The sequence below is a fragment of the Mustela erminea genome, chromosome 2 (genome assembly GCF_009829155.1).
Source record: "Mustela erminea isolate mMusErm1 chromosome 2, mMusErm1.Pri, whole genome shotgun sequence".
In the NCBI taxonomy this organism is placed as follows: domain Eukaryota; kingdom Metazoa; phylum Chordata; class Mammalia; order Carnivora; family Mustelidae; genus Mustela; species Mustela erminea.
This window is the reverse complement of record NC_045615.1, coordinates 117,082,755-117,192,861: the sequence shown is the minus strand read 5'-3', so window position 1 is coordinate 117,192,861 and position 110,107 is coordinate 117,082,755. Positions and strand designations below refer to the sequence as shown.

General features: G+C 46.1%; 2 protein-coding genes across 6 annotated transcripts in view; one reads left to right on the top strand and one right to left on the bottom strand.

Annotated features, from left to right (window-relative positions):
* Window positions 1-597: 597 nt before the first annotated feature.
* CCDC149 (coiled-coil domain containing 149) lies at window positions 598-99,424 on the top strand. Of its 4 annotated transcripts, XM_032333997.1 has the most exons (14): window positions 20,455-21,512; window positions 30,409-30,413; window positions 33,725-33,886; window positions 35,868-35,906; window positions 51,232-51,339; window positions 67,463-67,579; window positions 68,102-68,274; window positions 69,006-69,078; window positions 70,521-70,605; window positions 72,849-72,993; window positions 82,123-82,199; window positions 83,638-83,670; window positions 88,205-88,321; window positions 98,804-99,424. In XM_032333997.1, exons 1-14 carry the CDS (start codon window positions 21,437-21,439, stop codon window positions 99,223-99,225), a joined length of 1,632 nt encoding a protein of 543 aa, XP_032189888.1. In that variant the 5' UTR covers window positions 20,455-21,436; the 3' UTR covers window positions 99,226-99,424. The 4 variants fall into 4 exon arrangements, with proteins under 4 accessions (XP_032189890.1, XP_032189891.1, XP_032189888.1 ...); XM_032333999.1 differs by lacking the exons at window positions 20,455-21,512; window positions 30,409-30,413 and adding an exon at window positions 598-766; XM_032333998.1 differs by lacking the exon at window positions 83,638-83,670 and having other exon boundaries at window positions 20,458-21,512.
* Window positions 99,425-107,374: 7,950 nt separating this feature from the next.
* The window catches only part of SOD3 (superoxide dismutase 3), a 5,189-nt gene continuing 2,456 nt past the window's right edge, over window positions 107,375-110,107 (bottom strand). Inside the window, exons 2-3 of one of the 2 annotated variants that reach the window (XR_004283388.1) lie at window positions 107,746-108,787; window positions 107,375-107,655 (exon numbers count right to left, since the gene is read on the bottom strand). Coding sequence is in view for 1 of the 2 variants with exons in the window: in XM_032333996.1 (XP_032189887.1) it covers window positions 108,031-108,771 (741 nt within the window). In the remaining variant the exon portion in view is untranslated. Of the gene's footprint in view, window positions 108,788-110,107 lie in introns of both variants that reach the window. The other variant, XM_032333996.1, reaches the window with a different exon arrangement.

Below are 110,107 nucleotides of genomic sequence, written 5' to 3'. Positions count from 1 at the left end.
CCATGACCATCAAATATTTGTACAGCTCCTACTATGCGCCAGGCCCCGCACCTGATGTTCCCTGGAGAACAAAGCCACTGACCTGCCCCAGTGGGGCTTACTCAGTGGTTCAGGGGCTGGCTGAATTTGGGGGCTTGGTTCTTGCAGTGGACACGCAGGTGCCTGTGGAGCCCACTTCCTGGCAGGGGACAGCAGGAATCCCTGAGCCAGTAGCGACCAGCATGCCGAGGCCCCCTCAGGTTCCTTCCCTGCGAGGCTGGGCGCAGGGGCGGGGATGGCAGGCGTGGGGCCAGGGCCCGGGCGCAGGAGTCAGAGGACCCGCGTGGGGATCGGGGGTGTCAGGGGCTGGGTCCCGCGTGGCAGTCGCGGATCGGGGAGCCGGAGGCCGGGAACCTGAAGGTCGGGCGGCGCGGGGAGCCCCGGGGCCCGGCGGACTGTGGCTGCGGCCCGGGAGGCCGCGGCTCCTCCTCCCCTTCCCGCGGAGGCGGACGTTGAGTCAATAGCGCGGGCGGCCGCAGGCGGCGGCGCGGCGGCTCGGAGGCGCCCGGCCCTCTCGGGGCCGCGCGGGGCTCGGGTCGGGGCGACGGCGGCGGCGCGGCGGGGGGAGGCGGAGGCGGAGGTGGTGGAGGAGGAGGCGGAGGCGGTGGAGGAGGAGGTGGAGGCGGAGGCGGAGGAGGGCGGCGTCCATGAAGCCGGCCCGCGCCTGCAGGAGGAGGCCATGAACGGCGACGGGACCGAGAGCGACTGGCAGGGGCTGGTGAGCGAGGTGAGGCCGAGGCGCCGGCCGGGGGGACAGGGCCGGCTCGAGCGGCCGCCCCGGCCCACAGCCCGCGCCCCCGAGGGTGGCCGAGCGGCGCGGGGACGCGCGGGGGACGCGCCGGCCCCCGCCCCCGCCAGGTGCGCCGTTCCTCCCGCGCTTCCCGGGCGAGCCGGGCGCCGCTTTGCTCCGCGCCATCTGGTGCCAGCTTCTGGGGAGGGGCCTTCCCACTCTCCCCCCACCGCACCGCGGCAGGGTTTGGCCCCGGATTGGAGAGCGAAGCGCGGGCATCCGGGAGGAGAGGCGCCAAGCCCCACCTGCTTGCCTGGTCACCACTGTTCTGGAGCCTCGCGATTGGACAGCCCGTGCCGAAGCGGAGAGGGGGTGAGGGGAGGGGGGAATCTGGGCCCTGGGGTTCCACTTGGGCCAGGTGGAATTACCTGCAGTGGAGGTTCGGGTGGGGGAGTTCGGCATCCTCCGTAGCCTTCATGCGGTCACTTAGTCATTTCTGTCAACACGTGTGTACGGTGGGCCTACCCCGTGTAAGGCGGAGAGCCCTTATCAAAGGCTGTGAAAGACAGGTGCGGAAGTCATTCGGATCTGTGGAAGCAGAAACACCAGGTCCCCCCGCCCCCCACCCGCCGCACCCCCGCCGTCACAAACTCCCCTGGGGTCCACTTGTAGTCTAAGCTGTTCCCTCTTGAGCCCACCTGAGTTTTTTGGCGTGCGAGAGCCTGTCCACAGACTCCTCTGGGTGAGAGTAAGGACTGATGTGTCCCTGTCACAGGTAGGTGGCTCTTCCTGACTCACCACCATATGTGACGGCAGTTAGCCACGTTACCAAGCCATGCTGAGCATCCCTCTGAAATTTTCCATTCTCTCCCTCCTGAGAAGCATCCCCCTGCCCCAAGGCCAACCTGGGGTTTCTTGGACTTGACTCCTGTGCACACAATGTGGAGTGTAGTGATTGGCTCTCTTCCTTCCCCTTGCGGGATGTTGGAGGGAAACCTGGTAACGTTCTTCTCCTTTAGTCATTTTCTGGGGCTCCAGGTCAGTCTGATAACGGTACTTAATGTCCAGTGTGTGGGAAGCGTATTTCTGAAGAGGAACAAGATGTCATAAGTTCTCCCTGGTTTAGTTTGTTTACTCTTGGTCTGGTAGTTGAAAGCTCCTACCCAACTAGACAGCATTCTGATAGGTTGTTCTACCCGGGCCTCCTCTAACTATCAAGCTTTATGTCAAGGGACAGATCCTCTAGAGGACTTTTCTCTTGGCCCTTCAGGAATCATACCCAGTAGTCAAGGATGCCAGAGGTGGTTCTTCATAGAAGTCCCAGTCCTGGGCGCTGAAATGGCCGCGGAATCTTCACCACTCCAACGGGTATTTATCAAATGTCTATTTGCAGCCAGATACATGGTGCTTGGGATCTGGTACAGAGAAGACTGACAACCTCTTCAGCCTTCCAGGAATTTCTGGAGCATATGTTGCAGTTAGGGAGAGTCACACAATAGACACAAAGAGTGCTAAGGAATGGAATGTAAAGGATGGAAAACCAAAGGAAGGAAATGCTTAATTGCATTCGAATGTGCCTCTCCATGGTGGGCTTACCTCCGCCTTGCACTGACCACAGTGTATTGCAGACTGGTGGTTCCTACCCACCCCCCAACCCAACGTGGGTTTTCCTTGGCTTTTTTCCAAGTGCCTACACACTGAGCTCCATACACAGCAGGTGCCTCCAGAATGCTTATAGAATAAATCAAAATCCTGAAATGGGTCTTTCAGGAGTTGCCTCGCCTGTCCCAGCTGCATTTCTTCAGGGTAAGGCCTTCTTGCCTTCCGCAGTCATTCATTAAAGACTTTAGAATGTGGAAGGCGCACAGCTAGGAGGTATACTTGCCGCTTTCATGATAGCGAATGTCTATTTCTTGAGTCCCTCAACAATGTTAAGCATTTATATAGCCTCAATCTCATCATGATATAGAGTAGGAATTACTTTGTATTTTACAGATAAGGAAACTGTGGCTCAGACAGGCTAAGGAGCTAGAGAATTTGAACCCTGGTTTGTCTGACTTTCTTGTGATCATTAGACTATACTTTGTATTTTTTTTTTAAGGTTTTATTTATTTATTTGACAAGGAGAGACACAGCAAGAGAGGGAACACAAGCAGAGGGAGAGAGAGATGCAGGCCTCCCACCAAGCAGGGAGCCCAATGCAGGGCTCGATCCCAGGACCCTGGGACCATGCCCTGAGCCGAAGGCAGACACCCCACGACTGAGCCACCTAGACTGTACTTTGTATTTTAATCACTGGTTCATCTATCTACATTTTCAGCTAGACAATAGGTTTTCCAAGGAAGGGGATCATGTCTTATTCAGCTTTGAATCCTCAGAGACTAAGTCAGTGTTTGTTAAGAGTATGATCTACACATCACCTGCACCAGTCATTTGGGGAGCAAAAAGTACAGAGTCACTCTGCATTATTGGGAAAAATGCAAGTTTCAGAGTCTCTCCCCAAATCTATTGTGTGCCCACCTCCTCACCATGGCTGCATCAAAGTCCTCACCCCTGAGTAGCTGTGAAAGGAAACTTATTGGAGATAGGGCCCTTGCAGGTATAATTGAGTTAAAGACTATGAGATGAGATCATTCTGGATTTAGGGTGGGCCCTAACTCTAATGGTGTCCTTATAAAAGAAAGTAAAGCTAGATTTCAGACACAGAGATACAAGGAAGAAGGTCATGGGAAGACAGACACACACAGACGGAGGCCATATCAAATGGAAGTAGAGATCGGAGTTGTACAGTGCAAATCCCGGAATGTCAAGGTTTGCCAGCCGCCTCCAGAACCTGGAAGAGGCACAGAACAGATTCTCCCTCGGAGCCTCCAGAAGGAATCAGTTCTGCTGACACCTTGACTGTGGACATCTGGTCTCCACAGCTGTGAGAGAATAAATTTCTGTTTTAAGTCACCCAGTTTGTGATAACTGGTTATGGCAGCCACAAGAAACCAATACACCCATGGCATGAAAATGCCCAGGAGTGTAGCCTCAAATCTGCTTTTTTCAGAAACTGAGCTACCCGGGGGATTCCCCTGCCCACTCAAGTTGTGATGGCTGGCTGTGGACTGAGTCTGGCATGGAGAAGATATCTGATATTCAGCCAAGCAGAATTCAAGGAAGAGAGTGGTCAGTGGCCAGTGGTGTTTCACAGTGGTTTTGGAGCCCAGCCGAAGGAACTGGAGAAGATGTCACCAGACATCTGACCTGAGCTGAGTGGGCTTTTCAACAGCTCCCATTGGTTTTCTGCAGAAGACCTGGCCCACCATTACCCCTCCTGCCCAGAGCCCTGTGCTCGCTTTCAATCAGTTTACTTCCTCAGCTTGCTTGACTCTAGGAAGCAGTTTTCATTTAAAATGATCCTACAGAGATGAGTTTTATTTTCATATTTCTAGTACAACAAGCTGAAATTACAGTCTCCTCTCAGGCCCCGAAGTCAACACGGCCATGCATGTGAAAAAAAGCATGGCTTGTGTGCTGTATTGGAAATTAAATGTCTGGGGAGGAGGAAATGATGTTCTTTATGCCACCTGAGGTGATCTTTCAAAATCAGGGAGAAATCTTGAAATACAGCCATGCAGACAATCAATACCTTTCTATATCCAAAATAAAAATGCTAGCCACCTCTTAGCCTGGTGCCCTGTGATAAACCATGCTGAGTTCAGTGTCGCTATTTTCACTATTTGAGTGTTGGTTAATTAATTAGATAGCAATCAGTCTCATATTCCTTGAGTGCATTGTATGACCCTGGGCCTCTGCCCAGGTCAGAGAGATTGAATAGACATATAGTCTATTCAATTCTGTCTATAGTTGTCCTATGGTTAATGGCACAGCTGTGGGTCTCAGCAGTCGACCAAGATTGGGGGGTGAACCTTGGCTACCTCTTTCTGGGTGCAAATGTTCAAAAACCCAACGCAAAGTGGTTAAGCTCAGGGAATTTACTGGCTGATGTTGGGGGTTGAATTGTGCTCCCCCAAAATATCTGTTCCAATCCTAACCCCCACCTTACAGCTGCAAACGTAACCTCGCTTCAAAATAGAATCTTTGAAGACATAATTGAGTTAAAGTGGGTTCCTAGTCCAATGACTAGTATCCTTATGAGGAGAGGAAAATTTGGACATTTGGACACAGGGATGCACAGAGGGAAGACCATGTGAAGTTACAGAAAAAAGAAGGCCACGTGATGAGCTATACAGCTAACAGGAGTGCCCCCGATTGCTGGCAACCACCAGAAGCTAGGAAAAGGCAAGCAACGGTCGTCCCCTAGAGTGTTATTAGGGAATGTGTCTCTGCTGACACCTGCATCTTGGACTTCTAACCCCCAGGAGTATCAGAGAGTTCATTTCTGTTGTTTCAAGCCCCGCAGTTTATGGCAATTTGTCACAGCAACTCTAGCAAAACAATGCAGCTGGTCTGCTACTAATTCCAAGGCAGGGGTGGTTTGGGGCACAGCTGGATCCCCGACTTGCAAGGACACTTGGCTCTCCTTGCTGTTTGTCTTCAGTCTCAGCCTCCCATACTTTCAAGTTCAGAGGAGAAAACAGACGCTCTTAGGTAGTACATTCCATGAAACCGCAGGAGTCACTCCCTGGGAACTCAGATCACTGGCCTGCCCTGGAATGAAACTGCTCTGGACTGGAGTCCTGCCTCTTCCTTTCCCTGAGCTTGTATTTGCATCCTAGGGGGCTTAAGCACGACTCTGCCCTTGGCAGGGGTGATGCGGTGGGGGGCCCGCTTCTGGTGCTGGGCTACAGTCTCTTTTCAGGCTAGTATCTAGTCAGAGGTCACCGTTGTGTCCCTCCTTGTCCCCCTCTCATGCTACTCATGCCAATGAAGTGCTTAGTCACTGCTCTGAGCCTAGGGGACTTTGCTGTCTGGCCCAGGCTAGGGGCAAGGGGTTCCTATTCCGCCTGCCCCTAAATCACTCCTGAGCAGAGGGGAACTTGTGGAAACTATTGTGCAGTTGTCTGGGTAGATGTACCACACGACACTTGGCTGGGTATAAGACCCTTGGGATTATGTCCTACTTACTCAGAAGGAAGGGTAGATTCGTTAGGGTGAAGTCTAAGCCACTGTAACCAAGATACCTATCCTCAAAATAGATCGTTTTAAAGTAGGTACATAGGTCTCATTCATGTTACAGTGTGGTGGTCCATCTGGGGAGGGCGGATTCAAGAATCCAGATTTTGGGGCACCTTCTTACTCCAGTGGGTCCTGGGGGTGGTCCCCAACTGTATGTGTCGAACTGGTTGGTGCCATGTTTTTGCACCAGCCCATGAGAATGGAGAAAAAGAGGGCAGGGGGTGTCCAGGGCTAGGGGCTTTTCTTTAATGAGGGATGACTTCTGCTCCCATCCCCTTGGTCTGAGCATAGTCACGTGGTCTCCCCTCGTTATGGGAGGTGTTCTAGCGAATATAATCTTTAACAGTATGTGCTTAAATTTGGGAGGGTTCTTCTTATCGCTACCTGAGTTATTATTTTTTTTTTTCACAATTTGGGAGATTCAAAAGTGAGAAGGATACATAGGACATGAAAAATACAAACCACAAAAGGAAAAAAGGATAAATTTGACTTTATCAAAATTTAAAACTCTTTGAAAAGCTCCACTAAGAAAATGAAAAGATAAGCCACAGGCTGGGAGAAAATTTGCACAGAGCACATACCTCATATCTGGAATATACAAAGAACTTGCACAACTCAATAATAAGAAAACAAGCAACCTAGTTTTTAAAATGGCAGAAAAGTCCAGTAGACACTGCCCTCAAGAGATTTGTATGGAAAACAAGCCCATGAACAGATATGCGTTATTACCGTTGCTAGAGAAGTAGAAGTTAAAAACCATGGTAAGATGCCCTGACAGACTTATTAGAATTGAAAAACAAAACAAAACAAAAAAACAAATGAACCAAGTGCTAACGAGGTTGGAGAGCAGCCGGAAGCTCCATGCGTCAGTGGAGGAACAGGACATGAAAATCCTTTTGCAATTTCTCATCAAGTCAAACATGCACTTAACTCAGCAATCCAGCACTCCTACTCTTAGGAGTTTATCCCAGAGAAAGGAAGACCTATGTCGACACCAAAACCTGCATGTGAATGTTTATAGCAGTTTTAATTTATAATTGCTGAGAATGGAAATAGTCTCCATGTCCTTGAACTGATGAGTCGGTAAACGGCTGCACCTGCGTGTGACGGAATCGTGCTCACCATTAAGATGGAACAGATCACTGGTCCATGCAAAAACATGAATGAATCTTTAAGACATTTGGTACACCTGAAGCTAATGTAACACTATGTGCCAACTATACTAAAAAAAAAAAAAAAAAATTGGCAAGTGAAAGAAACCAGAGGCTCAAGCCAAGCGTACCTACTATAAGATTCCATTTATATGAAATTTCTGGGGAGGCACAGCTAAACAGGCAGGAAATAGATCAGTGGTTGCCAGAGCCCAGGAGTGGGGTGAGCAGATTGACTGCAGAGGGAACCTTCTGGAGTGACGGACATATTCTATGCCTCGATCGAGCTGACGACTACATGAGTTGTGTGTGCTAAAATTCATAGAGCTGTATACCCAAAAAAGAGGAATCTTTCTCTGTGTGAATTATATCTCCATAAAAATAATTATTTTTAAAGGGAAGACTTGGGTAGTCAAGATCGCCATTGCTCCAGAGAGCCTCACTACTTACCTGTCCAGGTCCCCACCTCATTGGGTTTCCATCAAGAAGAGCCATGCTCCCCAACCCTGTCCGCTGGTTTTCACTCTGCTCTCCCAACCCAGGCTGATTGGGCAGAACTCCATGTACATTCTTAGAGACTCCCTGATAAACAAGTTCTCCTCCTTATACTCTTGATTCTGTCCTTTCCTTAACTTTGGAGATCTTTCTAGTCTTTTGGGAGGTTTTAGGAGAGGAAGCTCCTGGGGACAATCTTCTATGCCCTGATGTCTTAAGGACCAAACTTTCAGCACTGAAAAGCCAATCACTCTGTTGCCTGTGTTTTGCTTGGTGCTCCTTTTCTGGGAACATCAAGGCAGAATGACTGGCTTCTTTAAAAGGGAGAGGAATATGTAGCGAGAAATGGGATAGGGGTTATAGGAAGTGGAGGCAAGGTGGGTAGATAGAACCTCAGTTAATATTTTAAGGTATTATTCATGTTAATAATATTATTACTAAATGAAAAAGCAGTACCCAATAGTGAGCACATATATAGACAGTTGGTAAGGCTTGAGCAGTAGGAAAAAAGCTTCTCAGAGGCAGTGGAACTTGAGCTGGGTCCCTCTCCTTTGGTTGAAGAGGGTATAGGTGACCACGACAGGAAGCAGGCATGAACCCTGGGCTGGTGGTTGACTTCTGAGGATATGCTTCTGGTAAAGGCTGAAACCAGTGGTTTGGGGTACAGCAGACATTAACTAAGCCTGGAGTAGCCAGGGTGGACCAGATGGTGAACGACTACAAAAGCAAGACAGGGTGTGCTCTAATGTAGCTGGTAATAGAGAGGAACTGGGTGCTTTTTTAGCTGGATTACAAGTTGATGAAAATATTTGGAATAGATTTCTTTCCACTGAACTCAACGATCGCAGAGCTTCTTACATCTATGAAGCACTATGCCAGGCACTGGGGATATACAGGCAAATTTGTTAACTTTGCCAGGAATCAGGGAAAGACAAGATGAGAGGCCAGTAACTGTTTCCAGTCTTTTCTGTCATCACCGACATTCCCAATTATTCCTTTTGCACTGAAGTCATACCATTAATCATACGGTTTCTAAATAACCCATAACTTGTCTATCTTCCCACGGAACCCAAAAGATCTTGAACTCCTTGAGAGTAGGAACCATGTGTTAATTAATTTGTGGCCTTAGCTCTTTGCTCCATTATTTTGCCCTTTGTAGGTGTTAACTGTAGAATATATGAATTTGGATGTTTTGAATAAATAAAGTGATAAGGAGACATAGCATCTATAGGAATAGAGGAAAAAGAATGGCTGTGAGGAAGATTTTTTTAAAAAGACCCCGACGGGATTTCATAGTCGTCTGTTTGGGAAGGTGAAATCAAAGGAGTCCGAGATGACCTAGAGAGTTGGTGACGCTGGGTGTGACGGAGGGGTGGGGGTGGTCCGGTCTGGTGAGAAGGGGTGAGTTCCATTTAGAACTCTGCATTGTTCCGAGTTTCCTGGGAGTACTTGAGCTCTTGCAAGGCAAGCTTCGTGCTTACTGGGAACATTTTGGATGAGCAGCTATCTTCCTAGTGGCAGGCTAATTTCAGAGTAAGTTTATTAAAATTAGCATGTGGGGGAAAGTGAGCACAACTGCTATTTTTAACTAATAGGATTCATGTTCTCTCCTGTGCAGGGAAATTCGCATATGTGCTTCTAAAATTGACAATTTCTACTCTTATTATGTTAAAAAATTAATTTAGTGGCTTTCACATTGAATAAAATACATTGGCTGAAGATTCGAAGAGGACTTTGCTAGTCCCTGAATGAAAGTGACCAGAGTAAATGACATTTCTCACTCACCGCCCGGTTTCCCGCTAGTGAAACCACACTGAGGCTTTGGGTGCCTCACGGCAAAGGACTTGGCTGAGTGGAGAGCCTGCATTTCTCTCTGCCCATAGGGTAATGTGGTACCAGTGGGATACCTGGTTCCCAAGGAACACAAAGCTTTGTTTTTGTTTTTTGTTATTTTGAAGTCTTCCCATTTTCATTTTCTGTGCAAATTTGCACCAAGTAGTCAACTCTGTTTCCATTTCCTTATGCTGTTTTATTGTAACAAACATTTATGTGCAGGTTATCAGATCTTCAAGCCAATCTACCCTCTATCAACTAGCCTGCTATGTGACCTTAAAAAGAAAAGCACTTTTCACTAAGTCTTCTTACTCAGACGCCTTCTATGGCTCCCCATTACCTGGTACTCAAAGATGCCCTCAAAGTAGTCTTGACCTTTCTAACTTTATGTCTCACTGCTCCCCTCAGCAGTTGGCTGCTCCACACACATTGATCTGTGATCCCTTCTTACCTTTACCTTATTCTCACATCCTGATCTCATCTGGGTGGACCTTCTACTTCTTCCCAGACCACAGCTTTTGCTAGTCCTTCCAGGTGGAACAGAAGCCACATCCCTCATAAAATCATCCATGACCACCCAGGCTTGAAGGGAGCTCTTCAAGCTGTTGCCTTATGTAGCTCAGGTTCCACCCCACTCATCCCTCATGAAAATGCTCCCAGAGGAAGGAAGAGACCTTCTCTGTGTGTGGATCTTAACTCCTACACCAGTTATGAGCTCCTAAGAGAAGGGACCATGTCCGCCTGTGTGAGGTAGGAGATAGGAATGTGTTTCACTCTATGACTCAAGAGGAGCAGAAACTGAGAGGGGATACTGAATAACACCCCAGAACCAACGTAGTTCTAGCCCATAGGCAAGACCTCTACTTGGATTTCACATCCTAACTTTTGGAAATTAACTCCTCCATATGCCTGCCCACCTATAGCTTTATTAAATGGCTGACACACAGGTAGAGTATTAGTGACATTGGATGGATCCGTTCCTGCATTAGTCGGGTTGGTTGGCATGATGGAGGAGTAAAGGACAGCCTTTAAAATGGGACAGGGTATAGCAGCGGGAGGTCTTCAACACAGCAGACACAGATTGAGAACTACTCTGTGCAGGGCCTTGGACACCAGACAGTCGCTCTTGAGGGGTTTAAAGTCCAGTGGTGGTAGAGAATGGGGATAAGGCCACTACCCTGGGACATACATTTTGGTAAGTGCTCTGCTGGTCAAGGGGAAGTTAATGTAGCTTGGGGGATCGAGGAAGGTTCTTGTGCCTAGAAGGTTGGGCAGGATTTGAGCAAGTAGAAGTATAAAGGAAGGGTGTTCTAGGCAGAAGGAACAGAAATAACAGAGGTGCAGAGGTGGCAAAATGTAAGGCTTGTTTAGGAATTACCAAGTCTGGTTTCTGGTTGACAACACATAGTGGGGCTTGGTGTGGTGGTTGTTACACAGACCTGAAATGCCCTGTTAGCGATAGAGAGAGTGCTAGGATCCCGAGTGTGGCCTTGACTCTTGAGGGGACTGATGGCGTGATCGTACGCTTTGAGCAGGGGAGAAATTACCTGAATGCATTGGGAAGGAAGGTACGTAAGTGGTACAGGTAAGGATTGAGCTGGACACAGGAGCCCAGCTGTACCTCTTCCTCTGTCCCCTTGTTTTCCTCACTCTCAGCCCACCTGTGTCTACCTTCTACCCCTTCTTTACTCCTGCAAATGCTCTTGCCAAGGCCATCCAGAACAAGCCTCCTGCTTGCCATACGCTGTGGTCTGTCTTCAGGCTTCAGCCTTTGTGGTCCTGACCTTGCAGTCTATGACACTCCACTCTTTTTTCCCTCCATGCTGGGCATTCCTCCACGGGACTGTTGGACATGTCTCTGGGCACCTCACACTCCCTGTGCCCTAACCTCAATTCATCCTCCCCCTGCTCTCCGCCGTTCCTGGGTCTCTTCCCTTCTTCCATCCCATCTCAATTAATGACATCACTACAGAGTCTGTAATTCTTCCTCCCAGCAGAACCCAATCTAATTATTAATGAAGGCCCCTATTTTCTGCTCAGGAACAAGTCTTTAATCCGGGCTCTGGGTCACCACTCCCACTGTCTCACCATGGCCCAGGTTCTTACCCACTCTCCCCAGAATATCTGCCACACCCTGTAAGATCTTTCTTCCATGTCCCGCTGTCCAGCTGGATTTGTCATTAGAAGCATGGGAAGGATTTACCATTCCTTTGCCTCAACTGATGGCCTCCCGAGGCCTTAGGAGTGAAAAACCAGGCCCTCCAGGGGCCCTACTCCCTCCTTATCTCCAGCAACTCCCCTTCGGCTACCACTTCCCCCACTCTCCACAGAACTCCTGACAGATACCAGATCATTCCATGCCTTCAGGCACCTCTGGGCCTTTGCGTGTGTCCACAGTGACCTCCTACATGTACTTTGAGGCCCAGATCAAATAGCACATCCTACACTTGAGTTTCTTACCTCCCCTAGGCCTGGTGTATTTTACCTGGGAAGTGGAGAGTATATTTGACTTGGGACGATGGTGTGGGGGATTGTTGGCAGCACGACAAGGCAAGGATTCCAAAGGACGGGGACCCTCCGAGAGGTGGGTGGCCAACAATATCTAGTACAATTCCAGGCAGATGAGGCTTAGTAGGGACTCTGGAAAGGAAGGAAAGAAAGGAGGAAGGGAGGGAACAAAGAGAAGGAAAGGAGGAAGGAAGCACAGTTCATGCTACTATTTCTGATATTCTCTTTGAAGCCAGCCCTGCTCATCTGCAGCTGTGCCCCCCTTCCAGCCTCTCCCCCCTGCCTGATCATGGCCCTGAAGACGCTGAGAGAGAGCGTCACGTGGCCTCAGCCCATGGCCTGTGTCCTGCCAGCTGCTGGGCTCAGGCTGCAGTGGGTAACCTAAGTCATCAAGCCCCACCGAATCTCCTGACTTCTCCAAGACCTCAATCCCTCAGGACTTCCTACCGTGAGGATATTATCTGCCTATTATCTATCTTGTATCTCTCACCTAAGATGGGGATAAAGTGAGGTGAGATACGTGAAAGTGTGTTTGGAAGTCCTCAGCATCTCTGGTGGAGGTGGTGGTCCAGTCCTTGTGGGGCTTTGGGAAAACCTTTCGCAGGGTTTCGGAGAAGCTGCTGCCGGGAGAGGCCATGTGTCAGCTGCTGGTTGTTAGCACGACGCTGCTGAAGATTCATGTCGATGGGGTACAGGTGGGCGTACTTGCCTGCTCGGCCGTCTGCAGACCCCATAACCCGGGCCCTATTAGAGGCGGCAAGGAGGGAACTCCTTCTTTCTAGCCAGTTCCAATTTCCTTTTTAATGTGCTGCAGTCTGGTGAGTGCCATTGGGGCCAGTCTGTCACCTTTTCTCTGAGGGTCTCCAGCTTTGCTGGACCTCCTGGCGCACATACCGGTTACTCAGTCCCTCCTGGGCGCCTTCCATTTCCCTGGCCTCTTCCGCACACTCCTCCCTCGCCCTCCGACCTTGCATCCGCCCTACTCTCCCCGAGTCCAGCCTCCTGCTCGCACGCCTCTCTGGTCTTCAGAGCCATCTGCTGCCCACACTCTCCTCCCCTCGTTTGATTGGGGCGGAAGAAGCCTGTTAGTGAGCGGACTTCAGTGCTCAGGCAGTGACTCACAGAGAAGGAGCAGTAGCCCCCTCCCTGGCGGAGGTGTGCCCTCGTCAGCCTGCCTGCCTCCTGCACCCCCTTCTGCCTTTCCACCCTCTCCCCTCTGCGTGGTTGAGCGCCTGGAAGCGACTGGGCTTCTGGCCTTTCTTGCTCAAAAGTCTCTGGAGCTCCTGCTGGCTCTCCCTTGGACTTCGACTCCCCTTACCTTCACAAAGCAGATGTTCCCGCCGTATCTTGTTTCTCCTTTTCACGTGTCCTGTGCTCCTGCTCCGTGGAGCCACGCTGGGTCTCTGCCGGGAGCCTGTGTTTCCACACACCTGCTGTTTGCTCAGGCTGGGCCCTTGAGCAGGAGGTTCTCTTGCTTCTTCCCACTCCTCTCCTGAGGCTCAGTGGTAACGACCTTCACCTCCAACCAGAAGGTCTTCAGCCGTCTGTGGCCCCCTCGTATCCAGGTGCCCCTCTGTGACCCTGGCCTCCCTAGGTGGGAATGATTTACGTATGTGCCTTATCTCCGGCCTGGAGTTCCTCAGAGCAGGAATGGGCGGATGCAGATTTGAATCTGCCTTTATACCCGGCACGATGTCCTGCTCGCAGCAGACAAATCTGAAAGAGATGCCAAACCTCTCGGGCTCTCCGGGAATACCTGAATCGAAAAAATCCTGAATTTGAAACAAGGACATTCATTTTTGGTTTGTCAGAGCAACATTCCCATTTGTTTCTTCCCCCAAAGCCCCCTTTTATCTGTCTGATCTCACAGACCTTCTGACTTCCAAAATACAGATTGTGATCTTTTAAAGGGAGTAAGTCAAATCGCCTTTTAATAAGCTCCAAGGGATTTATGAATTCACTACAAGTCATTTCCTCCCTCCCCGTCTCCCTCTCAGCCACCCCTTCTTTCTCTTCTTTTCTCCCAAACTGAAATTTTATTGTGTCAGATATATTGCTTGAAAGAGTCAGGCGGAAGCTGCCGGTGGGAAATCATTTGGTTCTGAAGAGCTACTTTCCGTAATGGGCTCTGACCTGTATTTGAGCGCATCTGAACACTCACCAGTGTCCGCCTCTGCTCGGGCTAGATGTGAATCTCACTGCAAGGTTGTTGGCTCCCACAGGTGGCTTTCATGCAAAGAAGTTACGCAACTTCCCTGGTCCCTGCAGTCATCTTCTCATCACGAGAAATAATTAGTAAAAAGAGTACCTTGGGGTGCCTGGGTGGCTCCGTGGGTTAAAGCCTCTGCCTTTGGCTCAGGTCATGATCCCGGGGTCCTGGGATTGAGCCCCGTGTCAGGATCTCTGCTCAGCGGGGAGTCTGCTCTCTCTCTCGGCCTGCCTCTCTGCCTACTTGTGATCTCTGTCTGTCAAATAAATAAATTAAATCTTAAAAAATAAAAAAGAAAGAATACCTTACATCTCTCTGCCTTCCACTGATATTTAACAGGGTGAACACAGCCTCAGGCACTTTGCTAAAAGTTGGGGCTAGAAGGCAACAGGAGTTTTCACCTTCCTCTCCACTCCCTTATCCTCGTAATCACCTTCTCAGTTAGAATGAGCAGGGGGTAGTGTCCTTTTATAAATGAAGAAATGGAAATGCAGAGCCCTGGCTGATGGTCGCTCAAAGAAACGAGTGTGTGGAGACATGCCTGTTCACTTCAAGTCAGATGTTTTTCCCACCCAAAGGCTTGGATTCCCGGGGTCTGGGTCCAGATCCCTACCCAGACATCAGTAGAGGCCGGAAGTTGAGCCAAAGCAGTGTCAGAGATACCTGCAGACGTGACCAAAACTGAAGGACAGTCGGGATATCGCCTCTGCTATGGAGGCTGAAGGCAGGTGCGCCAGGCAACCTAGTCTTGTCTGAGCAGAGGCTCAGGGCAGTGTGAGAATCTAATAGTGTCAAGGGGCCATTCTCCCCATCCCCCACCCTCGTCCTGTCTACCTGACCCATCACAGAGAGTTCCTCAGGCAGCTCTGGGGGCCTTACCCTCGCCGGCTGGAGTCTGGGAGTGAAGAAGGAAAGGCCGGTGGGGAAGAAAAGTGAGCGGCTGCAGGTGTCACGGAGAGATGTCAAACTTTGGGTCAGGATGGATTTAACTTTAAGTGTCCGAGTCGGTTGACACACTCCCCAAATTTGGAAAATATAGGTGTGTTTAAAAGGAAATCACTGTAATTCCAGTACCCAGAGCTGACTGCTGTTAACATTGTGGTGTATAATCTCTCAGGCATTTTTTCATGCCCGTCTTTCCTTTCTCCTTCCTTCCTTTCTCTCCTCCCTCCCTGCCTTCCTTCTTTCCTGAGAGAGCTTACTTATTTTAGAGAGAGAGAGAGAGTATGTGTGTGAGCAGCAGGAGAGAGAGACTCTCAAGTGGACTCCACACTGAGCACCCAGTCCAACATGGGGCTCCATCTCAGGACACTGAGATCATGACCTGAGCCAAAACCAAGAGTCAGATGCTTACCTGAACGAGCCATCCAGTTGCCCTCCATGTCTTTATTTCTAAAAATGAGTTTGTATCATAGGCTGCTTTATTTTATTTTATTTTTTCATTTGTGTTGAGGCTAACACACATACAGTGAGTGCACACAGTGAATGCTCGATGTCTTTTGGCATGTGCATGCACCTGTGTAACCACTACCCACGTCAAGATCTAGAACATTCCAGCTCCCCAGAAGGCTCTGTATGCCTTTCCCAGTCAACTCAATGTCCCCGCACCCCCATAACCATTATTTTGAGTTCTGTCACTGGATGCTATTTTTATAACTTGTTCTTTTTCCTACTCAGCAATAAGTAGTGCCTAGTGTCCATGTCCCTCACTCACAGCATCATCAACACAATCTCTATGGCGGTGTGGGGTTCCACCGTATTGACAAACCACATACTTGCTGAATTTGAAGCTATGTTGTAGAATTTCTTGCTGCATTGTTTCCCATTATCAGAATGCTCAGATGTCTGACATCAGGGTTCTCTCAAGATCTTGAACAGGCTGCAGGGACAGTGACTTGGAGATTTGCCTATGGTTTTTTGCAAGGCCAGTTTGTGCTCACTTAGTTTCTTTGAATACGCATGAGTTATGCTGAATGTCCTAATAACCAACCCTGTGCATCGGCAAGGACATCTCACGTCCTACCATGTGGCGTGCAAACACCCGTACAGGAGAGCAATTTCAAGGGGTTCCTTCATCCCATCCCTCAACTTCTTAAAAATTAGTTTTAAGAGAGGGGAGGAATTATTGGACAAAATTTAAGCACCTGGGTTTAGAGAGAGGCTCTTTTCCGATTACAAGATTGCTCGGTGAGTGAGGAAAACAGCTGTTTTGATTACTGGGAACAGGCATGAGGATTCATGAGAGAAGTGCCGTGCTCCCCCCAGAGACAGTTTCCTGCCCAGTGCCGACCAGCTCCGTTCTGATCATGTAGGCATTCACAGTGCACACTTGGAGACATCCCTGGCTCTCACCCTTCCTTGGTTTGGCTTTCGATTATTTTACTATCACTGTTATTAGGAACACTACCATGATCCCTACTACTCCCTCAGTATCATTATTATGACCAACAGCAGTAAAGTTATTTGTACATGGTTTCCATTTATTAAGCCCTGGTCATGTGCCAGGCAGATAAGGTTTGGTCTAGGGGCATGTTGGAAGGAAAAAGGACACAGGTATTCAGCACTATTTAATATATTATCACTTACTATGCTTCATTTATTCCCCCCAACCACCTTGAGAGGCAGCTAGAATTACCATTTCACTTGCTGTGATCTGTATGGCTAAGAGTTGATGAGGCAGCCTAAGAGAATATGCTGGTAATGCCAGATCTGGGATCGGAACCCAGGTTCTTTTCACCCCAAAATCTGTGTTTTCCCTACTTGACCACAGCATCACCAAATGAGTGAATGAGAGAGTGACCAAACAGAGTTGCTATAGTGTGGTGCTGGTATAGTTTGAATTATCGAGCTGAAAGGGAAGTGTCCTTTAATTTAAACTCATTCAAACCTTGGTGTCATGCTTTTATGCTTTTGTGTCATAGATATCCAGTGACACTGGCCAGTGGTGACACAGGGCTCTATTGTGAACTCAGTTACGTATCTTCCATTAAAAGGTGCCACATTTCCTCGGTATCCATTGTTTGGCCATGTTGGCATATTTTTGGGGATTAATTTTAAGGTAATACCAGAAACAGTGGTGGTTTGGATAAAATAGAGTTATCTATATTTTTCCCTCAAGGACAGTGAATTTAAAGGAAGACCATCTAGGGCTGATAAGGTGGCTTATAATTTGTCTGGGACCCAGGCACCTTCTGTTTCTCTCATCCACTATTCCAAGAGCAGAGCTTTCTATTCTGGGACCAGTATTTTGCAGGAAGAAGAAGACATGAAGAAGAGTGGGCTCCTTCCTTTAAGGAAACTTCCCAGCAGTCTCCCAGGACACTTCTGCTTCCCTCTCATTGACCAATACTTTTACATGGATGTAGGGGATCCTAGTAATACCTACCTCATAGGGCCTCACTGGGAATGTGCGTCAAGTGCCCAGCATGGACCTGGCATGCAATGAGGGGTGCAGGAGGGTCTGCCATCAGTGTTTTGTCTGATGCACACATGGTCATATGTGAGATCTAGGCCCATCAGGCTTGCTAGGTCTTACTCAACAACTTGTTTTGACTACTCTGGTCTTTGCACACTCACACACAGTACAGACAGCAACAGTCCTCATGATAGCCATGAACATGATGCTTGTGGATCATGAGGATGATGATGATAAAGATAACTTCTCACTAAGTGCCAGCTATATGCCAGTTACTGGACTAAATGCCTTGTTCATTATCTCCTTTCACCTCACAAACCCTATGAAGTAGAGACTCTCATGGTCCCCATCTACAAATAAGGCATCCTTGGCTCAGCAAGAGATAGATTAACTTGCTTGAGGTCATTCAGCTAGAACTGGCAGGACAGAGACTGGAATTCAGGAAAGTCTGACCCCCCTTCCTCCAAGCTCAGGGTCTTACTTGGGATATCCACTGCCATCCATCATGTCGTTTTAGGTCTCTCTGCCTCTGAAATTTCATCTCCTTTTAGAATGGTCTCCTGGCCATATATTTAGTCGGTCCTTTTGATGTTACTGTCTGTAGCAATCCTGATTATCACTAAATTTCCTTACTGAAAGAGAAATGCCCAAACCTTGACACTACCTGCATCAGTGATGTCTCCTCCGAAGGAATTCCTTTTAAGTGTCAGGTCTTGTGTCTGTACTTGCAGAAGACTGAACTGGAACAACCCATTTCATTGTCATTTAAATGGTTTTCTGATGACCCGTGATGGTGGTGGACAAATGGCCTGTCAAGGGAAATGAGAAAATCATCCCCAATATTGGCTCATGGCTTGTTGGTGATGTGGGGCCAATGAGGATTTTGCCCTCTCCCTGAAAGCCACAATAAATTCAGATCATCCATAGGAGCCCTTTGCTGGCATAATCGACCCATCGGCACCATTACCAGCCAGAGAAACAGACGTGGACAGAGCCCTCACCTAAAGGAGCGTTTATAGTGTAGTCTGTTCTCTGAAAGCTCCTGTGATTTGAATCACCGGGATTGCACACCCTCCCATGTTCCAGAATGCCTCTCCACCCAGCTTTCTGCTGTGGGGTTGAGTTCTAAAACAATGGTTCTTGTTGAGGGAAATTTCCCACTCGTCAGTGCTGCCCAGAGGTGGTGACAACAAGTGCAGGAGCAAGGGAGCTGTGCTCAGAAGAAGGTGAGCTAGCGCAGAAAGAGGGCAGCACTGGCTCCCAGCCGCAGGCTTCAGCTGCGGACGCCTTCATCCTGTTGGCAGAAATGTGGGCCCAAGTGGCCCCTTGAACGATGACTCCATGGTTCTCACACAGAGAGAACTGCGGGGGGAGCCGTGATGATCACGACTGGTTGGCATCTTGGCAGATGGTGGTAAGAGCTCTATTTACTTAGATAATTAAAATGGTGATGGATTTGCATGTCTGATGTCAAGATCTCTAGTCTGCAGATGACTGCCTTTTGGGGCACACAGGGATGGAACCCCTCCTTGCTTTGGAGTATCTGCACCTGACTCAAGTGTCAGAGGGATGGGAGCCGGGGAATATTCCCACAAATGCTCCGTCTTGAGTTGAATCTCCATCTTGAGCACTCTGACCCTCTTATGGAGCTATTCATCCCAGCAGGGAGATGACATTTTTCAGAAAGGCAAGGTCTGCTGACAGACTTAGGAATAAAGGTTGTTTTCTTTCTTTGAATAGGACTGATGTAGTTCTTTGGATTATTGTGATTATGAGAAAGATTGGTCCCTTTAGAATTTATCGAGTGCTTTTTTATTTTTATTTTTTTAAATATTTTATTTATTTTGAGAGACAGAGCGTGTGTGCATGCGTGCATGGGGGTTGGGGGAGGGACAGACACAGAGGGAGAGGGAGAGAATCAGAAGCAGGCTCCACATACAGCACAGAGCCTGACGCAGGGCTCAATCTCATGACCCTGAGATCATGATCTGAGCCGAAATAAGTGTTGGATGCTTAACCGAATGAGCCACCCATGTCCCTCAAGTGCTTTTCCACATGCATTGTTTTATAGACTCTGTATGATTCTTCTCTGAGGGAGGCACGGGGCACTGTGGCAGGACGGGGAGGAAGGGCGTGGGACAGCCTGGGTTTAAATCCCACCATTGCCACTTACAAGTTGTGTGACCTTTTTTTAATCTCCCAGAGCCTTGGCTTCTTCATCCGTAGAAGGGAATAATGTCTGCATTTTGGGGTTGTGATAAGGATGAATGATGTATATATGTGAAATGCTAAATCACCTTTGGGCACAGAGTAGACCCCAAGATGTTGATGGTCAGTCACACAGCATTTATAAAAGAGAAAACCGAAGCCCAGAGCAGGGTGAGTGGCTTCTCATGGCCATTCGTTGGTGACGGCCATGAGAGCCACATCATTTCACTGTAAATCCCAGATGCCATGTTGTGTCTATTCATGGTCCCTTTGTCTTGGTGCCTCCCAAATTCCCTTTTGTTAAAGGATAGTCCTGGACTTGGTTGTAGTCCTCCTTGAGCCTCATCTATAAAGTGGAGGGTCTGCTAGAGGTCTCTTCTGCCTTCTGGTATTTGGGGGCAGATCTGAGAAGTTAGGAGCAGGTGGTTATACAGCGGTCGGTGGGGCTCATCCATAGTAGGATTTTTAGGGTTTTGGGTTGTTTTTATTTATTTATTTTTTATTTATTTATTTTTTAATTTTATTTATTTATTTGACAGAGAGAAATCACAAGTAGATGGAGAGGCAGGCAGAGAGAGAGAGAGAGAGAGAGGGAAGCAGGCTCCCTGCCGAGCAGAGAGCCCGATGCGGGACTCGATCCCAGGACCCTGAGATCATGACCTGAGCCAAAGGCAGCAGCTTAACCCACTGAGCCACCCAGGCGCCTTTTGGGTTGTTTTTAATGATTTCTTTTTGAGGCCAGGGGAAGATGAACCGCAACAATGTTATAACTTTTAAAGACAGTTTGACCAAAATGTTGTCCATGGTTTGCTGGCTTCTTATTGCTACCCAGCCCACAAGAAAAGCTTTCTGCAGTTGAATTGAATTATTATCCTTTAGTGAAGTGACAAGTGGATCTAGCATCACATTCCACATGTGACCGTCATATGTTATAATGTGTTATTGCATATGTGAGCATTAGTGTATCCCGGGCCCCTGGCAACCTGGGTGGAAAAGGGAGAGCCTCAGATGCATGGGGAATTTCAGCCCCCCATCCCGAACACCAGATCTCTGAAATGAACCAGAATTGCACACCCTGTCGTCAGCATTGCGGCCGGAGGCAAGGTCACATCAGCCCAGCACTGCAGACAGCACAAACTCACTCTAGGCAAGCAATGATTTTTAAAAATGTATGCTGTCTTCAGCAAATGAGAGGGATTTCCTCCACCATTTATGGTCAACTAGGAGGAAAGCCAGTCGTTTTTCCTCGCATTTCCTCCTCATCTCTATAGGCCTGCAAAGAACAGGAGCACACGCAGAGAGCATAGAGACTGAGAAGGTGGGGAGAGGGAGGAAGGGAGAAATAACAGGGCGAAGGATTGAAATAGATATCCAGGCAAACCTTCGTTATTCCTAACTTCAGTTAACCAAGACTGTCAGTGAATTTCACATACCCCCCAGCTACTATAGTTCACATTATAAACTCTTCCAATTACCTGAAATCTCACTTAACTTAAATTTCAGCACATCCCCTGGGGCACTCGAATAATCAAAGTTTGCCTGTCGAAAGTAATACCTAAGAGGGGAAACTGCCACGGTGACTCCGAGAAAGATAGATCATAAAAAAAAAAAAAAAAAAAAAAGTCATCTTAGAGAATGGCATTAGAATCATTAAGTTACCAACCTGAAATTGCTGAAATGTTATCTAAAAATTACAAACAGAGATTTAGAACAGGGCTGTGGAAATGCTCGGGAGCTACATATTTGAGACTGGGGTACACGGTCACGTCCAGCGAAGGCGGCTCGCACTGGTGCTGGTGAGTCAGCGGGGCTTGCTCAGGGTGCCTGCAGGCTGCAGGACCCCAGTGACGTGGCCATCTGTGCAGGCTTGGCCTCACTTGGCCTCTTACCCCATAGATGCCCAAACTTGGCCTGGCAAGGTTCAGGGTATCTCCAAGCAATAGTCCTCAGTGCCTATCCAGAGAATGAAGGTGGCAAAGGAAGTTTATGCCCTTGTGATCTGGGGAAGTGCTCATTTTAAGTGATAAAAATGAGGTGACATGCAAATGCCATTTTGCTAATTCTATAGGAGCCATCTTGTGACCTCTCCATACATACCAAGTTTTTGCAAACAGACGACTTTTTCTAAATGATGCTGAAATGGAATTGAGAGTTTTAGGCTTAACAATAAATAATAATTGATGAGCTTACTAACATATTACAAACATATATTTACATATATGTCTGTCTGTCTGTGTGTTTGTAAATATATATTTCAGCTTACTAGGAACCAAAATTCATTTTTTTCTCAAATACTTACTGAGCACTCACTCTCAGTCAGGAGCTAGGAGCTTGGCTCTGGAGATGCAAAGGTGAATGAGTTGGACCTTGGCTGCAGGGAGATCTCAGTCTGTGACGAAGCAGACAGGTGGGCAGGTGGTTGTGATGCTCTAATTAAGGTGTACCCAGAATGTCACATGGCTCTGAGGAGCCAGGAAGAGTCAGAGGTGGACAGCAGCCAGGAATCGAAAGGCTCTTGTTTCTCAGTCTCCTGAACAGAGGTATTTTTAAAGATGAGTGAATGGCAAGACCTGATTTATGGTTTTCAAAGGGACTGGTACCTGCTCTAGACAGGTAGGAGACAAAGAGGCCATCGTGACATTCCCAGCCAGACGTCACAAAGCAGGGCAAAACGGGTTGGGGGAATGGTGGGAGTGGCTTATCGGAAGGGGAAGTTATGTCATTTGTTGAGTACTGTTTACCTGAAGCTGCAAATTGGATGAGAAAGGAGGTATCCTGGGAGGAGGTTGGAAGATAGGGTAGGAAGAGGGTGTGACAGAGTACAGGGGAACCAGGGGAGGAAATACCTCTAAGAAAAGAGTGAGTCTGTGAATTGAGAAGTTTCTAAATTATTCCTGAACACGAACCCTTCAGCCACATACGTTTATCATCAGGCGGCAAAGCCTTTGGGGATTGGCGGGTATGTCCTTGCAGCAGCTAATGAGAACTAGCCTGATTGCATCACTAAAAATCGCCAAGGCCCATGAGTCACTGTTTGAGGGTGAGAGTGCCGTGGTGGAGAGGACCCCTTCCTGACATCCCGGCTGCCTTCATCCCTCTCCGCATTTATCTGTTCGTAAAGCCACCTAAATAGTAATGTAGTATGTCAGATAGACATTTAATTATTATGATCTTCCTTGTAGCAAATTATGATTTGCTTTATTGCAGATAACAGTAAACGGGTAGATAAAAGCCACTCAGTGGTGAAAACTATGGGTCTGGGTTCTTCAGATGATCATCACGAAGCTATCTTCATGGTGCTTGTGCGCGGGCATGAATTAACGTCGACAAATGACTTGTGAATTGTGCCTTTAAAAATATAATTGAAATGCAATTCAAAAGAAATCTATATTTGAGAGGATAATAAAAATATTTCATGATATCTAATATACATGCCGAAAACTGGGCATATTTTACCAAGTTTATTCCGTTCACGTTTCACCGATTACCCGGCGTAGTTGGTGTGTAGTTTTTCTTTTCCATTAGGTAGGTGTTTACCCCACTGCAACCTGGAAACTTCACCACTGTATGTGTGTTTCTGGGTATGATCAGTAAAGACTCAGGGGTCCATTAAAATAAAAGGAATTGTTATTAAATGCCCACTCTTTCTTTTTCTGTCTTTATTCACAAATCACCAGAAGGGGAGGGAGGACCTTAGCAAAGCTGAGAAATAAGCTCACTAGAATAGATCCACCCAGAAGAATGGGGTGAACATTCATTGTTCTCTCCTTTCTACCTGCACCCCGCTTTGGAGGGTATTACCACTGGATGTAATCTGCAGAGAGAGCACAGGGTGACAGTCCGGGTGTCCTGGTCTCCCCCAGGGGAAGGATGGCACTCGATCTGCTTTGGATAGATGGCTGGAGAACCCCTTGAAGAGAGAAAAAGGCTGAAATGTAACAGAGTTCTCCCCGATCGATTGGTGGCCTCTGATCTGATCTTTCCTGCACGGGCACCTCATCTTGCCTTCAGCCTCCAGAGTCACCTTGCCGCCTCCCTGTGTCCCGCTAATTCTATGTGTGCCAGAGTCTTCCCAGGACATGCCTACGTGAGAGGATCAGTTACTGTTGCTTAACGACCAAAGGATCCTGATTGACCAATGCAGAGAACAGTCTGGGTGTGCTACTCATTCCTTTAGTAATGAAGGATAAGCGGACCTTGTTGAGCTGCGGTTCCTCATCTCTAGAATGGGACTAATTGCACAACCTATTCCATAGATAGCTGTAGGATTGAATATAATGTTTCAGGTTGAGCATTTAGTACAATTTGGAAAGTAACAATATTCGCTGAATAGAGGCTGCTACACTTCCTATGGTAATGAAATAAAGGCCCACTTCTCCTTAGTATTACTCCTAACAGTGCCTGGGACGTAGAAGACATTCCCAAAATACGAATTTGTTTTCTCCTTCCTCTTTACTGAAAACAAAGCCAAACCCGCCTTTCCTTGGGTAGGGAAGAGAGCAAATATCGCCAGCCCCTAAACCACACTCAAACTTACCAGGCAGAATTACACCCTGACTAGGGAGCAAAAATGGAAGCCTAAGGAGAATCAAGAGTGTATCCCTTGGCCCCACCCAAGTGACCAGAAAGTGGGGGCATTTTCCTGTGGCTTGTCCCCCTGGGCTCAGCCCTTGGACAGGGGGTTGGGTTGCCATGCAGCCATTCTCCCGTCGATAGGATTCTGATACCAGCTGCTGAGGCTGAGGCCAGACCCATGCTTGTTTCTTGTTGCCTGGGCAGCACCTCCCTAACAGAATTGCGTTAGACAAGGTGATAACAGAATCCATATTAAGAAACAGCAAAGTCAGTATGTTCTTTGTAGGCTTGACAGATCAGATCAAACGGCAGGATCCAGAGGTATGTCTGCAAAGCAAGTCCCCGTCCCCAGCTGCCTTCCCCTCCCCCTGGGAGCTCAGCAACCAATTTTACCCAAGCAGTAGAGTCAAAGATAATTTACACCACATGATGTCAGGACCCAGTTGTCTTCCTCAAAGGATTCTTAATGTCACTCCCCTATTCAGAGCCCCTCAGGGCTCCTGCTTGCTGGAAGAATAAAATCTGAACTCTCCAGTACGACTTCCAGGCCCTTTCTGACCTGACCACCCATCTGTCTCTCTTTCCAGCTTTATCTGATGCAGGCCTCATTCCCACCCCGATGCCAGAGACAGCCCAGCATGTCTTCCCATGTGTCACCTTTGTGCTTTGCTCTGGCCGTTTCCCTGCCAGGAATGTTATTTTCCCATCACCGCTACCTGTCACAACTTCATCTCCTCCCCAACAAAACGAACCCCTCCACCTGTCCTTTGGGATCCCTTCCAAATGTTCACATCTTCCTCCAATTCTTCGAGCCCCTTCTTTGCCGAGCTGTGATCCTCTCCTTGTGCTTAAGAAGAGTAGAGAGTATCAGTACACATACGGCACTTCCTATTTTAAGTGTGTTATACATACTAATTGCTTTAATTCTCACACGAGCCCTATGAAGAGACTATGATTATACCCATTTAACAGAGAAACTGAGGCATGGAGGGGCTGAGCAATTGATCACGTAACCAGTGAGTGGTTAAGCCAAGATCCAAATGCAGGCGTTGCACTCCTTCTGGCTGGAGGTAAGGCAGCTGATCAGATCTCACAGTCCGACCTGATCTGTCAACCATCATTCAAACTGTCTTTCCCTGTGTTTCTGGGAGCTCCATGTGTACCTCTCTATAGCATTTAGCATGCTATAGTTAGTAATGATTAATGAATGATGGTCAGGTCACATTATCATCTATTATTATCTCTTGTGTTATATTAATAATTTTTATTGCTATAAAAAAGGACCAGGCACCGTTCTAAGTTTATAGGCATTCATGTCTTGCTAGGGATGTGTACCTTGATTTGGGAGGTGGAGAGAAATGCACCGGACTGAGAGGAACCCTCAGCTTGGGTTTTGACTCTGGGTCCCACTAGTCAACCCTGTGTAAGCCAGTGTATCATGCTGAGTCCCAGCTTCCTCATCTGTGCAATTAGAGGCCTGCCTTAGAGGATTCCTGAGGTCTTTACCACTTGTGAGTTTGAGACTCTGTCAGAAGGGAACAAAACTACATGTGTCACAGGATGTCAAGGTAAGATAAATGTATGCCATTGTCTCATTCATTATATGTATGTATTGAGCCCCAGGTAGGTACCCTGCATTGTTTTTAGTGCCAGGCATCTGGAGAGAGAGAGGTTGAAAATAAACCAATAGTGAGTTGTATAACTCAAGGTCAAGTAACAAGTACAATGAAGGAAAGTAATACACTATGAAAAGATTGAGATTCTGAGTGGTGACAGACAGGGACAAGCTTCCTGAGAAGGAGACATTACAACAGATATCTGAAGGAAAACTGGGAACGGGCCATGCAGAATGGGCCAAGTAGAAGAAACAGCAATGCAAAGGCCCTGAGGTTGGAGTGGGCTCGATGTGGTCATAGACCAAGCTGCCCCTCATATGTTCCAATGGAGGCGTCAAGTTAGAGATGTGAGTACAGAGGAGAGTCTGAGCTGGTGACACCAATTTAGGTAGGATGATGGAAAAGCCATCATAATGAACAAAAACCCTGGCTGAGGTAGGGGGAGGATTTGGGTTAGCCAAGAAAAGAGACCCCGGGGCCTGAATCACAACCAGTATAACTGTGTGCAAGTGCCCTTTGAAAAACTAAGTGTCTCATGCCTGTGATTCACTTGGTGTTGAGCCCTGTGTGGCCATCAGCACGCAGGCAGCCAGAACTCTTCGGGACGGAGTTGGCTGACACCTGAGCAGATGGCTGGGTGTCCTCTTACGCCTCAGCCCTTCCCCAGGGAATGTGTTTGAAAAGGCCCCAGGAGAGCTGCCGGTCTTCCAAACGGGGCCTCAACATACTGTGCGTAAAATGCGCTGCTCAGTGTACAGTGATCTCTGAGTGTCTTGTTCTGAAAGTGTTTAGACCCGAGAATGGTAATATGTGAACCTGCTACTCAATGTAATTGGTACCAATATCGAATACTAAAAGAGCCTGGGATTTGTAATTGAGAGTCGTGATTTGAGGGAGGGACACCTGAGTGGCTCAGTTGGTTAAGTGTCTGCTTTCAGCTCTGGTCATGATCCCAGGATCCTGGGACCAAGCCTCACATCGGGCTCCCCGCAAAGCGGGGAGTCAGTGCCTCCCTCTCCCGCTGCCTGCACAAGTGCTCGTGCTCTCTCTCTCTCAAATAAACAAATAAAATCCTTTAAAAAAAATGAGTCCTGGCGCCTGGGTGGCTCAGTGGGTTAAGCCGCTGCCTTCGGCTCAGGTCATGATCTCAGGGTCCTGGGATCAAGGCCCGCATTGGGCTTTCTGCTCAGCAGGGAGCCTGCTTCCTCCTCTCTCTCTGCCTGCCTCTCTGCCTGCTTGTGATCTCTCTCTGTCAAATAAATAAATAAAATCTTTAAAAAAAAAAAATGAGTCCTGGTTCGAGCTGACAGTAGTTAGTTAGGTATGTGACTCTGGGAAAGATAATCTCAGCTACTTTGTCAAATGAGAGAAACAGTTTTTTTTTTAATTTTTATTTTTTTTTAAAGATTCTATTTATTATTGGACAGAGAGAGAGATCACAAGGAGGCAGAGAGGCAGGCAGAGAGAGAGGAGGAAGCAGGCTCCCCGCTGAGCAGAGAGCCCGATGCGGGGCTCGATCCCAGCACCCAGGGATCATGACCTGAGCTGAAGGCAGAGGCCCAACCCACTGAGCCACCCAGGCACCCCTGGGAGAAACAGTTTTTGTCCCACTTGTCATATAGTGTGGACCATCCAACGAGGGAGTGTCTGCAAAAGTGTTTTGTTTGCTTTAAATGTGAGAAGAATAATACTTCTAATTTTGAAAAAGCATATAAAGTCAAATTTTGCACAGCATCTTCCTTTTGGAGCTCAGTAAGGTAGGCAGGGCAGGTCTGATCTAATCAGGGTTGTGCCTTCATCCCAAATCCCTAATTATCTGCATTACATAATGGCCCCCATCTCTCAAAACTCACCAAGCACTGAGTCCTCCATGTAGGTTTCCTCCCCTGCCCGTGAACCCACCCCCTCATTCCCACTCTTGTCTCCCTTGGGGAGCTTCATTCCGTATTTGTCCAGTGAATGAGTAAATACATGGAGTAGCTTCCTACAGAATAGTAGAGAACAGGTCTATAGATGACGGTCCACAATAAGTGTGTGACAATACATAGGGTTGTGTGTGTTTATTCCTACACCCATGTTCTAAAAGAGAAGTCTGGTGAAACTGCATGGGTGCTATCTTCTGTTCTATGCTGCATTTTTTTTTTTTTTAAAGAAAATGAGGGGTTGCAAGTGGATTGATCTCGGTACCCAGATGAAGGTGTCACGACCCACGACTTGGAAAACACTCTGAGAAAATATCCAGTAGCCAGGAACATTGTTCTTTGCGGTTTTGGGCAAGTTGTGTGGGTTATCTGTGAGCTTTATTTGCGTTTATGAGCGTTATTAGCATTCGATGTTAATTCGAAAGAAAAAAAGATGGGCTATGGGAATAGACCCACAGCATTACAGCAGCTTGAAGGTTTACTGCATGTGATGTACTTTTAGTTTTTCCTGGTCTACACAAGGAAGTCAAAATCTAATAAACGCTTAGGTTTGGGACAATTCCTGTTTGAGAAAGACGGGGTGTTAATCACACCCTTGTCATCGAGACTACCTAGGGATTGGTGAAGGAGACTTTCAAGTAAAAGTCAGGTTCCCTACCCAAAATCCTTGGGCCCCAAAGTCGTTTCAGAAGCAGGAGTTATTGGAATCTGAGAGGAATTGCCATAAGCATACAAAATATTATGTATTGGCCCCAGCAGACTCTAGGGTGGTGGCTTAGTCAATAATCAAACACATTCATTTGTCTTCAGCAAATATCTAAAGATTCGCAGTTAGTGGCATAAAGACTATAAACGCCCTCACATCACTGAGGTCACTAATGGGATGTGAACACGTTTTCAGTCTTCAGAACACCGGGGAGATTCAGAAAAACCCGTAAGGGATTGTGGAAATAAGGTTTGTTATCCAGGTATCATGTTTTTCATTTTCAAAATCAACAGGACCATTTATCCCTTCGGGGGAAACGGTGTTTGGCTCTGTGCCTCACACAAAGAAGGCACCTAGAAAATATTTATTGAATGGGTGGCTGAGACCAGCTACAGCTTACAGAAGACTGTTCTATCCTGGCTGCTTTGGAGGAAATAGTCCTCTGGTTCTTTTCTGACGCCCTGTAGTTTATCCCATTTCTTATAAGTGGATAGTAACCTTATCGCTTCCACTTGGCTCCCTCTCAAGGAGCACAGGGGAGAGATGCTTGTAGAGTCCTTTTGTTTTTTCCCATCTTCCTTCAGCCTTCATCTGAGGAAAGGAGAGGCAGGCCCCCGAGAAGTGGAGGGGAGTGGGTGAAGAGATAAAGATTTCACTCATTTGTTCCAGGTCTAAGAACTAGCCAAACCCAAAACCGCCCTTCCATAGCTCCCTCGTGCTGGGAGTACCAACTCAATGTAGGAAGAAACTCCATAAATATTCTGGTGTTTTTCTTTCCTTCCTTTCTTTTTCACGGAATGCTTAGTTTTTAAGGCACTGGGGCTTCTAGGGGTTGGCTTTACAGAGATCTGGGTTCAAATTCTGACTCTGTTTGCCCCTCAGCACATTACATAAGCCCTTCCACACTATACATGAGGAGGTCAGAGTGACTTCACAGTGTTGCTGTGAGGATTGAAGGCACCCACACACGGAGAGCATCTGTCACAGAAACTGTGTTTTTGGTTCTCAGTGATGGATCTTCATCTATGTGGTGGTTCAACAGAAGCACAGACCAGGGGCAAATATCCTCTTCACCAGTCTCCCTATGCTCGTTCTCTGATTCGACTCCATGAGTTGGGATGGGCTAAGTTAGGCCCTGGTAACAAACACCTCTCCCAAATCTCCATACCTTAACACCACAGAATTTTACTTCTGGATCATGTCAGGGTCATTGTGGACCCCACGGACTCTCCAGGGCAAGTCATCTGCTATATTGACACCACAGTCAAGACCATTTCGTCCTCAGGGCCGTACCTGGTTCCACACCCGTTTCAGCCGGTGAGGAGAAGGATCGGCGATTCTCACCTAGACTCTCAAGTGCTTTCACCCTGGGACAACCTCATGTCCCTGAGAGGCCCATTTTATGGGATAAAGCAAGTTACATGGCTCTACCTTACTCCAAAGCACAGGAAGGGACAATCCTGCCATGGGCCTGGAAGGAAAGGAGAGCTGGAAATATTAGAGAGAGATGCTCATGTTAACCGCACAGGCAGTAGCCTTTTCTCGTTCTGCCGTAAATTGTTATTGCAGTCACAGCCTCTGGCCAGCACCCGCGGCAGCTAGTGGGCATCTGATAACCCCTGCTATATAGAGATTCTGAAACTGCCACGGTCACGGGTGATCTTTGGAAACCACTGAGCCAGCTCTGTCCTAGATAAGGCAGAGGAAGCAATTTCTGGGCGCTTGAAGTGAGTCCTACCTCCTGGACGGGAGCCCCATCCCTCCCCGCCCCCACGTTTTCCTGGACACCCTTTACCCCCAATGGTATTGGATAATGGGGGTAAAATCATGGGTTCCGCAAGTTTCAGGGCACCCTGGTTGCCCCTCTCCTCTTCCAGGCGGGGTGTGTGTGTTCTGTTCTGTGGTTCTCCCAGGGCCCCCACAGTTCTTGGTTAGTTCTAGGCGAGACCCACTTCCAGACGGAGGACTCCTGGCCCTGCCTGCTGATTCTCTGTTGTCCACCTTGTCCACCACCTCCATCCTCTACACTTACCCCGGCCTCCTTTAGGAGCTGAAATGTCTCAAGCACAGTAACTTGGTTGGTCCGACTTCCTGTTCAGGTTTTGGTCCCGCCCAAGGCTGCACTTGCCCGTTGTTCAGAAGGGGCCAACAAAGAGGCTCTTCAGGACCTTTTCCTCCCCTTCCAGTTTTTTCATTGTTTTGTTTCCAATTGGAGGGCTAGGAAATGGGTCATTTTAACAGCATCCACCACAGGGACCAAACTATAACCATTTTAGAACGAGTGTGAGAAATTCCTTCCCATTTCCCAATATTGCTTCTCCGCCCACCCCCCCCACCCCCCCCACCCCCCGCCACCCCCGAGTTTTCTGTTGTTACTTTGATAACAGACATAAGCTCTCTGGCCGGGTGCAGGAAACAGAGCCCTTGCTTGTACTTTGGTCTCCCTCTGGTCTCCAAAAAATGGCACAGAACGGTTCTGAGACTGTGCCTCGCCCTTGGACCCGCAGGCCACTGCTGGCCTCTCGAACTATTGCAGTTCGGGTTCTAACTCTGGACACAGTATGAAGCAGGAGGCCTCTAGAGCCTGGGTTTTCAAAGTGTAGCCGGAGTGAGATTCCCCGTGCCGTGGGCTAACGATGCAGATTCCTGAGCCTGAGCCGGTACCAGAGATTCCGACTCCGTGGCTCTGAGCTGGGGCCAGGCATCCGCAGTTTCACCAGCACCCCCGGCCTGCGGTGGGGCGGGGGGACTCAGCGCAGTGTTCTCTAGCCTTCTTCCTTCTTGATTCTGCCGCACCAGGGTTGGGGGACTCCGGGGAAGCCGTCCCGTCTTCGGGGCAGCACCACTTTGAGCTGCTTCAGAAATGAGGCTCCAGCCTGAGATTTGTTCTCGTGATAAAAATAAACGGCATGCAGGGCAGTTGTTGCCGTTTGCTGCTCTAGACCGGAGTCAGCAGAAGAAAGGGATAAACGCTGTCGAGCAGCGGCTTCCGAAAGACCACCCTTTTGCTGCTGTGGCTCTAGGTTCTGTATGGAATGTGTTGCTTTCTGACCCTTTGGGGCAGGTATAATGGTCCTGTTTTTCGTGCCTTGAAGGAACTCGAGCTGCAGGGATGCCCCTCAGCAAGTCCCAGGTCACTGTCTTCACAGAGGCCTCTGTGCCTGTTTCCTGCCGGGTACTCTGGACTCAAGGGAAGGGAGTCCTATTACAGCCCTTCACGGCTTCCAAGGCCCTGTCTGAACCAGGCCTTGGGAGAGAAGCGGCTGTGCTCTTGGATCCTAATAGACAGCAGTTCAAAGTCAGCGAACCTGAATTTCCACTTTGCCAATAAGAGGTGGCCCTCACCACTTCCCGAGACCGATGTTACGGCTAATCTTGCCTACAGCACCTCACAATGTCTCCACGCAATTGGAATTTTCTTCCCCGAAGGTGGAAGACAGTGTCTGTGGGGTCTCAGAGTTGAATCTGATCAAGTGAAGGGACAAAGGTGGCCGTTTTTGTGCCACCAATACTAACAGCCCTGACAACCGAGGCTTGCTGATCCCGGGCAAAGAACCAGAGGCGCAAGGGCAGATCTGTTAAATTGTGTGTAAACAGGGTTTTTTCCCTGTGAAATCTCAATACCTCCCTTAGGACATTGCAGTTTAGGTTTTGAGCCACTCTCCTCTGATATTTACTCGTTGGGGATTTTACTCCTGAGAAATCACAGTGGCAACAGAACCATTTTGCCTCCACGAAGACGATGTCAAAGTCTTAAAAATCCAGGACGTTTTAAGGCAGGATTCCAACCTCATTACTGCCAGGAATAAGATTCACCCAAGGTGGAAGTGTCCTCTCTTAGAACTCAAATCCGTCTCAGAATGGTTTTTCTTTCCCCTTTGTTTTGAAGCTAAGCAATTACTTTTTTTTAGGAAAAAAAAAATTGTGCTAATGCACAAAACTCTCTTTTTCCCCTTTCATTTATTTGAAATTGAACTTAACAAAGTCAGTTCCAAGCAAGCACTATATATGAGTAATGCTTTTTGTCCATAAAAGAGCATTGACTCCAATGGTATGGGAGCGCTGATTCTCTCTCTGCTTTGTGCGAGCGTCCGTAATGACAAAGTGCTCATGTCAGGGTGTATAATGAAACTATAAATTGTTTTCATGAATGCTCTGGATTTGGTCTTTTACGGGGCAAATTCAAAAGGTATTTAATGCCACATTTCACATACGTGAATAACGCCAGGCCGTGCAGTATATCCAATGAAAGTCAAGAGTCCCAGTCAGGCTCACACTGGCCCGTGTGGTGGCTGATTATCAGGTGAGGGTGGTTCATGGTCAGGGTGGGGATGGGCTGATGGAGAGAAGGAGGGATGAAGAAATCCTGTCCCCCTGAGGAAGAGTTCCAGCTAGGTACACCCAACTGTTTGGGGGTAATCGAAGTGTGGCTAAAATACTTAACTCATTTGGTGCCTGGGTGGTGGGTGCCTGCACTGGAGTTATAGAAGTTGTACACATCTTGGTGGAGTTAGTAAACAGACATTCTCAGGTAAGAAAATGTCTGCTGGGGTGAATGGACAAAGGAAATCTTCAGCAGTGATTTATAGTTCAATTAAGTTATTTCTAATAGCACTTTTTGTATTTACTTATTATAGTAGAGCCATATGGGTTTATTCTAGAAAATTTAGAAGACACAGAAAAGCACAAAGAATAAAATTATAAAAAAACACGTGGCCAAGAGTTGTTACTAATATTTTTACAAAATTTGTATTGAATTATCTTTCTGTGTCTATCATTTCATTGAATTTTAATAAAATTTTATATAATCTTACCTAAATATATTTTTTAAAACAAAATTTGGGTCCAACTATCTATCTATGTCATTGTTAAAAATTTGCTTTTTTACTTATATGTTGGCTAAAGTATTTTATCTGTTTATCCCAGTTTGCTAAAGTTCATGAACATCCAGGGTTTTGGTTCTGTCGTGAGGGGTGTAGGTCAGGTACCATGGCAGTCTGCATATTGTATACCTACTGCATACATCATTTACTGACTGACATCTCTGGGTATATGTTCTCTAAAAACAAAAAACTCCACAAAACAAAACCAACCGTGCAGGAAGCATGAAACAGGGGGTGTGTTAAACGGAGGTCTATTGACGTTTTTGACCAGCTGGTTGGATTTCTTTTTGTTTTTGTTTTTGTTTTGCAGTACCTGGTGTGTAAAAGAAAGCTGGAGAGTAAAAAGGAAGCCCTGCTGATCCTCTCCAAGGAGCTGGACACATGCCAGCAAGAAAGGGACCAGTACAAACTCATGGCCAATCAGCTTCGGGAGCGCCATCAGTCCCTGAAGAAGAAGTACCGGGAGCTGATTGTACGTGTTACGTCACGGCGATGTTCTCGTGCCCTCTTTAAGATAGAAAGTGGGTTACGCTGGAATTAAAATTTTAAAAGAAAAAAAAAGTGACGATTTTAACACACCAGTTCTTTAAAAAAAAAAAAAAAAAAAAAAAGTGGGGGGAGGCTCACATTCAAACAGTTCCAACATGGAAAAATGAAGAAGTGAAAGTTGTCACCCCTGTTTCCGCCACAACCCAGCCCCAGTCGCTAGCAGGCGTTGTGTGCTTCCGGACTGCCTCCTCTGGCATCTATGAAAACTCATACAAATGTGTTTGTACCTGCCTCCTTCTTAGTTTAATCGTTTGGGGCTTTTCATTGTTTTTTTTTTTTATCATTTTTATCACTTTTTGTTGTTTCTTTTTCTTTTTACCTTTCTTCTTTTCTTTTTTTTAAGTAATCTCTACACTCAGGGTAGTTGGGACTAGAACTCACCACGTGGAGATCAAAGGTTGCTTGCTCTACCCTCTGAGCCAGCCAAGCACCCCTGTTTAAAGAGGATTCTTATTACAAATCTGCACCAATCCAAAAGCAGCTAGCCACATGTGATTATTTAAATTCCATTTCAAATTAATTAGAATTCAGTGAAATTGAAAACGCCGTTCTTCAGTCTCGGCACATTTCATGGGCCCAATCCCTGCCGGATACCATGTGGGACTATGTGGACGCAGAAGAGTTCCATGATGGCCGCTGTGTGGGGACGGTGAGATACTGAGCGTTTCCATCACTGCAGAGTTCTGCTCATCCCCACTGTGTAAACATAGTCCCAGAACTTGCTTTTCACTCAGTCCTTTGGTCATTTCTCTAGGCCATACGAACAAATTTAACTCCTTTTTAAAAACAGTTGCATAGTAAGATTTCCATAATTTCTTTTCCCTTTCCCTTATGCTGGGCATTTAGAGTCACTCTGGGTTTTTTTATGTGGCAAGATTGTTAAGGCTGCAGATTATACTGAGATGGAGGGTACCAATGGTAGAGAACTAGATGCATTCCACTTTTTTTCCCTCACAACGTTACGATCTCTGTTTTTGAGTGCTGACCTGATGGCTCACATTTAGCCATCTAAGCTGGGGTCATTGAACTCTCCTGAAGCAGAAATAGAATAGGAAGTTTCTACTTGATATTGACTTATATTCAGGCAGCATGGGAGACAAGAGTACTGGTTTACTGAGCATTTATGCGTCACCTGAGTTCTTTTTATTTCCAGGTGGCACCGAAGGGGTGGGGGAGGGGAAAATGAATCCTTTAAGACAGAGAGTCTGAGAAGACTGCAAGTTCTCAGTTAATTCTCTTTTATCTTGACCATATCCTATCCCCTCTTCCCTACCATATCCCCACCCCCAACTTGTTCTGCCCATGGAGAAAACTCAAGCATGTGTGCATCCACTTTTATTCCTTTGGATCTAACATTGAAAAGAGGGATTGGACTCAAACCAAATGAAATACTGTCTCAGTTTTGGCTCTGCTCAAAGATAAATCCAGTTTTTCATGTATTTACTTGGTTCATATGGTTTTAGAAAGTATCTAGGTTTGGTCCTAATTGGAACTGATTTCCTAGAGGTTTTTCCAAAATAACTGGTTCAGTTTATACTTAATTTTTAAAAAAGCATATGTGAGGGATGCCTGGGTGGCTTAGTTGGTTAAGCATCTGCCTTCAGCTCGGGTCATGATTTCAGGGTTCTGGGATCGAGCCCCATGTTGGGTTCCCGGCTCAGTGGGGAGCCTACTTCTCCCTCTGCTCCCTGCTCATGCTCTTTCTCTCAGTATTTCTCTCCCTCAAATTAAAAAAAAAAATCTTAAAAAAATATATTTGAATTTGGTTCAGCACACTATTGATTGCGGGGGGAAGGAGTGGGAGGGTCTGAATTTAGTTTGGAGTTTTGTTCAGTTCCCTGAATCTAAGCACACTTTTTCTTTTTTTTTTATTTAAGTAAAGTGTAACATTTCTTTCTTTGTAGGATGGAGATCCGTCACTTCCCCCTGAAAAGAGGAAACAGGTAAGCCTTATTCCTGAAGTTTGGTAACTCTTGGATTGTTCATACAGATGCCTTACAATGACTGGGGTGTCAGGGGTGTCAGGGAATCCAGAATGTATAGAGAACTTCTCTTAACTTCCCAGAATCCTTTTGTGTTACAGAGTGGGGAACAGGTAGTAGAGAAATGCTCACTGAGAAGAGGGGTTGGCGGTTGTGGGAGTGATGGTGTGGAAGGAAACCCAGTGAGGTGTAACAAGGGGAAAGAGGGCATACCAGTTGACAGCATTCCCTTTCTTGTTGGGAATCCTGTCAGGAGCCATGAGTTGAGAGCTCAGGGCCGTCACTCTTTAGCATACTGTTCATGGATGGATTCTGTTCTCCCATTCAGCCTCTACCATTTCAGGCTTTTAAAACCATCTTACCTCGTGCTCGCTTCGGCAACACATACACTAAAACCATCTTACCAAAACTCATATGTTCTTTTTTACTAAATGATAGCCCACATCATTTATAGGTGAATCCATTTTCCCCCACAGATTTCAGATACTTAATGTGTGTCATTGAACAAATCTTACGTATTTGTAGATCTGTTTCTGAACTTCCTGTTTTGTTCCATGGAGCTTCCTGTGTAGTCCTGGTGTTGTACCACATTATTCTATGGGTTTTGGCTTTGTAATACTTGTGACATCTGTTTGGGCTAGTCTCCTTCCCTTTGCTCTTGCTATTCATGTGTTTCCTATTTGTTACTTTTTCCAGATAAAACTTACATTTTATCAAGCCTTCCTCTCATTCCACCAAAACAAATGAACCAACCTATTGGTATTTTGATTGGGGCTTTGTTAAATTTGTAGATTAATTTGGGGACAGTTAAGATTTCTATAACATTATGTCCAGCAATATCATAAATCATATTTCTTTTAATTTAGTTGCATACATACATACATACATACATATTTATGTTGTTATTTTCCAAAGGTATCTCTGTCAGACCTTCCCTCAACTTGACAATTGTTCTCTACTGACATGCCCTGAAATACAGCTTTTTATGGGGTTGAAGCGAGCCCAGATGATGGTGATGTTAATGCTATGTGTTCCACGTTATGGAGAAGCCTCTGCCTCAGAGCAGGTCTTCAAAACTAGGAAATGAAGATACAGGAATTGCTTTGTTTCTTCATAGCTGTAATGGTTAACTCAACATCCTGTTTTTGTTCATTGACTATATACTTGACATCACATGTAAACTTGTTGGGTCCATTTCCTTGAGATTTTTGATGCTGAGTAAATAGTATGCCACACACACACACACACATACACACACACACACACACACAGGACTTTCACCCTTAAACAGCAACGCAACTCCTTCCTTCAGTTACCCCTTTGGTTATTTAGTACTACTCTTTCCTATACTCTCTTTCTATTTTATTTGATTGTTTTGTACCACTCCAGGTTTGATCTGAAGTCAGATTTTGCTATAGAGCTGATTTTTTTCAACAAAATTACAAGGGTTTAATTTTATCATGAATGTCTAAAAGTTGTCCTTAATCTGGAATTACTAGATGTTTCTGTGGTTTTTGGTGGCTAGGAACAGTCATCCTTGTTGAAATTTTCAAGTTTGTTAGTATTCATGAAGGAGTTTTACAGTTTAAGTGAATTCACGTCCCATGACTTTATAATAAAAAATTTACATTGACCAAGGAGAATCTGAAGAATTCTAGTGAGTCTGTCAAGCTGCATTCATATAGCTCTGAAAAAGCAAGTACTGTGTCCTCAGCGATGGCTTTTTAGATTTGAATATAGCATTCAATTTCTGTTCCTTTGGGATTTGTACAGTGGTGTGATTTTGGCGCTATATCCTTCCTGCCTGGTTTGGAACCTCTGACTTGCTGCATGAGATAGGATGGGTTGGGGTGCCGGCAACCGAAATTCTGAAGTGTTTAAACAATAAAGGTATCAATGACTTTGCAAAACCAGAAGCTCAAAGGTAGAGCATCCTACTTCTCCATTATGTGTACTCCTTCTCTCCACTGTGCCACACTTAACAAATAAAACACAGGATCCCTAGGGGGTGCCGGGGTGGGGGCAGAGTCAGTCAGGCATCTAACTCAAGAGTCGACTCAGGTCATGATCTCAAGCCAGGAGATGGAGGCTGGTGTTTTGGCTCCACGCTGAGTCCCTGCCCTTATGAGCAGGCACACACTCTCTGGCTCTCTCAAATAAATAAATAAATCTTAAAAAAAAAAATACAGGACAGTTGGGAAATTCGGGTTTCAGATAGACAACTAAAACGTTTTCAGGATAAAAGTATGGCCCTTGGGCTACCTGGGTGGCTCAGTTAGTTAAACATCTGCCTTTTGATGTCAGCTCAGGTCATGATCTCAGGGTCCTGAGTTCAAGCCCCGTGTTAGGCTCTACATGGGACATGGAGTCTACTTAAGAAAAAGAAAAGAAAAGAAAAGAAAAGAAAAGAAAAGAAAAGAAAAGAAAAGAAAAGAAAAGAAAAAGACATAGTATGACCCATGCAATATTTGGGACAAATGTATGCCAACACATTATTCATTATTTATCTATAATTCAAGTTGAATAGGGCATCCTGTATTTTATCTGACCACTCTACCACTGTGCCAATTTCAACACCAGCTTTCTCTTGAAAAGATAGAGAACTCTTGAATTTTCTCTTTCTTCTTCTTTACTTAGAATAAAGAACTTCACTTTCTTCTAAGGCCAATTCCCCTAAGCAAGAGAGGCAAAACCCCCCGCCATGGAATGGAAGTGCTTTTCTCCATTCTAATTGGGTTAGTGTAGGACATGCTCCCATTCCTGGTCTACTGACATTCACCAGGAGAGTGCCATGTGTTCACTGGCTTTGATTAATCACCGAGGATAGAAGGGCTGCTAGGAAGCCAGCAGTGACACTGTAAATAACTGTGTGGCCTTGGGAAGTGTCTGAGTCTTAGCAGTCTCATCCATAAAATGGGAATAAATATGGTACCTACCACATAGTGGTGCCAGCAGAGTCCTCCCCATGGTGCCTGGCAAAGGGTGAATACCAATAAATATTTTTCATTTTTTCCTTCTCCACCTAATCCTCCTTAAATTTTTTTTTTAATCAGTGATATAAGAGAGTGTTGAATCTGCCCACCATGGCCCTTGTCAGGACCCTTTTGTTTCCATTTGGCAGGTTAAAGTATCTGGGGTCCAAGAGAGGTTTCCTGGCTCATAGGACTTCAGAGGGTTATTTGAGCAGAGAGCAGGGAGGCAGAAATGCAGCCAGGGCTTTGGCTACCCCAGCTCCCTCTGGAGCTCAGCAGCCACTGTTTCTTTCTGTGAACCTGCTTTCTCTGTAGAATGGGAAATGTGACTCCACATCTTTGATCTCTAGAAAAAAGTTGCTCCTCAGTCCCAAGAGAGAGCTCCTCTAGGCCAGGCTCAAGCCAGGGGCCCATCTCAGGGTTGGCCAGGCACAGCCAAGCGTTCTATAGACACAAGAAGGCTTCTACTGTTGTCATGTTAAGGGGTGCTGGGTAGGCAGACATAATTGTCTGCTCCACACGCCTTCTTCACACGACCTTGGAATGACCAAGAGTAATGATGGCAGCCAACCTTTTGGAGTGCCCGCTCTAGCCATGTACAGACCCTGTGCTCAGCATTATGCTATGGATGAGCTCATTTAGTTCTCACCCAGCCATGTGAGGTGGGTGCTCTCATTAGTGTCGCCATCTGACAGATGAGGAAATTGAAGCATATGGCAGTCAAGGAAATTACCACAGGGAAATGACGTAATTCATTGGTGTTGGAGCCAGAGTATGAACCCCTGCCGTCCACTCAGAGCTCGTGTTCTTAACCACATTGACTCAATACCTATTTATGGAGCATCTCATGGGGGTCTTGTGCTAATTTAGACAGTGGGGACACAGGTCTGAGAAAAGTCAGATCCAAATCCCCGAGCTTCTGGAACTTGCATTGTAGTTAGGGTGACCACACCTTTGTTTCCCGAGGAACATCTCCATTTTATCCTGGCATAATTTGTATTAGGGCTCCTTTTCACTCTCCAGAGCCTGTTGGTTTAGAAGATAAATAATATAATCACTTTAATTCTAGTAGAGATGCTATGAACAAACAATAAACAAAATAATTAAAATAAATCAGATATAATGGACACTGATGCTATGGAGAGAGAAATACAAATTCTCTCCCAAAGCAAGGGAGAGAATTCTGCCTTAGTGATGGAAGAGATGTCTTGATAAATAGTGGGGAGAAATAGTTCCAGGATTTGGACATATAAAGAATTTTATCCATTCAAAATACATTTTTAAAATTTTATTTACTTTTAGTTAATTTATAGACACATGTGACTGGTTTTTCGGCAGTGAGTGTTAAGATGCCTTCTTCCTTAGCTTGGTGTGGAGACGAAAATGCACCAGTAAGTATTTCAGTCCTGGTTGCAACGAGACTTTGTATTTAGCCAGAAGCAGACAGCTTTGACACACATGTGACAGGACTGGAAGGGAGAGGCAAAATTATTTTCTTCACTTTTTCGTCTAGCAGGAACGGGGTAAAAGCATGCCCTCTGACCTGGTGTCTCCTTTATTAATTTACATGTTTATCATGAAGGCAAGACAGTGGGTAAAATATTTACCCCTCCAGCTGAAAAGCAGGTGCACTTACTTAAGCAGAAAGCACTGGAACAAGAGCCAGCTGTCATGTTAACAGATGGGACATGGAGGTCCAAAGATCCACATATTAGAAAAGGAGATGCCACATAGAGCCATTTCATTGCCCATCAGCCTCGTTTCTTGATTGGGAAGGTGGAATTTCTGTGGTCTCTACTTCAGTCTTCCCTGTTCGTGTCTGCACTCAGAGGAAGGGGGTGCTATGATCATTGTTATGGGCAGGATGTCTGTGTCTCCCAACATTCATATATTGAAACTATGCTCCCCCAGTGTGATGGTATTAGAAGGTCGGGCCTCTGAAAGTTATTAGAATGAGAAGAAGTCATTGAAGTGGAGCTGACACGAGCGGGATTAGTGCTCTTCCAGAAGTCATGAGACAGCTCGCTTTCTCTGCTCTGCTCTCCGCCCCCAGAGACGGGGCCCAAGAAGTCACAACCGAAGAGGTCCTCACTAGAGTCTGACCACGCTGGCTCCCTGGTCACAGACTGTCAGCCTGGAGAACTCTGAATAATAGTCTTCTGGGGTTTATAAGCCCCCCAGACTATGGTATTTGAGCAGAGAGCAGGGAGGCAGAAATGCAGCCGGGGCTTTGGCTACCCCAGCTCCCTCTGGAGCTCAGCAGCCACTGTTTCTTTCTGTGAACCTGCTTTCTCTGTAGAATGGGAAATGTGACTCCACATCTTTGATCTCTAGAAAAAAGTTGCTCCTCAGTCCCAAGCGAGAGCTCCTCTAGGCCAGGCTCAAGCCAGGGGCCCATCTCAGGGTTGGCCAGGCACAGCCAAGCGTTCTATAGACACAAGGTGTTCATAGCACCTTGAGCTGAACACAAATGTAGTTGAAGGTTCTTCTCAATGTAGGTAGAAGCAATACTGCATCTTCAGCCTCGGTAGTGCTTTGTGCTTTTCTGAGACCATATATGCATGCATGTATGTATGTGACCTCCCAACTGTCTCCCAATGTCACACTGGCAAGTTAGGTCTTGCACAAAGTCGCAAGGCAGCGTTGCAGCTCACAGCAGGCTGAAAGAACCCAGGTTTGGCATCCAATCCTACCAATGTGAATTTCACCCTTCCACCTGCTGGTGGGTGATCTCTGGCAAGGTGCCTACCCTTTCTTAGGTTCACATTCCTTCTATGTGAACGTAACCATGAGACGCGTTCATAAAGCTCCTCTGAGGAACTGGTATGATAGTGTTCATCACGCTCATTGCCTGGGGCTTGCTAAGTGCTCAATGAATGTTGCCTGGTTTCTGTTTTTCCCCTGACTTGCCCAAGGTCACACAGCCAGTTCATGGAGCAGAACTAAAATCCAGATCTGCTAACTTGTAGTTCCTTGTTCTCGTTCAGGTTTTTTATTCTATATTCGACTCTTAGACTGAGTGGGGAGGAAGCCTAGTCAACATTTAACTTAACCCATTTTGGAAGCCAGAGTTGAAGTGCTTTGATGTGCTTAGAAGTGGTGGAGAGCCAGAAACAGCTAGGAATCTGTACCTGGTAAAGCCAGTGTTCTTTCTCATGGCAACTAACGGTCTGGTCATAAATATCTTCTTGCCTCTTTTGTCTCCTCCTCAGAGGACAGACCAGAACTTTCATGATTATAGTTCTAGAAATATTGTTGTCGAGGCTTTCTTTTAGAACCTAGAATCTCTTTGAAAACAACTCAATTTCCAATGGCAAATCATGCGTTAAGGAAACTGTGAAGAAATCGTGACAACAGCAATGCACTAATAACTTCTCCTGGGATACTGAAATGAAAACGTCTTCTGGATACTCTAGGCAGAACTATACACAGAGCACTTCTTTCCACTGCAGAGAGAGATCACCACAAGATCTCAGACAACCCTTTCAGTATTTTTCTCTTGTTAAACAAGCAATTCCTCCAAAGGAGACAAAGGGAATTTGAATTATCTTGGGTTAATCTTCTTAGAAGATGGGATTCTTTGGGGTCAGGGCGGCACATTCTCCTCATTCCGACTCCTCCTTGAATAAACAATTGCGCAATGGATAGCGCATTGGACTTCTAAACAATCAAACGCATCTTTGTCTTCTTCCTTTTTGATTTCAAGCCGACATATCATGGGAGGTATTCCTCCAGGTTTAAGAGGGAGCCTTTGCTTTCTTCCCTTAAAGACTGACGGCTTATTTAGACGGTGTCATGCGCCAGAGTGAAAGCCCGGGGAAAACAGAGCACGGGTTGGCCCTTTGTGGAATGGGAAGGAGCCTTGTACTTTTCAGTACGAAAGTCTTTTTGGTTACTCTTATTTTCGTCTGCCGGGGACTGCAAATCAGAGCAGCGCTGTGTCTCTTGGATTTGATGCTCACAACCTAAAACTTCCTTCAAAGATCTCAAGTGCTTTGAGATGTTTCTTTTCACGATTCTTTGAACAGTGCAACTTTCCTGTTCCACCAGGGAAATTGGGAAGAAAACCAGGCCCGGCTTGCCAGAGCCCTCCCGAATGAAGTGACTGTAATTTCATTCTGAGTACTAGAGGGAGAGTCTTGCTATCAGCTCTGTGGATCTTTGCAGGGAGTTTGGGAGGAAGGTGAGAGTGCCCCCCACCCCCAATTTATAGATAGGGATGTTTAGGCTCAAGGAATCTAGAGAAATTGATAGTAGGCCAATGCAGAATCATAATGGCCAAGATGAAGCAAACATTCATGTCCACAGCAACCTTCCAAACCTTTGGGTGTGTGTTTGCCTATGGGCCTCGAAATGCATTCATTCGCAAGCACGTGTGTTGAGGTTATGAGGTGGGAGGAGTCTGCCAAGGGTTCCTTGCACAGCCAAAGCATATGTATGGCAGGAGCTCTGAGTGGTTGTTTCTGTGTAAATAGGAAAACTGTCACTGTAGCAGAGGTCATCACTTTGGCAGTCGCTATGAATAGGGAGCCCTTGCTCAGCAAAGCAAGTCTCCGTCTATTACTATTAACACAGGACTCACCATAGACCAAAGCAGCAGAGTCAAAATTGCAATTAAATTTGCTATCAATCATACTGCTCAAGCATACTTGATGTTTCATCAGACATTTTTTTAAACATATCCTTGTTTAATCTAGTACTCTGCCCTCTCAAAGGTATGGCTTTAAGGAGTCCACAGCATCAAACTTCTTTTAAAAAAGACTTTATTTATTTATTTATTTATTTATTTATTTATTTATTTATTTCAGAGAGAGAGCACATGTGTATGATACCCTGAGTGCCAGAGAGAGAGAGAGAGAGAGAGAGAGTACAAGCGGTGGGAAGGGGCAGAGGAAGAGGGAGAAGCAGACTCCCTGCTCCAGATCCCAGGACTCTGGGATCAAGCCTGAGCTAAAGGCAGATGCTTAACCACATGAGCCACTCAGGTGCCCCAACACAACATCAAACTTTTTAACACCTCATGCAGCAGCTTGGTTCCTGAGTCTGGTCTCTGTTTCTTTCCCCCTCACCCTCTCTTTTCCTTACTGTTCTCGAGGAAGTGCATAGGTCATGGTTTTACCTGTCTCTCTGGCTCTTACTTAACTTTTTTCCCTCCCACTTTTGATAAGTACTTTTCTGTCAGCAATTTGATAAGTACTTTTATGTCAGTACTTTTATGTCACCAGGACTTTCTGGTGTACATCATTTTTACATTGTGATGGAGACTAAGTTTTCCATGGCTAGGTTCCTGCAGTGATATGTGTCTAATAAATTACAGAGATTCAGGATGACATGGGGGATTGCCCCTGGAATATTGCCCCTGATGCCTGGTCACTGGTCTGAATTATTTAAGGACTCAGGTGGAAATAAGTGGCCCACCCCTTTTTCTGCTCTTGCCGGTGTCTGGGCTAGTGCAAGGATGGATGGTTAATCTTAAACTTTTCATTACTTTCTTTTATTTTGTGTGGTTTTTTTTTTTCACTCTATACTCTTAGGTTCAGTACCTGGGGGCCTGCAAATTTAACTAACAAGAGACAGAAGGGAGAGTATACAATTTTATGGCTATTTTATATGTATGGGAGTTCACAGAAGTGGTGAAACTCAAAGAAGTGGTTGGCTCAGGGGCTTATATACCATTTTAATAAAAGAAAGGGCATTTGGGCTTCAAGGGATGATCAGCTATGGGAAAGTGACTAGAAAATGTATAGGAAGTTAATGGGAGCTAAGGGTTATTTTAGTAAGTCTTGTATAATGCAGATCTTGGGGTGCCCCGAATGGCTCTCTGGTTATGGGCTGCTTACTTCGTTTTGGTTCAAAAGAGGTTGGGACAGCTTCACAAAGGGAAATTTATGCCCTGCTTTTAGGTAGAAATGGGGAGAAGGGAAGGGAACTCTTTGTAACTGTTGATTCGCAGTTGCCTTCAACTCAAAATATCCTCATGGCAAAGTGGAATATTTTGGAGTGGCATATTCTGATCCTCTTCATATCCAATCTTTACTTTTCCTACTTCAGGGAGAAAAGTGGTATATAGTGGATCCTTTTCTCCCCATCTGAAGGATTCAGGGTGGTTTTTTTTTTTTTTTTTTTTTTATAACTAGTGTCCTGAAATCCCTTCCTTGTGAGCCAGTGTTGATTACTTGATCATTGGAAACAAGGGTCCTTACCTGTGATTGTCATTGCCAAATGTGATTATATCATTGATTTTTTTAAATCTCCCTGCCATCAATTCTTATAAGTTTAAACTCTGTTGCATCTAGAGTGTAAACTGTTCTGACATATTTTATGGCACTTATAGGAGAATCAAAACCCAGTGGTTGAGGCAAGAGCTGGAGCCTAGGATGCAGTGGGACTGGAAGAAAGCTGGATGAACAGCTCCCTTGGCCCATGTGGCTCTCTGTCTTTGTGAGAATGTCTGCCCCCCAGAAGGCGAAAGGTTGGAGTGAGATCACACTGCTCTCACACCTTCCAGATCTTTACCTCCACAATAACCATCAGGATTTGTGGTCTTCATCTCTATGCAGAGAGAATTTCCATGAGAGTCCTGGTGCCCACACCACGGGCTGGCCTTGGCAGTGCATCTCTATAGACATCACTGGGTAACTGGGAGTTGACTTGTTCCTCAACGAAGGTGTGTCTGAATCCTTTTGGCCTCCAATGTCCCAGAGACATTCCCATCCAATCCCGCTCGTCTCTCTTCCCGATCACGATGTTCATGAACTTGCAGCTAGAAAGAGTCACTGCAGTATACCGGTCCTACAACAGATGCTACTGCATTCATTCCCCTGTTATCAGAGCTAAAATGTCAACCTTTCCTGTGGGCCCTGGCTAGATCTGAATATTTAAAAGAGCTTTTAAACCTTTTTATGATTTGCTATTTATGCTGGCTCCTGCCTCAGAGATCTAGAGGAAATGATCTCTCAGTTTGGTTTTCCTTCCTTTCAAAAGCCTTCCCAGGGTTAGGCGGTCTGCTACTTTTTCTTTGACATTTCCTTTACATAGTGTGGCTATTGCCAACTGATGGTCACAGAGTCCTTCTCAATAACACAGAGACAAAACGCCCTGCATAGCTGATAAATTATAAGCAGACCCACGTGTTAACTTGATGGATTGCTAGAGTGAGCCTGTGTGAGTCATGGGTGTTATTTTTGGTCAAAAGAATCGTGTGAACTTTTCTCCTCTATTTCGAGTGCTTTGAAATGGACTACTTTTCTTTCTTTTCTTTTCTTTTTTTTTTTTTTTTTTCCTCTTTAAGGTATATGTCAAGGAATTAGGTACCCTATCAGAGCAGTCATTTTCCAGTTCCCGAAGTTATTGTTTTGGAGTTGAGGAGGTGGAAGGACTGAAAAGACTGAATAGAAATGAAATGTGTGTTGACAAGTCACCCAGCCTGGGAAATGTGAAATTACAGCTGAGCGCTTTGAAATGGGGTGCCTCCCCCACCGTACCCAACAGCGGGGTCGGTTTCAAAGCACGAGTAGATTTACTCAAACCCAGCATGGAGGCTCTGCGCTCCTAATGGACCACCATTCTGTGGCTACTATGGAAATGCCTGGCTTTATTTTGGTAGAATTCTGTTCAGCCGGCTGCAGAGTAAATAATGGTCAGCAGTCACATCACCGGCCCCACAAATCCTTCTTTCCAGAAGCAGCCTTGTCCTCTGCTTCCCATAGCACTGGAACCTGTGATGTGAATACCAGGTGCCCACCCTGTGCTAATAGCTAAATAACCTGGCAGCTCTCCAAGCTCGGGGCTTTTCAAAGTGAGGCCCCAGGACCATGCCAGGAGCCAGGCAGCTCGCTTCTGGCCCGTGATAAACACAGAAATTGAGGAAGTGTTCAGAAACTTCTGTGGCGATTTGACAGCATGATTTTATGTCTGTTGACTCTACCAAACACTTGGGGGTTTTACCCTGATGCTATTTAAATTCATTTTTTTAAAGATGTTATTTATTTACTGAGAAAGAAAAAAAACAGAGGAGAGTAAGAGGGAGAAGCAGACTCCTCACTGAGCAGGGAGCCCAATATGGGACTCGATTCCAGGACCCTGAGATCATAACCTGAGCCAAAGGCAGATGCTAAACTGACTGAGCCACCCAGGCACCCAAATTTATTTTTCTAGTGATTGATTTTTATTGTATTTTACAAAAGTTCTGCTCTGTGCCTGGTTGGAGATAGAGGACTAGCCCTTCTCCATGGTTGGATCGGGTTGTACTGGTTTAGCTACAACCTGAGGTTGGTGACGGAACATCAGTGCCTTCCCACTACCCGTAGAGCTAAGCCACTGTTGATTCAAAGAAGAAAGACTGGGGCACCTGGGCAGTTCAGTCAGTTAAGTGTCTGCCTGTGGCTCAGGTCATGATCCCAGGGTCCTGGGATCCAGCTTGCCTTTGGCTATTACACTCAGCAGGAAGCCTGCTTCTCCCTCTCTCTCTCTTCCCCTGATCCTGCTCTCTCTCTGTCACTCACTCTTTCTCTCAAATAAATAAACGCAATCTTAAAAAAAAAAAAAAAGAAAAGAAAAGGTTAAGGACATTGCAGATATGGGGGGGGCGTGGGCATGTCTTTTATTAAGTTTCCACAGGTACTCTTTTTCAAATTTAATTTTAATTCCAGCATAGTTTACATGCAATGTTATACTAGTTTTTGGTGGATAATAGAGATTCCACAACTCTATACATTACTCAGTGCTTGTCCTGATACGTGTCCTCTTGATCCCCTTTGCTGTCACTCTTACAAGCATTTGTTCCTGAGTGTCCCTTCTGCTGGTTAGGAAGAGGCAGGCGCCGTGAAGGTGAATTTTGCTGTGTCTCCTGCAGAGGGGGTGCTGAGACGCTGCTTCCCCGCTCCTCCGTGGGACCAGTCCCTCCAGTCTGTGAGGGAGGGATTATGCTAGCTGAGCTCATGTCTGGGAAATGTTCTGGGGTTCCGTGGAAGGAAAGCAGAGGCAGCGCACTTGTGCTACCATGTGCTAAGGGACGAGAGTGGCAGATAGAGGGGAGAAACCAGGAAAGGGAAGTCAAGAGCTAAATCATCACGGCACTCTGGTCCCTGGGGTCGGCCTGTCCTTGTGGCCTTGAACTGTTCTCCAATGGGAAATCGGGAATCAGAATCCTGTGATGTGTTAGGAGTGAGGGAAGCAGGGTGCCTTTTCTCTTATCGGGAACTTTCCCCACTCCCATCCACAAGGCTCATGCCATCTCTCTCTGTTTTTTTAAATCTTTTTTTAAATGTGGCCCCTTCCTTGGGCACACTTTGTTCCCTTTGCCCACTTTGTTTTTCTCATCATTCAAGCACTAGGTCATTCTGTATTTTATGGCAACATAATGTAACTAATGTAATATCATTTATTCAGATGGGAGTGTACAAGGGCAAGGCATTCTGTCTGTCCTGCTCAGTGCTGTATATCCAGAGTCTAAAACACATGGTAGATGCTCAATAAATATTTGTTGTATAAGCAAATGGTTGAATAAGGAGCAGTAAAAGAGCAGGGTCACAAAGGAGCTAATTGTGTCCGAGGAGGCATTCGGAAGTGTCTACCCAGCCATTCACTGAGTGGTTGAGTTGGGGCTACTGGAAGGACAGTCAGGAGGAGCTAACCCTTCAACCAGCACCTACTGTATACCAAGCACTGTGGGAGTTGTCCTGTGTTCGTTATTCAATTTATTCATTATTCAATTTAGGTATCACATGGTCACATAAGATATGTGTGGTCAGCTGCATTTTCAGATGGGGAGACTCAAGAGGTTGAGTACTTCACCCACGGTCACCCAGCCCTATAAGTGGCAGAACTGGGAGCCAGCTTAATTGATCTGATTTCTATAAACTTCCAGAAATAGTCATTTGGTCACAGTGTCTCTTGTTTTTTGCTTTTTTAAGTGTAAGAACTGGGAGCCAGCTTAATTGATCTGATTTCTATAAACTTCCAGAAATAGTCATTTGGTCACAGTGTCTCTTGTTTTTTGCTTTTTTAAGTGTAAGATGGGAATTAATTTTCTGCATCCTTCACCACATTTTATCTGATAAGAATGGAAAACTGAGAAAATCAGAATACAGCTATTCTAAAATATGAACCTCGCACATACAAGGTTGAAAATTAGATCGCATTGTTGAGGAATACAGGGCTTGGTTAAATCGAGCCGGTGGGGATGAGTCAGGTTTCCACGCAAGACTCTGTGCCCAGCACTGGCTTCAGTGTTGGTACATACTGTTAATATTCCATATTCTTCCCTAGGCTGAGACCACAATCTCCAGACTCAACATATTGTCCCTTGTTTAGGAAATATTTATGGAGCATCTACTAGGTGCTTGGGGTAGACCATAGAGAAAACAAAATTCCTTGCCTTTCATAGAACTTCTATTTTTGTAGAGAGAGAGAGGCAGGAAATAAGTGGTAAGCAGTAGGCCACGAAATAAATCACATGATATCTTAAAAGATGGCATGGGCTACAAAGGAAAAAAATAGCGTAGGGGAAGGGGCTTAGAAGATCAGGGTGGAGGCGAGCAGGTTGCTGTGTTAGATTGAGTGTTAGATCGAGTTAGTGTTAGATTGGGTGGTCCAGTTAGGCCCTGTTGAGACTGTGGCTTCTGCACAAAATCTTGAAGAGGTGAAAGGGAGAGGGAGCCAAGAGGTATTCTAGTGGGAGAGCAGTCCCATGAGAGAGTATAGAGCAACTGCACCAGGATGGGAGCATGCCTGGTATGCTTGGACAACAGCAAGGAAGTAAACTTGGCAGGTAGAGTGCCCAGCCAGAGTAGGGAAGAACCTGAAGGTAGGGACAACCTGAATCCCTAGTAGATGGGACATGGGAGATGACAGAGTGCAGAGTCAGGGATGAGCCAAACCAAGGATTAACGTTTTTATCTTTCCGCCTTCATTCCTTTTTTAGAAGCTGACATTGAAGTATTCCCAAAAGTATTAGCATTCAAAAAATTATTTTTTTTTAATGTCGGCTCCACACCCAATGTGGGGCTTGAACTCATGACCCTGAGATCAAGAGTCGAAAGTACCGACCGAGCCAGCCAGGAGCACCCCCAAAAGTATTAGCATTAAGGTGCTTGGAGATTTGGCCACTACACTTACGCTAGTCCCCTAATGCCTCTGCATTTGGGTTTCTTCAGCTGTAATATGAAGAGATTCTTCACAATAATCTTAAAAATCCCCCTTCCAACTATTTCTGAATGATTCCCCACAGGCCATATTCTCGTTGCTTGCTTGCTTCTGTCCCTCCTTCCTTCCTTCATTTATTCATCATGAGTTTTTAAAACATTTGCTGGAACACAAGCCCCTCCTGAAGCAACAGACATGGACACCAAGGAAAGGGGGAACAACATCTCTGCCTTTCCGTCGCTGGCAGTCTTCTCGCTGAGGTTAGAGGAGAGGGCAACAAGGCAAGAACCAGAGCAAGCAGCAGCTAGCAAAAAGGGGAACAGCGCAGCACAAAAAGCAGTCACGTGACCGCCATTTCCAAGCTCAGGGTACCTGCAGAAGGGGTGGGGGCATGATTAAAAGGTGCTCCCATGCTCTGGGGAAGGGGGCAGTGATGATGTGAGGTGGAACTGGCTCAAGGTGGGGAGGCTGGTGCATAGAGAGTGTGCCATATGGGCCAGAGGGATCTGGGTCTGAGCAGGAGGCACAGCCTATGGATGGGATGATGTCATGAACCCGGGTCAGGCAGGTGAACAGTCCTGGTACCACGGGACCAGAAGAAGGGAATAAGGAGGTGAGCAACCCAGCTGGGACTGTTGGATTACCTCCAGACCCTGATTTCTGAAGTGGTTGCTCATTCCTCGTCCCCTCCCTGGCAAACTCATCTCGTGATCAAAATTCTGGGCATTGAGGCAGCAAAGAAAAGCTCACTAAACCAGTTCTATCTGAAGGGGAAGAAAACTATCTAAACATGGAAATGAAGCTTTCTCCTGTATTGTTGGTTCAAGTTTATAATTGAACTCTACATCCATTTGCAAGATTTTTAGTGCAGAGCCCTTAACATTTTTTTCTCTAAAAAGTCGAATATGACTGACCCCTCCGTTCCTTGTCCTTGTGCCCTTCTGGAAACAAAGGAGATCCCTGTGCTGAGGTTCACAGCCAGTGCTGTTTGCCCTCACCATGCAGTTGTCATGGTGTGATGTGTACACTTGCGATCATGGATGCATTTATCTAATGGGCTTTGCATGGCTCCACTCGGCCGGGGCGCCGGCCTCAGCAAGCCAACAAAGCCCCACATTGATCCGCTCCCATGTTTCTGATTGTATTCCATAATATGTTGACATTTCCAGGCTAATCTTGCACAACTACTGCGAGATTCTCAGGACCGAAATAAACATCTGGGAGAAGAAATTAAAGAACTTCAGCAAAGGCTTGCAGAAGTCCAGGGCGACAATAAGGTACTGTGAATATTAAAGGGAAAAGCTCCACCGTGTAATTGTGTACTTAGAGGTTTATGGGGAACACATCAGAAAAACGTAATGCTGCATTTGCTGAGAAATTTGTTATAGATTTTTACATTTGCAGTGAAAAGTCACAGTTTAGCATTTCTTATCTTTATGACATCCCTTTTGTGTGTGCGTGCACGCGTATGTGTGTGCTTCTGGGTTGCTCCAAAATATTGCCACAACCCACTGTGGAAGTTTCATTATATTCAGCTTGGTGGTGAATAACATTGCGGTTGAGGGCAAAATAAAACCCAAAATGCTATGCTTTCCCCCTTCTCTACAAATAATGGATTTGTGGCTCAGATGATTTGGAATTATTCGCATTCAGTTTTGAATTTTAAGTAGTCATCCTACTAATTATGTTCACATAACCAATTTATTTTATTGCTAAATTTGGCAATTTGTATGGAACATTGCTCAAAATCCACTGTGTGGTATTAATCAAACTCCCCTGTTGGCAACGTTAATTATAAAATATGAACTCATAAACTCCAAACTAAATGTGTGCTCTCTCTCTCCCAGCTGAATCTGTGAACAAAAGTACAATTGAGAAAAGGAAGAAAAACTATCAAAGTTTTAATTCTGTACGCCCCCCTGACCAGAAAAAATTTCTATGTTGCCACAAGAGATCCATTTCCAACTCCTCGCCAGAGGCAGCTTTCCTCACAGAGATGGCCATTGGAGTTCAACTCAAAAAAACTCCATGGCAGGGAGGAGGTCCTTTCTTGGGAAATGTCTTTTAAATGTTACCAAATTTTCTTGACAAATGATGGTGATGTTCACTGTTTCTGGGAGTTCTTGGTTCGTGGAAGGCGCCATTTTGAAAGATGCTGGCTCTTTAAAAAATGCACACAAGAGTCTGTGTTATGCAGAGAAGTCTTCCATGATCAAAGATCAGAGAGGATTTTCTGCTGCTGGTTTGAGAGGCTCAGTCTGAGGACCAACTGGGAGGTCTTCCTGCTTAGCCTCTTCTCCACTTAATCAGCCTTTACATTTTTTTTTTTTTAACCCCTTGGATTTACATATATTTAGAAAAAATTAGGCTTGACTATTCCAGGTCATGAAGTAGGCAGTGGGAGAGAATGCCTGAGAAGGGTTTTAATTAACACTGGACAAGCTAATCAGGGCTCTGGTGTGGTTTTATGCACCATTACAAGGATTTAAGTTCTGTAACCTAGGTGTTTGGTTCATAATTAAAGGCCAGACCTTCATAGTCGTTCCTCAAGGTTTTCTAGAGAATGAAATGAGATGCATGTAGTAGTTTCCCTTAAACCCATAAAAATACTACAGGAATTTTGGAGACATAATAAATCCACAAAATATTAGAACATTTTGAAAAGATGTGATTTTTGGATTCATGGTTCTTGATTGACTGATTTTATTTCCTTATCTCTTTTTTTCCCCCTTAAATGAGCTATCCAGCTCCCCAACTTTCCAAAATATACTTCTGCCTCATCTTTTGGTCACTTTTTTTTTTTTTTAAGAGTATTTTTGTGTGTTTTTTTTTTAAGATTTTATTTATTTATCAGAGAGAGAGAAGGGGAGAGAGCGAGCACAGGCAGACAGAATGGCAGGCAGAGGCAGAGGGAGAAGCAGGCTCCCCGCTGAGCAAGGAGCCCGATGTGGGACTCGATCCCAGGACGCTGGGATCATGACCTGAGCCGAAGGCAGCTGCTTAACCAACTGAGCCACCCAGGCGTCCCTCTTTTGGTCACTTTTAATTTTGACACCTTTTAGACATGGGAATCGACATTTGCAACTGGTATTTCAAGGAAAGAAAGGGAGGGCGTGTGTGTATATGAGCATGTGTGTATGCATGTGTGAGTGTGTGTGTGTGTGTGTGTGTGTATGCACGTGTCACACTAAGCACAGGTCTGGGACTCCTTGGGTGTTGGCACAGTCTGAACTTCTTGATTTGTTTGCACTCTGGGTCTTTATTCCAGTAGCTGGACACATTTATCAAACTTTGTTTTCTTGCCCAAGGTTTAGAATTTAGTGACTCATATTCATGGTCTGTGAAGTAATTCCCCCGCCAAAAGGTACAGGGAAGATGCTATAATGTTCAGCAGGCCCCATATCTCAGTATCCAGCCTCCCCTCCTCAAAAAAAGACCAACTGCCATGAGCCCCAGAGAATCCATTTATTCTCATTTGCATCTATAGTTATAGGGCTGATTTATTTTCAGATCCCTGTGAGTCATAGCCACCCCCCCCACCCCCACCCCCGGTTGTCAACATTAGGGCCAGATGACTCATTCCATAATGACACCAGGCATCTTGGGAAACGCAGAGGTCCCTGTTCCTTGGTATGTGGTGAAGAATGGGTTAATCCTTCATTTGTTCTTTTGTTGTTGTTGTTTAATTCGTTAAGTCACTTGCTGTTCCAACCTTTCTGTCACCTTCCAAATCCAGTTCAACCTCCTTGCTGTTCTGGGTAGGCCCTCCAGTATCTGGCCCCTTAACTGATTTCTCCAGCCATGTCTATTGCCACTAGTCACCTCGTGCTTCAGTGCAACAGCTCTAATTTCAGCCCCTTTGCTGAACTTTATTGTCCTATGCCTCAGGGCCTTTGCACCTGCTACTGGTGCTGTTTGGGGCACTCTTTCCCTTTACCTCCCTCTCCAACTCTGGTTCATCTTTCCAGTCTTAGGTCAAATGTAGCCTTCTTCAACTCTTAGGGGCAGGTCCTGTGCATGCCCACAGTGCTCCGCTCTTTCCCCTCTGCTTATGCACGTGTATGGCACACTCGCCCCAAGAGTAAGCTCTTTGCAGGCAGAATTCCTGACTGGGCTTTATTGCTGGGAATTAGCACTCTTAGTTCCTGGTACATGCACATTTCTTAGTAAATCTTAATTGAAGAAATGAAATGGAATAAATGAGTGAATGAATAAACGGAGAGAATGAAGGGAAGGAAAAGAAGAGCCAAAGGTTCAAGAAAGAGGAAGAGGAGAACAAAAAGGACAAAGAATATAAGAAAATAAGCAGACTGAGAAAATAAGTTGTGGTTGTCACCGGTAACTCCATTCACAGGCCAAGAAGTAGTTTTAAAATTTGGAGAAATGAGCTAGAAAAGCAAACTTTCATCTAAGAAAAAATAAAACCAAAGCAAACCCCAGGTGTGAGACCTTGGGAAGCCCTTGTGGAGAGAGCAGAGTGTCTGAGGCTGAGCCTTGGTGGACTCAGGGTGAAAGTCCTGCCCATAGGCTGCCTCAAGCCTGTGAAATTCAAGAACACTTAGTATCTGATGTTATTGGACTGCCCCTCCCCCAACCCATACCATTCCAAACAGAAGGGCCGATGGCATCATTTTATGAGCGACTGTTAAAGCAGAAGATTTTTATCTCCAAGTTGCCATTTTAACTGATGACCCTTATCCATATTTTGGGAAGCCCAGATTCTAGATGTTAAGTACATTTAAGAAACAAGGTGATAGGAAATTACTTGCCTTGGATATTTTAAGGTAGACTAATTTTTCCATTTGTTCAGCTAGAGCCTTGTAACCCTACGTGCCATAAAGCATTTTCAAACAGCCTCTTGAAAGATTTGTTGCCACCCTGGCTTACAAGCAGCTTAGCCCTCCCATGGGGTTGGGGGGTGGGGGGGTTCTGGGATAGGGTCGGGGGGGGGGGGGTCCCATGATCAAACACCACCTGCCATCTCTCTGAACTGTGCCCAAGAATTTCTCGGAGCTCCTGGGTAGACACAAACCCCCAGTACAAGCTAGAAGAGAGGCATGAGGAGGGAAACTTATCAGACACCCTCCGTTTCCTTGATAATTATGGTTTTGAAAGGTTAATGAGGAAAGAGGAGGCATGTGGGGGAAGGGAGGACTCATATCTCCACAAATCACGTTGAGAGAAGCTTTTCATGGGTGGTAGATGGCCCTGGGCTCTCAGGGTGTCAGTCTGTGCAGAATAAGGACCAATTATGTGGAAAGACCCAGACAATGCTGGGACCTCAAGTCTGAAAAAGAGCCCAGTAGAAGAAATGCAGCTTTCCTTCCTGCCCTAGAGGACTGCCTGCTCCTTTTCTGGGCATTAAAAGCGTGGATTTAGGGCAGGAAGACCAGGAGGAAGAATGGGTTTTCTGAGAATTTAAGGATTAGTAAGAGTCACCAACAAACCTAGCAGAGCACATTTGGGTCAGATAGCCAGAGGTGAGCTGGTAGACCAGCTCTTAGAAAGAGGAAGGCTGGCTGATAGTGCTTTATTGATTTATAACAAATCATGAGGCCACCAGCATGAAAGCATTGAGCTGTGAGTTGGGAAGATTGGCACTACAGGAGAGACCAGCTCCAGCCTTGCCACTGTCAAGTGGTGTAGAGAAATATAGTCTAAGAAGTCCAACTTCGGAAATTGTTCGACCCAGATTTATAGCTCTGCCAGTGGTTGTTTTATGGCCTTGAGCAAGTCAGTTTTCTCTCCAGGCCTTAGCTTCCTCATCTGGAAAATGGGAGCAATCATATCTCACATGGAAGTGTTGACAGGTTTTATCATTTATTCATCCACACATAAATGGGGACTTGCTACGTACTGCTTAATGTTCTAGGAGATGTGGATATACCAAGATATAAGAAAGACAATGTACCCATTCTCACAGAGCTTATATTCTAGTTGGGGAGAGATACAGTAAGAAAATAAAATATACAAGATCATCAGATAGAGGTTAGTGCTGGGAAGAAAAGAAAGTAGGACAAGGAGAATTAATGATTGGGCGTGTGCGTGCAGTACTCAGTGTTTGTAAAGGGTGTAGCATAGTGCCTGGAACCCAGGAAGTGTTCCACTAAGGGTAAATGCTGCTGGTATCTTAGCATGACCTGGGGCCAGATTGGCTTAGAATTCTCTTGTGCAAGTGTTCTACCAGGAAGCTCAGGTCTTCCTTCCTGTTGATCAAGTATTTCCAGTGAACTGGGTACATGCCTCCCAGAAGAGACAGAAATTGCGGTGAGACGCCTCGCCTCTGGATCCCCCAAACTCAGCACTCCTTATAACCACCCCAGACTTTGCCAGCACCAAGCATGCTTCCTTTGGTGCAGAGCTCCTGGAAGCTTCCTTGCATTTTGTGTGCCTCTTGTAAAATAGGCACCTAACAAAGCATGCCAGGAACAGGAACTCATGTTCCCAGTGAGACAGCCAGAACTCGGTTTTCTTGTCCACTTGCTTTTGTTTTTTCTTCATGTGACAGCTTATGGCACTTTATTGCAGAAGAACAATAATGCAATGCAAGGTATTCAAAAGCAAGGATATTCGGGTGGACAGCATCTCCTAGCAGTGTCCCGCATCCGAATTTCCTGGGCCCCTACTGGCCAATTGAAATGTAGCTCTTTGTAATATTGCATAAAAACAGGGTTTTGCCCTTAATAATGAGCTTTATGTTACACCAGCTGATGGCCTTTAAGCTCCTCTGTTTTATGTGGCTTTGGCACCATAAAACGATAGGGCCCTTCTGTGAACATACCTCTATTGACGTGGGACTTTTGGATGGATTCAGAGAGCAAACCAATTAAGTCAAAGCCACGAGCCAATAAAGACAGACCAAGGAGTATGCAGGTGACTAATTAAAGTATATTTTGTTTTTTTAAAAAAAGAAAAGAGTGCTCAGCCGTGGCTGTTTGTAATGGTCCGGAATGAGTTATCAGAAAGCTCTTTGTAAACCGTTCATCTTTATGCTTCAGAGGAACAGAGACATGTCCCAGTCTGTAGGAAACCCAAATGAAGAGAGCACTCTAATGAAAAGCTCTTACCTTGGGGCATTATAGAAATTAATTACAAAGAATTGAAATGAGTGATAAGGGCCCTTCGCTGGCTCCAGCCCCTCATATCTTGCTCTAACTGGGATCTTGACTATGAACTATAGACAATGCTCAGATCATTCAGCAAGCAGTCAGAGAAGATCAGTATTCCCTAAGGTTTTACTGTCAGATGAATCAGACACATTAGGTCTCAGAGACCGTACTGGAGCCTGTCCCACCTCAGGTGAGTGCATAGCTCAAGTGGTCCATGAGACCAGGCATTGTAACTTACTTCTTATTTTTTAGTTTTTTTCAAGTATTGTTTACTCTCTTTTTTTTTTTAAATTTAAAATCAATGTCATTAACATACATTGTCTAGTTTCAAGCATAGAGTTTAGTGAGTCCTAGAGAACTGGTTCTGAGAGATAGTGGCCCAAGACTCCTTCTACAGCACGTCACATCCAGATCATGCTCAAGAGCAAGGACATTGAAGCGCCCTATGACTGCTCAGTGGGGCCCTATAAAGACTGTGGCTCTGACGCTGACGTGTACTGAACTGGCTGACGGTAATTCAGGGGCTTCCTAACTGTGTGCTCGTGGGCCAGCTGCTTGAATTTTCTTTGTTACAGTTGTTCTCCTCTTTGGCACAGTAGAGATAACAGTAGTACTTGCCTTAGAGTGCATGGCTCAGTGGAAATCATCTCAACAGAGCTGTACTGAGGCCCCAACTATATGCTCTACAGAGGGGGAAATAAACAAGGAGTCCCTGCTTTCATGGGGCTTCCATTCTAGTAGGGATAGATGAACAGTAATCAACTAAACAGATAAATTCTATTTCATAGATTCTGAGATGAAGGCCTTCACATTTGAACATCTCTGACATATAATCAGTGGTATTGTGTTGTTACGATGGACAATTTTTATTCCTTTTAGACGTACATAAAGATGGGTCTTAAAGTTGATGGAGTTTTTTTGTTTAAGAATTAATTTATTTTAGAGAGAGCTAGAGAGTATGAGCAGGGAGAGGAGCAGAGGGAGAGGGAGAGAGAGAATCCCAAGCAGCCTCTGCACTAAGCTCAGGGCCCAAGGTGGGGCTCAATCCCGTGACCCCGAGATCATGACCTGAGCCAAAATCAAGAGTCAGACACTCAACAGACTGAGCCAATCAGGCACCCCTGGAGTTTTATATTTGATGAGATACAGTATGACATGTCAGAGGATATTTGATGCTAAGTGAAAACATGACTTAGAGTACTATGGGGTGCAACCAGGGCAGAAGGGGAACACTATTTATATTAGGTGGTCAGGGAAGGCATATCTGCTCACAGGCCCTTTGCTGAGGAGCTTGAAGAGTGGGAGGTGGGAGGTGGTCAGTAACCAAGGGATAAGGTGCACAGCCCTGAGACTGGGACAAGCTTGGGACGATAAAGGCATGGCAGGGAGGCCAGTGTACCTTTTATGAGAATTAAATATGAAAAGTTATGTTGCATAAAGCACTTGACACAGAACACACTCCCCTGGGTGAATGCTGTGCGGTCGCTGTCGTAGTTGTGGAGAGAGGTGATGGAACATGAATTCCACAACCCTGTATTGCCAGGGTGGACCTCCCAGCCCTGCCATTTGCCAGGTTTATGGTGCGGGCAGGTTGCTTTACCTCATCAGAGAATGGAGATACAATAGTACGTCACAGGGTACCTTGTTGGCCTTCTCTGGATTCATGTCTGTAAGCACTGAAGCCAGGGCTTGGGGTGTGGGAAGAGCCACCTGTGTTCCCTGTAAGCAATAAGAGATGGCAACCTTCAGAGAGGGGGCACTGTGACTCACTGAACTCAGTGTGGACTCAGGGCAAGAGCCTTGGCTTCAGAGCCTGCTTCAGCCTCTCTGTGGGGTGGGAGGGTCTCTCCTGTAGAGGACATGACAGTGTCTGCTTCCTGGAATCATGGGAAGCATCAAATGAGAGCCCTCCTATGTTTAAAAAGTATTTAAGGGCCCCTCCAGTTAGCTAGACACCACTGTGGGTACCAGATGTTCCAGAGCACTTGATAAGGGAGCTTCCGGCTATGGTGGAGCTGTTGGTGGGGATGGCATGAGAGGTGAATGAGATCATTTCTAGTAGGTATGATGAAGACAGTAGAGTTGGGTGGTCTGAGCGGGAGCCACTTCAGGGTGAATGGCTCTCATGATGGTATCCAGAGAAGACTTCACAGGAGAGGTGATATTGGATCTGAGACCTGAAGACAGAAAGGAAGTGGGTTCTGGATAGACCAAGAGAATGTGCAAAGATCCAGGAGCAGGCACAAGCATTTATGTTTGAGGCATTGAAAGGAAGCCAGACAGGCTAGGAGCAGCTCATGTCCTCATGTTGTGCCTCATCAACCCAACTAAAAACTCTGACATTTCCAATGCAGTGAAAAGCCACTGAAGATATGATGTGTCAGAAAAGCTTCTAGCACATTGTTTGGCTCAAGTTGGGTGCTGGTTAACCAGGAGACATTGATATACACACTAATGAGAGCATGTGATGATCTCCAGAGCCTTGGGAGGAAGACAATGAAAACAACTGTGGTTTTTTTTTGTTTGTTTGTTTTGGTTGTTTTAGTGACAAATTCTTTTGTTTAAAGCTAGAACTGGATTGACCTATAGATCCAGGAACTTGGACTCTGGTGACACAATAGAGTTGCAAACTGGAGCCTTTTTAAGCAATTATGTCCAATTTTATCAAGGGTATTTCAAAAAGGTCAGAGGGCAGTTGGAGAGCATATGGAGAAAACCAACAGGAAAAGTCAAGATAGGCAGGGCCTTGTTTATTAAGATGGCAGGCATGGCACTATGCCAGCTGAATGTCTAGTAAATGCCTTTTGATGCTGACCTCCCCCTAGGTGAGCTATTAGCAGCAGAACACAGAACTGGGGGGAAGGGAGGGCTAGCATCCACTTCCTGTTAGTAATCCTTTCATCTGATCTTCCCCATAACCTGACAAATAGAGTCTCTGCCTAAGAACAGTAACCATACCAACTGTAACTGGGGATTGCACTTTTTAAAGCTCTTTGGAGACTTACATCAATAGTCATCATTGCATTGTAGCTGCACTTTATGAGGATAGAGATACTCTCCTCCGAGAGCTGGCATTGTGCAGTGCACAGGATGGGCAGCCATACAGAGCTATCTTGTCTACAAAATAGCTTTTATCCTTATTACAAACTGAAGGTATCCCCCTGAAATTCTTATGTTGAAACCTAACCCCCACTGGGGTGGTATCCAGAGGTGGGGCCTTAGAGAGGTGAACAGCTCAGCCTTCATGAATGGGATTAATGCCCTCATGGAAGAGACCCCAGAGAGAGCTCTTAGGCCTCTCTGCCAAGTGCAGATACAGCAAGAGGATGGTTGTCTGTGAAGGATGAAGCAGGCACTCAGCAGAGACGAAATCCGCCAGTGGCTTGCCCTCAGAACTATGAGAAATGCATTCTTGTTGATCAGAAGCCACCCAGTCTATTATGTCCTGTTATAGCAGCCCAAACAGACGAAAGCAGGAGTTGGTCCTAAGGAGTGAGATGCTGCTAGAACAAGTAACAAATGTGGAAGTGAATTTGGAACCGGATAATGGGTAGGGCTGGGAGAGTTTGAAGTGTGTGCTAGATAAAGCCTACATTGCTGTGAATGGACCATCAAGGGCAATTTTGGCAAGGGCTCGGGAAGAACAGAGAAGAATGCCTACGTCTTCTTGGAGAATATTAAAGTAATCCTGAAGAGGATGTTGGTAGAGATATGGACAGTGAAGGCCATGGATGAGGTCTCGTAAATAACTAGGAACATGTTAGAAACTAGTGGGGGGGCCTTCCTTGTTATGTGATAGTCAAGAACTCAAGAACTTGGCTGAATTGTGTTTGAGTCCATTGTTTTATGGAGGGTAGAACTTGTGAACAATGATATTTGGTATTCAGCTGAGGAGATCTCTACGGAGAGTATTGGAGACATGGCTTGGTTTCTTCTGATTGCTTATAGAATACAATAGAGAAATGACTTGAAGATGGAGTTGTTAAGCAAAACCCAGAATGAAAGATTTGGAAATCCTCAGCCTATCTGTGTTGTAGAACAAATGAGACCACCAAGGGATGGCCAGGTGACCATTTGATAAGGAGATAAGCGCTGGCCAGCCAGCTCAGACACGACCCAGGGGTTTTTCTTAAAAACAATGAAAGAACGAATATGAAGACAAATCAGAGACCACCCAATCATCTTGGTGTGCATGAGCCTGGGGTCCCAGCAGCCTGCTTCCAAAGGATGGGGTCACCCAGACCTGCACGACCAGCAGAGAGCCCTATGAGGTTGCATTACCAAGTCAAGGGGGTGAGGTTGTCATCCCTGGTGGGTCCAAAGGCAGAACAACAAGCCAGAGAGAATGATTCTGGAGCATAAAGGTTTAACATTGTTCTGTTCAGTTTTGGACTTACCTAGGACCCATCACCCCTTTCTTCTTTTTTTTTTTTTAATTAATTTATTTATTTTCAGAAAAAACAGTATTCATTATTTTTTCACCACACCCAGTGCTCCATGCAATCCGTGCCCTCTATCATACCCACCACCTGGTACCCCGACCTCCCACCCCCCTGCCACTTCAAACCCCTCAGATTGTTTTTCAGAGTCCATAGTCTCTCATGATTCACCTCCCCTTCCAATTTACCCCAACTCCCTTCTCCTCTCTATCACCCCTTGTCCTCCATGATATTTGTTATGCTCCACAAATAAGTGAACCCATATGATAATTGACTCTCTCTGCTTGACTTATTTCACTCAGCATAATCTCTTCCAGTCCCATCCATGTTGCTACAAAAGTTGGGTATTCATCCTTTCTGATGGAGGCATAATACTCCATAGTGTATATGGACCACATCTTCCTTATCCATTCGTCCGTTGAAGGGCATCTTGGTTCTTTCCATAGTTTGGTGACCGTGGCCATTGCTGCTATAAACATTGGGGTACAGATGGCCCTTCTTTTCACGACATCTGTATCTTTGGGGTAAATACCCAGGAGCGCAATTGCAGGGTCATAGGGAAGTTCTATTTTTAATTTCTTGAGGAATCTCCACACTGTTCTCCAAAGAGGCTGCACCAACTTGCATTCCCACCAACAGTGTAAGAGGTCACCCCTTTCTTCTTATCTGTTTATACTTCTTGGAATGGGAATGTCCTCTGCCTGTCCTGCCTTTGTATTGTGGGAGAACACAGCTCGTCCAGTTTCACAGGCTCATGGCCAGAGGGGTTTGCCGCAGGATCAATCATGACTGGAGTCTCACCCATATCTGATTTAGGTGCTATTTCAATGAGACTTTGGACTTCAGAGTCAATGCTGGTATGAGTTAAGACTTCTGGGGCTGTCGAGATGGAATGAGTATATTATGTATGTGAGAAGAACAGGAATTTCAGGGGGCCAGGGGCGGAGTGTTAGAGACTGAATATTTGTGTCCCCCCACAAATTTGTATGTTGGGATCCTAACCTCCCATGGGATGGTAGCAGGAAGTGGGGCTTTTGTGCAGTGACTAGGAGGCGCTCTCATGAATGAGACAGGTATCCTTACAAAAGAGGCCTCCACCTCTCAGTCACGTCCTCCACCACATGAGGACACAGCAAGAAGGCGGCCATCTCTGAAGCAGGAAGCAGACACCACATCTGCCAGCACCTCGATTTTAGCACTTCTAGCCTCTAGAATGGTGAGAAATAAACGCTTGTTGTTTAGAAGCCACTGAATCTGTGGCAATCTGCTTCAGCAGCCTGGACGGATTAACACAGTCCCCATTTTCAGAAAAACAATGACACCCAGGGCCCAGCGAGGTTGGATGACTTGCCAAGGTGGCACAATGAGGATAAGCAGCACTGGGATCTGAACACAGGTAACACCTGCGAATACAGCCGTTCCTGCCCCTGCCTCCCTGTCACCATCGACAGGGGCAGGTGGGTCCAGGCAAGCGAAGACCAGATGAGGAGAGGATGTGGAGAGCTGAGGGGTGAAGGCTGAGAAGAGGTCTTGGAAAGGAATGAGTCATTCCGACGGGGGGCCCCCAAGGAGGACCAGAGTTTGAACAGGGCCTCCACAGAGAAGTTGGACTCCATCCGCGGGATGGGGGAGGGGAACCCAAGAGCCATTTTGCCACATGGTTTTGTGGCCGTATTCCTCAGCCACATCCCAGCTGCAGCTGCTCCTCAGCCATAAGCTGACAACTCACACCCATAATTCATTCATAAACGTTTATTTCCATCTAAATCAGCAAATGAATACATCTATTGGTGGCGTGCATGAGCCTTATGGGGCAATGATCTGCTTCTCGGGCTGGCGCAGGGAGGTTGGCCACGGAGGTTTGATGGCCCCGTTTGGGAGAATTAAGTGGCCTGAGCAGTTGCTTCATGACCATTTCCAAGGTGGGACTATAGCCTCATTGCCTGCAGTGTATGGATAAGGTTGGCTCCAGTCTGCTGCTTTCAGCTTGAAAGAAAGACTGGACCTCCCCGGGGGGGAGCGTAGGTATGGGGACACTCACATGGAGGAAGACGGTGATGGCAGTCATAACAAGAATCGTAATAGCAGCTGACAGTGCACACATTCTGTGTTCCAGGGGCTGTGCTAAGTATTGCAGAAAAATCCCACCGTCTCTTAGGATTATATCCTAAAGTCAGCACGCGTCTAGCCCTGGTTCCCCTGATGGTCCCTTAAATTGTCCATAAAGTTCAGGGCATGTGGCATTTAGGTTCCTGAACCGGGCAGTAGGGATAAATATGAACAACGTGCTTGTGTCTGAATGTATTAGCAGCCACCCTCCCACACCCCTCTGTCTGGGACCCTGAAAGCAGGGGTGCTTAGCGGCACAACTGAAAACATTGTCCTCACTCATGCTCTCTTCTCCATCGCTCTCTTCCTGCCAAGCACGATCTTTGAACTCCTGACTTAAATGCTCACTTAAACCACCTGCACTCATTCTCACTCATTCTCAGTTCATGCTTATAGCACCTGCTTGCCCCCCCCAACCCCCCCCCCCCACCCCTGCAGAAGCTATACTGTTACTGCTTCAGTGGAAGATACAGCAGCTCGGGGAAGGTCAGGCCTGTGTATAGTTGTACAGGTAGCAGACTGTGGACCCAGACCCCAGACCCCAACCAAGACAGATTCCAGGGCCCGCAGGGGCTGCTGCCCTAGAAGTCAGGAGAACTCTTCCCGCTGCATCCCTACCGCAACCCCCTCCTTGGGCCCCTTCAGCTGGTTGCACTTGAGTTTCAGACCAACTAATGATCCAGCTATTACGAGTGTGGGCCTCACTTTTAAAAATAAATGTTTCAACCAGTCCAGCCCTGCAATTTAATAGGCAATATTGTATGCATATTAAACACCAAATGATTGTTAACATATTTATTGAAGCATAACAGGCATCGGGCATATAAAAGATGACTCTCTTATATGGCTGTCAGACCTCAATAAACATGTTTAATAATTAATTGGCGTTAAGCAAACATAATTGTGTGATTCTAAATTAGGTGTTCAGTGAAGCATTCTGTGCATGGAAAACCACAGCAGTGTTTTATTACTTCAAGATCAGGCTGTCAATCTGGCTTTTCACATATCAGGAGAAGTGCCCCCTGCTCCACGCTGTGTCAAAGGCCTCCTGTAGCCTCACGCCAAAAAAGGCATGAGCCCTCTCGTTCCTAGACCCTTTGATCTGAGAAACGTTTCTCATTTGGTTAGCTGTTTGTCTATCTGCATATCCACTTGGGTTCCGAAAGTTCTGAGCCAAGAACTTGTCTGATGCAGAAGATGGTTTCACATCCCAGCAGTTGGTTGAATTAACCAGTTCTGCTATAAACGCCATCTCCCCCCAGTACAGGTGATTCACATCATTCGCGATAGCTCTGCTCTCTAAATTCTCTGCAAACAGCAAATTAACAAATACCGAAGATTGCTCCTAGGGGAAATGTAAGACTAGGTTCCTCTGAGCCTCTGGTCAGAATTTTTTTTTTTAATCAGTTCACATAGAACTTTGAACTCAAGGTCCATAGCGCTGTAAGTCACACCTGACACGTATTCTCCGTCTCACAACCTCACAACCTAGAACACAAGACATCGCTTCAGCACTGTGCATTTTAAACAGCAGAACACCAACAAAAAGCACAAAGGCATGAACAAACAGGACAATGACCAGACCATGAAAGGGGCACCTGTTTGCAGTACGAGGACTGAAACAAGAAGGTAGACCATTGCTTTGTTCTACCTCAGGCGGAAATACTCCTGTCGGAGGAATCATGTTCTTTGCAACTCTGTTGATAGTAGCACATGTCTGGCCATGATGCAAAAATGCCACGAATGTTGATTTTGAGATTGCAAATAGATGTGCAGGTAGGTAAATTCACACCTGCAGGACCCTTGAGTTATGAGGATCAGCTGTAATCAGGTTCCATGGAGCACAGCTGTCTACATCCCTAAGTATCCTATGTCCTCTGCTGGCCTTTTGTACAAGCTGCCCAGAGAATTGTCTGCTCAGTATCAGTGCTGCTTTAGCACATAGTAGGTGCACAATAAATATTGGTCACATTCAGTCAAGTGGTTTTCAGTAAAGGACCCAAAGTAGTTGTCGTTTGAAAGTAGATGTTCGTTGCTTCTGTTTACACCATTGTTTTCCTTGGTGACTGCTGGTATTTATTGTCTCTATCTAGTTAATATTCAACCTTGGCTTTTAACTTTCTTTCACCTGCCCCTAAATCCTTTAGAGACTTGAGGATCCATTTTCTTTGCTGGCCATGAACACCTTAAGATTCATGCTAGGTGAGGAAAAGCATGCCCCAAGCGGACTTCACTGGCTGGGTAATAAAAATCTGTCTCCAGGTTTTTCGTCTACAAAGCCCATCCACACACACCCTAAAGGGAGGTGGGGAGTCAAGCTTACAACCTTTTCAGAAGAAGCATCAGGAAGCAGGGCCATAACTTGAAAAAGTCAGTCTCATGGCCATGCTGTTGGCACTGAGCTAGACACTTAAGGACAGTTCTGGCCCCATCAGATCTTCCGGGGATCACTGTTTCCATTATGACCCTACCCGAAGGTTTGGAATTGCACATGGAGCTAGGCGCCAGAGTCTGGAGCAACTCTAGGTCTGCAGGGATCCTTTGGAAAATTACATTTTAGAACCTGGAATTTTATCTGTAGGCATTTAAAAACCTATAAATGAAAGTCTGTTATGAAAGTCATGTGTGCTTATTTGACAAGTTAGAACATAGAGTACAGAACAGAGAACATACATATCTCACCATCACCAAAACACACACATTTAAAAATTTGGGTGTAGGTAGGGGCACCTAGATGGTTCAGTGGGTTAAAAGCCTCTGCCTTGGCTCAGGTCATGATCCCAGAGTCTTGGGATCGAGCCCCGCATCTGGCTCTCTGCTCAGCAGGGAGCCTGCTTCCCCCTCTCTCTCTGCCTGTCTCTCTGCCTACTTGTGATCTCTGTCCATCAAATAAATAAACAAAATCTTTTTTTAAAAAATTAGAGTGTATTGGGCCACTTTTTCTTTTGTGCACAGGTTCTTTGTATGACTTCAATTTTACTACAAATGAAAGTTAGTCTTCTGCTTTTTGTTCCCCGCTTAGCATGCTGTCATAAGCATGTTCTGTGTTATTACACAGTTCATCACCCTTATTTCCAACAGCTGCAAACTAGCCCATTGATTGATTGCACTGCATTTTGCTAGCCATCCCGTGCTCGTTAGATGTTTGTTCTCATTCTTTAGCTCTTTCTGAAAATGAGAGTACAATCCACTTTTTCTTTTTTCCTAAAGCTGGTGCATGTCTGGGATTGCTGTTAGCCCAGGTTGTCAGAAACAAGGTTACGGGATCATTGGTTGGGACATTTTTAAGGCCCTTGATGACATAGCCTCATTGCTAAGATGTGGGAACAACAAGCCTATCTTACTAGATGCTTCCAAAAATTGTGTTATCATTTTGTTGTCTTTGCTGACTATAGAAGAGACCCAGAGTTTTTTCTTTACTGTCCCAGAGCTGCAAAGGACCTCCACCTTCAAACGCCCAGGCCAGTGTTCCCGTTAGACTTACACTGTGTGTGCATGGATATAGGGGTATATGCATGTGTGTGCAAACTGCAATATATATTTAACTTATTCTTTAATTCATGATATTGCCAAGACATTTCTTTGTCTCATGCCTTTCCTCAGTATTTCTTGAAAAGTCATACCTTCCAAAACTTTTTGCTGAATATGCTCAGGTTTTGGTTTGGATCTATTCATTTTAACACAAACACACACATTTTGTCTCTCTCTCTCTCTCTCCCTTTTTTAACTAATGGAAAATATAGCTCTTGAGGATGACAATTGCCAAACAGAGGCTCGGAGACGAAGAAATTGGCGTGCGGCATTTTGCAGCCCATGAGCGTGAAGACTTGGTTCAGCAGCTGGAGAGAGCTAAGGAACAGGTTATTGCTAGCATCTGTTAAGAGTGGGGGATATTTTTGTACCGTTGGACTGTGTCCCATTTCTCAGAGAGGGCAAGGTGCCTGGGATGCCAGCCAGAGGCACAAGGAGGGTGTGAGTTGAATGCTTTGATGTTCTCCCTGCTCTGTAAGTTCCTGATCTGCCTCTTGTGGTCCTTGCTTCTAGAAGGTCTGTTCCCCTAGTTTGGGGTGCCATTGGTCTGACCACAAGAAACATCTTCCCTTTCCCCCATTCAGGATAGACAGGAAAGGAACAAGACATGACAAATGGGCCTTAATTTGCAAATTTACCCAAGTGTTGAGTGATACTTTTTAGACAAAATCTCAATGGGTACAGAACCCTAGTTAGGGGACAGGAAAGAGAGCCTAGACTTCATTTCCCTCCTCTCGTAGGTGGGATGAATATGCCCTGTCAGAGTCGGTCAGCAAAGCAGAAGCCTCCATCTCTGGCCCTAAAATGATGTCTGAAGAACATCTTAAGTAAGGACACTTCCTTGGTTTCAGATAGAGTCTCTGGAGCATGACCTGCAGGCCTCGGTGGACGAGCTTCAGGACGTTAAAGAAGAACGGTCTTCCTACCAGGACAAAGTGGAGAGGCTCAACCAGGAGCTAAACCACATCCTGGGTGGGCACGAGAACCGCATCATTGACGTGGATGCCCTCTGTATGGAGAACAGGCAAGTGGCTGGGCCCGGGCATGCACTCAGGCAGGACACCGGCCGTGCAGTCTCGCAGCCCAAGTTATAGCTGCCTTGCAATGAAAGGAAAGTCCCATCGCCAAAATGGTGATAGTAATGCCACGTATCAGCTTCGAAAGTCAGAAAAGCACCACACCCCTATACACTTGCCTCCCCGACGACCCCTGTCTCCTTCCCCCACTCCTCCCCGCCTCCCAGCTGGGCAAGAAGGGTAGGGAGCCAGTGAAAGCTGCTTGGTATTGATATCAAGGAGAGGGGAAAGAATAAGAAAATAAATTGAGAAATTCCCTTAGCTCTTTCTTTTCCCCGAGGCAAATTTCATAGTGTGTGTGTGTGTGTGTGTGTGTGTGTGCGCGCGCGTGTGTCTAATTTAATGTTATGTCTGGTGTCGTCTCTTCCTGTCTGCCTTCCCAGTGGAATCATCTTAATGAGAATTATGTGAAAACTGTGTTGATATCCCTTAGGGGTTCTCTGCAGAAGGCTGTTCTAAAGTAGGGTTTCTGTGATTTGGGCATATTTGACCTTGATTACATCCATTTAAGAAGAGGTCACCAAGATGCACTTTTCTTCTCCTCTTTTGGTGGTGAGAAGGCATTGTGTGTGCACAATAGCTCTGGAGGCGGGTTGTTTTCTTTTTTTCTTCTCCTACTTGCCTATATGTTTTTTATTTTGTGCCCAGACACTTCCTAGTTGCGTGTTATCTCTCCTAGGTACCTTCAAGAGCGATTAAAGCAACTCCACGAAGAGGTCAACCTCTTGAAATCAAACATCGCCAAGTATAAGGTAGAGAATTGTGATGATGCTGGTCATGACTCACGATTGTACATCTAAATGCCATTCTGTGTTAATTCCCTTTTATGTGCCAAAGACACGTGAGTGCTCGCCTGCCCTCCCAGATAAAGTAAGAGCTTTCACTGAGGTAACCAGGAAGAATGAAGCCCCAAACAACAAACACAACAAAAATAGCTTTTGCAAGAGCATTTTTGTTGCTGTCACCTAGGCAGGGCGCATGGAGCCTGCCCAGATCTGGACATGGCCATTTCACTGCCTCAGTCCGCATAGAATTAGGTTTCTTATCAGCGCCTCTAGAAAATGTTCCATCATCAGACACTGCTTGTCTCATAATCATCCATAAGAAAATGGTTTCCGAGCGACAAGAAGAAACCAAGATTGGGGAATCACAATCTGAGCGAGAACGTTCACGTCACACTGAAAGGACAGAATGTTTAAATTCTCCCACTGTTGTTTAGACTCATCCCAGCTCCATTAGTCTGATAATATCTATTTCTGCAGATGTTCGTTGTGAGCGTTATAATTAGAAACATCTCCTGGGTTTCTCTGCTTTGAAAATAGATTGATTTCTCTTCCTGAGGGTAGAGCTTTATAGCAGTCTAGATGCTTGGGAGAACCATCTCGTTTTCCTGGCTTCTGACGTTAGCCTTTCTTCCCTGAAGTCTCTATGCTGTTCTCCCTTTTCCGTGAGGTTGGGGGCCACACTTTACACCAGTCTATATATACACACACACAGCCAAAGAAGAATGCAGCTTTTAAAGTTGTATAATTAATACATACATTTAAAAAATGTGTGTATGCATTCATTTAACAGCCTTTATTTGGTTCTTCAATGTGCCAAGCACTGCTACACAGCGCATATCAATTGTAGTGTAAGGGTCTGTGATAGGAATGGCACTTGGTCGGCACCTGTGTGCCTCCTTATCTTGTGTCCGTGGCAGACGTCCTTCATTATTTGTGGCTTTTTCCAGTCCAGCCACGGAAGTCTTCCAAAGACCAACAGTGATCTTTTGGCATCAGCAGATAAAAGTAAACCTGTTCTCCATCTCATGTCTATTCAGAAGGGGTTTCCGTAACTAGTGACTTCACATATTAGATGGAGTGCTTGCTTTCAGATATGATTTAATTTAATGAATACGCATTGAGTGCCTTTTATATAGAGGAGAAGGTAATTGCTGTCATTCTGCTGGGCACCAATTTTAAAAAACAAAACAAAACTCTCTACCAGGTCCATAAATTTCATACCTCTTTGGCAGGGTCTCAGAATTTTAAAAGTTGGGTCAGCTTTTGGGGTTTGCCAAGGGGTCTTGTGTGTCTGATGGGAGCATGCATCTACTCTAAGTAGGTATTTTTCCTTTTTTCTTTCTTTCTTTTCTTTTTTTTTTTTTGGCTTTTTTGATAGAGATTTGTATTTTCTCCCAATGCTGCTTTAGAATGCTCTCGAAAGACGGAAAAACTCCAAAGGCCAGAGTAAATCTAGCAGCAGTGCGCTGACTGGAGTCCTATCTGCAAAGCAAGGTAGGGTTTGTTCTCTGGAGGGTCAGAACCACAGAATGCCTAGAGCTCGGGGTCCGCATCTCCGTTTGTGGTGGGGGAACCAAGGTGGTTCTTAGAACAGCCCTTCCCAAACCTCCATCCGCATCAGCATTGGCTGGAGGCCTTGTTTGAAAACACAGGTTACTGCCCCCAACCCTGTCCCAACACACACACAGAGTTTTTGACTTAGTAGGTACAGTGAGGCCCCAGAGAATGCACATTTCTAGAAAGTTCCCAAGTGTTGCTGATGCCAGTTCTGGGATCCTGCTTTGAGAACTACTGCATTAGACGTTTTTCTAACAACGGGACCCCTTCACATCTGGTCCCCTAGCCTGTACTCTTCCTTTAAGAGCATTTTCCCTCCTTCGAGCACCAGTTTAACATCCATGGGTCCATGTTCCAACCTTACCGAGTTTCTCCTTTTTCTGGCCTCTGTGACCAGAATAGAAAAGTCTCACAGCTGCTGAAATCATTTTATCACAGAACATGTGCCTTTTTCAAAGAAGCTTTTATTGATTGCAATTCTGTTCCTCCTCCTTGTCGATTCTGATGAAAAATAATGATCTTCCAGGAACAGTCCAGGGGAATAAATAGCAGAGAGCTTACTTCTGACACTTAATATTTGGGAACTCAGTTCTCAGCGTAAGCCTCAGGTTGAACATGGGCGACTGGCCCAGTTTTGGGTTGTCGGCCACACAGACCAGTGACGATCATACAGGAGTCTTAATCAGAGCTGGGGTGGCTAGGGGAAAAAAAAAAAAGTGCTGAATCTTCAGCCGGCCTAATAACCAAAGCACTTTTCTAAGCAACTTCTGTTTTTCCACTCAACTAAAAAAAAGACATCCTAGAATTATTTTTAAACTCAAAACCTCAGTACTCTCCAGTAATGTGAAGTAGCCATGTGAGTTCAGCTCTGGATACCCTGGATAGCCAAACATCTTTTTTTTTTTTTTTAGATTTTATTTATTTATTTGACAGAGAGAGATCACAAGTAGGCAGAGAGGCAGGCAGAGAGAGAGGAGGAAGCAGGCTCCCTGCTGAGCAGAGAGCCCACCGATGCGGGACTCGATCCCAGGACCCTGAGATCATGACCTGAGCCGAAGGCAGCGGCTTAACCCACTGAGCCACCCAGGCGCCCAGCCAAATGTCTTTGAATGGTGAGACGACCCAGTCCCATCACTGATGTGGGGAATGCCAGCCACATTCAAACACGACCCCCTAAGCCTGCCAGAGCCTTTCTGGACAACCCTCTGGCAACTTATTTTGACAAAGCTTGAACTCATCCCCTTTGAGCAGCAAGAAATAATTATCAACATCTGAAAACATACTGCTTGAGGCAAGTTCTTCCTACATTAGTTATGAAAAAAAAAAATAGAAAGTAGCATAAATGTCCAGCAGGAATTAAATAACTTATATCTACATATGGGCTCCCAAACTGCCTTTACGTTTTATGTTTTAGGAGATATTGATAATGAGGAGTTGGGTTAACTGAAAAAAAGAAGAGCTTTTTCTCATTTCAAGAAAAATGTATGAATCTGTGTGTCTATGTATAGGCATATAGAAAAGGATGTTCAGAGATGTAGTGAGAGATTTATTTTTTTCTGTCTGATAGGAGTACAGGCTGTGTCTTTTTTATGGTAACTCATGGTTTCTAAAAAGATGCAGACACAAAATATATTTTATATTTTAAATAATGCCCCATAAGATCTTGCCGCCCACCGAACATAGCACACTGTAGGAAACTCTGCCACAAAGCAAGGAGCTCAGGACAAGGGTCATTGCCATTTGCATGGCTGTGTGACCTTCAGCTGATGTTTTTAATCCACCAGCACCTTGCTTTCCCATCCATAAAATGGGGATAAATAATACTTCCCAGGTGGGTTTTATTTTATCTTTTTTTTTTTTTTTTTTTTTTAATTTTGGGCCTCAAATGAGTTAGTATAAAGCATTTTGAAAGGGTTAGATGCTGGGCAAATGCAAAAGATTATTATCCCTTTAAGAAATGGGTGATAAAAGTCCACGAGAACTTCCTTGTTTCTGCTCAACCCTCACACTAAATTTTATTTAACAAAAACACCTGAAGCAGATTCTTCAATACTTCATCATAGCATTTAGAAGCCAGGAGCTTAACCCAGCTTCATTGTCCAGGAAGATCGGACATAGGTTTACATTGCCGTGTTCCAGAAGGACTTAAGACTGAGTTGTAAACTTTGTATCCCACCCAGTTCAGGATCTGTTATCCGAAGATCACGGGTGCAGTCTTCCAGCCACTCCACAGTCTATTTCTGATCTGAAATCTCTGGCCACAGCCCTGCTAGAGACAATACACGAGAAAAACATGGTCATCCAGCACCAGAGGCAGACCAACAAGTAGGTGACTGGACCCTTGGGTGGGGGTGGGTGGGAGAGATGTGGGATGCTGGCCACCAGTGGGGGATGGCAGCCAGGTGGGATGGCAGGCCTTTGGGGGAGGGGAGGGGAGCACTCGAGTCTGGAAGGTCACCTCCTAAACTAGAATGCTGTGTCCACACTGTGACAGCATCTCAGCCATCTGCCAGAGTGGGGGAGGGAGAGAATACTACCAGCCATTACAGACTGAACACTTACTCGGAGCCACTCACTGAGGAATGCAGACGACATGGGCAGTACGATCGCCCGGGTGACTCACCTTACCTCTCCTGCGGGTCTCCTTCAGGGAGGGCGCCTCCTCGGTGCCATCGTAACTGGCAGCATGACACTGGGGGGTTCTGACCAGCAGGAAGGCCAAGCATCAACTTTCATAGGCAACTGGGCCTAGAAGGGAGTGTCATGTCACTCTTCCAGAGAAACAGAGAAAGTGGTGGGATGGAGCAATTAAAATAGAGTGTCTTCCCTTTTTATTTATTTATTTATTTTTTTAAAGATTTATTTATTTGACAGAGACAGAGATCACAAGTAGGCAGAGAGGCAGCCAGAGAGAGAGGAGGAAGCAGTCTCCCGCTGAGCAGAGAGCCTGATGCGGGGTTCGATCCCAGGACCCTGGGATCATGACCTGAGCTGATGGCAGAGGCTTAACCCACTGAGCCACCCAGGCGCCCCTTCCCTGATTCTTACAAACATAACGACTCAAGTTAGTAACCATTAGAGACACACGCAAATTGGAGGTGTTCAAAGAATGGTGAACAACAATAAGTTAAAGCAACAGACACCATGAACAGGACTGGCTCTGAGGACAAGCGACCATGCTTGGAAGGGCCCTGCCCTTGGTTCGGAACTCCATGGTTGCCATCTTGAGGTTCTTAATCATTCTTGAACAAGGAGGCCTGCCTTTCCATTTTGCGGTGGGCCCCAGAATTATGTAGCTGGTCCTGCTTATGAAACCCACACATAGCCCCAAAATGAAGCCGTGCAAGAAGTGAGCAGGCTCTGAAACGCTGCGGCTTCCAGCAAGGAGGGGAGGGGTGAGGGAAGCAGGGTCCTGGCGAGGGGGAGGGACACGGGGAGAGAGGCAACTGGAACATGATGGAGAGTATTGTAAAAACAAGATTAAAAAAAAAGAGAAGCCGGGAGTGAAGGGAAGATCGCGCAGGAGATTAAGATATATATAAAAGAAGGCAGGGAGCAGTGGAGGGAGTCTGGGCAATCTCAGAGGGATGACAAGGGTAATTTATTGACAGAAGAAGTTTTTAAAATTCTTTTAAAAGAAATCTTAACCAAGGAATGAGACAGTCAGGTGCTAAAATGCAGAGACGTCTCAGGGGAGGGAGAAGAAATGGAAATCTCCCCAGAATAGGTACGAGGTCTATTTTATCCAGACAGAATCCCCTGCAGCCGATAGTGTTCTGCATGAGCCTTCTTTGTCCTCACTGACTCCCTATAAAGCCCCCACTGGGGCTCTTTCAAACCTTCTCAGGTCTTCTAAACCCTAGTCTGTTCTCAGCAGGTAACCTCAGCTACTCTTTTACTGAAAAAAATAGATGCACCTTCCCAGGAACCCCAAGACTTACCCTCCCCTAGAACCAGTGCCTTCCACCCTCTCCCTCCTGGCTCTGGGAAACACACCCACCCACCATCCTGTTGGTCCACACCATCTTCCCTCCTCTGGGCTTGGCTCCCCAGTGAGCAACTCATCCCACCTCGTCCACTCCTGCCCCCAACCCCTGGCTTCTGCCTCTTTACCCAGACACCACACAGAGCTCCCTGAACCCCCATAGTCTTTCCCCAGCGCTGCAGCTCCCCCTGAATTTCACTCACCCAGCATCTTTGTGAACAAGAAGGCTGCCTTTACTTCTTCAATAGCACCCCCTCTAACTGTGGTCCTGGGAGCACCCATGTCAGAATTACTCAGAGGCACTGGTTCTGAAATGCAGATTCTGAGCGGTTTTCTGGAGGGAATGTCGGGTTTCTGGATCTGAGCCAGCCCCAGGAAAGAAAGACCACCTCAGCTTCAACACCTCCTGAGGTCTCTTTCCAGATGTTCTACAGCCATCTCCCTTTGAGGGTCTCCAGCACCCCCAAACCCCACTTTTGGAGTCTGTTTCCTTTCTGAGTTCTCTGCATCCCAATTCGCAACTTGCACTCATCTCCTTGGATTCCTCTGACTTTCTCCTGTTCCCCTCCATTCCCTCCATGCCCCTTGCTTCAACCCCAGGTCTCCACCAGGCCTTCTGCTCTCCTTACCCCACCTGGGGGCTTCATCTCCCCCACCCCCTGCATGATTGCTTCTCACTTTCTGCAGGCACTTCCCAGAACTCTTGTACTCACCTCACCACCCAGAGCAGGACCCATATTTCCAATGATAGGTTGTCATTCTCCCCCATATCCCTTCAGCTATTCACGTTCAAGGAGTCTAGACTCTGGGCCACCCACTCCTTAGTACATTTTGAAACCCTTGAAAATGCTTGCACCCTTTGACCCACATGGTCTGCATCTAGGAATTTATTCTAAAGAAAAAAATCAGTGTGATGTCCTCGGGTTCACATAAATGGATTCATTTATAACAGGGCAGAAAACAGAAACAACCCAAATGTTTTTGTTTATATTTTATTTTATTTTGAGAAGGGGAGAGTGCATGAGTACAGACGGAAAGAATCACAAGCAGACTCCATGCTGAGCACAGAGCCTGACTCAGGCCTTGATTTCACAAACCTGAGATCATGACGTGAGCGGAAATCGAGAGTCAGATGCTTAACCAACTAAGCCACCCAGGTGCCCCCCGCCAATGTTTTTAAGTTGGAGACTGGTTAAGATTATAGTATCTCCAGGCACCCCTGGCTGGCTCAGTCGTTAAGGGTCTGCCTTCAGCTCATGCCATGATCTCAGCACTGCGACGGGCTCCCTGCTCAGAGGGGAGTCTGCTTTTCCTTCTTCTCCCCTCCCCCAACACTTGCGTTTCCTCTCTCGTGCGCGTGCGCTCTCTGTGTCAAATAAATAAAATCTTTTTAAAAAAGATTATAGTAAATCCATAAGATAGACTACTATGCAGCCATTTAAAGCATGATTTGAAGTATATTTAATGGGCTCTGCCCACCTTCGTGATACTCACGGTCAATAAACCTCCACATTATGCAGGTTGAAGCTGTCTAATTAGAATAGAATCGCTGTGCCCTCCCAGTAGGGAGGACAGTGCTGGGCCCATTGTATGTCCTTATACTTATTTAATGAATGGATGATGGACTCATCTTCTAATCCTTTTTCTTGTTCCCTTGATACTCTTTACGGTTTTCCTGGACTCTGTATATATGTCAGGTGCTTGTCCTCGGCCTTCGGTCTACATGCTGTCCCTAACCCCCTCAGCTTTGGTCCCACCCCACTATCCCCTGTCCCTTGGGAACACCCTCCCATTGATCCTCCAACCTCAGACCCCAGACCCTCCTCCGCCACCAAGCTCCGCCCTCTCTCAACCCCACGCCCCCAGCTACAGTTCTGATGATGTCACAAGCCCCCATTAAAAAGCTGGATTTTTCTTTTCGTGTTTGTTTCAAGTTTTTATTTAAATCCTAATTAGTTAACATATAGTGTAATATGGGCTTCAGGAAATAGCAGAACTGTTAAAGCTAAATCCTGGGGCCTGCTGAACTCAGGAACCCCAGACTGTCAACGTGGAGCTCCCGCCTCTCAGAACACATTGATTTCCTAGCACCTGCCCTGTCTTAACCCTACTGTGACCAGCCTGCCCCAGGCTCCGTGGGCGCTCATCCTCTGTTGAGAAACAGATTTGCTCATTTTGACAGATTTAATTTTGTTTTTTGTTTGTTTTTGTTTTTTTCAGATTTAATTTTGTATTAATGTACCTTGTCATTTGTAACTATTATTCAATAATTCTGTACCATCTCATGGTTCAAATTTTAAAGGTTAAACAACAATGTGTCTCTAAACTACCACCATCTCTCAGCCCCCAATTCCCCTTCCTGGAAGGAACCACACTGTTCCTTATTTCTTATGTATCCCTTTCCAAGGATTCATATGGAAATAAACATATAACACATTTCCGCAGACACATATAAATACTCATATATACTTGTACAAATATAGTCTTTTCTCTCTTCCTTCCTTTCTTTCTTCCTTTCTTTCTTTCTTCTTACAAATGGTAGCTAGTATTCACCCAAAAAGTGGTTTTTTCTACTGTTCTTCACCTTGATTCCCCCCACCACCATAACAGTAGATCTTAAAGATTGCTTCATATCCATACATAAAGTACCTAATGTGCCATTTTTAAAACTTAGAAGGTCTTTGGTTTCATACTTTCAGTAAATGTTTTATTTGGGGCCATGTAAAAAAAAAACTAATTATACAATAAACAAAGTGGGGGCTAGGAATAAAATCTGAATTTGGTCTGCTGCTGTGATCCCCCTTTTGTAACTAAAATAATATAATTTTGTGTTGGTGGAGCATTCTAAGTGAGAATAAAGGTATTGTGTTTCTGTAAGCCTGTGCTCCCCCTACTGGCTTTCCACTGCCTGTCACTCAACCCGCCTTGAGAAGGCCCAATGGGAGCCATCTTGAAGAACGAATGGATCCACACAGGACTTTATTTTTTGAGAGGATTTTCAATTAATGGGCATTTTGCTTGAGGTACTCATTGCCAAAGAGTTGGCAATTGTCTGACTATTGCTAAAGAAGGGATGAGCATCCTGTGATTTATCAACAGGCAGCAAAGCAGTAACAGAAGAGGCAGGTGTTTAAATCATGTTTTACCGAACACCCCGTTTAGTTTTCCAGTCAATACTTCGCTGGTGATGGTGGTGGATACATGAAGATAGTGACCTTTCACTCTCCTTCCTGCCATCCTAATACTGTTTATTGCTCTCCCCCACTCTGGCCAAGGGTAAATGGCTCGGAAGTTCAAGACACTGAGAGCAGCTTGAGCTGTCATGGATCAGAGCAGAGAGTCAAAAGAAGGCCACACAGAGTTGGAAGGGAGGACAGGACTCACATCTTGAGGACTGGGCTCTCCCCAAGGACCCTCAGGGAGTTCTGCTCCCATGTTGTCTGGGAAACAGGAACAGACACACAGTGATGGCCAACTCCCGAGTTGGTTCTGTCTTTGCCAATCCCCTATCATGTTGTTACTATCAGAAACTACTACTGAAAATCTGTCTGGAGGCCTGACATCTTGAGGATTTTCCTAGACTGCTAGGTAGACATATGCTGAAATCCCTCCTAAAACAAACCATAGCTAAATAAAAAAACCTTATTTTAAAATCTCTCCCCTCCCACAAAAAAAAAAAAAAAAAAAAATTTCCTCTCTCAAACCTGTTTATGCCTCAAGCTACTGCCCTAGCTGTCTCTTTCAATTCCCTGCTAAACTACTTGAAGGGTCATCTGTATTCCCTGCTTCTGGTTGCCCCAAGTCTGTTTCTCCCAACCCTGTCACTTGGATTCTGGGTTTCACCCCTATCCACTGTCCTGAAACATCTCTCTCAAGGGTCAGGCACATCTACTAGGTGATCTAATGTGACCACTTTCCAGAATAAAACAGTACTGACATCCCACCTGGGTCTCTCACACCCCTTGGCTTCCTGGCCCCATGTGGCCTGGTTCTCCTCTTCCCTGTCCAGTTATGCCTTTCTAATCCTTTTTTGCCTTAGACAGGGATATTCTAGGGTCCTGTTCTTCTGACTTCTCACCCTCTGCTCGTGAGCAGATCTACTCCCCAGCCTCCATGCCCATCTCTGCGTTCCCAGACTTTTCTTCTATCACGTGACTGGCTGTCTCCATGGATATCCCATAGGCACCTCAAATTCTTCACCTACCTCAGTATTGTTACTCCATTCGGCTGACTTCCCACATCACCCCCTGGGTTTGTTGGAGGCCACCACTATCACTGACTTGGACATCACCCTTCTGACTGGCCTTCCTGCTTCTTCTCATACCGATACCAGTCATTCTCCACTCTACCTCAAGAATACTTTCCCTAAACATCACCGTGCTGCACCTCTGCTTCAGAACTTCCAATATCTCACTTTTGTTGCCGACATAGAAAAGTCTCACTCTTCTCAATAGGGCAACAAGTTCATTCATGATCTGGGTCCTTCAAAATCGCTCTGGATTCAGCCCTCATTTACTTCACTTCCACTCTGTGCCTCACTTCCACTTTGAAGTACTTGCATGCTTTCAGGCCCACATTTTGATTCCGGACCCTCCACTTAGCAGCTGCGTCATCCTGGGCAGGTTAGTTGACCTTTCTGAATCTCTGTTCCCTCATCCACAAATGAAGCATATTAAAAGCTCCCTCTTCAATTGTTGCAAGGGGGAAGGGAGATACTGTCTGTGTGGTGCTTAGAGTAATGCCTGCTAGAGAACAGGTGATTGGGAGATATTATTCAAACCTTTGACAGGCTCTGTATGTGTGTGTGTGTGTGTGTGTGTGTGTGTGTGTGTGTGTGTATCCACATCTGTTTCCCACCAGACTTTTAGTCCCTCAAATACTCAAATACAGGGATACAGGCTGTTTCTCTTCATTATCCCCTACAGCCTCAACAATTGTGTGCTGAATTGGTCAAATTAAATTCAGTGGACCCTGTTCTTGTGTTTACTGCCTCCCTCGATGCCTGCTGCCCTCTCTCGCTGGGCTGCACCACCCCACGTTCCATGGACCACCGGCTACATTTGTTCAGCGTGAAACCCATGGGGAAGACTTTTTTTATCCTTTGAGGACTCTTGGGCCCGGTGATACAAGCCAGCCCAGCTGCATCCACATTTCAATTATGAACAGTTTTTAAAGAGGTCAACTTGCTCCAGACACAAGCATGCTTGTTTTACAGGACCACTGTGAGGTGTTGATGAAGAGCATGTATTGTGGCAACAAACGGAGTTGCAGGTTCAAAGTCCTGCTTGTGGCTCTGGTCAAATTAACTAATTTCCGTGCCTCTGTTTCCCAATGGGAGGAGTAGAGTGGGGTGGATGAGTGCACTGGGGGTCGGCAACAGACACAGCTTGGAGATAAACTGTATACCCTTGGGCAGGTTGCTTAACCTCTGTGTTCCTTATGGTCCACATCTGTGAAAGGGTAATAATACAACATACACCGCAGGGTTTTTGTCAGGTCAGATGAGATCATGTATGCTCAGTATCTGCTCAGCATGGGCTCTGACTCAGAGCCAGGACTCAAGAAAGATTAGTTTCACTGTTCATGGTAATGGTAGTGTGGTTGCTAGTGTTCTGGATAATGTTATTGCTACTATCACTACTAGCACAATTCCCATTGGGTCCATTTTACTACCTCCTGCTCTGTATCAGATGCTTGTGTCGGGCCAAAGAGAACAGGCACTGCTGACAAACAGGCAGGGTCCCTCAAATTCACCTCAGTCCATTTCTGGGAGACAGAGCTCTGTTATCCAGGGACATCAGGGGGGAAAAAAACGCAACTAAATGTCTCTTTACCACGCCTTCGAAGGTTGCTCTGATGGCATCCTTCAGCACACACAGAAGAGTTAAGCCTTATCTTTTGTTTCCAAGAGGCCTCGCTCACAGGTGATCTGATCTCGTTAAGAAACAGGCATCAACTTGAACTCTGCTGTGATTGCATCTCAAACCCATCAGCTGGTGAAAAGGGAGCTCGGATCAGAAGGTCTGAGCAAAATATTGAAAGTGAGATTACGAAGAATGGTTTATTGAAGGGTCAGGGACATGAAAGCAGAATAGACCCAACAAATAAGGTGAAAATTGAAAGTAATTGATAAAGACTATGCAGAATTTAAGACTTAAGGAAAAGAAGAAAAGCTCCAAGTACCTAGGTGAAGAAAACCACAGATAGTAGCATGAGAGTTTTCTGGGAGCTCAAAGGGAATATTAATTAAAATGCTGCAAGTCAATTCAGGTAAAATAAGGATGAATCCAAAACCATATAAATATATGTGTGTAGATATATACATATTCATGCCTCTGTATGTATGTGGGTGTGTGCAGCTATCTCCAGGATATAAAGAGAGGTAGGAGAACAATTCTAGCATTCTGATTTCTCCTGCTTGAAAGGAATTGAAACTTTGCTATTAAGGTGATTTCCGCATCATTTTAACAATGGCAGCGCCAAGAAAATCCCCCAAATAATATAAAGACTGGGTTTTCAATTTCGAGGGCAATGGAAAGTGATTCAAGTTTGAGATGACTATAAAATCATTTCCCAACTATGTTTAATTTTGTGTAAAGTAGAAAAGGGGAAACACACGCCCACATTTATGTTTTTCCATGCATTTAGACAAAGTTTGACTCCCCAGTAAAAAGTATAATCTTTTCAGATACACGTTCCAGAAATTATATGTCCCAGTGCATCAAAATGGTCACCTTGGAAAGCAATATAATTCTTCAGGTGATTCTGCAATTGCTGGAAGTTCTTTTGAAAAGCCTATTTCTTCATTCTGTCCGTAGATAATTACAAGCCAGGAAAAAAGGAAAGCATTTTCTTTAATCAAATATGTTTATTGAACACCTACCCTCAACTGGGCATTTGGCTTGGTATCAAGGATATGGTCTCAGACATAGATTAGGTTGAGGAAGGCAGATCTTATTTTATTGACTCAAAGCAACTTTACTACACATGTTCACCCGTCTTACTGGTTAGACTTCATGGTTTCCAGAACTCAGATCCACCCTCAAAGAATCAGGTATGATACCACTAAGGGTATTCAAAATGAATTATAATCTTTAGCAATGAGCAATTCCCAAACAAAAATTGTGTAAGACGTTTGGGCAACAATGGAATAATTGTTTCGCTTCCCCACTTTTGTGGGAGAGGACTCACTTGAATGGCAACATTTAGTATTTTTTTCATAATTCACTTTATATTTTCATATGTATGTTCAACAGAGTTTGTGTATAATGTATTACATATTTTACACATATATTCTTTGCACATGCATTCACACTGTGTTTTCTGCATACACTTTTTTTTTTTTTTTTTCTGTATACACTTTAAATCTCAAAACATTTTCTGTCAGGGCACTCTAGAGCTGATGAGGCTCCAAGAGCTGATGAGATGTTCATTAATTTTGTCTGTTGTCATTTTCTCTCGTTTTCCAGAATCCTAGGGAATCGGGTGGCTGAACTGGAGAAAAAATTAAGAACTCTGGAAGTTTCTGGTTTGTGGAGTCTTCCAGGTAAGCAGATCTTCATGAAAGTTATTTTCCTTTTTTAAAAAAGGCAGCCTTTACCTAATTTGCAAAGAAGATTCTAGTTTTTAAATATCTTTTTATTTGAAGATCATTGTTGAAAAATCTACAAGTGCTTTAAACACAGAAGCCATCAATTTTGAGGGAATCAGAGAAACTCATATAAATATTCAAGTTCCCATCTGTGGAACTCTGAAGTTTTGCTAGCCTAAATTCAGAAATTGTCATTGTGTGTGTCTGTGTATACTTTATTTTTCACCTTTGTGAATATAGTAAATTGTTTCATTTTTTTTTTTTTTACCCCTAGGTATCTTATAAGGATTTGTTCATTTTAATTATCATCCCTAAAAATGAGTAGAAGAATATACAAAGATTTGTTCAATTTACTCCTCAATCCTAAAAATGAATATAAGAACTGACAAAAATTTGTTCTATTTAATTATCATTCCTAAAAGAATGAATGAATCATACCTAAAAATAAATATACTGAGAAAAATTTGTTCTATTTAATTATCATTCCTGAGAATGAATATAAAAATGAGTATAAGAACCTTCTTCTCCTCTCTTCCCCTCTCCCATTTTATGCAACTTGAAAATCAAAATTTCCTTGGGAGATTTTTTTTCCCCGCAATTGTACATGTTGCAAGGAAACTCTGATGTTTCACTTTAATTAGCTATATTTATCCTGTTTGTCTTGGTAAAATAACCCCTCTGTGAGACCCCCATCAACTATTCCCCTTTTCTTTTTCTCCAGAAACTTGTATTTATCATTTTTCCACCCCCTCCTCTTTCCCTGGAAACAACATTGTACATATATTTTTAGTTGCTTAACCTTTCTGCACAAACCAGCCTTCTCTACCCTTGAATTGTATCAGTTGCTGCCCCGTAATGTTCGAGAAATGAAAATTGCCACAGGGACGTGGACAACAACCCGTTCCTGTAATGTAATCTGAAGAGGCAACCTTAGGTTGCCTGCAAGAGCATTTCATAAATTGGAAGTTTTAGCAGATTCCTTGAACTTGATGTCAAAAGACCTAACAGAACTAATTAGTGGCAAGTGCCATTCTGGGGATTTGAATGATCCATTTTGCACAAGAACCTTTTGATGCCGTTTAAACCTTATCTTCTTTGAAGGCCTTTCTTTGGCTGCATTGAATTTCAACACAGTCAGGCAAATTTATCGTTTATTTGTGCAGTCAGATTGCTATTTCTGGGCACGGACTGGAGTTTTGATTTTTTTTTTTTTCCCTCCAAATGACTTAGTGAAATTTCACGATGTTTTATTTCTACAATTTATGTAAAAAAGATGGAAGTTGAGTGAGTCGAAGGATGCTGAGAATTTTCTGTCTCCGGTGTTATTTGTTCCGGGATGGAATGGCTATTATGCATTAACAATTCTTTCTTTCCTCCTTTTTGCTGCCTGAAGGCCTGAGCTACAATGTTTCAGTAGGATTCGGGAGTATGTTCTATTTCAAATATCTGTGTTTGTGGCTAATATCAGCAGTGCATTAATATCATCCCTGCATGTAAATAAATAGAAATGCATTCTCTATGTATCATTGCACTTTTCTGATTAGAACAGTCCATTGAAATGGAGAATTCAATTAGTACCAAGTAAATATTCAATGGTAAAATGAGCTTTGAGGGACCCGGCTAAATGGATTTTATGACCATGTTCTAGTATCTGGCCTCCTTGCAGACACAGAGTGGGAGTACAGGACAAGGGTGGTACAGATCTGGGACAGCTGATGTAAGGGAAAAAGCATTGCTTTGCTGCTATTGTGAAGGTTTATCAACGAGACACTGCCTTGTGATCATTTTAAAACTACGGTGAGAAATACTAAGGGAAGGGCCCCTTGCAGTATCAATCCAATCAGCCACTTCCACACACTCATTGTTTTGTGGACCCCATTTTATCTACCAAAGAGTGGGGCAAGGGTCAGTGTGTTCTCTTCCTCCTCTCTCCCTCCCTCCCCTTCCTCCTCCTCCAGCTCCACTTCCTCCTCATCCTTTCTTCTTCTCCATCTCTTTCTCTTTCTCTTCCACATTTTTCCTCTTCCTCTTCCTCTCCCCAGGTAGAAGCCTTGTCAGCGTTTCAGCCACCTGGCAGGGACTGAGTCCCAGTAGTTTCAGAGAGTTGTTAGCTCACTCTTATTTACTAGCATCTGAAAGGATCGGTATCTTCTTCAATAAATCAGTCCATCAATGTGTTGACACATTTTCGAGCATCGACTTTGTGAATTCATTTCTGTATCAGGCATTCTAGTCACGCCCTCTCCAAGAATCCATAGTCCCTTTAGGGAAGCAAGATGCATACACATTTAGTAGTGAGAAGAAAGTACAGAATGATACATAATTAAGTGCTGAGTAATAAAGGTGTTGGGATGTAAATGGAGAAGGTGAAGAGTCATCAAACATCAGACCTGCAGGGAGAGTTGAGAGCAAAGAGTTCAAGTATGGTAAATACTTGGTGTATATTATGAAACACCCATTCCCACGCCAGTGGCAGACATTACTAATCCATCCCATGGCTCTTGCATGCTGCCTTCACATGTGGCCCTCAGAACAGACGTCCACACTGGCTGTCCAGGAAGCTTCTGCCTGGTTAGAGTTGATGTGTGAGAGAAAACATTCCCCCCTTCCTGATCTAGTCCAATCCCCTCATTTCAGATGGAAAAAAACAAAGGTTTAGGAAATGGGAGGATACCAAAAGGATGCAGAGGTAGATATTAGAACTCAGGTGTTTTCCCACCTGTGCTGGGGATCCATAGTTCAGAGAAGAGAGGAATTGGGCAGGGGTGGGGGAGGGATAGATCAGCTGGGAACTGGAGAAGAAGGATTCAGAAGCCAAAACAGTCTCCTCTGACACTCCAAAGAGCAGTGGTGAATTCTACCTTACTCTGAGACAGAACTACTATTGGACTTTGAGCATGCAATGAGTATTCTTTGAGTCTTTTTTCCCCCTCCCTCCTCACTCTCTCAGCCAACAAATATGTAGTTCTTGATGTTGTTCAATAGAGTTGGGGAAAATTTGTGATCTTGCTGGGAAGTAGGCAAGTCTGACAAATGCCACAGTCTGCGTGGAGAAATCATCTGGAGAGCAGAGCATATTCCATACTGTTTCATCGGTTCCCAAGAGGTGGGAAGGCATGGGGCTCCTTTGAGAAAGGTTGGGTGGGTGGGGGGCAACTGACGTGGTCTCCCGGGAGGAAATGACGCCCCCTCCACACATCGGCCTCAGTCCCCAAGCCCTTTGCCAGCCTTTGTAGGGAGAGTGCTGCCTGGGCGCTCCAAGGGGAGGTTTCCTGGATGTGCTCCTGCTCTAAAAAGAAACACTGAAAGCCAGAAAAAAAAAAAAAAAAAAAAAAAAAAACCTGGCAAGTGCTGAACCTGGCTCTTTTAGTTTTTCATTTTAATTCTCTCTTCTCCACTCGAAGCATCAGCCTGAGGAGGAAAATGTGCATTTTGAAAGTAGTTGGTACATTTGGGAGAAGGGGAGGAGGGATGCTGTGTCCCAGGGAATCGGGAAAGTTTCCAGACACTCATGTGCCCCGCAAGCAAGGGGCCTGCCTGTGTGGCTTTCTGCCCGGCTGCCGGCTGCTGCTTGACTCTTTGTGGGTCACCTCACCCCACGCCACCTCCTCCAGGGCGAGGCATCAGAATGAAACTGCAAGACAGCCGACTATCAGATTAGAGCTCACATTCATCAGCATAGATGGAATCCAGACTTAGAAACAATAGGACAGGCTTCCAATGAGGCCTTTGAATCTTTCAACACACACTTTGCAAGAATGACCAAATCTTGCCATTTTATCTTCAGATTCAGGTTAGATATCTCTAGGCAGGAATTTCAGGAAGTGTTCGGCTGCTCCCCGACCCCCACCTCGATTGGCCAAGGACAAGTCATGGCTCCGGCTTCCTTCACTATTGCTTGGAGGTTTCATGTTGCTCCAGCATTTTTGCGGAGCTATTATGGGACAGACGGTGCTCTGTGGCTGGAGGGGCTAGAGAATTTCTTGTGACCGGAGGGGCTAAGGGCCTCCCTCAGACCACCTTAGTCCCTTGCCTGAGGCCAGCTCCCTGCTCTCCCTGTAATTCTGATTCTTCAGCCACGAGGCCACAAGGGACTTGGAAGGCTGGTTGGGACACAGAGGGGCAGAGTGTGCCTCTTCATGCAAGAACAACCAGTCTACCTGCTAGAGAAAGACGGCTCAAAAAATGCAGTCTCTCCTGACTTGAGGACAGTAGCTGTTGCCTTGGTCAAGAAAAACAAAGGAAGTCTACGAAGAGGTGTCTGCTCTGGGTTCATAGGAACCATTAGTCCCTCAAAGCATTTCCAGATTGTATCTTCACAGTACAGAGGAAGACCCAATTGTGTTTCTTTCTTTCTGAGACCCTCTTAACAATATCCCAACCTGTAGATGGACAGTTCTCTTTGGGACACTCCTCCAGACTATGACTCTGAAGACTTGGGGTTTTTTTCCCACATGAGACAATAGTCATGCTGGTGGCAAGCTTTCGGATCGGCTCCTTTCAAATGCCTGTTCTTCTGGGATGACCCTCAGCAGAACTCAGAGTACTGTTGCTGCTAACAACATAGTCCATCTGCCAGAGGCAGCCCCGAGCACCTGTGCCCAACATGACATCATGAGCCCCAAGAATCCATCACCCATGTATTCAGATCCTTACCAGCTATTTATTAAGCACCTACTCTATGCCAAACTCTCTCCCACAGTCTTGGAAATGAAGCTCCCTAATAGGAAGATGGTATTGTGAACAAACCAAGGGCTCAGAGGTATAGTCCAAGGTTTACCTGGTTCCCTAAAGGTGGGAACGTCTTTACAGAAATACCATTCTGTGTCCACTGAACCTGAAGCCAAGTAAAACCACAGAGATTTGGGGCCCCTGATCTGAGCCCTAGAGAGATTAGAGGCTTGGCTTTAGAAAAGGTCTTTCTCAAAGTTAGATGGCTAAGGCTAGAGCATAGGCTGGGACCACAGCCCTGGGGTTTTCATTTTGGGCACTGCGGTTCCCGCCGAAGGAATTCCAAAGTCTCATAGACAGAAGTCTGGGGTCAAATCCTGCATTTTGTGCTCTCCTGACCACTGGACAGACTCCCTTTATGTCCACATATTTTGTGTCCAATTGTCTGTGTTCACGATGCTGACGTTTCAGAGCTACACTTCCTGCTCCAGATTTCTGGAACTTTCCATGGTCTCCACAATAGAGCTGTAATGTTCTTCTTTCCCTCAGCCTCTCCATCCATTGGGGGAGTTCATACAAATAGATACAAGGGTTTGGTTGGTATGGGACTATATGTTCTAAGTGCAAGTTTAGCTGTGACAATTTGGGGGACCTGGTACTACCCACCTTATGACTCAGTCCAAATCACCACATTGAATTAAATCAAAGGTAGCATATATGGCAGTGCTGTCTACACCATAAGATAATACTTTCAGTATAGGACATTTATTGAGCACTAGTGAAATGCTTAAGGGCTTTACATGAATCAGTTCATTTTACCACCACCTCCCAGTGAGGTGGGTGCTGTCCTTCTTCCTCATCTTACCAGTGAGGGCTCTGAGGCTGAGTGACTTGCCTGAGGTCAGCCAGCTAACAAGGGATGGAGTCCAGGACACAGACCCCATAGTGTGGCTCCAAAGCCCACACTCCTCAGCCCTCTCCTGTGGTTATGACTGTTACAGTCTCACCCAGATCAAAGCCATTTGGTTTTTGCCCAGGACACCAGGCTGCTCCTTCATGGTGACATTTGTGGGTGCCTTTGTCCTGAACAGACTCACAGACTGGCCCTGGACCTCACTGCCTGGTCCTCACACTATAGAAGGGACGGGCTGGCCATTGTCCTTCCACAGTGTTACCTGTGATTAAAGAAAGTGCCTTTGTCACCCAACAGCCTGTCCATTGTGTGGGGTGAACATAACCACAACTCCTCTAGTGACATAATATGTCCGTTTTCCCCTTTTCCCTGACAGGGGGCAAGGACACCATACTATTCAGTGACCCTGCTCTCCCCACCATACAGAGATCAAGATCCCCACTGCTGAAGTTCATCGAGCAGCCCACTGAGAACAAAGCAAATTCCAAGGACGGTAAGCACACCTTGATTTCTCTGTCTGTCTCTGCCTGACCTGTGCCTGGCACAGAGCCAGGGCTCAAGGGATATTCATTCTTCCCCTCCCGGTAGCTTCTGGGACACTATGGGGTCATCCCTTGCATTTCGTCTTGTTGCTTATATGGGTTTGTGTTGTTTGGAGCTTCCAGCTGAAGAACGCAGTGACACAGTGACACAGAGGTTAAGAGAAAGGGCTCAGGATTTGAGAAGCTCAGGCTCATAGTTCACCCCCATATTGTGTTTGTTCTGAGAATTTGGACTCGTAACTTCTGCCTTTCCCATTACCTATAAACTGGCGAGATGATGGTGCTAACCTCAGGGAGATCACGGCACACTGCTGGGCACAGGGGAAGTGGTCTGGGAGTCAGCTGAAAAGAGAATAAAAGCTTCTCTGCCAGCACACTTTCTGGAGACAGAGTGTTTTGAAGGAGTTCAGAGGCCCGTTTAGGGTGCCAGAGGAGCCCACAAGTGTGAGAGGCAACTGTCTCCCCATGCAATAGTCCTGTTTCCCCAACTAAACTATCCCTCCCATCTTTCTAAGTTTTTTCTTCTTTTTCTACCCTCAATGTGATTACCAGCTTCCAATATGACCCCAAATGATCCCCACTTCCTGGTATTCCTACCCTTATAGATTCCTCTCCGCATCATAACAGGGTTCAGGGTTCATCTATGTGACTAATAGAATACAGCACAGGTGATAGTATATGGCTTCCTTTCTTCCAAGAAAGATACATGGGGTCTTTCTTGCTCTCTCTGTCTTGGGTCATTCTCTCTGGAGGAAGCTGGCCAGCCTCCACGTCTTGAGGATACCCAAGAGGTCCCACATGTTGTTCATGCAGTTTGGAACAGAGGCCCTCTAGCCTCCAGCCATTTGGGTGCACCATCTTGGAAGTAGATTCTCCAGCCCCAGTCAAGCCTACAGATGACAGCAGCCCTGGTTAACATCTGATGACAGTTCCATGAGTGACCACTAGTGAGAACCGCCCAGATAAAATGCTCCCAGCTCCTGAGTCTCCAGCTGCTAAGTTTTGGGACAATTTGTGGCACAGCAGTATGTAACTAATATACCCAGCATGCAGGTGCCAAGGTTCTTTCCTTGGTTTCCATATTCTCTCTCCATCTTCTCTTGCTCTGAGTCACACCTGCAACCATCACCTCTATGAAAATATTCTTGAAATATTTTCCCCCCACTGGCTACCATCTGCAGAGCTACAGTCCCTGATTTCTCAAAGTGCAAACTTTACCACCTAAACATTCTGTGGACTTCTCAAGTATGACATCGCCAACTCTATATGCCTCCTCCCTTTTTGGTCACTCTCTCAGCTACCCAGCTACATCTGGACTCAACCTTGATCACTGTCAGCTTTCCTTCCCCATCCATATCTGGGCTGTAGCCACTCTTTCTTCAGAGTTTCTCACACCTCCAATCCTACCACCTCTGGCTTTGGTTCAGCCCTCTTTACTTCCTCAGCACAGCTTCTGTCCCAGTTTCCCTGTCTTCTAGACTCCCCCTACTTCATTCTCATCTTCCCATTGCTGCTGTAATATAAAGCTTCTGGAGCACTGCTGTCCAACATGTGTGTACCTAAGCAGAAATTTCTAATGGCTCCCAACTGTTTTCCACTTAAAATCACAACACTGCTACCCTATCTTTCTAACCTGATGATTATCTGACCTAACAACTGTGCTTGTATCAGGCTGTACTAACTAGTTGAATCAGTTGCTACCATCGTGTAACAAACCACCCCAAAACTTAGAACTGAAACAACTACTATGTATTATTTATCATGAGTCCTGGGATCCAATGAGCAGTTCTGCAGATCTGAGGTGGGCTCAGCAAGGCTTGCTCGTGCATCTGTACAGCTGTGCTTTGAAATTTGTCTCAATCCTTCACACTAGTACATAGAACGGTAAGAATAGGACAGGTCTGGGATTTCCACAGAGAGGATCCCCACGCATATGCAGGGAGAATTCTTGAGAGCACCTGACTCTGGTGGGTTTCACACTGGCCAGAAGGCAAGGCTGGGTCTTTCCAGCCAGCAGCATGGGGCTCTTTGCAAACCGGGCCTGTGACATGCTGTGCCTCCCCCCAACGCGCATGGCTGGAACATGCATTGGCTGATGGCCATCCCGTGCCAGCATCCAGTGTCTACATGGAGACCTGAAGCCCTCTGTCTTCTCTGGGCTTATTTAGCCCCTGGGTGGACCCGGGGCCCCCTAAGCTGAAATGGAACATAAGCTGGGCTTGATTTTCACGAGGGTAGCATAAGTAATGGCCTGATTCAAAATGATAGCTTCCAGAGTTCCATCATTAGCTCTCATTGTTCCAACCCCATCCTTCGCCAGTGCGGGTGGGAACAAGGAAGCATTTGTGGAGCGGCTGGCAGCGGCTGGGATGGTCTCATCACCGCCGGGTCTCTGATTAATTCCGACTGAAAGAAGCTCACACTTGGAAGGACAAAGCCCATCAGAGATCGGTTAACAAAAGAAGACGAATGTCCCCTTTGGGCCAAAGTGGGAGGGTGACACATTTTTAGGACACTAACAGTCTTTCTACAAAAAGCTACTTTTTCTTCATCTTTTCGAGAAAATATTTCTGCTTTCTGTACTATTTGTGTCATAATGCGTTTGTATCGGCTGATTGCCTCATCATTATTGATATGTGTTTTGTTATTATTACGTATTAATGATACTAATTGTGTTTGTAAAACAGCACAGAATAATCACTATTATCTTCTAATAATATTTTCCCATGCTGAGCTCAAAATCCTCCTTTTATGGGAATGGCAGTGCTCTGGGTCTGCTCAAAGGAGAACACACACTCTCGTGGCTCAAGAGTTAACATTCCAGAATCATAGAGTTAAAGGAAGAGTTTTCCCCCAGTAAGTAGCAGAGGCCCTAGCAGATCAACAGTCGTGACATTTTCAGCCCCTTGTCTTTGTCTCCTGATAATGACTTGAGTATACTTTTTAGATACCTTTTGGATAACCAGAGGAGAGGATTGGTAAATCTTGCGGTTGACCCATAATCTAATCCCACATGGAGCCCAGCCCCTGTATCTTCATGTTTCCCAGGCTCCAAAAATCCAGACTTTCTCAGAAAAAAATAAATGCCCGATAGGGCCAAACAATAGAACTACAGCTTTGCCCATCCCCCACTTGCTGCTGTGTTTTGACCTCTAAGGATAGCAGCAGTGTTGCTCCCCGCCTGCTTCCCCCAAAAAAGGTTGCAAAGTTCTCCCTGGTAATCTCAGAGGTTTGCCATTTTAAAAAAGATTCATGTGTTTGGACACGAGCAGAATGTCATCTAAAGAAATGGCACAAGGCAAAGTACCAGCGACCAAAAGGCCCCAGTGTAATTTAGACCACCCTCACTTAGATGTAAATTAAGGTAGAGAAGATTAACCTGACCCTCGGTAAAAACACCGCAAATGGTTTAGGGGTTAGGTTGTTACAGGTAAGGTTAATTAATTTTTCAGGGGCACCAGAATATACTATTAAGTGTCCTGGAAGAAGTAATTTCATAAGAGTAATTTCCAGAAGGAGTTTATTCATCTCACGTTGGTGAAAAATTTAACTGCAGAAAGGACCATAATTTACTCCTTTTGAATAAAGCTTCTTACCCTGTGCTGGAAACTGGCTCATTTTGACTCAGTGTTTCTCATATCCCCTGTACAACTACCATAAAAATTTTCTTTTGTTAGTATGAAACTGATATTATTGCTTCGCTGAGCTACCTCAGATGTAGCTGTTTGTGTGAGTTAGAAATCTTTTTTTTTTCCCCAGAAGTGCCCTTTTAAGAACTTTTAGGGTAGCCACCTGAGGACAGCCTAGAATGAATTCAAGGATTGCTTTCATTTCTTGATGCATGGGATTTACATATATGTACTAATAGACTCATTTGTTCATGTATTCATATATATGTCCATAGATCCAAGCATTTAATAAGCTATTTATTGACTCCCCATTATAGAATATTGGTGAAGTTTATCAGGTAAGATTTCATTCTTCAGGTGACTTTTATAAGCTAATTATACATAAGTAACAACTTAAGGGTAAAAAAAGTTCAAAGAAAGGACAAAGTTCCCTTTTGCGTCTAGACACAGCTTTGTGGAGATTAGGGCACTGTGGAGATTACTTTTTGTCTGGATTTCATGGAACAGGCTTTGTAGTGGAGATGGAGGTCAAGCTGACTATTGACGTTGGCCTTCTGGATATGGACAGAAACCATAGCCATGGTAGCATCGTTGACCTCATAAGCAAAGGCTCAGAGGACAGGGCTGGAATGCCACAAAGGGTTAGGTGTAGGGATACGAGGGCAAGGGTTGGGATGTCAGGTGGATAGGCAGATGGAGGTTGAGTCATTGAAGGTCTTGAATGTCAGACCAAGCACTCGGGTTATATCCCAAGACCATAGCAGCCTTTGAAGGGTTTATAGCTGGGGAAAGGCACAGTCAGATTTGTGTTAAAGCTCACAGTGCTGCTTACAACTCAGGTGCTTCTTTTAACAAGTTAAAAGGTAGGCCCTGAACCAATAGGTGAGGAGCAGGGCCCGAGATCCAACACGTCTAACAGGCTCCCAGTCAATGGTGCCACCAGTCTCCACAGATCCCACCTTGAGTAGCAAAACTTGAGGCACGGTCCCTCTCCAGGCCATCTGATTAGAGACTAAAAGTAAAGAAACCTGTTAAGTATGAACGTACATTATCCTGTCCAGATCGATCCAAATAGTTGTTTTCTCAAAAATCCAGGCTGACTTCATCCACTCGTTTATATATTCATGAATTTCATTGCAAACACAAGTCATGGCCTCATTTTCAGGTACAGTACTTCCTGAGGTCAGTGAGTTCTTAGGACGGTAATACATAGCCATCCGTATCGACATACAGGTTTTAGAAAGGATGAGGTAGATTTGGTCAAACTTCAGTCCCTGGGACTTTGTCTGTGGACATCCAGAAAGGCAAAAGAGAAAGAAAATGGTTTTTGTTTTTTTTTTTGTTTTTTTTTGTTTTTAAATGTGGGAGGCAGATTTGTATGGGAGAAACTGGAGGTGCGGAGCCTGGAGTATGGGGACAGTGGTCAAGGTTGAGTCGGGCACCCCCCCATGATTACAGTGTGCCAAGACATCCACCACTTGTCTACCACTATCTCTTCCTGCATTCCTTCATCTCAGTCTCATTTCAGACTTCTGGTACGTATAAGCTCACTAACATTTCATTTTTTCGTTTTATTCATTTTCATCTTTCATTTTATTTTTTTATTTGAGAGGGAGAGAAGTAGCAAGGGTAGGGCCAAAAGGAGAGGGAGAGGGAGACTGGACTCTCCACTGAGCAGGGAGCCAGATGTGGGGCTTGATCCCAGGACTCCAGGATCATGACCTGAGCTGAAGGCAGACGTTTAGCTAACTAAGCCACCCAGGCACCCCCATATACTATTCTTATTAACAAATACCTTTATGCACCATCTCACAGTTAAAATGGAACACATATAGAGTAATATTGTTTCGTGTCGTAGAAATTCTGAGCTGCATTTTAATTCAAACTTTTTAGATCTTTCGACTTTTTAGGCTACATGTAGTTAGATATATGCACTTTTTTTTTTTAAGATTTTATTTATTTATTTGTCAGAGAGAGAGCAAGCGAGAGCAAGTGAGAGCGAGCACAGGCAGACAGAGTGGCAGGCAGAGTCAGAGGGAGAAGCAGGCTCCCTGCGGAGCAAGGAGCCCGATGTGGGACTCGATCCCAGGACGCTGGGATCATGACCCGAGCCGAAGGCAGCTGCTTAACCAACTGAGCCACCCAGGCGTCCCAAATATATGCACTTTTGAATACCCAGTCTTTCTAAATGTTATAAATAATCCTTAAAAATTCATATAACTCTTATAAATAGTCACCACATAGCTATTGCCTGCCAGGATGTGGGTTTATGAACTATCAGGAGTGGTTTGCACTTGCTCTCCGAATGCTTACTTGTTCATTGGCTGAGGCGATGGCAAGTCAAATCCAGCTGAAATTTTGGGGAAATGTACCTAGTGATTTATATAGGGAAGCCTTAGAAATCAAGCCATGACTACAGAGTGTCTGCCTTGGGAAAGGAGAGGAAGAGGCAGATACAAGGAACTACGAGTGTTTTAATCAGCTGAAGCTTCTATAACAAAATACTATCAGGAAAGTGTCTTAAACGATAAATATTTATTTCTCACAGTTCTAGAAGCTAGGATGTCCAAGATCAAGGTGCTGGCAGGTTCGGAGGAACCTCTTTCTGACGCAGACAACTGCTTTCTTTCTGTGTCCTCAGTGGCAGAGACAGAGACAGAGACAGACATGGGGGGGGGCGGGGGGAAGAGTGGGGGAGAGAACAAGAACTCTGGTGTCTCTTCCTCTTCTTAAAGGGCACTAATCCCATCATCATAGGGCCTTCACCCTCATGGCCACATTTAAACTGAATCATCTCCCAAAGGCCCCACCACCTAATATCATCACATTGAAAATTAGGGCTTTCACACATGAATCGATCCACACATGGATGAGGAGAGGATACATTCGGTTCAACAGTATTGAGCGATATAAGTGATACTTGGCGGTTGATGTGTATAGGAAGTACACCAATGTAGGTGGCTTCAAGGTATGATGTGGCACGCATCAGGACAGCTAGAGGTTTGCGGAGAGGGGAATTCCAGATCATTCAGGTAGAGGAATCCAGCTGGCAGCTAGAAACCTGGTTGTGTGTATCCAACAGAAAGGGGTCAGAGCCATGGATATAGAATGGAGAGTGGTACTCATGGTCCAGAATTAAGGTCATGAGTTGGCCAGTGAGTGAAAGTGAATGAAGACAAGGGAAATGCATGGCACATAGTTGGGGGTGGCAATCAGAGGGGCTAGAAGGAGATTTGAGATGGATAAAGGAAACTAGAAGGCATGCAGAGTAGGCTAATAATGGCCCCAGAGATTTCAGATACTAATTCCTGGAACCTGTAAATGTTAGCTTCTGTGGGCAAAAAGATCTGCAGGTGTGATTGATTTACCCACTCTGAGATGGAGGGAGTATTCTGGATTATCCAGGTGGAAGCACATGTTTCCTTGTAAGACGGAGGCACACATGCATGACCACACATGCAGACATAGGGGGATACTGTTTCAAGCCAGGGAGTGTCAGTAGCCACCAGAAGCTGCAAGAGGCAGGGAACGGATCTTCTCCTAGAGCTTCCAAGGGCAAGTGACTTCAGTTCTGGCCCGGAAAAGCCATTTTGGACTTCTGACCTCCAGAGCTATAAGAGAATGTGTGTTCTTTTAAGCTATGGAATTTGTGGTAGTTTGTTACAGCAGCTATGAGAAACTAATACAGGATGCTCACTGAACTGGGCCGGAGGCAAAACAGAAGAATACAACATTTTGGAAACCAAAGGGAGAGACAGCTTGAGAGGAGAATGTGGCCATCAGAAACCTGCTACAGAGCGGGCAGGAGAGGACTGAAGAAAGAGTGCTGGAGGGGGTGACAGCAGCTTGCTTGCTGGTACAGAGGATACAAAGCAGGCTGAAGGATCTGAGCTGTGAGTCAGCACTGGGAAGGGGAAGCAGTGGATATAGGCTCCTAGGTCTACAGTTCAGTGCAGAAAAGGAAAGTCAAGATGGTAATTGGTAAAAAAAAAAATCTTGGAGGTTGCATATCTTATCTTTTTAAACTAGTAATACAAACACATGTGTAAAATGTAATTGACGGAGAAGGGGCACCTGTGTGGCTTAATCCTTTACACGTCCAACTCTTGATCTCAGGTCCTGAAATCAGGGTCTTGAGTTCAAGTCCCGTGTTGGGCTCCATGCTGGCCATGGAGCCTACTTTAAAAAATAAATAAATGAAAAGAAAGGAAAATGTAAATGACACAGAAAGGCATAAAATTAAATTTAAAGCCTTCTTCCATCCTTGTTTTCTGCTCTGACCCTCAGCTTGTTCCCTAGAGGAAAATTGTAAGTGTTAATGTATGCCTCCAAAAACTCTTTACAGTATATACAGAATCCCCTGTCAATGGACACTCAGATTCTTTCCAGGTTTCTGCTATTAAAAAAAAAATGATGTCATGGGGCACCTGGGTGGCTCACTCAGTTAAGCATCCGACTCTTGGTTTTGGCTCAAGTCATGATCTTATGGGTCTTGAGATCAAGCCCTATGTTGGGCTCATGTTCAGTGGGGAGTTGGCTTGAACTTTTCCTGTGCACTTCCCTCCACTCACACGGTCTCTCTCTCTCTCTCTCTCAAATAAATAAATAAATAACCTTTTTAAAAGGCAATGTCATTGTGAGCCTCTAGGTGCATACATCTTGAAGTATTTGGGCTAATATCCATAGGTTGATTACTAATCATGAAAATACTGAATCAAAGGGTAAATGTATTTAAGATTGGGGTAGATATTTCCTAAATGCCCTGTCAAAGAGTTTTGCTCATTTTTATTCTCTTCGGTAATGTATGATTGCATCTGTTAACCCCACATCTTCAGTAACACTGAGCTTTATCAAACCTTTTCATTTTGGCCAGTCTGGTAGATGGAAAATTGTATCTCTTTGCAGTAGATATCTTTAGAGTGAGCTCATCGTTTCTCATGTTTGCCAACCATTTGTATGTCCTTGTGAATTACCTGTTTCCATTCCATACTTAAATATTTGTTGAATGCCGTGGCACATTCAAATGAACCCACTTTACAGACAGTAACATGGACCAATCTCATATACACAAAGTGATACAGACACAGACCAGCACTTCCAGTACGATTCTGGTATGCCAACGCCAAAGACCAGGCAAAACTCATCTCTGGTGTCTGAAGTAGGCTAGTGGGCACTCTTGGCAGAAAAGTGACTAGGAAGGGGTTCAGGGGAGTAGATAGACCGGGAAGTGTCTGTAGTGGTTGGTTATTTTGCTTCTTGTCCTGGCTGCTGGTTCCATGGGTGTGTCCACGGTGTGAAATTCAGTGAGTTGTAGACGTAACAGTCAGCACACTTTTATGTACATTAGACTCCCAACAAAAGAAAAAAAGGAAAGTGAGGAACTTTTTATAAACATTTTTGAATGCTTAGAATGTGCCAAGCACTGTGTACAAGTCGGGCGAGGCCCCCGCTTACATAGTAGAATAAGATCAACGTGTCCAATGCTGAGCACTGAGCCCAGCACAGAAAAGCACCTAAAAAGAATTGGCTGGTATGATTCAGTTTAAGAGGGAGAAACCACAGGTGCCTGCAGAGACCGAAAGCTAGCATAGTATGGACAGAAGGACACACAGACATGAGAGAACCATAGGACACGAGGCTGCGGGCTGAAGCAGGAGCAGATTGGGTAGGACCTTGTCAGAGACCCAAGTGAAAGGAATTAAAATTTATCCTAGAAGCAGCTAGGCTCCGGCGAAAGGTTCTAAGCAGAAAAATGCATGGTCAGGACAGGTCAACTTCTTCTAATTGTCCTGAGTTCTTCCTCAGCTTCCCTAAGTCCCAGCTGTCAGGTTGAAGCTGTCTACATGTATCTGAAGCCAGTCAAATCACAGTGGGACTCTACCCTGGTCCCGGTTTCCCCGGCCCCTGGCCTCTGAAACCAGCCCTGTGAGGCTCTTCCATACATGTCACCATTCTCTGGCCTGAGAGCTAAGAAAATCTTGACTTTAGGGAACCTCAGAGTCTGTGGTCGAATGCACACAGCCGGGTGCTGAGAGGTTGCTCCCCAGGCATGTGTCCATCCTACAGAGCCTCCGCGGCTTAGGTCTGGAAGGGACATCAGAGACTCCTGCCCCTCAGTTTGTGTCTGAGGTAAGGAGGCCAGACAGGTTCTCCTGATCACAATGAGTAGGTAGGACATCAGGGCTAGGCGCCAATTCTCAGGACCCCATTCTTTCCCATCCCCCAGCAGTCGAGCTCGAAAATGTCTGCTGTTCAGAGAAGAGGTCTGGGTAGAACAATTCAGTTAAGAGGGGTGGGGAGCTTAAGCTTCTTTTGCATATACCATTTTACTAACACTGAGGAGACATCAGCAGTGTGCATCGAAGAATGAGGAGCTGTTGGAGAATGAGTGGGAGGTTGGGGATACTAAATGCCTCCCACATTGATCTTCTCTTTCCCACCAGGAAGGCCGCCAGCACCTCTTTTCATGACTAAAGATCCCAGGTCTTTCCTGAGCTGCAGAATCTACAGAACCTTTGTCCTCAATTTAGATGCTTAAGGGGCACGAAGAAGCACAGTTAGAGCGGGAAGCAGGAGATAACCAGGCTCCCAGAATGGATGGGTGATGTCCATCACCATGGGCTCCCTTTCCCTCCGTGAATGACACCGCAGTCGCCAGGGTGGCTGCTTTCTTTACTAATGTGGGTCCCTTCAGTAGCAGTTTCTGTCTCCGAGCCCCTGTGACGTGCGCCTGAGGTCGGGAAGAGAGAGGAAGGAGGGCTGACTCTCCACCAGATGTCTGATGCTGTCCTGGGTCTGTTTCAGGGGAGGCCCAGAGGCCAGAACGAGATGAAAGCCAGGCCGCTACTGAGGCATGGATCACACCGGAGGATGCTGGAAGGCCGGCCGGCCGCTCCCCAGCTACACAGAGCCATGGGAACCAGTGCAACCCCTTTCATCCTTCATCACCCCGGGGAGCGTCTGAGGAAGAAGGCATAAACAGGCTTGGAGGGGAAAGAATGAAACTGACAGAAGCAGAACCGGAAGGGGTCAGAGGAGCAAGTCTCGGGGAGACTCAGAGGCACGAGCCGGGGACAGCCCCACCGGGCCTGGCCTCCAAGGGAGAGGTCCCCAGATCTTGCCTGGGCTCCTTTGAGTCCAGCCAGGCCGCAGCCGAAGCCTCCAGCCCGGAGGACAGCAAAGAGACCCCAGAGGGTGGCGGCATGAGGAGCGCAGTGAAAACCTGAAGAGGAAAGAGACCCGTGTGGTGACACGTCTACAAGTGCAGGGGGCGGTACAGAATTAAGCGTCCGAGCAGCTCTCAGAAGCTGCTTTCTCCTCACACACTTCCAAGTCTGCAAGTGAGAAGAGACACAGGTCCTTTGGCAAACCGTGAATATCCTGATGATGCCAGCCCAGTTTGATTTATTAAATGCGCGTCCTCAAGCTTCTCGGTGTCATCTCTTTCTGCCGGAGACGCGCTGCTGTGAACACGGCCGGGCACAGAATCGTGTCAGCCATATGGCTGGTTTTCAGCATCCGTCTTTCTGTCAGCATTTGTTTTATTAGAGATAAGACATTTTTGTATTAGCGTTTAATGTTGTCGATCAAAATTATGGGGAGAGCATGAAACGGATGGGGTTTTTAATCAGGTCCCCCATCTTTGTAATGGTTAGGCCGCTGGAGAGAAAGGTGGCATTGAGCATAATGGGTCCAGAGGGCCCGCAGCTCCGCTCCATCATGTCAGGGCCCCGGAGGACCTCCCAGCGTGGGTGTTCTTGGCACCCTGCCCACGGCCCTGTCTGTCATGCCACCGACTGGCAGGTGGAGAAGGGCTTAAGCGGGCTCAGAAGGTTGGGTTTCCGGTTTGAAATCCACGGCCTCTGTGGAGACCCGTTTGCGGACTGCTCGAGCTGAGTTTTTCAGCCTGTAATTCCGAAGGATTAATCGACCTGGAGTGGTGGGAGGGAGGAGAGGGGAGGAAGGGGACTCCAGTGGTATTTTGATTTTTTTCATTTCTGAGATAAGAGCCAGAGCCTGGGAGCGCTGGTTCTCTGCATTCAACCTGTGCTGCCTATGGGGTTTTTGTGGCCATGGGGGGTGGGGACAAGATAAGCACTTGGGGCAGGAAACTCATCCAGTTTCCTGTGCCACGTGAAACCTTCACTCCTCCTGCAGTGGGTTAAGGCTGCCTCCCTGCGCTGCCAGGTACCGGATCTTGAGACACAGAGCACGCGGCCCGATAGTGGGAAGAGGGAGGGAAACAAAATAACTTCATTACAGCTTGTTTCAGGGGACTGCGGAACCAAGGACCAAGGGTAGGAAGGGAGGGGATGTCGACCTTCCTAGGTTCTTTCCTGAGGGATAAAATTAGCTCTTCTGGATGGCATCTAGAGCTGCAGAAAACAGAAGACTCGTCAAACAATAGGCCTTTCTTTGAGCAAGACTCAGTTCATTACCCCAGAAAGGCCTGATACCATATCCCAGAGCTCAAAACACCCTTGAGAACCACAATCACTCCTACAAGAGGCACTCCTGAGGGAAAGGAGAGACTCTCAAGGTGGGAAAATGGCAAAATTATCCGAAATATCAGACGTGTAGAGCAGAGGCACACTCCCAGGTGTGAACCCTGTGAACCTGCCCACCCAGAAACTTCCCCTGCCACATTTCATCTTTGCCCTTGCTCTGCTGGTGGAAATTTTGCACTCTCTCACCCTGAAAGAGAGTGAAGTGTAGGCAAGAAGGTCCAGCTTGGGGGCGGGGTGGGCCTCCAGCTGCTTGCTTCCCACTCAACAGACGTCACCCCCATAGTGGAAAAGGGGCATGCCCAGGTCAGTGCTCTGTTGCTCCCGGACCCAGGCGCTGGGATCTGGACACACCATTAGCCCCCAAAGCCCCATTCATCCCTCTGTGCTTCAGCCTCTCCCGGCTCCCCACCCCCGCCCCCTCGACTTCCTCTCCAGGGAGGCGGCTTCTGCAGCTGCAGAGTTCGCACAAGCCAGCAGGCACGGAAATAATTTTCCTGCGGCACCAGGCCTTAACTATCTGCAAATGTTCAGCGCTACTGCATAGCCTGCCAGAGCCACCAAAGGAAATCACAGCCAGATTTAATACAATAATAATAAAAAGAAAAAAAATCTCTCCCCACGGAAGCGGTGGTTTTGAGGCGCAGTCGGCCAGGTGCACGTCTTTAGGGCCCATTCCATCACCTTTGGGAAAGCAGCACTTATAATAAACTCCACCACATTCCATCACGGGCAGGGAAACTACTGTGAGTCCCAGTGAGTGTGCAGTTCAGGCTAGGGAGGTCAGATGGAATGAAAACCCAAACTGTGCATGCAGTCTACCTCGGAAGGTTTTCTGTTATTAGATGGAATTGGGGACAGTGGTTGATCCTGTCACATGAGAAACCTTGACAATGCCCCATACACACATGTGACACTGTCCCACCCCTGCCATTCCAGCCCAGCGCGGTTCCTCTGTTCCACAGACATTAAAGGGAGTTTCAGCAGTTACTTCTGGCTGTCTTTTGTCTTTTTGAGAGTCCTCGTGAAAGCGCACAGCATTCTCTCCCCTGTTCCACCAGCTAGCCTTGCATCAGTCTGAGCACGCTCAGCTACATTTCACACTTTAAGAGATTTAAACGATAGGAAAATGAATTATATTACATAACAAGAACTTCAGAAGTAGGGTATTCTGGGGCTGGTTTACTCAAGAAGTCATCAGGGATCTGGGTTTCCATCTTTCTCCTCTGCCTACCTCAGGGTCAGCTACTCCCTCAAGCTGCTAAGATAGCTGCCACAGCTCCAACATCAGTCACCTATTCTCACATTTGTGTCCAAAGGTAAGAAGGAAGTTTCTCCCCACCTGTGTCCAGGCATGCGTGTGCATGTGCACAAGTAAGAGTAAGAAACCTAGTTCTTGTCGCATGTCAGTGGTCAGAATTATCACATGCTTATGTCTAAACCAAACCCTGACGAGGGAGACAGAATTCCAGAAAAGGGTTTAGGCTCCTCACATGTGAACTGGGGAGGGCCCGTCCCTGGGCATGCAGACTCTAAAACGGTGAACAGCAAAACAAAATCGAGCAGTACAGGAATGTTGAGAATAGATGTAAATAGGCCAACAGCAGCATTGTCTCTGAACCCCACCTCTGATTTTGAAAAGGCAGACTATATTTTCTTCCCTTGAAAAGGCAGACTATTGAGCTACTCTTGAGTTTGGGGCTGGGGGGCGGGGCTGTGGTTGTTTGTTAAGAAGAATGCCACCTCATCTCGGCTCTTCCCTGGCTGCTTGATCATCTGTTCTGTTTTGTAGCTGGGACGTTCCCACCTTTGTTTGCCTCTTCGAGTGTGTCTGTCCTTCCATTATTTTTCCAGCTCGGTTGCCAGCAGAATGCAGAGCAGTCTGGATAAATGAAACAGAGCTGACAGTCTCTTAATGAAAGCTCGTTTGCACATACTGCATTTCTGGTGACTGCTCTGTACCTGGGAGCCTTTAGGTGTGGATTTTTACATATGAGCCTGTGTCGTTCTTTTAATTAAGGTCTCGGAAATGGATTGGCTTTTTTAAACCAGGCATCTCTCATCCCTAACTCCTCTTTCCATGCCACCTCTGCCTACCTTCCTCTCCCCCTCCCTCGTCTTCCTCACCTCACACAGCTGTTCCAGAAGCCTCTCTAGCTAGGAGGCTCCTGGGGGTATTCAGCCCAATCCCAGCTGAAGCTTCCAACCACGCCGGGATCTTCAACTAAACACATTTTCCCGTCATTGTGACTCTTGTGCCCTCAATCCCCAACACCCACCAAGACAGGGGATTCTAAAAAAGCTTTCCAGCATCAGTCATTCACGTATTGGGGTAAATCTTTGGATGTGTTAGTCCCATGGGAGCATTTGCACTTACCATGTGACCTAAGAGGGTCAATCTCTTCTTTAAGGAATTTCAAAGACCAGCTACCTGCTCACTGGTGTTACCTTCCTTGTTTCTTTAATATTACAGCATGCCTTCTCCCCTCTTGGTTTTCTACTCCTCCTCTCCTGCCCCCATCGCTTTGCTGCAGCCTCTTGGATGGCTTGGTATTCCACTTCTCTTTGAAAAATTCCTCGCTCGGGGCACCTGGGTGGCTCAGTCGGTGAAACATCTGCCTTCGGCTCAGGTCATGACACTGAGGTCCTGGGGCCTAGGATTAAGCACCATGTTGGTCTCCCTGCTCAGTGGGGGTCTGCTGCTCCCACTCCCTCTGCCTGTGTGCTCTCTCTCTCTCTCAAACAAATAAACCACAATCTTTAAAAAAACAAAAACAAAGAAGAGTCCTCTCTTTGAGTACCTTCTCTGTCTGCCCTTTGCTTTCATGGAAGCAATGGAATGGGAAGGCTTCCAAATGGAAGCGTCCATTTGGAAAAACCTCCCTCCTTAATAAATACTTAGGGTACCAAGACCGGGTTCAGTCAGGATGTCAAGAAGCCAAAAGATTCCCCTTAACTCATTATTTTAATATATTCCTTTTTTTTTCCACATGTCTTTCTTAACAGAGAAAAAATTTGAAACTCAGAGATGCAATAGAGAGCTGAGTAGTGAATCTAATTAGAAATGAGAAGCAGAAAATATAAGAAGGACCTGTCTCTCGATATTATGATTGCTCACAAAAACAAAACAAAACAAGTTGATACAGCATGAAGGCAATTTAAAATGATAGATACAGATGCGTGACCTTACATTTCAGATCACCTCTTGACTGAGAGGGATTTTATTTTAAATAGGGAAAGTTTGTAAATACTGACAAGTTTGACTTTCTGGAATCTATGGGAGCCCTGGAATATATTTTGGATCTTGGCCAAGGCTAGTGATAGCCTATTAAATTTAAAACAATTGGCTTTTAAAAAAATGCAAACCAGCTGCTATCTTGTAGTTTAATTTAAAGAAAGAAGTAACTTCTATTCATTTGCAGACCCTGTGTTATTGGTTTCTACGATCATCATGTAGTATAATTATATCTTTTTTTGTTACCTGAAATAAACATGCGGTAATTTTCCTGGTAAAGATGATTATCTTTATTATTTGCACCATTTTCTCTCTCCTCCCTTGCTGCAGGCCAATGATACAGGCTGAGCGTTCCTCCTAGCGCATTCTAACAACTTATCAGTTGCAATCTGTCACCTAAAATTATTAGATCATATGGCAGTCGTGAAAATTATGGAGAATGTAAAGATTTTATGCATTCAGTCAAAAATGCCAGATCTAAAATCAGTTGGTTTATTTCCTGCAGTCTTTCAAGTTGACCAAAGCACTCACTGATTTGCTCTATTTTCTTACGTTTTTAGTATTTCTGTATATATACGCACTGAAAAGCCCCACTCGGAAAAAATTCACTGCAATTCTGAGAAAAAGCTTATCCTAAACATCTAAAGATAGCATTTCTAATTATTGTCTACATTGTGTTTAAACTGTGCAAACTTGAGCATTATTCTCACTTTACCAGCTGTGTCTAGGTAGAGTCATTACATCAAACGCTTCTAATTTTACAAAAAGAAATCAAAACAAGTGTGTGTTTAAGTCTCAGTGACAAATGCAAACCCTGTGAGTCAAACAGGCAAACTGATTAGCAAGCTGGCTGGGAAGTCAAAACAGCGAATATAAGGAGATTAACAAAACAGATCTGTAAGATGAGAGGAGTAAAAATAGCCTCCAGGGGCCAAGTGGGGTCCAGTGGGCGGGTTTGGTGGCACACATCAGGTTCTGTGCCCCAAACCAGATGCCTGCTTCCACTGCTCACCATCTTCCTTCCTCTCAGAACAACCCCGCCCCCCAGGACCACCCCCTGGGATCAAAGTTCATCGCAGCCAGTCTCTTCACCGATGCCAAAACTTTCTTACAAACTTAAGTGAAAGCAACCTTTCCTTTACTTGAATCCTTCTAGTTGCAGGACCCTCATTACCTTATAAGGTAGTCTAATCCATTCGTAGGTTAACTATTTTTCTGCCGTTAGCCATTGTTATTAAGTGGACATGTACTAGATACTTAGGTCTTCATGCTATGCTATATACTCGTCACAAATAACACTTGATTTCATCCTCAAAACAATATGATGATCTTATTTTATAGATGAGAAAACCCAAGCCCAGAGAGGTGGAGTGACTTACGTAGGTCCCACAGCGTCTGTGGCAGAGGTGGGGTTCCAAACAGTCCTTTGTACCTGAGCCTGAGCTGTCAACCACCCTGCTGAATGCATTCCTTTGCCTTTACAGTGAACTGTAATTGACCCTTCTACTATTTCTTTCTTTGTTTCTTGTCTCTGAAGTCCCACAAAATAGTTTATCAATCCAATTCCCCTTGATGGACAGAAAGGAAATTAAATGGGTCTGCTAGGGGCGCCTGGGTGGCTCAGTGTGTTAAGCTTCTGCTTTCAGCTCAGGTCATGGTATCAGGGTCCTGGGATCGAGCCCCACATCAGGCTCTCTGCTCAGTGGGGAGCCTGCTTCTCCCTCTCTCTCTGCCTGCCTCTCTGCCTACTTGTGATCTCTGTCTCTGTCAAATAAATATATAAAATCTTAAAAAAAATTTTTAAATAATATAAATAAATGGGTCTGCTAGGGTGTCTCTTTAGTCTTGGGGGTCAAAGATAGTGAAAAGGGAAACTAAGAACAGAAGGTGCTATGATGTGAAAGTTTGTATCCCCTGTCCCCCCCCCCCCCCCGCCAAGATTCATACATTGGAAACCTAATCCATAAAAATGATGGTAACAGGCGGTGACACCTTTAGGAGGTCCCAAAGTCGTGACAGGGGGAGCCTTATAGAAGAGGCTCCAGAGGGATCTCTAATCCCTTCCTCCTCCAAGTCAGGACACAGTGAATGTCCATGGTTGTGAACCCCAAAGAGAGCCCTCATCCGACTATGCTGATGCTGATCTTGGACTTCCAGTCTCTGGAGCTGTGAGAAACAAATCTCTGTTGTCTATAGGCTACTCCATCTGTGATATTTTGTGATAGCCCAAATGGACTACGACAGAAGGTTAGCACCAGCCTCCTTCTAAAAATAAGTCCAAACCTCCCTTGATGATCCTGAATGAACCTATAATCACAGCAGCAGGGTTGAAGATGGGGTGTTGGGCATCCATCCATGGGGTGTTTATGGCTCCACTGAGAGTCCTATGTGATTCCTGCCCTGTTTTCACAACTTTTAATTGTGGGGACAGGCATGCACATCTGGTGAGATCAGGACATTTAGAGACTCCATTTGCTAGTTCCCTTTTAAGGCTGATCTGCACCGTTCTGGCTAATATTTCAAACCAGTGAGAACCAGTTGGTGGAGCAAAGCCACCAGGCAAAAACCTTGCTCTCTGGTTGTCACTTGGGTTCAAGGAAAGATTTTTAAATAACAAGTTAGTCCTAGTAAGAAGCAAAAATAACCACTGGGGATGGGTTTCTGGCTAAGGTTCCATTTGACTCACGGCCTTAAGAGTCTGGGAGAAACGGAAGCTGCCTGTAACAGGGAGAAAATGCTACAGCTACAGAGTGAGTCGGCCCAAGAGGTGAGTGTTTTTATTTAATCAGTGAAGGTGTTTAGGGGCACCTGGTGGCTCGGTCAGTTAAGCAACGGACTCTTGATTTCAGCTCAGGTCATGATCTCTGGGACCTGGGATTGAGCCCCACATCAGGCTCCATGCTTAATGTGGAGTCTGCTTGGGATTCTCTCTCTATTTCTTCCTCTGCCCCTCCCCTACCCAAGCACACACTCTCTCTAAAACAAATAAAATCTTTTAAAAAATAAAATAAAGGTGGATAACACTTTCTGTTCTAGTCTGTGTATAGACTATAATTTTCAAAAAGAGAGGCTGAACATCCAAGTCAAAGCCTACCATTGGGCTCCGTGGTTCTTGAAGTCAAGAGGAAGAACGCTGTCCTTGTCTGGGTCATGGAGAAGGCCAGCAACTTCCGACAGCAATGCCAACCTCCCTGTAAACTGCCCACTGGACTGCTTCACTGGCCCTTTCCCCACCATCTGGGAAATGGACCTCGGGCTGCCCTTAGAGGCACATGCCGGGAGACGCCAGGCCCAGTGAGGTGGCATGAACTGTGTGCCAGGTTGGTGGCTCCAGCCTGGGAATCTCCAGGAAGCTTGCTGCAAATAGATGTCCATCTTTTCCTTTGGATTCCAGCCCAGGAAGCTGTCATTTTTCCCCCCCTCTCGCGTTCCTGAGAGATCCTGGTGCCCTCCATCCTTGGAGCCCCACGGAAGGGCATGGCAACCAGTGACTGAATACCAGGGCCAGCAGACTTGGAGAGAGGAGGATAAGGAGAAATCCTGAACGGATTTGGGAAATATCTTTGCTATTTCCAAAGAGTAGCTAAGCCTGGGAACAGAGCCTCAGACAAACAAAATAAGTAACCAAGGCCCCAGTGCAAGTCTGAATTGCTGAGTTTTAATGGGAACACAAAGATTGCCAAACAGCCCCCAAAGGAGGAACTCTCTGCGGGGTGGCAGTGGGCGAGCGACAGACAGCTGAGAGGACACCAGGCAGGGGTGCCTAACCGCAGGCTCATTTGCTGGCATGGTGCACGACAGGCGGCGAGGCTGGCATGGGGGGCTGGATAACCCCAGGAGGGGTCTCGGAGCTCCTAGAAGGAATCGACGGGGTGGAAAGAGCTAAGTCCTCGCAGCAAAGAGGGATTTCAGGGCTCCTGGAATGAGAGTAGGGGTGTCAGAGTGGGAAGGAACCTCGGAGTGGGGGGAGGGTGCTGTCTGGGAGGGTAGATGGGGTATTTCAATACCTCCACGGGCCCTCAGAGCTCAAGATGAGTGGTCTCAGAGGGCGGGGGCTGCCTCCTGGAGGCAGAGGGGTGTCTCCGCATACGTGGTTGGAGGTGTCGGGGTGGAGGGGATTTTCCGGGAGACCTCCGCCATGGCAGCCCTGGGACCCGGCCCGTGGGTGTCTCTGGGAGCAGAGGGAGAGACTCGCGGCAGGCAGGGGACAGGTCTGGGGCGCGCACGGAGGGGAAGGGCGTCGGGGGACACGGGGGGCGATCCCTGTGACCCCGGCAGGTGGAGGGGCGCTCTCAGGCGGTCTTGCACTCGCTCTCCCGCCGCCGCTTCTTGCGCTCAGCGTGCTCCTGCGCTAAGCGCGCCCAGGGCAGCGGCCCGCTCAAGCCCACTACGCAGCAGGCGAGCCGGCGGCCCGCGTTGCCGTTCTCCACGCTGGCCGGGTTGCCGCCGCGGCCCAGATCGTCTTCGCCCGCGTGCACCACCACGGCGCGGCCCACGATGGAGTGCGGGCCGGCGAGCGAGGCAGCGAGGTTGCCGCGGTACTTGAAGAGGCGGCCGTCGCGCACCGCGAAGTTGCCGAAGTCGCCCGGGTGCTGCGGGTGCGGCACGGCCAGCGGGTTGTAGTGCGCGCCGGTGGACTCGCAGCCCTGGCTCAGGTCCCCGAACTGGTGCACGTGGATGGCTCGGCTGGAGCTGTTGGCCTCGGCCGGGAAGCCCTCCAGGTCGAAGTAGGCCTCGAGCCGGGCGCCGGGCGCCAGCTGCCGGAAGAGCACGAGGCCGCTCACCCGTGGCTGCGCGGTGTCCAGCGTGGCCGACGGCTCCACCCGGCAGGTGGCGTGGAGCACGGCGTCCTGGCCGTCGGCCGCCGCCTGTCGCTGCGTCAGCTCCTGCCAGATGGCCGTCACTTTCTCGTGCATGTCGCGGATCTGCGCCGCCGTGCTGGAGCCGGGCTCCTCCGGGTCCACGCCAGGCCAGGCGCGCGAGGCGGGGGCCGCCAGGAGCAGGTAGGCACACAGCAGCAACGGGGCCAGCATGGCCAGAGTCGGTGACCTGTGGGCACCCCCAACGGTGGGGCAGAGCGAGCCTTAGTTGCTGGCACCGGGGAGCCCTCTGGACTCTGGACCCCAGGGGCTTCTTTGCCCAGTGGGCATTCCTGCCTTAGCTCCTGCCTCTCAAGCCCTGCCGCGCTCCAGGACCTAGGTTAAGTGCTGGGGTTGTAAAAATGGGTTTGACACAGTCTCGGGCCACTCGTAGCGATCTTTTTGAGCCACAAGTATGATCATAGTCCCTTACAGCCCTGACTCCATCACATGGATTGAGTCTTGGGGCAATCGGGGGAGCACCTCGGGTTGGGTGAGGGTGGCCCTTCCAGACCTCTTGCCTCCCCTGATCACCCCACCACATCCCCTGCCACTCTGGCCAAGCAACCTTCCTTACACACCTACTGAGACCAGCTGCCCTGCCTTCTTGGTCTCTGCACCAGCGATGCCCTCTCTCTGAATTGCCCTATCCTCTCTTTGGTGCGCACAGTAGACTTGAAGACAGAAGCTGAGTTTTACTCATCATCCCCAGCACCTGGGCCCACACCTGGCTGTAGGACACCTTTAATATGTGATTGTTGAATGAGGAATTCATGGAGGGACAGACATGTCATCAGATCATTTTAACGCCCTCCCTGTGACTGAAGATGGAAGAGTCTTGTGCTGGGGAAGGACAGAGGGAGGAGTACCCACACTGCCGTGCAAACTCCCAGAAGGCTTCCCAGAGGAGATGACATTTGAACTTGGTCTCATAAAGCAAGCAGTCTTTGAGCTGAGCCAGGTTGGAAGCCCACTTCAGGCAGGAGGCACAATGTGACATGTTCACAGCCTGTGAAAGGGCATGGTTTGTTTAAGGGGTTGGGGGAAGTTTTGTGTGGCTAGAACATGGTGTGTGCAGCCAGGGAGGAGGGAATTTAGAGCTGACCCTCAGGGGCTGAGGGTCTAGGTTTGCTGTGCTAAGTAAGGACTGTGGATATTGGGCTGGGCTGGGGGGGCAGGAGGAGTGGTCTAGAGCCGGTGGAAATTTTAAAGCAGAGGGCAATGAGATAGTTTTCAGTTCATTAACCTGGATGGGGAAAGGTTATGGGCTGGTCTTTGGGGTTGGAGGGAACAGGGAAGATGTAGTGGGAACAGCCTAGCAAGAGATGGAGACACAGAGACGGAAAAACGGAGACAGCTGGAGGAGATGAGTTGCCTGGTCGCCTCAGGGCAAAGCGGACCTAATGAGCGTCTTCACCGAGGTGGAGGCAGCAAAGATGGAGGGGCATGGATTTGGGAGACATCTTGAATAGCACTTACAGCAGGGATGGAGAGGGAGCGGGAACAGCCG

Excerpts from the sequence above, each read along its gene's own strand:
- CCDC149 (XM_032333997.1), top strand. The coding sequence starts at position 21,437 with ATGCTCGGGAGCTACATATTTGAGACTGGGGTACACGGTCACGTCCAG. Across the intron at positions 51,340-67,462 it reads AAGTCCAGGGCGACAATAAG|CTCTTGAGGATGACAATTGC; the intron begins GTACTGTGAATA and ends TGGAAAATATAG. Across the intron at positions 82,200-83,637 it reads TGGTTTGTGGAGTCTTCCAG|GCCTGAGCTACAATGTTTCA; the intron begins GTAAGCAGATCT and ends TGCTGCCTGAAG.